Below are 132,421 nucleotides of genomic sequence, written 5' to 3' on the forward strand. Positions count from 1 at the left end.
ATTGATAGTTTTCTCTGGTTAGATAGTTGTAGATCTATGTCATTGATAGTTTTCTCTGGTAGATAGTTGTAGATCTATGTTATTGATAGTTTTCACTGGTTAGATGGAAGATCTATGTCATTGATAGTTTTCACTGGTTAGATAGATGTAGATTTATGCCATTGATAGTTTTCTCTGGTTAGATAGTTGTAGATCTATGTCATTGATAGTTGCCTCTGGTAGATAGTTGTAGATCTATGTTATTGATAGTTTTCACTGGTTAGATAGAAGATCTATGCCATTGATAGATTTCACTGTTTAGATAGTAGATCTATGTCATTGATAGTTTTCTCTGGTAGATAGTTGTAGATATGTGTCATGGAGAGTTTTCTCTGTTTAGATAGTAGAAGATATATGTTATTGATAGTTTTCTCTGGTTAGATAGTAGTAGATCTATGTCATTGATAGTTTCCGATGTATAGCAGTAGATCTATGTTATTGATATATTTCACTGGTTATATAGTAGATATATGTCATTGATAGTTTTCTATGGTAGATAGTATTAGATCTATGTCATTGATAGTTTTCTCTGTTTAGATAGCAGTAGATCTATGTCATTGATAGTTTTAACTGGTTAGATAGTAGATCTATGTCATTTATAGTTTTCTCTGGTTAGATAATTGTAGATCTATGTCATTGATAGTTTTCTCTGGTAGATAGTTGTAGATCTATGTTATTGATAGTTTTCACTGGTTAGATAGTAGATCTATGTCATTGATAGTTTTCACTGGTTAGATAGTAGATCTATGTCATTGATAGTTTTCACTAGTTAGATAGTTGTAGATCTATGTCATTGATAGTTTTCTCTGGTAGATAGTTGTAGATCTATGTCATTGATATTTTTCACTGGTTAGATAGTAGATCTATGTCATTGATAGTTTTCACTGGTTAGATAGTAGATCTATGTCTTTGATAGTTTTCACTGGTTAGATAGTTGTAGATCTATGTCATTGATAGTTTTCACTGGTTAGATAGTAGATCTATGTCATTGATAGTTTTCACTGGTTAGATAGTAGATCTATGTCATTGATAGTTTTCACTGGTTAGATAGTAGATCTATGTCATTGATAGTTTTCACTGGTTAGATAGTAGATCTATGTCATTGATAGTTTTCACTGGTTAGATAGTAGATCTAATTCATTGATAGATTTCACTGGTTAGATGGTTAATGTTCTGCAGTGATATATTCCACATGTAGGATCTGTTAACAGGTTTTACCGAGGATTGATTTCCGTCTAATTTCACATATGTTACAATTGTCTTACATAACAGGCTGGCAGGCGGCACACAGTCAACGAGAGGAATGCAGACAAAAACTGAGCTCTCTCTCTCTCTCTTCACTGCAGATTTGCTTTTCATCTTCCACGGGATGGTATAAATCATAGGGCTATAATGAGTATATAGTGTTGGAAAGAAACAAAGTCATTTTTTTGGCCAAATGTTTTGTGAAGTTTTGCTCTTTTAGATCCAACACTTCTGTCTCTTTTGACATGAATCCATCCCTAGAAAATACCAATTAAAGTCATCAAGCACATTTATTGTGAAGAACAAAACGACAAGAAGCACACTCGGTTTCCTAGGAAATGCCTCTAATGTTCAAACTTATTGGTATGGAATTAAAATTGTGACAATTCAAGGCAAGGAATTTGGCACCATATAATGTAGTTTGAAAAATTTGTAACACCTGGAAAATGTGTCTGGCATTCATGCAGTGAGAATTATTTTCTAAATCATCTATGTAAAGGGAGATAACTTCCCTCTTATTTTCTCGGGAAAGGGGCTTTAAGGTTGTTTTTCACTAGCCGGAAAGGCATAGATCTGGTACGTGATAGTGGATGAGATTGCACCTCCAGGAAGCCAAACTGATCTACCCACTAGTAGATAATATTAATGATGTATAGTGAAAGGACCTGAATTTATTCAAACTATGTACTACAGTTACTCTTACTGAGTTATTTGTAGTTGATAAAAGTAGCTGAAATGTTAGGGGGGGGGGAGGGTGAAAATTAAAGTTATGTGGAGATCAGGATGAAATTTATATTACAATGTCCGTGGTTAACCTTTCCCCTGATTTGCCTGTGAGTGCGAATGATAGAATGTCTGGGCAAGGTGTATAAGGCACATAACCACCCACCCCCCTCCATTTTTATGCATCTTGCGGATAAAAATAAAAATGGTATGGGGAATATTATATCATGAATGATGGATCTGGATAAGAAATTGTCAGGAATATGTACATTTGATATATAATGTTTATCTGTTTCTTTTGAAGTGGTTTGATGCAGCATGCTGAAAGAGTTTAAAACAAACAGTTCAGGGGTAAAGGTCAAATTAGGGTTATCAGAGATTTAATTATTGTAATGATCGTATTTTATTCAGTGATTTAGTAAATAGAAATATGTTACTGATTCTTGAAAATTCTTGACCACTGAAGATTGTTTTTTTTTTTTAATAATATTGTGAAATGACCAGCATTTGAATATATAGATAAATGTAATGAAAACTTTGATTGCTCATTGATGCTTTGTTTTGAAACAACGTAGGTATAGGGCGTCCTTAATCCGCTATCTCTTTGTAAACCTATTCCACCTTCTCTCGAAAGTGATAACTTAGATGAATGGCTTTCTCTGCTCCAGGTTTTATTCTCTCACAAATTATTAAGGTCTGATGTTGTCTAGAATCTAAGGCAGGGCAGTTTTGTTTTTGTTTTTTTAAATTTCATTGTCTAGAAACCTAACTCCGAATCTTGCTCTGGAGTGCAGAAAAGCTGGAATCAATAACTGACGTCAAAATATCACGAATTGAAAAACACATCTCTTACTAAAGGGTTGTCCAAATTAGAATTGTGAGGCGGGTTGGTTCATGGTTTGATCAAAGGCAGGTGATGTTGAAGATGTAGCATCCTCAATTAACATTTATAGAGAACTATGTGTGATATATGTAATTTATGCTCCTCTAATGGATATAATTATGATATAGACAAGGATAAGTATAAAATAACAATCATCAGTGAGAGAGAGAGAAAGAGAGAGAGAGAGAGAGAGAGAGAGAGAGAGAGAGAGAGAGAGTATGTGTGTGTGTGTTTCTGATATATTTAGAAAGCTGTAAGTCAAAATCTGATTTTGATCAGATGTTTTAATTTTGTGCTGAAGGACAATTTATACTAATTAATTCCTTTTCTGCAAACAGAGAACAATGAACCATGTTCTCTAGTAATGTGCTCGGTGTCTAATAATAAATCAAATTATAATAATGATGCATAATATACAGGAAAGAAGGGAATCTACGGCAGGACCGGGAATCGAACCCTGCATCACTAGTCAGATGCTCTAACCACTGAGCTACCCAAGCTGATATCTACGATTCTTATAAATTTAACTACTACATTCCCTATCCTTTTTTATTTGCCCCCCCCCCCCACCTGCCTCTCGAAGACACACAACCCAGATTCTTTTCGCCCCCTGACTAACAGGACAACCTGCAGTTCAGGGGTGGTCAGCGGCACCAACTGTAATGAATAGGAAAGGACGAAATCGAACCCAGGACCCCTGCATTACTAGTCAGGTGTTCTAACCACTGAGCTATCCAGACCCCTGCATCACTAGTCAGGTGCTCTAACCACTGAGATACCCAAGACCCCTGCATTACTAGTCAGGTGTTCTAACCACTGAGCTATCCAGACCCCTGCATCACTAGTCAGGTGCTCTAACCACTGAGATATCCAGACTCCTACATTACTAGTCAGGTGCTCTAACCACTGAGCTATCCAGGCCGACATCCATGCACTCCGTATATCTAACTACCGGTACTGCAGATGTTTTAAGTAAGACAAAACAACAAGGGTAAACGGGGGGGGGGGGGGGGGGGGGGGGGGTCTAGCAAAAGTTTAAAGTTAGAAATAAATTACAGATATTTATAGTAACAACAGAGAATAAATATAAGTTCATGTCTGTAAGCCACACGCTAGTAATTGCCAGAATTCTTGTGACAATTAATGTACAATTATGTCTTCGACCTTCTTGACGCCAATACGCCAAATTAGGGTATTTGTCTTAATTCAAAAAGAGGCATTCGGTACAACAAAGACCCCATTTAGGGCTGGCAGACCATCTTAACAATGGTTCATAAACAGTACACTATAGATCAATGGACCTTCAACATACAGAAAGGTACCCCGCGACTATCAAATTAGGAAATTGCAGAGCTGGCTCTAATCACATAAACACAACTCACTTGACCCACAAACGTTATGACATCATGATCTTCACTTCTAAAGTATGTTCCCGAATTGATGTGAAAAATTAGCCTCATTACCTCTCTGGGTAAAAAAGAAACTGTTTTTGATAGAAGTCAGAGGCACTTTATTCTGACTTTTAATCTTCTGGAGTGAGTAACAGGTTACATATCTGTCTGAAGGTCGAATAATTATTTCTGTAATCTTCTTCCGAGCAGACTTTCCATTAAACGAATTTCTTTACCTTTCTTGCTTTGCCCTTTTAACTGATTAAAACAAGCTGCAGCAATTGGTGGGTGTTGACCTAAGAGAGACAATTCTAATAGTTGAAACTCTTTACTTACTAATAGTTCTGCAAAACCAACTTGGTCAGAGCAGGTATATTGGTCTTTAGATAATATTTCATTGATTAAACTCTCTCTCTCTCTCTCTCTCTCTCTCTCTCTCTCTCTCTCTCTCTGATCTATCCACCGATGTTCACCTATACAATGTAAATCGTGTCTTTGATGAGATTTTATGTGAATGGGTGGGGTGGGTTGGGGTGATAGATGGGGAATCGACATTGCATTTACTCCTCCCCAAAACAGCGAAATCAGATGTATCAACATGAGGATGCCAATAAATACCTGTACAACGTACTGTCAACTAGAGGCTAAATATACAAACACAGTTAGCTGTCCATAGCATTTTTTCTTGGTGTAAAAATTAATTCACATGTAAAAAAACAAAAAACAAAAAACAACAACATTACACTGTTCATGAACGTATATATTGTTTTATATCAATCACTCAAAAAAGAAATACGGTTAGAATTTGAAACATGGTAGGTTTTTTTATGTTATATATATATATATATATATACATATATATATAAAATTAGCAAAACTTAGCTAAAGGGAAGTAACTCGTGCTAACTTATACACATGGATTCAGGATGGAACAGAATGAACTCTCGCAATAAGAATACATCTGTACGTAGTACTAAGTAAAATGTAAACAACAATTATTCCAGTTTGTTCCTGTTACATACATTACCGCTCAGTACATCGAGTGCTGTCTGACGTATTTCATACCAATTGTTAGGCCGTTCTTTATACCCTGATTTTGACTATGGATTACTCCATTTACCTAATCAAGGTAGTTAGCTCGCGACGGGGTTTGACTGGTGGAGAGGGGATTCTCACTCATCAAATAGAAATGAAATGAACAATTTCGATTAAAGTCAGCATTTAGCAATGTTTTGGTCGTTAAAATGATGATAAAGTGAAGATAAGGAACAATGATCAATCTCACAATTCCCTGAAAGAATGCAAACTTGAGAGTACAACAGGGGATGTTTTCTGGTTTGTCCACGTGTCCATGTTTGCCCTACTCTTGATTTTGTGTTCTTTATACCATTTATGAGATTGATCACAGTTCGTTATTTGAACCTTTTCATACAACTATTTAATTATACATGTATAATATGGCAGACAGGGGAGGATGGGGGTCTCCTTTCTAGCATGTCCTGGTGGCATTATGATGAGGGGGGGGGGGGTGTTATAATATTAGTTCGAGTCTTCAAAATTGTCAAGCCTTTCAAGTTTTAGCGCGGGTTTTACTCCCATCACATTCCCAATGGGCTTCACTGTCACCAAACTCCCAATGGGCCTCTCTCCCATCAAACTCACAATGGGCTTCTGAGTGACTCTCATCAGACTGCCAATGGGTTTCACTCTCACTAGACTGCCAATGGGCTTCTCTCACTAGACTCCCAATGGGCTTTACTCTCACTAGACTCCCAATGGGCTTCACTCTCACTAGACTCCCTATGGGCTTCATTCTCACTAGACTCCTAATGGGCTTCATTCTCACTAGACTGTCAATGGGCTTCTCTCACTAGACTACTAATGGGCTTCACTATCATCAGACTCCCAATGGACCTTTTTCCCACCAGACTCCCATTGGGCTTCTGAGTGACTCTCATCAGACTCGCAATGGGCTTCAATCTCATCAGACTCGCAATGGGCTTCACTCTCATTAGACTTGCAGTGGGCTTCACTTGTATCAAACTCCCTTTGGGCTTCACTCGCACTATCCCTATGGGCTTTGATAGTTTTCATATTAACCCGTTCGTGTATAGTCAAATTTCTAGCTGTTTATAACGCTGTACCTGCTCCTAGTCAGGCTTGATTTGTAATTTCAAAAAAAAAAACAACCTTAACATTCCAAAGCATTTAGAAAAAATTCTATGCATGAAAAATAATTGAAATGGATCTTAAAGAGTTGTTGATTTAAAAGACATTTAGAAAATGGCATTCTAAGGAAATATCAGGATGGAGATTTATCGATTTATTGATGCCTTGCTATATCAATATCAAATGTTTTTACAATCAATCAATGATTTAAATGAGACAATCCTCAAAGGCAAGTGATGTGAAAAATGTCAATTTTACGATCTGATTATCGGTTAAAGATCACACATGCATGTTGATCTTGGAATAAAAATCAAATATTAATGACATGCTGATATAACGTAATTGGATACAGTAATCCGGGTTTTCATCAATAATTCATTTTACCAGGTTAATATTTCCATTTTAAGGTTTATAATTTAGAAAAAAAAAATGTATGTTATCGCAAAAACTAAATCACCCAGAACTAACTCTAGATTAATACAGACAATTCGCTCGATCTTTAGATTATTCTCATTACAACTGTATGTGGTGATAAATTCTGATTTGTTTTACTATAGAGACATTCTGGTAACTGAATAATTTCAGGTGACTCATGACCCCTGAGTCTCCGTGATGTATGAATTCAATTGAACTGAAAATTGGGCTGTAATTCAGACACATAGATCTGCCAATTTTGTCTTCCCCTCCTTCTGCTGGCAATGCTCTTCATTATTCAAAAATAGTTTTAAGCAAATACAAATGTACATTTATGGGCTGAGTTTTATGGCAATGTGTTCTATAAAATGGATTCATGGACCAAATATTGTCTGCATGGGGCCATTTTGGTCTGAGAGATCAGCAACATATGTACACTCTGTGTGTATACTTACAATTTAATGGTGTAAAGTGAGGATAATTAAGTTTAAACCAATTGACCTGAGAAATGTGAGGACAGGTTGAATACACTAATGAGGAAATAAATTGTGTCCTTACTGCAACATTTCCATATATGTGACCTACATAATGAGAGAGAGAGAGAGAGAGAGAGAGAGAGAGAGAGAGGGAGAGAGGGGGGGGGGGGACTTATAAGTACACATATCTGCTTAGTCATGCTAACAGTTCAATCAACTGACAACAAATGGGAACGCAAAATCTTCTTATGGAAATGGAGATTTAAAAACTACATAAACGGACAGGGGATGAATTCATCAAACATCCTCTACAACTGTCTGTGTGATGAATATTGAAAGATCAGACACAAACTGAAGAGAAGTTTTACAGTACATATGTTACCTGGCAGAGTTTAAATCAATTCTGTTATGGCTACCTTATGAACCAGCACTCATTGCTAGGAACACAGACAATTACTGAACGCCTTACTAGGGCACCAGGATTTTATAGACCTGCGTGATTTCACTTTCTCAATTCATTTACCCACTGATCCATTCTTCTGATTCTTGGATCAGGTTTAGAAAGATTTAATAGGACAAACTTTAATAGCTTCACTCTTTACTTCTGCGATACTTTATAGGAGTCGCTCTGGTTCATAGTGTATTGATCCCTTGCCAAATATGAAGCATTAAACACACACTAGATGGCCATAAACCTCAGTCTGAGTGCATCTTTTCACTCTGTTAGTCTCGTTGAGGGCTGAATTATTTTGTATACCACCCAATACCTGTTACGTAATGATTTTCTACAGGTAATATACCCATACAGAATTGTCATTTAATAGACATCGTAAAATTGTTTCCCTTTTTGCGTGATTCTATGTATCCTAATTTCATTGCTATTTTATATTCTGGTCACATATAAATATATTGCTTTTTCTGTGTTCATTGTTTGATAATTCATTTCCGGTAAGTTCTGATGATTTTTTCCAGTCAGAAATTGCCAAAGCCCAATATAGACAAAATATAATCATGATCATGCATCTTTAATGCAGGTGAATAAAGTTTTTCTTTACCCAAGTGTAATGAATCAGTATATTCTAGACAAACATTATTTATAGGAATCAGTAAATTCCACAGACAGACAATGTTTACAGGAATCAGGAAATTCCACAGACACTGTCTCTAGGAATCAGGGAATTCTACAAACGGACAATGTCTACAGGAATCAGTAAATTCCACAGACAGACAATGTCTACAGAAATCAGGAAATTCTACAATGTTTACAGGAATCAGGAAATTCCACAGACAATGTTTACAGGAATCAGGAAATTCCACAGACAATGTTTACAGGAATCAGGAAATTCCACAGACAATGTTTACAGGAATCAGGAAATTCCACAGACAATGTTTACAGGAATCAGGAAATTCCACAGACAATGTTTACAGGAATCAGGAAATTCTACAAACATTAATTATAGGAATCAAGAAATCCCACAATGTTTACAGGAATCAGGAAATTCCACAGACAATGTTTATAGGAATCAAGAAATCCCACAGATGACCTTGTTTTGTCAGCTGACTGACTGAAATCTTGTTTTCATTTGCAAAGTATCAGACCTTCAAAGAGGAATATACAGGGGTTCTAATCTCTCATTTCCATTAGAAAAATTGATATCTTCCTCAAGGTCATTTCCTGTCATTTTGTGCCCCCCCCCCCCCCTTGGGTGGGAATTATTTAAGGAAGCAACACCCCTACACCCTTTGATATATTTTTTATCTGCCCTTGGTGCAATTTATAGCTTCACTGAGGTAAAGTAAAACACGCTCATAGTGAAGAACTAGGGACGAACAATTTTGATTCATTATAAACATAATTCAATATATATCTAATGCTTTAAAACTACAGGGAATGAAAATCACTTTACTGTATGTGTGAATTCATTATAAGTGTGTTCAATATAACCCTGTTTTACTGTACATGAAATCCCTCTCTTAAGAAAAAGAAACACACAAGAAACATGTGTTTCAACAATGCATATTTTATTCTGTTAGTTGTTGCTACAGAAACGTTGTAATCAATCGCCGACATTATGCTGCTGTGTCATGTACAGGAAGATAACTCTGCTCATACTGATTTTAATTTAACAGAAAGACTGAAACATTGAGCAAAAAATACAACAATCAAGAATTGTCAAGTTTTGTTTTTAGAGCAGCAATGGACAATATCCGCACACTGTTAAGCTAGGGGAATTTCAAAAATTCCTCGAAAATGTATCTAATTATCGAAAAAAAAACCAACTGACAATTCTTGAGAGAGAGAGGAAAATAAATTATATATAATACTTTATCGACTGACATATACCTGATGTTTTGGCAAACTGAATTTGTTTGTAAGCTGGTGAATTGTAAACTTTTAACAAACACATTGATGATAAAGTGCAGTAATGGTCCAAAGATATTAAGAGGAAAAGGGGGATAATTCACTCAAACAAGTGACTGGTAAATAGAGATAGAAAAAAATATAAACAAAAAGTTTTGAAAAATGACAATAATACTATATCACATAGAAAAACTTTGTACAATGAAAAATATTCCATACAAATAATATTTCATATAATGCAACTGACATATATAATATTTAATCACAATCATACAATGATAATGCAGTTATGGCTAAAGGAAACACTCCTGAGGCTTTTATAATCCGAGTTCTTTTTACACTACTTCAGCTAACTACACATGTTTGTTAATACTTTAAGTCCTTTGTCCCATTTTGCATCCTAATACTGCTTTTTCAAACATCAATGCATGGTAGAAAAAAAAAGTCTCAACCTAATTTTGAAATTATGACTTCATACTAAATACAAGTGATATGTTTTCCTATCAGTAATCTTAAAATAATTATCACAGCCTTTGTGGATACAAACAAAAAAACACAAAATTCATTACAAGATGAAAAAATAGGCAGGAAATAGAAAGTCATGATTTTATTATAAACCTGTGCTGAAATAAAAAGTAACTAAAAACTTTTATGTAATTTTTGATTTGGAAATTGTGTTCAAATTTACAAAACTCGGTATATTTTTACAAAATTAAAACGATCCTAAAGAAAATGATTAAGAAGAATTGTCTGCATGTATTCAATCTGCCTGATCCACAATAAGGGGAGCTAAATATTGACTGTGGCGGATTCCGAAAGAGAATTCCGGCATTTTCTTCTTGTGAGTCCAGACCTGTGAAAGAAAACAACTCATTAGATTCTCATAAGTAAAGAACATGCACTATTTTATGAGATCTTAAATCAATTTCCACTTGCAGCTACCCAAAAAGGTTTTAAATTTCTTCATGTAATTCTCCAAACACATTTTAAATTTTTCTTTAGCAATTACCCAAAAAGATTTTCAATCTCCCATTACCATTCCTCACAAAGGTTTTAAATTTCCCCTTCTTATTATAAAGAAATTTTTTAAATGTCCTGTTCTGCCCATCCCCCACCCCCTGGGTCTTTACCTGTCCCTCACCCCCTGGGTCTTTACACTATACCCCATCCCCACGGTCTTTACCCGTCCCTCACACCCTGGGTCTTTACCCCACCCCACCCCCATCCCCAGGGTCTTTACCCATGCCCTCTCCACCAGCTTTCTTGAGTGTACTGTTTTCTCTATATAGACACTACCTGCTACCTTGTGTGTATGGCGTTTAAAATTTGTATGAATGAAGTTGTAAAAGTGTTGTGTAACACAACAATGAATGAACTTGTGGAGGTGGATCTTACACTTTGTGGGGAGTGAGCACCGGGACCAGGTTTGCGGGTGGTGTCTCCTGGCATGACATTACGGCTGGTCATACTGTAGTGTGGGGACTTATCCTTTGTGATGTTGGGATCAGCAGTGTCATAAGTTCCTGGTCCAGGGGTCTGAAAAAGTACAGCAACAATTAGTATCATCCTTTTCTGCTACCATGAAAACAGAATTCTATCATTTTCTTTAATTTCTTATTTTTTTCATGAATTTCTTCCATTTAGACAATTGAATATATGGATATCAATTACATTAAATGAATGTTGGAGGGGGAGGGGGGGGGGGGGTCGATGAAAGTGTTAATTTTAAAATTTAAAACTCCTCATTTAAAGCAAAATCATTTTCTATTTCTGAATTTCCTGTCCATTATAAGGAGACCTAGCACAAGATTTAGTCATTCGGTGGTTTATAGTGGCAATAGAGACTTCAGACTATTTGTAAACCACTTCTTGTGACAGAGAAGTACACAGCCCCTTGTTTACAAAACAAAGTAGACAATAAACATTCAGACAGATAAGTATGAACTTCTGAAGTACACCTTTAGCAATATAATAAGTAAATCTCTGAGGTGTCTGGTCGGAAGTGACCTACTTCTCTGGACAGGTCAAGTGAGGTCACTGAATACTGCTCCATTCCTGTCAGATTTTTAAGAATATTATTCTCACATTGACATTGTAAATGGTAAAGGAAAGGTGACATCTGTTGGGGGGAACCTCGAGATCACTAAGGGGAGCTAACTCTCACCTTGGCCAGATCCTCGTGAAAACCTCCCTGCTTTTGCCTGCCAGACATGGAGTAGATTGGGGCCTGCAGCTTCCCACTCTCCTTGGTGTTTCCAAGCATTGGTGTCAATGTGTAGTTATTAGGAGCTGAAAATTAAAATCATAATCAAATCATAGTTATGTACATGTACAATGTGTAGTTATTAGGAGCTGAAATCAATTATCATCAGTACATGTACTTTTATAACTGTACTTAATTTCATGACAGTACAAAGTTTTTATCCACATAAGATGTAATTATTCATATTCAAGATATCTCTGGGTACATATAAATTTTGTTTTTACAGACCTAATATCAACAAATAGGATAACAAAAGATAAGAGATTATTTCATTGATTTGGGATCTTCCATTTTATATGATTAATGGCGACACAGCTATGGTGATTAGGCATCTTATGTCTCTAGTGAAAGTTTCCACTAGAGATAAATTAGTTTTATTGACATTTAAGTGAACAGTGCCAATAAAAGAATATACCCTGTGGTGTTGCTCCACTGAAAATCAATGGCCATGCATTGATTTAGGAACTATAGTCCTGTCACATTACCTGGCATTCACTTCTTGACAGTCTCCTTCCATGTGGAAATACTGTATATCATCTCCCAACCCCCACCCCAATAATGACAAAATGCAATTTAAAATAAGAAAGTTTTGGTTGTGTTGACACTCATGCCTCAGATCTCCAGGACGAGGTAGCATTAACTTTTGACCGTCATGGCGTCTTGTTAGAGTTGATAGATTTCTGTGAAAGCTTACCGGGAGTGTTATCAGTTCTCCTGTTTCTGTGGCGGGTTCCGAAGCTGTAGGCAGGGTGGCGGAAGTGAGCGGTGGGTCCGACACCTTCGGGGCTGTATGCACCGGGGCCGGGCACTTTAAACATGGTCCCATCCTTCTGGCGAGCGTACAGAGAGTAATGGGGGGTTCCATCTCCACCATCCCGGTACACTTTGGGGTTAGGGTAATAACAGGGTCCTGGACTGCAGTCATCCCTGAATTTTCCGTGACGAACACCGAACGGATAGGAGGCAGCTTTTTGGTGAACACTACGGGGATCATGGGATTTTTGTCCAACAAGGCCTGGAAGTCCATAACAAGGGCCGGGGCTGCTGTACATAGCAGCGATAGGGCCACGGGGTTTTGTATAATTGTACACCATGGTTACTAAATGTATTCAAACTCTACACTGACTCACTGATACCTGTGAAAGAAAAGAAGCAAATCCATTTCAATGTTCAGATGAAAATCTTTGCAATTTGGAGACATTAATGTATAAGAAGTTCCTTTTGCTATAATTAGCTGCAAGATTTTCTTTTCTTACATTACTATCTGCTAGGCATGTGGGTTGACAAATCATATTAATCACAAAAAAAATCTTTGGCATTTAATGTGTAAATCAATTTAATTCTAAAAGAATCCATAAAAAGGTACAAAAAATGAAAAAGAAATTTCCTATGAAAATTTTTAGGACATTTTTTGTTATTGATCGATAGTCACACCTGAGAACATTAATTTCATACTTAAACAAGCATAAAACTCATACCTTAGCTAATGGAAGCAAATTCAGATTTCATTAAAATCCCCTAAAATGTAGTTTTTCACAGAAAACCTCCCAGGAAAAGAACACCTTAATAGCCCCAACCTCACAAACAGAAATATATCTGACTGTTTTGTGTTTGGTTGGATTGTTTGTACTTATGGGTCCCCAGCAACCAATGCTAGGCCAATACAAGTAACGACTCTGGATTTAAAGGGACGATATTCAAGAAGAAACATGCGCGTCACAGACTTCAAAACTTAATCAATACCTGATTAAAGCTCTCGGCAGAAAATACAATACACAATTTAATATTCATTATCAAGTTGAAATCTGCACAACACTAGCATTTGACAACCAGCGTATGTTATGTGTTTTAAAATAATCTGTTTGGAATTAAATTTCAAATACATGTATAGCAATAATGTGAAAAGTTTCAGTCACCTCATGTTGTTTTAGACAGTGTGACATAACAAATTATTATATGGTGTAACATAACAAATTATACAGCATAACATAACAAGTCATATAGTGTGTGTGAAAATTTTATATGTTAGCTTTAAAATTTATTTTTTCATTTAATTTTCACATAATTAATAGTAAAAAAACCAACAACCCATTTTTATGGTCCAAATAAAATTCAATGTACATGTCAATTCTAGAAGTAATGAAGTCAAGATTTGATTAAATTTGGTTATAGTAACCCTTTTCAGAAATCAGCTGCGAATCCAAGATTCATAATGTAGCATTCAAAATTCTCAACAGAGCCAATGAATTATTTTCTGTACATATTATCTCTGCATGCTTGTCATTAAATCAAAACATCTCCAAAGATCATTTTTTCTTTCTTGCCACATGCATCCATTATAAGACTTTGAACACTATAGCATGGGCCTTACCATTATACAATAATTCTAAGTTTTAATTTAGACATGTAGTTCAATACTTTTAACAAAATTTGTTTTTGAAGGGTCATTTATCATTTTATGAAACTTTAACTTTTCAAAATCTTTAGCCTGTGAAGAAAGGTCAAAATACTGCGGAAATTTAAATGCTATGTACAGATAATCGCGTCTGTTTCCAATGTTATTCAGATAAAAGATAATAATGGTGACATATACCCTATTGATAAAGACTTTATTATCGAAAAAAGCCACATAACTCAGTCCCGATTAGTTTCCTGGCAAAAATGAGCTACCAATTCAAATGTAGCCAGCATTCAATGAGAGGCTAGCTCTCATTGACAAAACCACAGTTTATCAAATATTCAAGTATTCCATCAGCGCAATGCGTGTGCGTAACAATATTGACATGCCTGTGTGTGTTGTTGTATACAATCAATAGGAATTTTCAATAATGTAATAGGTTTATCACTTCTCTGTTGTGTAGTTTACCTATACAAAAATAACTAGGAAGAATCGTTTTTATCTTAGAACTAATATTAAATGTCTGCAGGCCTGTATTGATGTTTTTTTCTTCTTATCGTAGCATGTCTTCAGGTCTATATTCCAGGGTGGCTGTGACTTGTTTACCTATACCCTCTTTTAAAAGCTCCAAGTACTATCTAAGCCCAAAATTTACTGGTAAACAATATTTGGCCTCTTTATTTTCATTATCAGAGAGTGTATGGTATTTGAGATGCTCTAATATTTCATTATTTGTATGGTATTTGAATTGTCATTAGATTTTCATTATTTGTATGTTATTTAATTGAGATGTTCTAATATTTTCATTATTTGAACGATATATGAGGTGTCCTTAAATTTTCATTATTTGTATAGCATCTGAGATGTACTTAGATTTTAATTATCTATATGGTATTTGAGGTGTAACGTAGATTTTCATTATTTGTATGGTATTTGAGGTGTAACTTAGATTTTATTTATTTGTATGGTATTTGAGGTGTAACTTAGATTTTATTTATTTGTATGGTATTTGAGGTGTACTTAGATTTTCATTATTTGTATGGTATTTGAGGTGTACTTAGATTTTCATTATTTGTATGGTATTTGAGGTGTACTTAGATTTCCATTATTTGTATGGTATTTGAGGTGTACTTAGATTTTCATTATTTGTATGGTATTTGAGGTGTACTTAGATTTTCATTATTGGTATTCTTATCTCTCTACCTATATGGAGTTTATTAACATGGATACATATTCTACATTAGTTATACTACACACAATGCATATTCTTTACGGAGAGAACTTCCAGTTACAGGCCTGATCTTACAGATATCAACTTATGGATGCAAATGTGTCTTCAAGGATGTACTAATTAATACCCGGGTAATTTGAAGTTCCAACACCCCCTCCCTCCAAGGTCCCTTCCAATGTGCATGATACTTATAGCCTGAGATTCTGTAGTAAAATGATGATCTTTTATGAGATGATATTAACACAATACGTTTACTATCAATTCTTTTAACAAGATGGAAAATAAATGAAAAAGCCCACTTGATGCTCTTAATACAACAGGTAGATTTATCTAACACTCAGTATCAATAGAATTTCACATCTTAAGTTACCCCCTGCTTGTAATTTCTAAATTATCTGAGTTTATCAAAAATATGATTTTTTTTTTTTTTTTTATACATATATACTGGTTATTTTAAGAAGTTTACCTGTCAAAAATTAACAGTTTGCTTAATAATTTAACCAGGTCAAAGGTATTTCTAGTTGTGAAAACCTTCAGACTGGTAGATTTTGGAAATTCGGGTTTATTGTGATCTATGTATGCAGATATATCTTATATTATGAACATCCGTTAATATCTAATGTTCCCACTGAAATAGACCATGCAATGGCTACTTGAGTTCATGTATACTTGTATATACATTGTACATAGCAATGCTGAAGGATAATACATGTACTTGGTACATCTCTCACTGTCATGACATCGAAATAATTTCCTGACAGGTGGTGGTGGTGGGGGTTGGGGGTTTTTAAATAGAGAATTATGACAAAAATGTGTTATTTTTGCAGTTTTGGAGGATACAACCCTGTTTAAGAGTACAAAAAAATACCCAGCCCCCACCACCACCATATCAATTTTTTTTGGACCAGGCTATGCTTGTTTAAAGGATATAAACATTTGTAATATGAATGCTGACTCCCTAAATTTGTCAATTGATATTTAGATTGACTCACATCATTAATAATGCCTCAATGTCAACTAGCTTGTAATTTGTTAAACACAATACATTTATACATTCTTACAAACTGAATGTATGTTTCTTATAAATTTCAGGTAATGAGTAGACATTAAACATACTGCTAAGGAGATTTCATTAAATACATTTAATGCTATTGGATGACACATTTTGCATATTTCCCAAGAAGATTTATAGAAAACACATAAAATTGTTGAATTCTGTCACATATGAATTGGGAATCTGACTAGGATAAAAGTTGCCAAGCATGTCAAATGGACTGAATTAAACGACAGTTTTTTATGACTTATTCAGGATTGAAAAGTGCTGAAAGCTTTATGCATGAAATATGGAAGTTGTCAAACTTAAAGTTTTGTGTATTATTTAAGTAAACATGAGACTTACAGGCCTGTGAATTAAAGCTTTTGAAAGCAAGGAAACAGTGCAAACATTGAGTGTATATATAAATAATCTATGCTAAGAATACAGTTCTACCAGTTTGATTTAGCAAAGTAAATTTAAATACTTTTAAGTCTCAATGAAATCCATTCATATATCATAGTTCTGAAATTTATATGCAATTAATTCATGAAAACTTTCCTGTTTTTCTGAAAATGACCTCATAAAATCATGTATATTAATTTGGAAACAATATGTAAAGCTACTCGCCATCAAAGTCAAACCTGGCCTCGAGAAGAGCCGGTTTTCACTTTCAAGAAAGTGCATATGGGCATGATTAATACATAATATTGTTTGAATATCTTGGTTAAGCAGATATGTTTAAAATATTTTCGCCGAATAACGACGCATGTTCTTGAATTTAACACATGCATAACCATTACACTTGGAAAATCGTCACCTAGAGTCAGACGCACCGTAACGATAAATCGACTAGTCCTAATTCTATCTCTTGGTTTAATGAGGCACCAAAATACATTCCACTCTTGTACATTATGTAAAAGAAAAAAAAAATGACTTGGTGACAAACTCACCTCTTGATGGTGGCTGAGTGAGATCCTAAATAAAGCAACGAACTTGTCTTATCTCCTTTTTTGCGGAAGGTTGTCAGACAAACAGACCAACGTCACGGCAGGCAACACGTGTTGTGTATCGCAAAATCCAATTGGTCGACGGCTAAGCAACGCTTCCCTAGCGACCTGACGACAAGGGGGATAACTCAATTGTCGATACCTATCTTAGAGTTACCTTTCCATGATCATTCTAAACGTGAATTTATTTTCAAAGTTCCTAAAATTTTTAGTTATTCTGCACTGGACCAAAGGATCTTACTTTTGAAAGGACATTTTATGAATGTATAGATAATAATGATAGGTACCACATAAGTACCGTGTCGTGTAATAAATGATTTTTAAATTTTTATTTTATTATTTTTTTATGTTTATGTTTTCTTATCTAAACAAACCAAAAAAAAAAAAAAACCAAAAAAAAAAAAAAACAAAAAAAAAAAAAACAAAAAAAAAACAAACAAACAACAACAACAAACAAACAAACAAACAAAACAATAATTAAAAAAAAACCACCTTTATCATCTAAGTACTTGTAGTTTCTGGTCTTCATAAATGAATTCTTTTGAACAGCCATGAATATATTAATTGTAAATATGACTGTAAAAAATCATACGTTTTCACTATTATACTCTTATGTGAATATACAACGATGTTTGATCCCCATGTGCAGTGATATTTTGCAGGATATGCTTAAAATTTCACATTAGAGCCAAATTGACTGTATAAATATGAAAATTGACTTAAAAGTGATCTGTAATCAATTAAAATCATCCTTTAAAAAACTTATAAAGTGGGCAGTACAACTTAAAATATGGTTTTTAATCATTTTTAAAAGTCATCTCACTGACAACTTTTCTTTCAATTAAAACTGAATACCAGTATAACTCAAAATATATCAGAGTTCAGGAATTTTTGATACACTTTCTAGTTTTTGATGCCATTGTGATTTCCCTCCAGGTTAATACTGATATACTCTGGACAGCAAATTAATATACATTGTCAATATTTTTTGGCGAACTTCGGTTTTATCATAGATACTCCACTTTGTTTGTTCAGGGATGAATTATTTCACAAGTATGACAAGCTGCAATGTCAATGATCTATGGAAACAATATTATATTGATTTAGCAATATGAATTTGTAATCTCAGGTAAACGATGATCTTACTCTTTTCTACCACTTTTAAAATGAATACATGCCTTTTATGTTAACTAGGTGGAGATAAGACATATAATAAGTAAATTTTATCTAAAATTGTTACAACGAGGGTTGTTCGATATGTAATGTGTATTGTACGATATCTCAAAAGCATTTGACTGAAACAGTGAAATGAACATTACATCCCTTCAAAGTATTCTCCGCGGTTTGAAATACATAATTTCAATCTCTGAATCCATTTCTGAAATGTGTCATGGTACGCTGATTTAGGTAGACCTCTGAGGCATTGATTGATGGCTGAGCCAAGGGACTTGTAACATTTGCCGACCAGATAAGAACTTTTTTAAGTTTTGGAAAAAGGAAAAAGTCGCATGGGGCTAGATCTGGAGAGTATGGTGGGTGTGGCAAGATGGCAACCTTTACCGACTTCAAAAATTGCTTCACAAGCTCAGATCTATATGTGATGGAGCATTATCATGAAGTAGACGAACATGCCTAAATCCTGAAACAGGGCGTCGTTTATGATAATAATTCTTGTAATCTGTACGGCTATACCATCACATGAAAATGCAACAAAGAACCTTTTTGTGCTTATGGTTCTTTTGGCAACTATAGGATTTCTACCGTGTTTAGTTAGCCATATATTGTTTCCATTTTTTCTTACTGGTTCGAAATAGTAGTAACAATGTTTGCGAATTGTCTTTGGGAAATATTTTGAGCAATTGCTTAGCGGTTTGTACTCGTTTTTTGTCATCTGTCAATGTATGCGGTATCCATTGGACAGAAATCTTTCGTACTTTCAAAATGAAATGCACCTGCGAGAGCGATATGCCAACAGCTTTGACAATATCACGAATCGTGTATCTGTCAACACTTTAAATTATTTCCCTGACTTTTGCCTTGCCTGTTACAGTCACAGGTCAGCCAGATTTTGCTGCATCTTTGACGGACTCTGTGCCAGTCAGAAATTTCTTTCTCCACCTACGAACTGTCTCATAAGATACCTTATCAGACCCATAAACTTCCCCCAATTCAGTAACAATCTGCATTACCGTATAACCGAGTTTTGTGCAAACTTTTATATAAGCTCCAATTTCTTCAATATTCTCAACCCGTTTCCGAACCATTTTTACAACAATGGTCAACGACTGGCTCTATTGAAATGACTATAACTTTAAAACTATGTGGAGCTGGAGGCTCGTATTTATACCGTTGGAAACGTATTGAATAGAGCTATTTAAAAGTATCATCATCCACGAAATTGTGCAAAGCGTTATCGTGCTGTGGTACACAACACATTACAAATCGAACAGCCCTCGTATAATACATTCAACACAAACTCTGGTGAGCTTTTCAACCCACTAAATATCCGAAGTACACATACACCAGTATATTTCAAGCTCCTTATAATTGTCATGATCACCAAGGAACAAATGACAACAAGACAAATGAAATTTGTATTTAACGTTTTTTTAATTTTTAAAATGAAGCAATTTATGTACTTACAATATTGTTAATAATAATATTCATGTATTGTTTATACTAACAAAATTCAGGATCTGGCAAGATCTAACATTATATGACTATATAATTTAAATGTTTCACTCAAATGTCTGGATCGTATATAGAGATTTGGCACTATACAATATAAATATCATGCAGGATATACAAAATCAATCAATAAACATTAGAGTGCAAAACATATCAGCATTACAACTGTATATATGAAACATAAATAAGAATGAGACTAAATCTAAATGCAATGTGTTGTAAAGAAAGGAAATACTGTGGAAAAAAAATGTGAGATTAAAAATCACGTACAATCTAAAGTTGTGATTGAGACAGACTGCTTGAGAGGATGAGATCATTTTAATTAAGTAGAGGAATACAGATAACAGAAAAGTTCCGACATTTTAATGTCTAGGAGGATATAAATACTGCTCTCTTTATACAAATATATGTACAATATCACATGAAAATAAATTAATTGCACTTGAGACGATGGACCCTGTATTATCTGAGCATTGTTATAAAGGTCTACAAAGCACCAATAGTTTTGTATTGATTACAACATCCCATTGAAATTTTTGATATACAAGTCTGGATGACATTTCTGGAATTGTCGAAGACGTTGTTTCTTTTCTTTGAGCGTAAAGTGCGTGTCGTCAAGAATGCCGTTCATCATGATGACGAGAGCGGAGTTGGTGCATTCGGCAGCCTGTTTCTGGTATTCGTCTGAGGTGACCTGGCTGCAGTACGCGTTATCTGAAATGAAATTACTAGTTGAACATTCGAACAATGGATGCTATATACACAGTATTATTTATGATGGTTGTACATGCTGGATACCATGCTGTATAATACAGATTATGTACCACTGTTACATGTATACTAGTACCAGGCACATAGAATTCCTTATTTTCATTTTCTCCTGCTAAGCAAGATATATATTGAATGACCGCCCAACACAGTTTTTTTTAAATAGTGGTATTAAATAGGAAAGAATGTAAGTTGAAACCATATAAATAAAAAAGTTTTTTGGTCAAGAAATTTAGACAATGGTCAACTTCACCAAAAACTGCCCCCCCCCCCCCCCCCCCCCCACCCCAATGCTATGTGCCCGTGTACTGAAAGAAATAGACAAAACATCACACGTTTTACTTGTGCCATCAGTGTATAAACTTTTACACTGATAGTGAATTCGACACTATATAGGCAAATGGTGAATTCAATAGTATATAGGCAATATCTCTGCTGAATCAGTGTATGTATGTTTAAGTGAGTTATATGTCAGACATTAAAACCGTACTCATTAACTTACCTCTGACTGGAGAGACTTTCCCTGTCTTCAGATCGCTCAGGCGTGCCACTACTCTGTCCTTAATCTCCTTGGGAACGGTGAAGATTGTCTTAAAATTCTTCATCAGGAAGAGGACGAGGACGCGAGCGAGCTTGTGGGCGACCACTTTGTGTTTGATGATGCAGTCTGTGAACGTGTCTAGCACCAGTGTCTCGTTGTTCACCTACAAGATTACAAAAAACCTCTTCACATGCCTGTAAGATTGTTGTAAAATCAGTAACCTTAATGCTGCTTTAATGCCATGAATTTTAATCCTCCACAATCAACAGAAACTGATTAATGCTTAGAATAACTACTCATCAACCATAAAAACAAGCTTAATTTTTCTCTATCCACATAAATTTTACCCTACATAAATCTGTTAATCTACAGTACATTAACAGTTTATATCAATATTCTTATGTAAAATGCCATCTGGACATATTCATATTTATCGCAATTCACCTTTGAATTAGAACGCTTTGGCCGATATAGTATTGCGTTGTGTGACGACACAATTGAATCTGTTTGTAATACAATTGCAAAATGCAACAGAAACTCTCATTGGTCCATATGTATAAGTCCGCCCAAATTCCCTTATACGGGAGTAGTCAGCATTTGAAAACATGACGGCCAGATGCTAGATAGAAAAAATTCAAAGGAAGAAAGAGAAAAAGTTGTATTCTTCTGTTGTTGTCTCATAAATTTAATATAAAAAAATTCCTAACATATTTTCCTACTATACTTGTGTCGAAACATACCTTCAAATATTTATTAAAGCCCCATACGACCCAAAAACTTGATCACAGCTTTTGATGATTTCGTTCGTTGACGTAGCTATGTTAGGTAGCCAGTCAATTCGAATCCCGGTTCATTTCCATATTGGCACAATAGCGTCTAGATGTGTACTAAATCCCCACAAATATTTTAGCTAAATTGTTTAAATAATATACCACCCCAGTCCTATTAAATGATAATTATTCAAAAAGCTAAACTCACGGCAGTGCGGCTTTCATTAGTCATGAGCGGTTGCGCCGTCCGATCTCCATCTAATGGGCTTATGTAGCATTTTCGTTCATCTAGAGCTTATTTTACCTAATTACAAAAACTGGTACAAAAATGTTTTAATTTCTATTAATTATTCGTGTTGATAATAAATGAAGAGCGAATACATAGCTTACAACCGATTTTATGAATAGATACCAATAGCAAGAGTTCGAATTGACCGGCTACCTAACATGGTTACGTCAACAAACGAAATCATTTGAAGCTGCGAGTTTTCGGGTGGTGTGTGGCTTTAATGAATATTTGAAGTTATGTTTGGACGAAAGTCTATAGTAGGAAAATATGTTAACAAGATTTTTTTTATATTGAGTTTATGAGACAGCAACACAAGAATACACCAATTTCAGGCCTCAACCGTCCGCAGCTTTTTGTGACCCGTAAATCGAAGGTTTTTATAAGAGGTGGATCTTTTCAGAGAGCTATGCACAGTTCTCCAGCTACACTGAATCCGCTCGAGAAAGTGGGCGGGCTGTAATCGGCCAATGAAAACTCTTGTTGTATTACATCAAAGATGTCATTCAAATTGTTCAATCATCTCATTCAATTGTGTCGTCACACAACGCAATACTACATCGGGTAAAGCGTTCTAATTCAAAGGTGAATTGCGATAATGAAGCTCTGTGTTAAATAGAAAAATGGCTGACCTTTGAATCAACAGAGAAGTCTGTCATCTCAGCACAAGCCACCATAAACTTGAGTAGGCGGCGGACCTCCTCCCGCACATGCCAGGGAAGAATCACCATATCTAACTGTAGAGCGACAATGGCGGTCTCCGGCTTCTGCTGGATAATAAAATTCAAGATGGCCAGATGCACTTCTATAAAATTTTCTGGCAGTAGAGAATTAGCTTGTGACCTGTAGTGGCCACTGATGACATGGAATGCCTGGATCTTGGCAGCAGGGTTGTGTCCCCTGACAAAGTCTTTTTCTAGCACTAGTAATCCATTGGGAAGACACTCTATGCAGCCCACAGCTGTCCGCATGAAGGGGTCAGTGATGTTGTTGATGCTGACGCTGTTGTAGTGATTGGAGACAGAGCTGGTGATCATGACATTCTGCTTGAGACTCTTTTTGCTGGATTTCTCCTCCGATAACAGGCCCTCTAGAAATGGAATCTCCACAAGGGTTAGAAGTTGGCACAGTGCTACTTCCCTCCAAAGAGATTCCATTACTACCAATAAAAAAATAGGTCAGATCAGCAAAAAGTCAGGTGATATTTGTAATTTTTCAAAAACTTCGAAATTGTTTTCTAAAATATTTATGATCAAAAAGGTGAATAATTGAGAGAATTATCCACCTTCATGTGAAATGATAATGTAAGAGTTCTTTTACCTTCAGATGAAAAATTGTAAGAATTCTCCACCTTGAGGTGAAATATTGTAAGAATTCTCCACCTTGAGGTGAAATATTGTAATAATTCTCCACCTTCAGGTGCAATATTGTAAGAATTCTCTACCTTCAGGTAAAATATTGTAAGAATTCTCCACCTTCGGGTGAAATATTGTAATAATTCTCTACCTTCAGGTGGTATACCAGATTCGTTGTGACCACTGCGACTCAGTATGGAGGTGTCACACTTGAGCGAGCTGCGACTTCGTCTTCGGGTTAAGGAGTGATGAAGGGAGATGATCTCTTGTAGGACTTGCCCTTTCTTGTTGACGGCGATGGGATTACAGATCACACTGTCATCTAAAACACCCCCCTGCTCCACATCCGACCGCAGCCTGTAAAATCAAGAAAAATCTCATGTCAGAATTTCAACAGTGATGGAATTCATCTATTTGCATATAAAATTTATGTGTCTGTGAGTAATGTCAGTGATTTTTCTACATTCAATTTAGGTCTGAATACAGGTCCCTTCCCTGATTTTCCCCTTTTTGTTGTTGTTTTTGTTAAATTGCATTTTTTATGTATGACATACTTTTATGTGCATTTGTCATTACAGGAAAACCTAGTGACCCATCATATGAAAATTTAGAGAAAAAAACCCTGACAATTTCAAACTTACAAATGTAGAACTGTGACTGTGTTACTTTCATCGTAAATTAATTGATTAAATGGTGTTAAAATTACTAAGTTAAACATGTATGTATGTATTTATGGTAATTTACATATCAATTAAGATTAATTACAATGTTATTGATTTTCCCCCAATTTGATAAAAAAGTCAATTTGATGATTTCTTCCAATTGTAAATGCCCAGGCCCCTTATAAAAAGTAGAAAAATCACTAAATGTGTTTACGGATATATTTTCAGTGAATTTGTATTTTCAGGAATTTGATGCTATTGAAGAGTCTTAGAGATGCCTTTAGGCTAATACAAGTGATAGACAATATTGGTAAATAGCAAACCAACTGATTACGATCAGTCTCTTATCCAATGGTAAATATCTTATTAAATAGTACATACGTCACTAAACGTTACTCAATACCGTCATATTTTAAAATAAACCAATCATTACCATACAATGTAAGATTAGATAATAGTGTTATTAAAATACAATTTTACAATAAGTAAATATACTGCCCCCCCCCCCCCCCCCCCCCAACAAATTCATGTAAATTTGATAAAAAATATTCCTTAGTAAGGCTTCTATGGTACCCACAAATATTTTCACAAAATCATTCATAAACACTTTTTCCATCGACTACATGTAATATGCATGCCCACAAGTCCCTACCTAATGGACTGGTTGCCACGGCAATCCTCCATGATGGAATAATCATGGTCCTCGTCGGAGGAGCTGGTCTCTATGATGGTGGAGTTAGAATTCTCCTGACTTTCTGGAATATCCATTCCCACAAATCGGTACAGCTTGTGGTGGCTGTCATCAAATACTTTCTTGATCTCGCTGGTGCGGTTACTGATTGAACAGAAAACCCGACGATCCATCAGAGACTGACATAGCTGTGAAATAATAAAAAAAAACAATAAAAAGAAATTCTATAGAATGGCGGTGTTAAGGAGGTATACTACATCGTCATAATGGCTGACTTCCTTTTAAAATGAATCCGCAATAGTTGCACACACACATTCCTTTTAAATTTGATTGCCTAGCTGGGTAGCTCATTTGGTTAATGTGCCGACTGCAGATCTGTAAATTGCAAGTTCAAGTCCAGCAGGGGTTTGAAGTTTTCCCCCCAAATTTATAATTTCTTCTAAAACTGTATTTTTTGACTAAATAAGGTAAATTTGAAAGTTTTTAATTTCAGAATAGCATTGTACATATCGTTTTTATCCATGTCAGATTTCTCTGGTGTGTTATTCCTATTAACAATAATGCACTGTTAGGGTACACTGTGTTCACATTATATTACTGTCAGATGACATCACCAGCAAGGATTATTTACGTTAACTTACCAAAATTGTTACTCTACATCACATGTTCAATGAAAAGCATCTTAATTATAATAAGTGATAGCCCAGAGATACCAAGTGGTTATATATATACATATTATATATATATATATACATATATAGTGAAAGGGGGATAACTCTCTGATCATCTCCATACACTTAACTACTGTTTTGTTAGTCAATGTTTCAATGTATTTATTTCCTGATAAAAGCACAGACTTTACAATTTGACATAGAGTAAATTACAAAATATGTCTAGATTGTTTGTATTGAGAATACAACAACAACGACTGTACAGGGTAATTTCTGTATAATCTGCATTCCTTAAATTTAAACATTCTTCCTCGCAAGCCAAAATAAAATTCATGTGTGTTTCACGACCAAGCGACGGATCCAAGGGAGTTCTAAAGGTTGGAATCCCATTTTTGTCTAAACATTTTGTTTAAGATGTGAAAATAATGCACCTTGAGAGTGGAACCCCCCCCCCCTTCTGAAAAATTAATGTTACCCTCCCCCATCAAAAATTCCTGGATCCGTCAAAAACTTATATTCTTGCTGTGGACCCTTCATATTTTATAGATAATTTATATGAATAAAATAAAAATCCAGAATTTTCAAACCAGAATGTTTTTTCATTTTGCTTTCAAGTTTCTCTGATTAACATTTTAACTACTATCAATCTTTATAATGTTTGAAAAGTATTCATAATGTAGATAGGCCTGTCTGTATCAAAACTAAGATTTCAAATAAAACGCTTAAATAAAATAAAACGTTTTACCTACATGTACCTACCTTACTTAAATTATGGAAAAGTGAAATAGAAAACACACATTATATTTCATTTTGGCCTTATTCATCTTATAAACACTGAAGACCTGATCCCCAATTCCTAAACACCAACCTTGACCGCCTTCTCCCTGGACAGATCCGTACTGAATGTGTTCTTCTCGCTGAGTAAATACGTCATCACCACGTCCACGGCATGGGCGCCGGAGAAGCTGTTGTCGTACGTCCTCATCTTGTAGCGCCGTCTCTTGACCTCCACGTGGGTCTTCAGGTGGGTTATGATTTCATTCCAAATCTGGGTCGCCCGAAATGGCCCTGAAAGTCAGAGAATGATATTGAGCATGGGAATAAAGCATGCTTTTACATCCGGGACAAGTGGGCGTGGCTTCCATTCATCAATGACTCCCTCACTCTATGCTCTACATAAGTCATTCTGGTGTTTATCATTTACCCTGAATGATTTTCAAAACTTTGATTTAAAGAGGTTTGAACCTATAGTATTATCAATTCTTTTGGAAGTACATTTTTAATTTCTACATGGTAGGGAAATCATGAAAAAAAGGGGAAAAAAAAAAAAGGATTATAGTCTACTTTTGATTTATTTGGATAAACTATTTATGTTATTTGTTGTCAACAATGCACACTCACTCTTCCACCAATAATATAAAAATCAATATCTTTTGTTTTGCAAAAAAATCATCACACAGAAATTAAACTTTTAGAATAACAGTCGAAGAGAATTGTCAGTTTTTAAAATTGCACATGAATTACATACAATAATACCCAGTAACTCAATGACCAGTCTCAAAATTAAAGATGGAGCATAAAAAAAAAGAGGGGCTTGATGCACATAATTTTTTTGAACTTTTAAATGACCCTGAAACTAAGATTTCAACTTTAAATTCAATATATATATTGGTGTACTGTGTGGGAAAATATACCAAATTAATAAATTTACAAAATTTGAGTAAGTTTTCATTAGAGTCTCTATAATAGTCTACCATTTGTATATTACAATATGTACAAATACTGATATACATGAGATATAAATATCATCAATATTTTAGTCGAAGTAAAATAGTTTAAATAACACAGATTTATCATAAATATCCTTTTTTTTCTTACAAACTCAAGCCACTACAAAAAATGGTTCTTTTCAAACCTTTTCTTTTGAATTGACAAAAATACTAGATGTATTTGAGAAACAAATACATAATTAAATAGTATCCACAGTTCACAGTAACATGCTTGGTTGTGCTTAAAAGCTGAGGAGATAACTTTCTTAGATAAAAAAAAAAAAAAGCCACCCAGCATCTCTTCCAAAAATTCTCTGAATTACAGTTTAAATAATTTATAAATATAGACACTTTCTTACCACTGAAAGTTGTGTTGATTTCCCCTGTCAGGTTAAGACTTACATCTCCCATAGTTCTAGTCATGATGAAAGTTACAAACCAATGTCTAAATATGGACTTTCAATAAGGTGAAATAAAAGATTCTAATCCCCAAATGTTCCCACACTCATTATATAGCCCTCTCCTGTGTATATACCTAAAATCACAAGCAGTGCTACTAATTAAGTACTCTCTCATTGTGCCAGTGATGGGTAGCAAACTTCAAATAAACACCCCCCTCCTCCCTCCTCTCCTGTCAGAAGTTCTGTTTGTCTAGCACATCTGTCTAATTAGTCTTTTTCATGTTCTTGGACAATGGAGTATTAAAGTTTTACTAAGCAAAGATAATTTCCTTTAAGATGTCTACCTGGTGATAGAACAATTGACATACCTGGTGGTTACCTGTAAAAACAACCCCATTAGTGAAATCAATGCACCTTTCTCAGAGTCCTGATATTTAGATACCAATACTAAAACGCCTCCAATAAATATTGACATAATATAAGGACTCTTATGGGGACAAAATTGACTTTTTCCTGTTATTGTTCACGAAATAATCAAACAATCACTTACTTGAAGGTGCAGCTGCCTGAACCATACTTTTAAAATTTTAACTTTGTGTTTCAATTATAAAATGCTGTTTCTTAGAACCATCTCCTTCAAAATAATACTGAAGATCAATGCAATGTCCACCCTCCTATATAGTACAATTTTTTTTTTTCCATTTCACTTGATTTGGAACACATAAAATGCTAACTACAATAAGGAAGACAGCTGACATCAGCCCTTACACCTGATTTCACACCTGTCTGAACCTATATCACCTCTACATATTTATTCCTAAAGGCTAAAAAGACATGTGGAACCACTATTTCACAGACCCTGTTGTATATTTCAAAGAGTGGATAATCAGGTAGGGAGCACCTGCAGGTGTCTTTGACTTGTTAGATGTTAATCTAACAAGTCAAAGACACATTACTGGAAATAATTGACCATTAAAATTCCCTTTCAAGATGAGACAAAAACTTAAAAATTATAATTATAATTAATCCATTAGAACCTGTGACTGATAAATGTGATATTTTTTGATAAAGTTTTGTTCTTGATAGTAAACTATAACAGCACTATTCTATTCAGTTAAACTTGAAATAAAAACTTATTTATACATGTATTACAAAATATAAGGAATAAATGTCTAGATTATTTGTTTTATGGGAGGGGGTGGAGTTAAATATAAACAACAAAATCTTGGGGTAATTTTTTAATGGGGAAAACTGCGGGACCAACTACCTATATATTGAATATGTTAGCTCTGTGTAGTAAAGATAGAGGAAAGACAGGGATTGAAATCAAATCATGTCTGTAAGTCTGAGATGAATGAAATTATAAATCTATAAAAGGACAAGTTAAAATTCCAGTGCAGGCTAGTAAAACCCCAGAAATCACAACTGTTTTTGGTTCAGAGTCTACCTACAATTGAAGTCATGAGTATGTTTATTTAAATGTTTAAATCATCTGTTGATAATGATTGAATAAAAGTCATAACAAAACTTAACATGCTTTTGGGTATTAAGTTTGGATATTGACTCTCAATTTCTTCTTATTTCTCTCTTATTGCACTAGTTGTTATCTGTTTATATATTATTTAATTGATTTTCATTAATACACAGTGAAAAGAGGTTATTTCCAATTTTTAAAACAAATTCAATTGTCACTCATATTCATAAGGACCAGTAAAATTTTCTACAAGTTCTACACATACTAGACTTGACGCATTAGTGTGTGAAGAAGTTAATCTATTGGTTTATATTCTGCTGCGACCTTGATCTTCTGATCCACAATCCTCCCTAATCATTAACTACATTTGTATAAAAACATAAAAAAAACCTTTATGTTAAAAACAAACTATTCAAAACATTGCATCACAATGAAATTGATCATAAAAGACAGACAATGTTATTCCCATAAAGGCTTCCGCATTTTCAGTGTGTGTGTTGGAAAAGGGGGGGGGGGGGGGGGGGGGGGGGGGTTAATCAATGTTTTTTTTTTTGGTTGGATTGGCACAATAAGTTCAAAGAAAGATAACTCTAGAAAATTTTGTATTACATGTTCTATCAAGCTTGAGGTTCTGCACAATACTTTTCTTTCATGTGTAAATTGTAAGTTTTTTCCTTGTTTTAATTTTCATTATCTATTTATGGTTCATTTTCATCTGATTTCATTTCAAAATTAACATCTTTCTATTTATTAAAATTATTATTATTTTTTTTATAGCTTTTTAAAACATAAATGCATGTAAACATACAAGACAACTTTCATCCTCACATTCACACAGTTGAGAATAATAGTAACATGAGTAGCATTTTGAAGTAACAGCAATTAATTCATTTGTAAAATGAAGTTATTCAAAAATGTATGAAAAATGCACCCTTTTCCCTGTCTTTTGCAATATCCAAAAAGACAGGCACGACCAAACTCTGGCAACAAATGAACAGTAAACAAATAGATGTATTATATAATAATGGTTTCTGGTTCTTCCGAACAGATGGAGTAAGCCTTGTTATCTAATTTTTTTTTATCTTGTGCAGATATTTATTCATACCTATAATTTGGTGTATTATTCTGTCTGTAAACCATATCAGCCCAGTGTCCTTAGTGGTAAATATAATATTTCTATGTACTTCTTTTCAATTAAATGTAGATGGTAGATCTAAGTCAAGTTCCCATTTCCATTCACATATTGGTCTATATTCTTCTGTGTTACTAAGATAATCGTATATAGTTCTAGATCTTTTTTCATTTTTAATTAATATTTTAATAGCTATGGACTGATACGGTTTTAAGGTTTGGTTTAATGTCAGATGTCTAACATTTGACCAAGATCTCAGTATTGAGAAATATGCTGCAATTCAAGCATTTAAAATACATAACTTTGATAAAATATGGATGAAGTGGGAAAATATTTTTGCAATTGATTAATTACTACTACATGTACTTGTCATTATTTTTAGTACATGTATTATTGTTATTATTATTACTTTCACTATTGTACAGCAAGTAACCTAAACCACAGGGAGATGTATGCATGTATGAAAGGTATGTTTGTGTAAGTGTTTGATGTATTGTATGTAACCAAAAAAATAAATAAATTATAAAAAAAAAAAAAAGATCTCAGTATTGCTTTCTTAAACCCTTCATAATAAGTAAAAGGTATGTTCACTGCAGATATGTTCAAACTTAATGAAATCACCATCTTTATCTAATAAATCTGAGACTAAATGAAAGCCTTCATCATACAGTTTCTTCTAAAAGGTTGTTTTATTTTGTATCTTAACTTTGTCATCGTACCACAAGGGTTCAAGAACTTCAAGACTTTTTAAGTTGAACAATATTGATAAATTCAGCAAAGCAAAGTTTCCTTTCAAAAAAAAAACATTACTGACCAGTTAGTAAGCTTTAACATAATTTCTAATAATTTGATAAGTTCCCTTACTAAACCTAAAAAAGAAAGCAATAGTTCAGAGGGAAGTAGCTTACTGTAAACATCATTCACTACAATGAAAGTACATCTAAAAAAAATTGTTTGTATTTACCTTGAAAAATGTGAAAGTCAGATTCAAACATTGTTCTCTATTATTTCTGTCGATTTGAACAGTTATGCAGTTGTTTATAAATATACTGAGTGAGAGTGTATTCATTATATGCTATCAATCAAAAAGATTTTTTACATAAATGAATTCATCGTATTTCTTCCGTTCTTGTTTTAAGTTTCCATTGTCCAATGTTAAAGTTCCTACTTATATTAAAGGTACCTTTTCCTCTTCAACCAGAAATTAATAAGACATGAATATTTCCCCCTTCATAGGTTAAAATTTCTTTTCAATAGTAAAAACTCCTACATTGAAAAATTCCCTAGATTGATCCCTATATTGATTGAGTTTTAATCCTAAGAAATATCCTTTTTATATAATCGGCTATAATTTTCTATTACCATTAAAATTCAGTAATGAATATATCAATCCGTTAACAGTGGCAGACTCTATGCGCTCAATACCATCAATTCTTTATTCTCCTTACCAATAGTACAAAGGTATTGAGAAAATACATATATACAATACAAATATACAATATGGTGTGTTCACAATATATACAAATGTACAAACTGCAGCAATATAAACAAAGTCATTATAGAGGGGACAGGGTATGATGGATAGCTTTTAAGAATTTACTTAATTTTTTTAACGTGACAATATTGTCAGTATTAAAAATAGATTTTGTTGTTAATACATTTGGTGGCAACCTTTTTCTCCATTTAATACATTGATTTCTAATTCTAGCAAATCTACTACATTTAAACAAATAATAGCATTCATCACCAATTTCATTGTCATTACACAAGGTACATTTTCTTTGGGATCTTTCTATGTCGTACCATCTGCCAACTTCAATAGGTAATCGATTATTACATGTACGAAATCTACACAAAACTATTCTGTCAGAAGGATCAAGTATATCAAGGTATTTTTCAAAACAAAAAGTGTAGTATAGCACAGTGTAAAAATATCAACTTACTTTAGAAACAGGAGTTAGTCATAGTTATATAGCAAGTATAAATCTATATATACTATACTAATACTTACATATGTAAAACTTGAAATACCACCAATGAGTGTATTACTCTTCACTGTGTATTGTCTTTACTTGTATCAACAATTATTATTTGTTACATATGTTTATATGCCCATTTGGGCCCTGATTTGGTAATGAATACATGTACTATTCTAATCTATACTGAGAATATATATATATTACTAGTAGTATGAGTACTAGATATATATAGTTCTTATCACTGAATGTAAGAAAACTTGTGGAAATATATAATTCATGATCAGTCATTTAGGATATTCACTTTGTTCTGAGAATTCGTTAGGCCTAATTTCTGTGGAAACGAGGGGGTTATTTATATTCGGTCTTTCCTATTTGGGGATCAAAAGATCGAATATAAATAACCCCCTCGTTTCCACAGGTGCTTGGGTCATAATATATGAATACACATCTAACCTTATACATATGATTATTTACATATGTATAAGGTAAGATGTGTATTCATATATTATGACCCAAGCACATGTGCTCGTTTCCACAGAAATTAAGAATTTGCAATCCCTGCAGGGAATATTGCTTATCATTCAATGATTCATTTAACAGATTGGGAACACTTCCCCTATAGCGAGATATTCTCGCTAAAACGCGATTATCCCTCTTTAGTGAGAAATAAACATTACCATAAACAGGTGTTTTGGCGTCTTTATAGAAAATAATGGCAAATCCCGTGCAACGCTGAATAAGTGCGCCACGCACTCAACATGATGTGAATTGTTTCTATGAAATAGACAACAGTCATGAAATTGCATATCAAAGTTGCTGCGTAAGAGGGAAGCAGTCTGAAATCCAATACACATCGTGAGTGTTTTTGTTTTGATTCATATATTTGCAGAAGTATCAGACATTTTAGCACTTTTTCTTCTTTTCACGTGAATCGTGAAAAGATGTACTCCGCGGGTGTTTTTCTCGGTTATACGGGATATATTTATTCTCGCTAGAGAGGGATAATCGCGTTTTAGCGAGATTATCTCGCTATAGGGGAAGTGTCCCCAACCTGTTTAATGGTATTCATTAAAAATTTGATTTGCCTTTACGAAAATTTTATAATGTATCTGCTTGGACTAAAACCCCAGGGGTAGTGAATTTCGACTTATAATCAAGACTTATATTTATACAAAGCTTCCGGCTTGCTAGCCTTACACCTTTCGTAAGTCACGCCGACGTCGCGTTGAGCTCAACAGGTGCCCGTTACCGCACTGGCCTGGCGGTTTGTTTACATTGTAGATCAAGCATAACTAAATTCACACTTCGCTTGAAATCTTAATTGTTATCTCAAATTACCTATGTTAATCTTTGACGCTCTTAATGGCATCGATCTACGGAAGCTGTGAATTGATATTGGGCTATCCAACAAGCTGTCCTCCACCTCTCTCATCGCCATTTTTCCTGTTTTCGAATTTCGTGCCGAAAACAATCCCATAATGCATCAAAGCTTCCGTAAACATTACCACGTGGATATCATTGCAGCATTCTAGTGTGCGGTGTGCACAGTCATGTCTCAGATGGTTTTAGAAAATGGCGAAATTTGTAGGTCTATGTATGGATTTGGAAAAAGGTGTTCATTTTGTAAAGTTTAAGAAAATATAAATGTAAAATATTATATTTTTTAAATAAGATTTTACGTAAATAATGATTTGATTATTATCAAATTTTTAATCAGTCCTTTTAGATATGAATTACATTTAAAAAAAGAGTTGATTCATTGATAGCGAATAGAAAGAAGCTTTGTGATCGTTTGATAATGATTGTCAAAACAAACGCTGATTACCGTAAGATTGGCTTCCCGATTATTGTCAAAACAAGTATAGTCACATAATAATTGCTATATAAACATGGCCATTTTAAATTATGTTTTTCTATCTTATAATGAACTGGAACTGCTAAATGTGTCATAGACAATGTCATTTTTGTGACTTTTTTCATCCTATCTGATTAAAAGTCCTCATTGTGACTTTTTGTTCTACCGATGTTGCGACTTTTTGTCCTGTAACTTTCTGTCCGTCTAATATACCAGGGGTACTTGAATTGAATTGGTAGTTAAATAAATTTAATATAAATGTATACAATTTTCATTTGCCAATCAAGGTTCCAAGGGGGTGGGAGTGGTTGATATAAATATAATAATTTGTTAACTTTAAAAACTTTAAGAAATGTACAGGGGGACAGAGCAATATACATGAAATAATCTGTATTATCTCCTTTTGACCGAGGAGGAATTTTTAAAAATGTACTCTGGAATATCAGGTACGGATCCAGGAATTGTGCATGGTTAGGGGTCTCAAATTTATGAGGCAGGGGGTCTCGGGACCGCATTGAGGTCCCCAGTGGGTCCGTGGCGACGCCCTGGTGGGGGCCCAGGGCGTAGTCCCCGGAAGCTCCTGGATTTTACAGATTTTATAGGGCTTGAAATATGTCTCCTATGTAGTAATTTTTACTCTTTTGTGTCATTTTCGATATGGTGAAATAAATAAAATGACGCAAATTTTAATGGTTTTTAGAAAAAAAAAGTAAGTTCTCCCAATAAAAGTAATTCAATAAATCAAAAGATTTTGTCCTTTATATCTCCGATAGACGAAGAAATTATTGCTTCTAAATCTTTTATCGTGTACATTTTTCTAAAACAAGAGACCATGATTTGTATACAGTATTTTGGACACCTCAGGAAAAAGTGTTCAAAGTGTTGTTTCAGAACTATTTTGACACATGCCACAATTAGGATCTTCCTTGAGAGAGTAATTAAAAATCAGCATTAAGATTAGGCCTACGTACTAGCTTTATTTCGCTATTGACAATGCAGTATATTGCTTTACGATTGACATAGTTGTGATAAGTGTTGGGTTTAAAAGAATGTACACTTTTCTAAAGTTGTAAATTATTATAGAATTTGAAATATTAATCTATATCATATTTCTGTTATGTCACTTTCATATATTGTTATTATTCATCTGTACAAACATGTAATCAAACATATGTGTACATGTATGACCTTGACTACATTATATTTACTTGTATGGAGAAGGCTTTTATAGGCAATGCCTGTTGTCTAATCCATTTATGTTTTATAAATAATAAGATATTGTTTGGATTTAGATTGAACAAGTAAGTAAGTAATGTCTTTATTTTCGTCAAACCCACGGCCCATCGGGCCTATTCATTTATATATTTATACATATATATACATGAATACATAATTATACACACAATTTATTTTCTTATTTTTTGAAACAACTGACTGTTTATGCATAACTAAGAATACAAATACTTTGTAATCTGGCGAGGATAATTTGAAATTAGCATGCACAATACATCCATATCTGACTATATTAACTTTTGGTTAAACCACTTGTTTCGTAATCAAATTCAAATACATTTCTCGTAATTCGCTCATTGTCAAATGAAAAACTCTATTCCAATATCGGATAACATTTATCCAACGTCTATATCGACTAGGTAGCCATCCCGTGTCTCCGTAAACAGCCAATGTATATAGGTGCAAAACGATGTACCCCAATACAATACAGAAGAGTCCTGTTTTGAATATCATCTATATTCATTGGAATTTTTTAAACCCCAGACACTAGATACATAGTCCAAGACAGGTATTACACTGGGTTAAAGTAGTTTCACATAGGCGCTAAAACCGAAGTCTCTATTACTATGAATTGTGGATACAATTTTTCCAAATCCCCCCAACCCCTGCTTTAGCAAGATTCTTTGCATTTTTCATGAAATTACCAGTATAAGTAAACCTTATTCCCAGATATCTATAATTATTAACTGTATCTAACTTATTCAATCCTATAGTGAATTCAATCGGTTGCTCTGGACTTACTTTTACGGAAATGTATACATTTAGATTCTTTGGTATTTATAAGAACACCAGTTATGTAAACATAACTCCCAGATATTTGTAATTGTCAACTGTTTTTAACTTATTCAACCATATAGTGAATTCAAAATCAGTTGCTCTGGACCAATTTTTGCTAAAATGTATTATTTGTTGGTATTTATAAGTACTCTCCAACGTCACCAGTTACGTAGTTTGTTTAACATGCTTTGTAAATCTTCTGGAGACTTATCTAATAAAGCAATGTCATCTGCATATAATAAGATAGACAGCTTACGGTTAACAAATTCTAGTCCTAAGGTAACATCGCTAATTATCCTGTGATCGGACTTTGTTCATTGAATAAATAGCATATAACACAATCAGATACCAACACTAACAGCGCATCCTCTCAGCATGAAACGTTCGTCCAGCAACATTCGGTATGTCCAGGGTTCCGTGTTTGCCCTTCTCCTTATTTTGTATTCTTTATAGGAGGTTTATCCCTTTTCGATATCTTCACTCTTCCATTATGCTTATTTTAATGTTTTCAGGCCTATAAAATTTTGCAGTCGATACAAATAGGGGCACTGAAAAATGTATCGGTACATGATCTCATAAATCATACAAAACACACAAAATTAAGGAGAGGGTAAACATGGACAGGTCAGATAGAGGTAGGGGAAGTAAGCATTCCCAGTTGACCGGTCACACCAATCTCTACCCAGAGTTGTCGTTCCTTGCTCTCACTTGAGTGTAAGGAACTCTGGGTAGAGATTGCGGTCACACCCGCCGAGAGTTCGATATCTTGATCAAGTAAACGAAGTAATTCGCAATGTGTGAAGAACGGCCTAATAAGTCAGACGACATTCGACCCATTAATAGTGTATTTGTAAATCACCGGATAGATTATTCTAACGTTCATAGAATTTGCGAAATGCTGACTTGAAACAAGACTGTTGAAACCCATGTAACGTCAAAATTGTAGTGTCTTTTTAAAAGAATGTTTTGTTATTTACAAGGAAGGAAACGTAATTATGCTTAGGTGCCTGCCCATATTAAAAATAATTATGATTTCCTGTTCCTATAATAAGTCCTGTCTTAAATTGAACAGCGTACAAGTGCAGTGGGAATAATGATTTTTCATTGAAGAGTGGGTAGAAATGTGGAATGGCGCTTAAGCTGCTTATTCTGGTGTCTGTTTTATCGTCAGTAGATGGATTTATATTTTTTCGATAAGAGTAGGAAAAAATACGTATTTTCAGGTGGAACGTTTATATTATAAGCAAACACTGTGAACAGATGCTAACTTGTACGCATTTTAAAAGATCGTACTTATTAACTTTTTCAATCCAAATGAATACTAATTTACCGATCGTTTCTTTTGTACTTTTGACAGGGATTTGGGAAAATATATTCAAACACCTGCGAAGAAGTCTTCGAATAAATGTAAGCTTGTCTTTCCTCCTGCCTTGAAGTCAACTTTACGAATTGTTTGGTCAATAAACAAATTGCCATATTAATATCTAGAAGAGGAGAAAGTGTAGATAACGAACAGTGATGAATCTCATCAATCTCTACCCTGAGTATATGTGAGTGTAAGGAACGATAACTATGGGTAGAGATTCCGACAGAGAATACAAATTCAAGAGTATGGTAAACAAGGACGCGTATTATAATTTTTCTGGGAAGGGGGTGGGGGGTAACCTCCGAAGAACTTGGAATTTCCCGATCTTCAAAATTCTAAATCGTGTAACTGCACCAAAAAATTCACCTCGATTGGACTTCATTTTCGTAAACGATAGGGAAGGGGACAGGACGTCGTATTTCGCTAAATGGTATTTATTTATAATTTTCAAGCTTACTTTCTTCTCCTTCACTACTGCTATCAAAATTGAGGGATGTGGTGGGGGTGAGGGGGCGTCACGTAATATATACTCTATTGCTCTAAAAAGTAACAAATAATCCTCATTGTAAAAAAAGTGGGAGACAATCCCCTTTCCCCGGTTCTAGGTGCCTGAAATAGTATAACCGATTCTCAAAGAATTTATTTATTATAAATTTATATGTTTAGTGTATCAATATAGTTGCGCTCCAGACGTTACACGTTGATAAAGGAAAATGACTACTCAACTTTATGACAAACGAGATGATTTCAACTTCTCAATCATCAACTTCCCATATTTATGTAGCAATACGGGGTTTTACGTATGATGATTTTTTAAATAATCGAGGCAAATTACTGCCCAAAGGCGATTATATCGCTAGATCTCGTTTGAAGTCAGTATTTCGCAAATTCTATGGTCGTGATAATGATCTTATTTGCAAATACAATCTGTCATTAGATGAAATCCTGTCTGACGTGTTTCAACCATTTTCTTTGACCGTTCTTTACACATTGATTTTGACTACGGGATACTTCGTTTACCTGATCGTAACATAGGGCTCACAGCGGGTGTAACCGGTAGACAGGGGATGCTTACTCCTCTTAGACACCCGGTCCCACCTCTGGTATATCCAGAGGTCCGTATTTGCCCTAATCTAATTTTGTATTCTTTACAGAAATTATATATGAGATTGATCGATCACTGTTCGTTATTTTCACGTTTCCTATCATTGTATTATTAACAAGAAACATATCTTAAAATCTTATTGACTGTCGTATTTTACATGGGTCAAATGCTGTCTGACGTGTTTCATACCGATTGTTAAGCCGTTCTTAGCACACTGATTTTAACTACGGATAACTCCGTTTATCTGATCAGGATATGGGGCTCACGGCGGGTGTAACCGTCGACTGGGGATGCTTACTCCTCCTAGGCACCTGGTCCCACTTCTGAAGTGTCCAGGGGTCCGTGTTTGCTCGACTATCTATTTTGTATTGCTTATGGGAGTTATGAGATTGATTACTGTTCGTTATCTTCGCCTGACATGCACATGTATATGTGATGTCTTCACTAAATACTGATGATGCGATGCGGTTTTACTCATTGAATACCATGTTCAACATCAATTAGTTAATTATTTTTTTCTGTTTAGTGAATTCCCTGCATTGCCCTTGGTAATGCTTTAGTTTTTCGTTTTTATCTGCTCATACGAGGGCTGTTCGATATGTAATGTGTATTGTACGATATCTCAAAAGCATTCGACTGAAATAGTGAAATGAACATTACATCCCTTCAAAGTATTCTCCGCGGTTTGAAATACATAATTTCAACCTCTGAATCCATTTCTGAAATGCATCACGGTACGCTGATTTAGGCAGACCTCTGAGGCACTGACTGATGGCTGAGCCAAGGGCTTGTCGGGAATTGTAATGACGACCATGCAGATACGAACTTTTTAAGTTTTGGAAAAAGGACAAAGTCGCAAGGGGCTAGATCTGGAGAGTATGGTGGGTGTGGAAAGACGGTAACCTTCTCCGACTTCATAAATTGCTTTAGAAGTTCAGATGTATGTGATGGAGCATTATCATGAAGTAGACGAACATGCCTAAATCCTGACACAGGGCGTTGTTTATGATAATATTTCTTGAGATTTGTTTTGGGATAACATCTCGGTAATACCGACCTGTAACACCTTTGCCCTTCGACATTGGAATTTGTACGGCTATATCATCACATGAAGAGAATATGCAATAAAGAACCTTTATGCTTATGGTTCTTTTTGCAACTACAGGCATTCTATCGTGTTTAGTTAACCATATTTTGTTTCCAAGTTTTCTTACTGGTTCGAAATAGTGAATTCATGCTTCGTCACCAGTAACAATGTTTGCAAATTGTCTTTGATTGAACTTGGGAAACATTTTGAGCAATTGCTTTGCGGTTTGTACTCGTACTCGTTTTTTGGTCATCTGTCAATATATGCGGTATCCATCTTGCAGAAATATTTCGTACTTTCAAAATACGCTTCAAAATGAAATGCACCCGCGATAGCGATATGCCAACAGCTTTGGCAATATCATGAATCGTGTATCTGCCATCACTTTCAATTATATCCCCGACTTTTGAGACATTTGCCTTGCCTGTTAGTCACAGGTCGGCCAGATTTTACTGCATCTTTGACGGACTCTGTGCCAGTCAGAAATTTCTTTCTCCACCTACGAAGTGTCTCATAAGATACCTTATCAGACCCATATACTCCCCCAATTCAGTAAAAATCTGCATTACCGAATGACCGAGTTTTGTGCGAACTTTTATATAAGCTCTAATTTCTTCAATATTCTCCAGCTATTTCCCAACCATTTTTACAACAGTGGTCAACGACTGGCTCTATTGAAATGATTATAAGTTTAAAACTATGTGGAGGTGAAGGCTAGTGTTTACACCGTTGGGAAGGTATTGAATAGAGCTATTCAAGAGCATCATCATCCACGAAATCGTACAAAGCGTTATCGCGCTGAGGTACAATACACATTACATATCAAACAGCTCTCGTAGAAAAGGGTCCGTATTCGGGACAAATAAATCTCCGAGATTGACGTATTCGTTAGGAAGAGGTAGTAGTTAACTGGGGCCGATTACTGGTAGAAAATTCAGGATTTGATCATCATTCTGATGCTTAAGAAAACCATTACGCACAATGTCAGAAACAAATGCATTTTTCAAAATTTATAACATATAGGAATGTCAATATAATCCTCGTACATTCGAACATTCGGTCTATGCAAGGATTATATTCAGTACATCTTCAAATTGAGTAGATAGAAATACATGTAAGTTTGATATATAAAGTACTGAATATGACCAACGACACGAACAATATGAAAATGTCAAATTTTCGGTACGACCTATTCTGTTTTAGTGCCATTTTTGAGATTTGACAATTAACATTCTATGCTGCAATTTTGTAAATAACAAAATTTTTCCATGCGCCATGAATTCGTTTTTCGGTTTTGAAATTTTGAAATATTTTTTGAAATATCGTATCAAATTTGAATTTTCTTCAGAATAATTAAAATGATTTATTGTTTGGTTATGACTACCAATTTTGGATGTAACATTGCTTTTAGAAAGAAAGTTATGGCAAAAGTCTACGCATTTTTTGAACGACCCTCGTAGTTTTATTTTAGTGATAGTTTGCATTCTTATTTTTAGTCAGTTAGTTTTGTATATAAAGGTGAATAAAAGTTAAACCTTGGACTATTCATAAAAAACGTCGCGTTTGTAATTTGTTATGCAGAAACAACCAACGTTGACGTTGTGACAGAGAAGAATGTGTCGAGAGAGGAAAATCTGTCGAGAGAGAAGAATGTGGCGACATATACCCTGTTAGAGATTCCACGGAAAGAAGAGACGACAGCAAGAATAACAACGAAACTAGCCAATCCAACAACAATAACAACTACTGAAACAGGTAATACACTGCTCACATGCTGCTCAGGAAGGTTTAGTATACTAGATTGATATTTACACCGATCGTCTGGTACCTGAACTTGCGGAGGGTATGACCGGTCACATCTCTTATTCTTCCTAGACACCCGATTCCACGTCTGTTTTGTTTTTCCTAGAGATCTGTCTTCTCGATTTCATATTTTTCATGGGATATTTGAGATTGGTCAATGTTCGTTATCTTCACACAATTTTTGTTTTAACAGTTAACAGTATCAACTTATTTTTTATGTGTGGCTCCTCATCTCATATCAGAAGATCGTCTGGCTCCGTATTTGAGAAGATCTCGGAATAATGCTGTCGGACAAGAGAACAGAGCATTGATCTTCTGCATTGCTGGGTTTTCTGTGGCAGCTGTTATGATGCTTATTTCACACCTTGCTTTAAGTTTAGCTATTAACTGCGAAAATCCAAATAATACAACTTAGGACGCATGAACATATTTTAAAAGTACATTTGTTGATATTGCTCAATTTAAGAAAAGTGTACAATGAAGCGTTTTGCACACAGCATGCGTTAGGGTACACCTTGTAATTTGGATCAGAGTGGGCTAGGGTACACCTTGTAATTTGGATCAGAGTGGGCTAGGGTACACCTTGCAATTTGGATCAGAGCGGGCTAAGGTACACCTTGTACATGTATTTTGGATCAGAGCGGATGACAATGTCATATTGTAATTTTCGAATTTACTGGTTGCGTGCAAATACAAAAATGAGAGAGAGAGAGAGAGAGAGAGAGAGAGAGAGAGAGAGAGAGAGAGAGAGAGAGATTAACATTTACCCAATGGTTGTGTCTAGATCCGCGCCTTGCATCCTGAATGTATTTCCATGGACTTGTAAAATATACAATTTTTCACATACGATGGTAGATGTACATCTACATATACATGTATTAATTCACCGTGGTTTTTTCTTTAATTCTTTCGTCTTTATACAAAATAAACTCATCAGTCACATTTGGGATCAGGGACACTGATGTGAAAAACAGATGGAAATACTGAATTTTAAGGTAAAAGAGGAGGGAGCTGTACGAAAACAAAAGGAGCAAAAAGCAGGAAGTCTACCAACTAATGAGTTACGTCTACCAATAAGTAAGCGTAGATTGAGGCCAGAATTTAGTCTAGACTGCATATTCGCCTTTTTGTGAAACGCAACATACTCGGATTTTCAGATTTAGTCCGGAATAAGCTCACGCTTGGTTGTGTGCCTTTTAGAAACGGGGCCACAAGAGTTACGACCAGACGCTTTACAGAACGGGTCCCTGGTCATGAAACGAACGGACGATAACTTACTTAACAGGAAACAAGAAACTGTAATTTTACTGTGATGAGCAGAGTAATGATGTTCCTTAAATCTTGTGCCCACCTTAAACCCAAACCCTCACGAAAGAAAATTTGATTTAAAAAAAATCAACAAGTTATGGGATGTTCGAAAAATAGGGATGAAGGGCTCTACATTTGTAAGACTTTTCCAATTTAATTTGTTCTTATTGTTAATAATTTTTATTTGATGTTTTAAAATTGCAAAACAATCATTTCTTATTTATAGAAATCAATGTCTGAATTCTTGTTTGCGTTATTACTTATAATTATTATTGCATTTTAACGTAATTATCCATGTACCATGTACATTCATACATTTATATAAAAAACTGACCTGTAACTATGCTAATTTCATTATGAATGGTAGATAGAGGTTCTACCTACATGGCAAATTATTTTATTGTGTATTATATCATTTTATCATTTATCTATGTGAACATGATTGTCATACTAATATTCATTTTTCTCATTTTTTTATCGATCGAAATAGCTCTAGTTACTTTTAAAGTATGTACCTATGCATAATCTATCAATCGATGATAATTTTTTATAACCAGAATAATGGTTATAAATAATAGTATGGGCCAAACTGGATCAACCGCATTCGTTTGCCTATTGACCCGGGTTTGTAAGTAAAATGAAAGCCATTCGAATTATCAAATAATGTATCGAGTGTCTAATTCAACTCTCTATAAATTCAATAAATTGAAAAAAAAGTTTTCCAGCAAGAGGTGTATAGTTTATGGGGAATATGCAACAATGTTTGTTTTGGTCAATTGTACCAAGAAGATTGTATACAATCATTGATTTCTTTATTTAAAGGTGATATTATGTGCTAAATGTAGTTCCGAAGACTTAATGTATCACTGTCAGAGAATATATTCTGTGTGTTTAAAAACAAACAATGATATATGTAGGAGGAAAACTAAAAAATAAATGACCCGACCATATCTCCACGAAAAGACCGTTGCTATCTGACGTCAAATGTTGACATAGCTACACTAGACGAACTAGGTAAAAACAAACTTTTGCACAAGAGGTAACACATTGACAGGTTATTACGTTGCGCAGGTATTTAATTAAAGGTCGAAATAACAGGGAGGCCTTGCTCGATTTACAGTGATCACCTCTCGTGTGACCCCGACTTCAGAAATTGATCCCAGCGCATTGCCTAGGACGTCCTACTGTGTGACTGTAAAACATTATAAATTAGTATGCTAATTACTAATTTGACTATGTAACTAGTTGTTTATCTATCCATGTACAATCGTTTGAACACATGTGCATATATTAATAACTGAAAACCCAATTTAATGATTGTGATGTACAAATTAAGAACTTTCATTGTGTGAGTAGCCTTAAATTATAGCGCATTCACTACTGAGTACTTACATGTACTAATTGGTCATTATTTTGTTTGTGAACTATTGTACTTATTATCTGTATTATTTAGCTGTGTACTGTATAAACACTGTTTAGAGTGCGATGTTACATTATTACTGAGTACTTACTGCCATCAATATAAGCAACATTCTACAACATAGAAATAGTTCAGTTTTGTATTCCAACGTATTTGAAGTTCAAGTCCACACCCTGTATTTCCCACAAATGTTTTGAAAGGTCCTAATTTAGAGAATCTCGTTCTTTAAATTGGCGACGGAACTTCATCTCTTTTATGAATTCGGTCGATGATTATGCCAGACGATGGACTAAATAGGAAACAGAAGAATCTGATACATTGTCAGAATGGGTTATAAGCATAAGAGGAATATTTAGATTCCGTATTAGACACATCAAAACAAAATACATACCATCTATCCTTCTTTGTTTATCAAACCAAAAGTGATCAAAGAATTAGATAGGTTACACGAGGAATATGTTTTAGTTCCAGCTGACAAAGCTTGTAACAACATTATCTTAGTTTGTAAGTCTCAGTAATATACCTGTATTTCAATCGAGCATTAATTCCACATTTTGTAATCATACTTATACTCCAACTGCCCTTTCAAAAGATAAAATTCCTCAAAATCATGGTTCAGTTTTAGATATATTTGACATCCCAGTCAATGGCCTGGATGAATATGAGTTACCGTTCCTATATTGGATTTTTGAACTACCCCCCCACCCCTGCAAATAAAGATCCAGAAAATGTTCTACCAAGCCCTATCTTTGCTCCTAACGAAAATATTAACAAATGTGAAGAAGAAACTTCAAACTCTCTGTGCCACAACATATCCTAGAAGTGGGATGAATCAAATGTGGATTCTAAAGCATTCTAAAGAACTTTTAGTAAAGTTGAAGTCGCAAAACCTTTCTCAAATTAACAACATGAAAACATATGACTTTTAACACTGGACTAGACTTTTTGACATCATAGATGTCCAAAATGGAAAAAAAAAGAAATATTCGTATCTAGTGATCAGTCATCCAAAAATATTTTGTTTATCACCACTCTGATTCCATGCACAGGTACTCTGAAGTTGAGGTCCTCATTGACAATATCTTGGTTGTCTTGCGTAATCAGGTTTTCCATAAGTCTGTTGGAATTCCCATGGGCACAAATTGTGCTCCTTTGTTAGCTGACCATACTTGTGTAGTAATATTCCATTACCACTTGGATATGGTGTTTGTGCCAAGAACGATATAAAAATCGGTATGAATCACGTCAGACAGCATTTCTTATCGAATCAGTTGATAGATATAAACACCACATGTAGGTGATAATGGAATATTGATACATACATGTACTCGTAAATATGGAAAGATGACGATGGAGACGCTGAAATCATCCCGTTTGTCATAAAGGTGAGTCTCAGGAAAATTACTCTAAAAAATCAGCCAGACATCTCCAGTAGCCGTTACCCTGCAAAATTCATTTTCACATTAAGGATTCATTAACCAAAAGTGCCTCTTTATACCATATAACATTTATTACGCCTTTGAAACATGAGTTTCTCAAAATTAGCAATACATTTATTCTAAATGTATTATGATTGATTGACTGAATATTGTTTAACGTCCCTCTCGAGAATATTTCACTCATATGGAGCCGTCACCATTGCCGATGAGGGACTGCAACATCTAGGCCTATGCTCGGCGATTATGGCCATGGAGCAGGGATGAATCTTTATCGTGCCACACCTTCAATGACACGGGACCGCGGTTTTTGCGGTCTCATCCAAAGGACTGCCCCATTTAGTCACCTCTTACGACAAGCAATGGGGTACCGAGGACCAGTTCTAATCCAGAAGCCCATTGAATCAAAATGTATGAAATGAGACTTATACTTAAATAAGAATATCGAAAACACATCTCATTTGTATAGATTAATACATCATTCACTTTACCTACAGTCTGACAGATCCGAGGACCCTGTAGTCTATAACAGTTTTGTTATACGCCTTCATATTTTAGGTTGTTTTTACTAACACACAGATTGTTGATTGTGTACGTTTAAAAGAAAACATCCCCAATATCATTACCGAAGTATGAAAGATCGAAAGACATAGATAAATCAATTAACGTTTATCATTCATGAATGTAAACAATATATGCATACATGTAAATATAACAAGAAGTTTTAACGTAAACAAAAACTACAGAAATTGATTCTATTCTGGGGTTGAAATTTCAGGGTTTGTTTGTGATCTTAATTTGTTTTTACCTTTTAGTTTTTTCCACCATAGTCATTAATGTAAAAGTTACACGGTACTAATTTTGATGCACCAGATGCACATTTCGACAAATAATGTCTCTTCAGTGATGCTCAAGCCGAAATTTTGGAAATTCGAAATAAAAATTACTTGTAAGAGCTAAAAGGAAAACTAGAGTGCCAAAAACCGGAGCCAAATTCGTCCCAGGATCAGAGCTATGCATAAGGGAGATATAATCCTTAATTTTGAAGTGAATTTCTTAACAACTGCACAATTATTTAAGCTGTATTTTGGACAAACAATTTCTTTCGAAACACACGTGATTTGGTTATGGACGGTGCTAGGCTGAGGAATGGTAGATTGTGCAACGGTTGAATTCTGTTCAAACACAGAGACTATCATATTGTTTAATTCCTGACTATCTACAATGTATATCTAAAAAGTCAACATTTTCTAAATTCACATCAGAGTTTGTAGCAGTGATTACTTCTGGAGCTGGTGCTGTATGTGGGATTACTTGTTCTGCCAATGTGTTAGACATTTCGTGTTTCTTTTTCTCCCGTGCTTTTAACACATTGCGTTTTAAACTTGTTTCCGATTTATGTTTTGAGACAGTCATAATATGCCTCCCTTATACCCATTTTCATCCAGAAGAGTTATGCAGGTAGCCCAAATGCAGTGATTACTGTACACTTTAGAAAGACTTGCTTGTTCGTGCCCAGAACCATGTTGTCATACCATCGATGGATCCTCCTTTTCAGCTTTAAAGCTCTTGGGCCGTTGTCACAAGAAATGACAACCTGGATTTAATTTCGTCAGGTATTTCTCGAAGCTTATAACAGGACAGTGTGGGGTTCCTAGAATAAAATTGAATTAAAATCAGGTTTTCGTTAATTTACCTATCTACAATTATTAAGTGCATGAAAATAAAATTAAGACAGAACAGAAAACGTTTTGAATGACATAACTATCTAGATCATACAAAACAAAATGAAATTGATATTGGTTTCAATTGTGCAACAGGTGAAATATACAATAACATGCCACAATATATAGTCTGGAAAAATGTTGTTAATTTCTATTTGATGGCTGACAGTAGAATAGGCAGGCTGACGTCAATTCCTTGTGAAACGTGTTGAAATGGCTCTAAGTATAACGCTGATTCATATAAATTTTTACTAGTTTCTTGCCTGGTTTTTCGTACACCTACATCATCTGTTCCACCCTGGTGATTTTTAGTTAGCCTTGGTTTCACGTTTACTACATATCTCCTTCCACTAGCATCAGTGTTTACTACAAAATCTTCTTTGGTCATATTGCGAAGGTTTTCTCTTCCGCGGTTACACAAAAACATCATCAGTTAAAAAACACCTTAAATTGCAGAGATGTAGGGTATTTAGTCGATGAAGTATCGGTTGAATACAATTTTTTGATATCTTCCCCGGATATAATGTCCTTATGTTTGCTTTCACCACCACCCTCCATTTTCAGCTTTTTCAAACAAGGATAAAATATTTTGTCGGCCTCCTTGAATCTGCAGTCATTTACATTGTTTTTGTTTTTCGTTGGAGCATTTCGATGATATATTGTTCGAAAATATATTTCGCAACGTTGATAACATTTTTCGCATTTCTGCTTTCCGTTTGATCTAATAGAGTCTGTATCTCATCATCACTAAATTAGAAAACCTCGCCATTGCGTAAAAGCAGCAGACCGAGAATCAGGTGACTTGCATAGCCAATAGAAATAGAGCAGACTATTGCCCGGTCAACAGTTCAAAAACCATTGACCGGTCAATAGACTACGAGTGAGAAAGTTGTTTTAACAGTTGATATGTTGGCTCTAAATCGTACTAGTTTTATATAGGATATAAATGAAGGTGTACAGTGTATTACAAAACAAGATAATAAAGGTATTAGTGTAGATATGAAATCAATTATCGATATAGAAAATCTTTCATTGCAGGTCACAAGATACTAGTAATAATATCAAATCAAATATCGATAAAGAAAATCCTTCATTGCAGGTAACAATATATTAGTAATAATAACAAATCAAATACATGTATCGATAAAGAAAATCTTCCATTACTGTTTAAAACTTTTTTGAGAACATAACATGTCATTCCTTTAATAGAAAACAATAGGAGGTAGAAAACAATAGGAGGTAGAAAACAATAGGAGGTAGAAATTGTTTAAAAAATATCAAATATTGATAGGGAAGTTTGACAAAATTTCAGCGGAAGTTAGGTCTATGAATTGCTCTTCAAAACCATAAATTCCTGTTTACACTAAAGCTAAGTACGGTTTTGTATATAGGTTAGAGTCCGCGCAGCTGTTTAAACAGCACATTTTGAATTTAGGGAACTGTTGGAATACATATCATCTATTATAAAGAGGCATTTCCTCATTCCAGCTTATTTCATAATTAGTAGAAACAAACATTTGTTTCCAATGTGAAATTCATTTTCATGATATTCACATTGCAGATTAATATTCCAACTAAGATTTGTTTAGAACAGCGTATCACGGAATACTGTAACTGCTACTCGCCATCATTTGTTGGATTATGAACGTCCAGATTCTGTTTTTGACTGCTTCCGTTGGTTATATTTGTGGTGGGTAAGGTTTTTGATTTCATAAATATATGTTATCATGTATTGTGTGTTGTGTTAAGTCCCATTCGAAAATAAGCATTACTAATGGTTGAATGGTCTTTTTTCTGTGTAAATGCATTTACATGTATTTCCGTTATTTTGTTTGTTGTTTCACGTTCTGTTTGAGAATGTTATGTTCAACTCTCAAGGGAAATCATTAGTTGTATCCTCTGCATGACCGTATCAGTAAGGGTGCGTTATCGTTCCAAGGCCTACCATGAAACGGGAATTCTGTTTCCAAATTTATTTCGGGAATACACATGGCTTTTGCTTCTGGTGATGTAAATTTGGCGAAAAAACAGCCACTGGATTTGTTACACGTCTTATGATGTGAGCGCCATAACCAGAGAAACTCAAACGGGATCACATATGAGTTGATACAGAATTGTTATCTGCATTTTCCATGTTTTTGTATTTTATTATGATTCCTTACTTTCTATTATCATTTTACCAGGCATTTCCTTAATTTACATTTTCTCTGATTTGTAAATGAGATATAGTTTAATGTTTCAGTTTAACTTTGGTCATATTTAGTGTGCAAGCAGTTTGTTAACAATGTCAAGGTTCCAAACATTTTAGAAATATACCCGTGTCTACCGGGTAAATTAAAACATGCACGTGATGTTTTACAGGTGACAAATATATTTAAAGTACAATGTTCTGTAGGTACAATATATAAATATAATCCAAAATATAAATAAATACCTACACATGTAATAGTATAATAGAGAAAATTAGAACGCCGAAAATAACTTCATGTCTGGGTGTCCTTCCAAGATATGGAGGTTGTTCCTGATAACCTGAAAAACTTTCGGATTTTTTGGATTGTGCGTTGAAACGTATTATAGGACATTTTGACAGGGTTTAGGGTTTACTTTCAGGAGATCCTTTCTTTCTTGAGATTTGAGTTTGTTTATTCCGTTTTTGATTATTTGCTATGGGTAGCGTCTTTGTAAAAGCGAGTTTTGTAATTCCGCAAAGCGACTGTTAAGGATTTCACTATCGGAAATAATTTTACAGATACGTCTCGCTAAAAAATATATTGGAATCATAAAAAATTATCAAAAGTAAACGGCAAAGCCCTTCTCTAAAATCAATTCTAACCAGAGCATGTCTTTCCAGTAGCAACAATGAAATCCCTACCATCAGCAAATGTAATAAATCAAGGTGCGCCACGTGCCAAAATATGACACCTGGATCCAAATTTTATTTCAAAAACGGAAGCCAATTTACAGTGAAATCATCCATGACGTGCACTTCTTCCAACCTCTTGTGTGTGATAACTTGCGCTGGTTGTGGGGAAAATTACATCGGCCAGACAGGCGACACCCTACAACACAGGATGACTGAACCCCGTCAACAAATAAGGGAACTAAAATACCAATGTACCCAAGTCAGTAAACACATTCGAAACTGTGCCAAAAATTTCAGTCCGAACTTTACCATTGTTTCCTTTTACAAATTCCTGAGATATACTACGGAAACGGAGCGTGAAACCAAAGAAACGTTGTTTATTCGAGGATACAAACCTGCATTAAACGCTCCATAAAATGCAGAACTTTATATCATTTATAAACATTTTCACGCATTATAAATCTGTTTTATTTGATTGTTAATACATAGGTCAGAAGTCAACTGTTATGTAAACAAACGTGTCATTATTATTGTAAATATTGTGTATATTTTTTATCTTGCACAGACCAAAAGTCGGCTGTGTTTTTATTTCCTTTTTTTTCTCATGTAATATTTCATAACGTTGTATCATGACGTCATAATGATCTTTGTTAAAGCGTCAATACAATCCGTCACTTTTTACATCATAGTTAAATCTATAATTTGTAACTAAGCAATAATGTCATAACTCGAGAAATTGAAAATGAAACCGGTTGAGTTATTTTAGGCTTTCTAATTTTTGTTTATTATATATATATATAAACATAATTTGAGCGATGATGTAATTTTGGTATTATTAGCGAGAGTGATGGTGTCGCTAACATTGATTATCGCTAACAATTTATTCCATATCGGATGTATTACTTGCCTTTCCTGTAATTATAAAATCGTCAAAATTAGCTCTCGCTAAATATATGACCACGTTTTTATGGAAAAATAGCTAAATTCGGGTTTCGCTAAAAATTCCACTATATTTACAACACTTATATAGTATGTTATCCACCCCACAAATTCACAAGTACATTGCATATGATGAATGCTTTGAATGATAATGAAAAAGTGCCATTATACTACATATATCAAGTTCGCGAACTGTTCTGGGTGAAAATAAGTTAATGTATACCTAACGTTTAGAGAACAGAACACACACTTATCTACATATACAGGAATTTCTACGACGTTTTGAAAACTTTACCAATGATATACCATCCAAAAATATAGATGTAGCCCGCCGAGTATATTTTCAGGATGTCCTCTGGGTTACTTTGGTCAGAATTGTGAACACGCATGTCGACATCCCAGTTATGGTAAAGACTGCCAGAGTCTATGTATATGTGCACCGGAGATCTGTAATCACTCCACCGGATGTCCTGGTAAATAGAATTTTCATATTTATATTAAACGTACTATTCATAAGTTAATGATTGAAAATTGAAAATACAAATATTTCCACCTCTGTTATTTTCAGGGTTCGTGTTTGTCCAACTCTTGATTTTGTATTTGTATAGGATAAGATGACGATAACGAACAGTGATCAATCTCATAACTCCCATAAGGAATACAAACTAGAGAGTTGGGCAAACACGGGCCCCCGGATATACCAGAGATGGAATCAAGTGCCCAGGAGGAGTAAACATCTCATGTCGACCGGTCACACCCGCCGTGAGCCCTATATCCTGATCAGGTAAACGTAGTTAGCCGTAGTCAAAATCAGTGTCACAAGAACGGCCTAACAATCGGTAACACGTCAGACAGCATTTGACCCAATGCGAGGTTGTATTGACGAACTAGATCGTTATAACGATCATAGAATTTGCGAAATGCTGACTTTAAACGAGACTGTTGGAACCCCTGCACCATTGACTTGTTTGTCAGTAGCCTGATTCGATTTAAAAACGTATTATACGTAGAACAAGCTCTTGCGTATCGAGTCAGTTGAGAGATATAAACACCATATACAGGTGATAATGGAATATCGCTACATAAATATGGGAAGTTGACGACGGAGAAGCTGAAATCATCCCGTTTGTCAGAAAGTTGAGTTGTCAGTTTGCCGTTAATATCTACTTTCAATAAAATATCTAAGTATGAAGCAGAAGTGGACGACTCTAGGAGTTATGGGATTGATCACTTTTCGTTATCATGTTTCATAAAACACATTCTTTATTTATATCTACTATAGTATACGTCATAATGATTTTTTGTGATAGATTAGCATAATAGAGATATCAAAAATACATTCAATTAACGGATGAGGTGCTATTTTACTGTCTTTTCCTTCAGATGGCACTGTAACAAAGGAGTTCAATTACCAACATAGCACCTTTCCCACAATCAATGACACTACGTTGTCAAAGAAGAAATTAGAAATCCTTTACATTTCCCCTGATTTGGTAATTGCAAATCAGAAAGGTAAGTTATAGATCCAGTACCTGTGTATATACTGAATAGTAGTGACTGGTTTCAAATTCCTCATGTATCTTCATAGCTATATTACAATATATATATACATGTTTAATTTGATGTAGGCATAGTTGAAATTAAACATCTGAGTATTAAAAAGACGTATGACCAGTTAGCAAAGGTTAATTCTTTTGACCACCATCATTCGTCCCTTGATCACCATCTAGAACGCATCTCCATATGATTGAAAAATTCTCGAGTTAAAATTCAGAACTGACCAAAAACTATCTGGTCTCTCTCATAACTAATTTTATGTCCAGGGGTTTGTGCTTACCAAATTTTAATTTTGTATTCTGTACATGAATTATGCTACAGATACTTCATGTACTCTCGTAAAAACATTAAGCTACTCATCCATGTTTTGTACACATCAATTAAATGAAGAGTAATATACTAATTTAGTGTATATTTTCTTTAGACTTCAGCAGTGGATCATCACTGTGGACACCATTAAATACCACACACAGAGTAATGTTTGTCAGCGTGGTCATTATATCAGCAGTTCTTCTGATTCTTACTGGGATTTACATCAGAATAAAGATACAAGAACACATGTGCTTTTATCAGTTTAACCTTGTGGAATTTCGTTCACAAAACAGAAACGCTTCTTTTGGCAATTCATCTGTTTAATCATCAACGCAAAGATAAAGCAAATAGTTTATAATCCTTTATTCAAACATATACGTAAATGAGAGAGACCGCCGATTCTCTGTGGCGGGAGCGTATGTTCCTAGTTTAGCAGTACCCTCACCGGGATGCATACAAGCAGAGCGAAAACTTACAGCAATATTTATTTGTACAACGATTGTTGACATGTCGACGAAAAGTTAAAGATAACGAACAGTGTCGATCTAATAAGTTTTCAAGCACTATGGCGTCTATAACGTTCTTGATTAACGGAGGAATTACCGGAATGGGGAAATACCAATGATGGAAATTTCATGGAATGTAATAACAGGCCTTTTGATTGATCTATTTTGTATATGACTTATCAAGCCTAACTTATAGCATGCATGCCGAAAGAGCTGTTTATGAGTACTGTAGATCGTTAGAACATGTAATGTTGTACATTGTATATTATTTTTAAAGTACATTAAGTATTTTGAATGTAATGATTGTCTGCATTTTGCAACCATATTAGAAACTTTAACTACCTGTCGAATAATTAGGATGATATTGTTTGGAGATAAAACTAGTATACAAGATAAGAAATCTGAAAAGCATCGATGTACGTAAATTTTACATGGCAAAATACAGAATTAGGTTTAAAAAACTAGGCATGATTTACAATTTAAATGCAAGTGTTAAATTATTCGGGTGTCGTGTATAAACGGTTTTAACAAATTGTCATGACTAAGATAAATATTAATTATGCAAACTTCATATTCAGTTTTCATAAATTAATAATTTTCATGACTTGATTAAAAATATTTGTTGATCTATTTAGAGTATACGAGGAAGGAAAAGAAAGTGGGCTATATTTCATAACAAATAGCTCTTTAGGTTTTTCTGTGTGTCAGAAATAAAAAAAAAGCGAAAATAAAACCCAACAAAGTATATGTTTGTAAGGTTTTTTGTGAAGTCTAGGAATCCAGTATAGTTACGGAATTTGTCCCATTGACTGGGATATCAAATGTGGTTAAAACTGAAGCATGTGTTTGAAGAGTTTCATCATTTGGAAGGCAAATGGAGTATAAGTTGGATTACCAAATGAGGAATTAATGCCTAGTTTGTTTATAACACTGTTGTAATAATGAACATTACAAACAAAAACAATGTTGTTACAAACTTTGGCAACTGAAACCAAAACATATTCCTCATGTAACCTATCTATTCTTTTACTGCTTATGGTTTACTAAACACAGAAGGATGTATGGTACGCAGTTTTGTTTTAATGTGTTTAATACGTGATTTCATATTCCTCGTATACTGTTTATCCATTCTGAAAGGTTTTAAGTTCTTTTTTATACCATATGAATGGAATTTTTGCAATTAATAAATTTCATTCTCGCTAAAAATTCAGCTTATACGATAATCAGTCCATCGTCCGACATAATCGTTCATAAAAGTTATCATAGAGACGAAGTTCTGTCGCCAATTGAAAGATCGGGTTTTTCTGGATTTAGGACCTTTAAAATAAGTGATTTCAGGTCCTTAGTTCCAACTATATTAACGACCTTATGACCTTGGCAAATCTGTAGATGATATCACCGAGTTATTATCGAAAGGAATTTCCTTTGAACTCTTAAATGTATGCAACTTATTTAGTAAGTTAGACGAAATTAAAACTGTGTTACGTAAATATTCATTTGAGGTGTTTAAGGTAACAGAAAGTATAATAGACAGTGATATATTTGATTTGGAATTATCAATTATTGGATATAGGATGGTAAGACAAGGATATGCATGGTGGAAGGATTGCTGTGTACACCAATAAATAAATTTCTATTTAGTGGTGTGCAACAAGATGAAGACATTGAAGTTTTGAATTTTGACATCAACATAGGTAACTCTCTAACGTTCACCTTTGCAATTGTCTACAGGCCTCCAAACTCTAAATGTGAATGCTTTGAGTATTTTGAGAAACATCTGGAGATATTAATACGTATAAAAATATAATTATGGGGGGATTTCAATGTCGATAAAAAAAGAATCTAAATTTTAGAAACTTAATGAAAACGTACATACTTTTCCAAATAATCAAAGAAACCACAAAAGCAAGAAAATATTCCAACACTCTCATTAACCTTATTTATGTGTTCGAACCAGGGGATGTTTGTACATCTGGTGTAATACACATATGTATATGTAACCATGATCTTGTTGATGATGTCCGTCTGGTACAGGATGTCAAATTGATATAAAATACCACAGTACCTGGAAGTTAGATGAAGACCAATTCAATCTTGATATCCACAGTGTCCATTGGAATAATACGAGTGATGTAAATGAAATGTGATGTGAATTCAACTCAAGGTTCTTCAAAATCCTCCACAAACATATACCTTTTATAGAAAATCAAAATAATAGTTAAACCGTTCAATCAGATGAATGGATAAATGGTGGAATTATGTATGAGGTGCACAATCGCATAATCGCTAATAGGTACATGAAAGCGGATGATTTGGCTCTCTATAGAGCGAGTAGAAAACGTGTCACTCTTAAGATTAAAGAAGCCAAACAGGGGTTTGTGGAAGAGGCAATGGATTAATGTACCACTCGACCGAAGGAAATGTGACCCCCATTTAAACAATTTTAGCATTGAAGCAGAATTCCACCACATGTTCAAATCTACAAACTGACAGCGGTAACATTAGATCTTTGTGAATCAATGGCTAACTGTTTTAATGGTTTCTTTTGTAATATAGGAGATGGAATTGGCAAACAATTTGATATGTAGTTCCGGAGTTTGAACACTTAAAACCATTTAAAACTCCGTGAAATCATAGTTGAATGCAAGGTAAAGATTAGGCACAGTGATCAATCTCATAACTCCTATAAGCAATACGAAATAAAGGGTTGGGCAAACACGGACCCCTGGATATACCAGAGGTGGGGTCGCGTGCCTAGGAGGAGTAAACATCCCCTGTCGACCGGTATGCTAAATTATGTCATCTTGGATAAATAAAGGCTAATATTATTACCATACAATCTTATAAAGTATACAGTATATGACTTGACAATGTATTCTCCACTTGATAAGCTATACTGGAAAAGAATAACCAGAAATAAATTTGTACCATACCACTAAGCTACCGACAAATCATCCCTTCTATTTATCCAGACAAATATTTTCAGTTGCAGATACTAGTATAATTTAGAATACAAATAAAATCAAATTCGTCTGCAAAATATGCACAGATATGCATCTAAATTGCCCTGAGTCATTTGTGTGGTAACACAATTCACGAATGTTGGGCCCGCATGCGAAAAGTTAGGGTTCGTATCCATGTCGTGACAGACCTAAGTTTGTTAAGACAGGTAGTAACAGTTCCATCACCAAACGCTCGACATCAGGTGTAAATATCACAGGTCCACAAGGATGACCTTAAAACGGATATCCCGTGTTACAGTAGGTTTGACACGCTAAAGAACTCCCACTGCTCAATGGCAGTAAGCGCCGAACATACGCCTAACTTTGAAGTCCTTCACCGGTATTGGTAACGTCTCCATGAGTGAAAAATTGTCAACATGGACGTTAAACAAGATCAAATAAATCAATCAATCAGATTCTTGTTGCATGCATTTATAATTCTATATATGTAATGTAAAACTTATACGGTACCAATTTTTGATGCACCAGATGCGCATTTCGACAAATTTTGTCTCTTCAGTGATGCTCCACCGAAATGTTTGAAATCCGAAATAACAATGAAGTTTTAGAGCTATGATAGGGCTATGATAGGGAAAAACGGTGTGCCAAAAAAGTAGAATCAAATTCATCTAAGGATAAGAGCTATGCGTGAGGGAGATAATCCCTAATTTTGAAATGAATTTCTAAATTTTATAACAGCAATTAAATATACATCCGTATTTTCAAACTAGTAACGAAGTACTTAGTTACTGGGCTGTAGAGACCCTTGGGGACTAATAGTCCACCAGCAGAGGCCTCGACCTAGGGGTCATAATGTAAAACTTATACGGTACCAATTTTGTGATGCACCAGATGCGCATGTAGATGTATAATGAAAGGAAATAAAATATGAATGAATAGCGAAATATAATCGACAGGGGATGCTTACTCCTCCTAGGCACCTGATCCCACCTCTGGTATATCCCGGGATCCGTGTTTGACCAACTATAGGAGTTATGGAATTGATCACTGTTCGTTATCCTCACCTTTCATATTTTGCATGTAGAATTCTATAAACGGATTAGTTCATATGAGGCTAGTGTCCTCTGACAAGTACTTTACATACAGACACCCCATGTGTCCAAAACGTATTATAAGGCATGTCTTCATCAATGTTTGATATTGAGTTGTTTTTTATGATTACATGTGGTCATATTTATTTTAACAATGTAAGTGAAAAATCGTATTTTGGGGTGTACCAAATAACTTGGTACACCCCAAGTCCAATCTTCATGGTTGGGTAACCGTGCCTTTTATTCCTAATTATTAGACCAATAATTATCAATGATTGGTAACAATCAAGGAAGGGCGTCGCGCTTTCTGAATACGGTGTCAAAGTTATTTGACTTGGTATGGAGCATTGAACGTCAAAACACAAACATTTAGGTGGTTTGGTCAACCAAAAGATACAAGATCAGTTGTATCAAAATCTATTTCACATATACATGTTTGTCATTTCAATGTGTAGTAAGATAAGTGGTCTTTTTCATTTGGACACATAAATCCTGATGCTTTTTAATTAAACTAGCTATTACTCTATCAAAACTAAACAGGCATGTATTAGATATTTTGAATGTTGTAATTATGATATGCGTCATTGTTAAATAGGGAAATATGAAGGTACCAGCAACATTAGGAATTGATGTATTTCCGTTCCCTTGTATCGCAAACGTGAGGAGTTAAATTACAGTATCACCGTTGATCATCAGATACTGACAGCCAAAAATGGTAATGATTTATAGCTGGGGGAGACAGCTGGTTTCTTTGTTCATTACGTTTTCTCTGCAGCTGGTCGGCGGAAATGGTTCGTCGTGTGATGGGTAAGAAATGACGTTTGCATGATGGTCTGGAATAATCATCAACATTATAGAATATAAAACAATTTGTGAGTAAACTAAAGGCGTATTATATTTTGATCCGGGTTATTTAAGTCTGTAATATATGATTGCATGTAAATGTTCTAATGGGTAAGAACTGAAGAACTGACGTTTCTATAATGGTCTCGAATAATTATTTTTATTACAATATTGAACTCGTTTATAAAGTAAAGGAGTATATATGATGATGGGAACTTTTTACATTAGTAAAATAAGTATAAAATTAGTATATAAATATTCTATTGCTAATACATGTTTGAGTGAGAATAGGAATCTACGGCTATGTATCATAGCATCACATCTATCTTATCTATGTTTGTAGATCTTTCAAATGTTGCAGTGGTTACAAATGGGAAAGAAATTCTGAAAAATGTCTCCGTATGTAAATTGATATGCAAATGAATTTATCAATATCTGCATGTATATTATTTTAAAAAAACATAGCAGTACATGTACAATGATATTTCGAATTAATTTTGATGATAACAAAATACAAAAATAGTTTAAAAATCTAAACATAGATATGTGAGGCTTTCTAAACTTTCTTTCCCCATGAAATTGTAGCCGGTGAGGTTGGGTATTATGGGATAGATTGTGCAGATCCATGTCCTTTCCCCTCCTTTGGAAATGAATGCCAGTTATTCTGCAACTGTTCTAAAGATCAGTGTGATCATAAAAAAGGATGCCCAAAAGGTGGTAAGAAAGTTTAATTATAGAAATGTATATGATTAAGAATTGAACGTAGGGGCATCTAGAAATCTTGCACAATGATCATCTTGAAAAAAGTAGATTGTTTACATTTAAGATTGTGGACCAGGCTATGCAGATGACTTCTGTGACGTGAAATGCCGGTATCCAAGATTTGGTGTACGATGTCAGGGTGAATGTTTTTGTGAACAGAAGAAGTGTGATCCTGTAAATGGATGTCAGGGTGTGAAGTTTTATCAAGATGAATGTTCTCTATGATACATGTACTGAACAAGGAAATAAATATGTTTTACAATTTACAAAATAAAAACAAATATTCCTTTGGAAGTAAATAAGAACAAAGTATGAAATGATGTGTTACAGGAAGTTTAGAAGGTAATTTCACGGAAATGCTTAGTCCTCCTAAGTACCTGATCGTACCTCTGGCATGTCCAGCGGTACGTGTTTTCCCAAATTTTACTTTGTGTTCCTCATTTTTGAAATTGATTAAAGCATTTCCACATCCCCACACTGAATGAAAATGAATATAACGAATCTCGATCAATCTAATAAATCCCATAAAGAATAAGAAGTTACATATAGAGCAAACACGAACCCCTGGACACACCAGAGGTGGGATCAGGTGCTTAGAACGAGGCAGAAATTCCATGTCAATTGGTATCACCCGCTTCGAGCCCTCTATCACGATCATGTAAATGGAATAATTCATATTCAAAATCAAGATGGAAAGAACGGCCTAACAATGGGTATGAAACATGCTAAACAACATACGGACTAATGACATGGATTGTATTAGGAAAAACAGTCAATATAAAGACCAAAGAATATGCAAAATGTTGACTTCAAAGGGGACTATTGAACTTTAAGATCAACTTACTTGTCAGTAGCTTGCCTCAATTCGAAAACTGATCTTACTCAGAACATGCTCTTTTGGATCGAATCATTTGAGAAATATAGCGTTGATATACAGGTGCTCGGGAAATATTGCTACATAAATATGAGAAGTTGACGATGGAGAAGCTGAAGTCATCTTATGTGTCATTGTGTTAAATTTTCAGTTTGCCCTTAGCATCTATGTTCAATAAGATATTCAAATATTAAGAAGATGTGAAGAGGTCTGTGGTATAATATTTCGAGTTCATATGGATATATCGAACGAACATATGAATGAAACTTAACACTGTGAGTAGAAGAATCGTTGCGAAATCCATAATTTGAGATGAAGGTCACAGCAAAGGTTTTTTCTTCCTATGCTACAAGCTTTTAAATAAACTCTGCCTCTTTTAGAATATAAAAATAGCTCGGCTAATAAGGAAACACAATTTGTACCTATGGATGTCCATCACATTGTCCTTGATGATCAAAGACCAATATGAATTTATATAAATTATTTCAAGAGTTTTACATTCGCTTCAGAGTATTTTAAATTCTCTGTTTTTATTACCAGATTGAGTAAATATTTCGTGTTCCTATCTTCATTTTTCCCTTCAGAAAAAAAATAAATTAAAACCAGTAGTGAATATAAAATCATGCACCGTGTACGTACAGATTTGCATTATAATTATGATGACATAACTGTTTTAGAAACTTCAATTGAAAGTGGCGCTGCATCAATGTGGAACAATTTGAACGAGAAGAAAAAAGGTCTGGTTATCAGCATTACGACGCTAGGACTACTGTTTCTTATCTTAGCAGTCATGCACATCTGGGTATCTTATCGCATTCGTGTAGAAACAAATAATCTTAGGAAAGGAAAAGAAGAATTAGATGATAACTCTGCAGCATGCAAAACGGGTAATGTGTTATAAAATGCATTGTATTACGATAATAATGGAGAAGATTAGTACTTTTGGAAAATTATTAAAAGTTATGGATTCTTTGGAAAAGAAATAAAGTTAATCTCTATACTGATTTCACATTGATGCTGAGCATTGCACAATAATTACAGGGCCTTTCGATGTAGACTCGTAAATTTGGTCTGCCGCAGCAAGCGAATAAAAAATTGAAGATAACGAACAGTGATCAATTTCATAACTCCTATAAAGAATACAAAATAGTGAGTTCCGCAAACATGAACCTCTGAACATACTAGGTGGGGTCAGGTGCCTAAGAGGAGTAAGCATTCCCTGTCGACCGGTCACACCTTCCGTGAGCCCAATATCCTGATCACGGAGTAATATTCAAAATCAGTGTGACGAGAACTGCCTAACAATTGATCAGAAACAAGTCAGACAGCATTTGACCCATTGGTAGGTTGTATTGGCAAAGTAAATCGTTATAGCGATAATGGAATTGCGAAATGCTGACTTGAAACGAGACTGTTGAAACCCCTGCACCATTACTTTTTAGTCAGTATTCTGGCCATACCCAGAACAAGCTTTTGCGCATCGATTCAGATATAAACGCCATATGCAGGTGATAATTGAATATTGTTGCATAAATATGGGAAGTTAACGATGGAAAATTTGAAATAATTCCGCGTGTCATAAAGTTGAGTTGTTTAATTTACCGTTAATATTTATTTTCGATGAATTATCGCAGTAGGAAGCAGAAGTCTACGGCTCTCTGGTGTCTTTAATTTTGAGTTCACAGGAATGTATCAAATATGTAACGTGCTTCATAGCAATACGCCAGATTCGAGATACGAACTCTTCTGTGTAGGAGGTACATTTAGTGGAACTTTGAATGCCTAAGTGGGACAGGGTGGACCTATAGTCAACGAGGAAGACATTTAAATGTCCTAAAAGCGGCTTCTCTTTGAATATGTAAATGTTGGAAATGCAAACTACTATCGAAAGAAATGTTTTACTAAAACGGAAACATAAAAACAATGTCATATTTACAAGTAATATCTTAGATGTGGTACTTACGAGCAACGAAATAACGTGATATGATAAAAATTATATGTATTTAATTACCCCCTAAATACTTATTACTTACTTAGTTCGTGTATCAGTCGAATTCGGGTAATCAAACAGCTTTTGAGAAACTTACTGAGTACATTCACTTACACAGTGATGCGTATTTGTCCCACTCCCTGTGTAAACAAATTGTTTCGTGCCTCACTATGTGCGAGAGTTCTCCAAAGGGAAATAACTCGGATATATCTTGAAACCGGCGTATTGTTAGGCCCTTCTTTACACACTAATTTTAGCTTCATATACCTCCATTTACCTGATCAAGATATAGGGTCCACGGCGGATGTGACCGGTCGACAAGGGATGCTTACTCCTCCTAGGTACCTGATCCCACTTGATCTCACCTCTGGTATATCCAAGGGTCTGTATTTGTTTATTTCTCTATCTTGCTTTCCGTATACGTGTGGTGAAATTGATCAATATTCGTTATTTTTGCCTTTCATTTGGTAGAAGAAATAAACTCAATTTTAATCAGGCAACGGTTGATCTTTTTTGATGTGAAAATGGAAGACAATATGTATCAGTAGACCCATTGAATAAAATGCCCTATGAAAGCATAATCGATGGTGGATCTATAGGGGGTATGATAATTGCAAACCCCTTTTCATTAAGGTTTTTATTATTAAGATATACCCCGTTCTCTTTGTATTGTGTGGATTGCCCCGTTAACCAGCACTTTACACTTTATATGGAAGCAAATAGCGGATGTTACAACAGGTCTGATGGGAAACTGATCATAATTATAATGTCCCTTACAGAACCTCTTATCCAGTAGCTTGGTTTGAGTCTGTTTCTTTTTCAGTTTCAATGCCTCAATTTCCCGACATTTTAAAGGGTCTTTTATTGAGAAACATACTTAATCCCTGTCATGATTTCACATTGCAGTTCAAAACAATGTATTGTACCATAACTTCAGGGCTTTCAATGTAGACACTGTAAAACAACAATAAGCTTGTAAGAACTAAAAGGAAAAACAGAGTGCCAAAGATTGGAGTCCAATTCGTCTAAGGATCAGAGCTATGCATGAAGGAGATAATCCTTCATTTTGAAATGAATTTCTAAATCTTATTACAGCAATTAAATATACATCCATATTTTCAAGCTAGTAACGAAGTACGTAGCTACTGGGCTGTAGAGACCCTCTGGGAGACCCAGGGGTCGCAATGCAAAACTTATACGGTGCCAATATTTCTAAAAATGTACATGTAATAGTGATAACTCATCGTGAATTAGCAAACAATTGTTTAGGCACACTCAGCTTTTAGTATTTATGTAAAATAAGTTTCCATTACCTTGCGTTGGACATATGAAATTGAGTTTGATTACAACATTAACGTTGGTCATCAGAAACTGATACCCGGAGATGCTCATGATTTGTATCTTAGTTAGATCGTTGGCGTCTATCTTCATTACGTTTTCCCTGCAGCTGGTCGGTGGGAATGGTTCTCCTTGTTGTGGGTAAGAAATGACGCTTGCATAATGGTCTTGACTTATCATTTATATTATGTAATGTTAAACGATATATAAGTAAAGGGTTGCATATACTGATGGAGACTAATTAATGATATACAGTAATATATGTATGTAAATGTTCTATTCCTAAGACATTCTTGACTGCCAATAGGACTATATGACACTATATCATAGCTTTACGTCCATTTTATATATGTTTGCAGATCCTTCAAATATTACAGTGGTAGTGGTTACAGATGGGATATTGATATTGAATACGTACAGTTGTATGTTTGTGGATGTCAAAAAGACATTGTCAGTCCATGTACGATGATATTGTGGATTTGATATCATAAAAGTACCAAAACGTATGATGGTTGAAATCCACAAACATGTCAATTTTGTCGGAATTGTTTGAGGTAAAAAGTGAAGTTTCTTTCTTTCTTTGAATTGTAGTCTGTGAGATTAGGTATTTTGGTCGGGATGTCAGTTATCCTACAACTGCTCTAAAGAGTAATCATGCAAAGGGATGCTCCAAAAGTTGTAAGAAAGTGTAATTATAGAAATATATCGAACTTGGAGACCACCTGGAATGTTGCTCAATGATTATCGTAAAAAGATTTACTTGTTTAGGTTTCAGATTGTACGTCAGGTTACAGTGTATGTAGTTGACTTTTGTGAAGTTAATACATTTTTTCTCTATCATTCATGTACTAATTTGTAACTACTTCTATAAAATAAGCAAATGAATATGCTTTACAACTTATGAAATAAAATAAACATTCATTTAAAGGTAAATAAAGAAAAAGTATACAATGCTGTGTTTAGGCATTCCTGGAGGATATTGTCATGGTAGGGTTAACAACACCTGCTCCACAATCTAGAGTGACCCATAAGAGTTCCATATTACCGAGACATGATGCTGATGTCAACGGAAGATTTCCTTCATGAGAAACTTCACTTGTTCTATCTACGAATCCAGACATGCAGAAAGGTACAACAAAAAAAAAAATAAAAATACAATACCTCGTACATTAACACCGTGCCCATACGGCAAGGGTAATACGGACTACGCTGATGCGAATTAAATTCCTCTGCTTTGTTTGATATAAAACATTACTTTGCTCGAGAAAAGACATAATCTGTCGCAAATATTTATTATATTTGCATCTTATGAACAATCTTGTTTAAAGAATCTGATTCACAAGCCCCAAAATATGGCCCTTGAAATATATAAAAATGAAAGTAAATGTTCAATAGGAGTATTGGTGTCATAAATATGTATCAGAATCAGGGGTTAAAAAAAACATGTTAGATTTTAAAACTAGGAGCACAACTAAAGATGTGTACGTACTAGAGCCGGATATGGTACCGTATGTTTGTCATTTTTCACGAAAAACTGGTTATTTTGCAAAGGTGTCCCCATACTCTTCTCATCTCGCTCTAAATATTTCAAGTATTTTTATAATCTACACCTTTTCAATTCCTTATGATTGCAAAAATATTTCAGGACCAGCTGTGAGCACTATTTTTATTTTTCGAAAAACGTATTCCGGATTGGTACTAAATATTACGGTTATAATGCGCTGGTGGCGGCAAACTTAAATTTCACAGATAATACGGCTGATTTAAGTATCTTATGGAGAAACAAACTACGTTTTTTTTAAATTTCGAGTCAAATATATGTCATTTAAGGTCGGTGTTTGTGTTTAATTGTAAAGCAAGGAAAGTTCCGTCATCTGATAATAGTTTTCGGTTGCAGCTTGTTTTGCCCCCTTACTGCATATGTTCATTTCAATATCTAGTTGTTTTCGTCTTTTAAAGTTATTCACAAAGCATATTTATTGCATCGTTGTTAAAAACAACCTGTGTACAATTTTGGTTGTTTTGCATTATTATCATAAACATTATCATTAAAAGAAACGACAGGGACCGAAAGTTTTAGTGACTAGCCTAAAAGGTACAAACTAAGTCATGGCGTCTTATTTTGCTTTCGGATATCGGAAAATATTCAGGCTTCATGCAAGTATTCTTGTATGATATTGAAATCATTTCAAATACTTTTTGTTTTATTTATCTTACAAAATTGTTACTATGCAGCTTTAGATTGTTAACATTTGAAATAACTGTTTTATTTAACCTAACTTTACGTGCATTGTTTACAATATTTTTTGTAAACGGGAGAAAACCCTCCTTTGATTTACAGTATCCAAGTTTCGGTCTGAATATTAGCATGGTCAGGAAGAAAGGAATTCAAAATAAAAGATTTAAACTCCAATCTGACTTACCATAGCATGCAGCATTGTCACCAATTAAATCCGACACGGTAAATTATGTAAGCAATTCATGGATAGTGATCCACATGTTAAAATCGATGAGACATGACGTCATCTGTTGTAAGACATTCATGACGCATTTTATGCCTCGATGGGCGGATCAAGTAACCCTCCACCCCCAACTAAAAGGATAACGAAATAGCAATTTTGTAAATACTTGATATACCGTTTTTTTTTTATTTCACATATGATATCATTGTACATGTCAGAGAGTTTTTTTTTTATTTATGTAACTTTACTTGTAAACAAAGACTGCGTTTTATGCCTCGATGGGCGGATCAAGTAACCCTCCACCCCCAACTAAAAGGATAACGAAATAGCAATTTTGTAAATACTTGATATACCGGTTTTTTTTATTTCACATATGATATCATTGTACATGTCAGAGAGTTTTTTTTTATTTATGTAACTTTACTTGTAAACAAAGACTGCGTTTTGTTTTTGTTTTTTGGGGTGAGGTGTCAAACAATACATCATTTTATTATGTGCGTTTAATTCCATCGATTGTCAATTTTATAGGCCTAGTTCGAAGCCTATCAACGTAACAGTACGCCATGGTGCAATATGAAATTAGAAGAGAAAAAGTCGTCCCGTCGTGGTTGTCAAGGAGATGTGCCCCCATACCAAGTTACATTTATACAATATAAACGATTTTTTTTCAGGGTGCTCAGCAAATCAAATTGCGTGTTATATGTAAACTTAAATTATGAAAGACAGACTGAATGCTATATTATATGTGTTTTGCCAATTAATAAACTGGACATGTGTTGTGCCAATAAATATATCTTGAATAATCCAGCCTATTAAATGACTAAATTCATAAACATTTTAAAAGGAAAAATATTGTACACAAAATTTCTTTCGGGAAAAAATGTTTACCAGGAATGTCTGGATAATACAATGATCTATGTATAAGGAGTATATTCCATTAAAATTCCTGGTGTCTTTGTCACAATAGAACTAAATTACGGTTAGCTAGTTTGGGTATTTGAAATTAACAGTAGTTTTTGACTTCTTATGTAAAGTGTGAAATATATTGGGTCGGAACGATATCAGATATTGTCTAAGATCACGAGTATCTTGCGCCGACCCAATATATTTCACACTTTTCGCAAGAAGTCAAACATTTCTGTTAATTTCAAATACCCGGATTAGGTGACCCCCAATTGTTCTATTGTGGCGAAAACCCTTCGAATTTGCATGGAATATAGAAGCTATACACAGGCCATTGTTATAGATGTAAATACAGCGGATCTAAATCATCTATTTAAGGAATGACTATAATTCTGGGGAAAGTTATACGAATATTACCTGGTTTGGGTCAGTTTATGCTTAAAAGCATGAACTGACCCAAACCAGTTTATACCCGTATTATTTGCCCCAGAATTAAAGTCATTCCTTATAATTTAATGCAAGAGACAAAGATACTGACCTTCGTTTATCAAAATGCACATTAATTCGGAAAAATACAAGTCAACTGAGCCGCGCAATGAATCACTTAGCAAACAACGAAACGTCTAGCTGTGAAGGTCGCCATCATTAATCTTAGCTCTACGAAATCTAGCCTATATATCAAAATATTGTATCGAAAGAGAAGTTTGTCATGATAGAAAATATGTGAAGACTATGCATACATTTCACTGCCCTTTCGAGAAAGAGATCGACATTGAAGTCGCTCATCTTTGACAGATTGAGAAAATACGGGAAATTGCTTCGTTTAGGCCTACCCCCCCCCCCAAAAAAATCTTTAAATATCAGAAAATACAATAATTTGCGGCTTTTAATTCTGTGAAAATTTCTAGAATTTCTAGAATCAGAAAATATGTACAAGCAAGTGTCAAATCGAGATCCACATGTCAATGTGACTAACGTCATGTGATAAAATGTGACGTATGGATTTTTGTTTGCTTTCTTGAAAGGCGGATCAAGGAATGAAACACCCCGACCCCTTTCCCCCTAGTGAGAAATGTATTTCAAAATGAACAGGACAATTCTTACTTGGTAAATCATTAATTCAAATATAATATCTTTGTTTTAATTTATTATTTGTCCATCATACAGAGAAAGATGTTTCACAACAGTGATTTCAGTACAAGTAGATGCTAATATTGACAACGAGAAAACAATATATATGTGTATCAAACTGAAGTATCTTACTGTAGGCCTATATGTTGACTTTCTATTCCATAGAAGGCTGAAAACATTGCTGCGATGTAAATTTGGAGAGAGAGAAAAAAATAGTCCCGGCATTCGGTTGTCAAGGGGGTGTGTTCCCATACCAAACCAGGTTATACAAAAATAAACTGCGTTCCTCAATTGGAATTTGACCAATCAGACACAATGATACAATAAGTATTAAATCATTCTTAATTACAATAGAAACTATACATCAAAAGACTTGTGGTGCACTAAATGTCAATCTTTTAAAATAGTCGCACAAATAAACTTCGCGTACTCGTGACAGAATGACCACCCATCTCTTTGATAATGTGAATATTACTCGGATGCTAGAAGATAACCATTACTTATACCATGTGATAGTCGTTTGTTCATTTTCAAAGTCAAAGGATCATTCTCTTAATTGGTGAATTCGTGATGCACGTGCTGTTCAACAATGTACCGAGAAGTGGTGAAAATAACACAGGTGTTTGTGTACAGGATGTCGAGAATTTGGGCGTTTCATAAACAAGGTGTGAACGTCTGCGTACGGATATGTATCAATATCTTGATATATCTATATACAAGAAATAATCCCGATTTACAAACATATTGACGTTTCAACTTAGAGAAAACTAAAATCCATTTAGCGACACAGTCCACTATATTTCTAGAGTTTTTCAACAACAAAAAAACCAACCAAAAAACAAAACAATTTTTCTGTTTCAAACATATAAGTGTGAACAATTTATACATAATGGACGACATAAGTTAATGATAATTAAGATAAATTACTTTGAATAGCAAACTCTAACATGTAAACAATTTAATTAAGTTATCAAATCAGTATGGTAATTCTTTAATGATAGACAGTGAAGGTACATTTTTTTTAAATATTAAATTCGTATTATAAATTTACTATAACATATATCATTAAATGGTATAAATATATACAAGTCGCCGTTTTATACGTTTTAATTTTCAATCACTACTAACATTTCGCTAACATTTCTTTTATTTCTTTGTTTTATCACACGGAGGTGCATGGTGGCACCAAGGAGATACAGGTGGCATCCACGGAGATGCGCGGCGACATCCACGGAGATCTTCCGTGGACTTAAAAATCTAGCTCGCACAGAAAAATAAGAGTTCAAAGGTGCCGACAATTTTAAAGCTCCAAGGTGTTTTAGACAATTTTTTCCACCGCATTGCGTGGAACGCGCATAAAACTCGTGTCATGTACTAGGGTAGAGGACTGTAAATAAGGATCTTCTAACGCCTCGCTAGTGAGCTAGTTTTTCTAGTGATTTGGTAGAGTCTCTCTCTTGATCATGCAAGTTTTGTATAATGCAAAGAGGGATGAAATCATTGAGAAGTCCGATGTAAGTGTAAATTTATTAAATATTCTTAATTACAACACCTTTTGCGAAGGAGTAACACATTTTTACTGTTAAAATTCTGCTTTAAAATCATATGTTCAATTCATGTAGAATTGTCCTAATGAGACGCTTACTATAATTTTCCTTCAATTTGAAAATTTTGACGCACAATAATCTGTACCACCATTCATTCAACAAAAACTTTGGACTGAATATTCTGAATAACAATATATATTACCTATGAATGATAAAAAGATTTGGTTCACCAGGAGGATGCTTAAAAAATCCATTTTTTTGATTAGTTGCTATAATTACTCAAGATTAACCAAAATAATAAAGTTGTTTCTGAGTTGTCTCTCTTTTTATCGTAAATTAATATCAATTTAATGAAAATTGATGTTAACAGATATACAACTTGAAAAAATAAACTTGTATTTGAGGTAGACGGTAAAACAATACTATTTACTGTGGTCCTTTCACCGCATGGAATTTTAATTTTTGATCACTATATTTCAATTATGTCCAATACAACAGCGGAAAACCCATTGTAAAGTGTTATGTAAGGGGGGGGGGATACATCATAAATTTAAACATTATGATAAAAAATGTGTACGTTCCTAGCATTTTAACAGTTGTGATTTACAACCAGTACAAGCCCCGAATATATATTTTAACCGATGCGTCCAGTTTTTGTGTATTACACTGTGATTCTCATAACGTCAACATCATGACGTTAAGCATTAAACAACACAATGTTTAAACAAATGTAAATCGAAAACTAGAAAATATATTGTTATAATATAAATTGTTCTATAACTTATCAATCTGAGAGCATCAACTGCGAAAGTCTCATTTATTTTGGAGAAAGGGCCAATGTTAGTACTTTGTGGCTATAGTCCTTTGGTTCTGTATTATAAAGGAACCAAACTGAAAATAAGTCGGTGCAGCTTTTTTATATCTCGAAGACATTGGTTACGTTATATGTTGGTTTATGAGATATTCACCTCACATTAATGATAAGGTGAAAATAAGGAAGGAACATAACATTTATGACATACTGACTCATAGTGGTTGTTAAGGATAATCCGAGGATGCTTACTACTCCTCAGAGGCACATGATTCCACCTCTGGTGTTTCCGAGGGACCGTGCTTATCGAGCACTAAAGAACCAGAGCCACGAATAGCCAAAAATGGCCCTTAGTCAGAACATGATATTATTCTCGGGGACAGAAACCAAGAATATCTATTTTTCAAATATGTTATCCTTTTTCCGATATCTTTTCATTTTTTTTAGTTATTGACCTTCAAAGTACGCATTGTTTTGGCCAGATTGTTATTGACATCGCAATTTTGCAACATAACGTCACAATTTTACAACGTTTCATGTACTTTCATGTGAAAGTTCTCTAGGTATAAAAGTGAAACAAAAACACTATTCAGTGCAATTTAATTATGATATTGTAAATATTTAAATCTGTCTATGTTAATTCTATATTAAAACACACACCTATATAGTATAATCGTACATCTCTTTCTCCTCTCTCTGTTTGTCTCCTTCCTTCTCTTTATATTTTTTAAATTTTTATATATGAAACCATTCAACAGTTTTAAAGTAATATTAATTCAGTACCTCTTTACTTAGCTTTGTTATTTAAGTATGACATGAAGATAAACCCAATCCCAATATTTTAACTGTATAACCATTTATTGCACATACCGATATTTTTGAGGGAGGGGGGATCTTAAAATGTACACGAAAACACGGTGGATCCAACCGTTGACTTACGAATAAGATATATTGACCTATGTGTGTGCGTTTCAAATTTACATGTAGTTTATGTTGCATATTGATCATTTCTTTTATAAGTTTGCGGATTTTTATTTTTATTATTTGTTTGGGGGTTGTTATCATTATCCCGCATGTACATGTAATCACGCCAAAAAGAGTAATATCCAGGCTTCGGACAGCGGTGTTATTTCAGACGCACTTTGCTACATGTACAACTTTGGACAGTGAGTAAATATTTTAATCCTATGTTTTACACTTTTATTTGTGTTTTGCTATATAGGGAGTTGCGTTTATGATGTGTGTGTGTGTGGGGGGGGGGGGGGGGGGGGGTGGGGGGGGTAGGGAAACTGTTACAAAAGTAGCCGTACATGTACAGAATAACACATGAACATTTAGTTTAGCCATATGGATATAATTTATTTTACATTAGGCTAAGAAAATGTTCAGGTGAACTAATAATCAGGTAAAATATGTTCCATTTATCTAATTTCATTAGTTTCCTATCCGGATCATTTATTACAATAATATCTAGACCTGTGTGTATTTCAAAATGCCTTAATTATTATCATTAACTCCATAACATCTATGAAACGAATTCATTAATTAAAAAGTCTTATTCTGATACTGCTACATATAATAGAACCAAACTCCCTCCTCACATATATTTAGTTAGTGTGCAAACAAAATTAAGCGGATGTTATTTTCACATAAATAGAAACAAGAATTTTCTCAATCAAGGGGTTAACACCATAAAATTTGCTTATTTTAACACTTTCACATTTCTTCCTGTCATTAGGTTTAGTTCTTATCTTACATAAGATGCATGAGGGAAACCTTTTTCCGTTATCAGACACTTCCTCCATGTTACAAACACTCAAACTAAATTAAGCAGGACAGTGGTTTAATAATGTGTTCAGTTCTTCCTTCTATAATGCTTAGTAATATTTTACTTAATTATGTAGGATAATATATCTAAAAAATAAATACATCAACTTTTACTTCGGGAACGAGTGTGATTCATATGTTCACCTCTATTTTAATCAGTATTAATGATATCGTCTTCTTTTTTCCATTTGTCTTTTTTATTTTGTTATAAGATTTGTGGTTTTGAATATTTGCTGTTAAGACTGAATTTTCAATGATAAATATAATTGAAACAATGAAATATACACTATTTTCGTTAACATTCTTTTTACATTTTTTTTTTCATTTTCGAATTATTCATTATTATTATCCCTTTTTATTAACTGCCTTGTATTTTCGGTAATTAGATCAAATGTAATTCTGTTTGTCAATGAATTTCATTTAAAAGCAAAACAAGATCCATATTGCTAGATATATTTTTCGTATTCATATTTGTATGTATTTCTATATATTGATTTCTGACGGATGAAATATGCAATGGACCGGAATAGCTGTGTGTCGAAATATAACGGTACCCGATGATGTATGTCCAAATCGGTTGTAACACGTAAACAACGGAACGAATGTTGTAGATCTGTAGCTCAGAGACTTGTAGCCTACAGTCTATTCTTTATATTGTTATGTGGACGCCTAATTTTTTTCTGGTACCCATATATTGTACTATAAATTTAGAAATCATTAAACAATACGGGATAAGCCAATATATCTTCGCATCTAAGTAGCTTATCGAGTTAGGCACCCCTCGGTCCTCCAAGTCTTTTTATGTACTGCGACAGCGATTTCAACATGCTCATCAGTGCCAAGAAAACTGAATGCACGGAGATGAAACATGTGAAGCCAGATATTTATTAAATTCAACGACCTTCAGATAATTAAAATATATATAGTGTGATAACGTATAAAGAACATGTGTGGAAGTAAAGGCGCGGCGCAAACGATGGGTGGATCTCGGTTGTATCTGGAGTGGATTGGAGGACTTAGCTTCGTAATTGGTTGATCAAATAACTAAAACTGTTAACTAGTGCAAGGTTTTTGTAACTATCCCTAACATGGTTACATATATATTCAAGTTCATAAATTGAGCATATAATCTATTTGAAATTTTGGGGGCAAAATCGATTGATGTACATAGCCCGATTCCGACGATGGCGCGGATCCGGTTTTATTTCAATAATATTGTTTGAAATAAATATTTTTATTAACTTTGAATAATTACTGGTTTCGTAAAAAGACAATGGAACAATCCCCAACTATAATATTTAAATATTACGATTTGTATTAAACCTATAGTTTGGAAAAGTATTCGGATTTCGTGCATGGAATGTGAAATTCCGGTTATTTGCAGAACATAAAAAGTAAAAATTCACTTATCCCCCAGGCCTCGATCCAAAAAAGCTCTTAACTTCTATGCAGTATGTAATATACTAATTTACAATTCATTAAGATTTATTAGATCGAGGCCCGGGGGTTATACACATTTTTGGTGCATATTGTTGGATATTATCAGCTTTTACAAAAATAACACAACTGTTATGGGTTCTGCATGTTATAATTTCTATATGCGTGAATTTTCGCTGAAAAAGCACACGGGGTTTATAAAGAAGAAGGTCTAAGCTATTTCATACCATGATGAAATATTGGAATGAAGATACTTTATTTTACTCAAAATCACAGGGCCATATTTGGGTATTCGTGACTCTTGTTCTTTTGTTATTGGTTGATGAGATTAAGAACTAGTCGTTGTCCTCATCTTTGCATATGATCGGAAAGATCAAAATTCATCATTATCTTATTTTAAATTAAATATTTTGGTACCATAGAATTCCCGAAATTTCTATTAAGTACCTCTAACGCAGAAAATGTATCTACATTTGTGTCGCACTCGGTATGTTTTTTTTTTATTGTAAAATACATTTATCTTTTCTTTATGCATGATAACAGTATGAATTTGTTGATGTGTTGTATATGGTATGCAAGGTGAAGATAACGAACAGTGACCAATCTCATAACTCCTACAAGCAATACAAAATAGATAGTTGGGCAAACACGGACCCCAGGACACACCAGAGGCGGGATCAGGTGCCTAGGAGGAGTAGGCATCCCCTGTTGAGCGGTCACACCCGCCGTGAGCCCCATCTATTTATAAATATACTTAATACAATAGGTGATTTTGTGAAAGTTGAGGAAAATGTCAAACTTTTATACGTACTGGACTTCTCAATTATAAATTTGCATAGGGGATGATTCTAGAATAATTCTGATTCACTGATTATACAAATTATCCAATATATACCCACAATAGAAACATTCTGGACATTTACATGCATTGCTCTGTTTATTCATTTCAGTTCTAGAAAATTCTATTCTATATGGAGATTTCGGTCATTTCCACGTTTAGATAAATAAGCAGGTTATCTCATGTGAAGCCTTTTAAAAAACTTCATTATTAATCAGTGAACTAGGTATTGTTCTCTTAGAACTGAATAAGCATATACATAAATATTTTTAACGTTGTATTGATAACAGATGCCATTGAAGGAACAAACAACATTCTGTTTACATCTGTAATACATGATTGTATGTAGAAGTTCTATTGAGTGGAAAGAGGACTCCGCGACTATGTATCATACAGGGTATCTATTTTATTTATGTTTGCAGACTTTTCAAATGTTGCAGTGGATACAAATGGGATAGTAATACTGAAAGATGTCTCCGTATGTACATTGATATGAAGTTGCAAACGAGAATATCAGCATCTATACTATTTATAAGAAAATATTAATACAAATTTGTTGGTGTTTGAATTTGATGATTAACAAACAGTATGATAATTTAAAAAGTTAAACACATCAATAGAAACAAAAGTATTTGTCGGAATTGTTTCATTTCTTTCCCACTGAAATTGTAGCTTGTGAGATAGGGTATTTTGGGATAGATTGTTAGTCCCCGAGGGTCTCTACAGCCCAGTAGCTAAGTACTTCGGTACTAGCTTGAAAATACGGATGTATATTTAATTGCTGTTATAAAATTTAGAAATTCATTTCAAAATTAAGGATTATCTCCCTCATGCATAGCTCTTATCCTTGGACGAATTTGGCTCCACTTTTTTTGGCACGCTGTTTTTGGCTATATTTAGCTCTAAGACTTCATAGTTATTTCGGATTTCAAACATTTCGATTGAGCATCACTGAAGAGACATTATTTGTCGAAATGCACATCTGGTGCATCAAAATTGGTACCGTATAAGTTTTACATTGTGCACGGCACTGCGTCTTTCCCTCCTTTGGGAAGGGATGCCAGCTATCCTGCAACTACTCTAAAGATCACTAATTATGAAAAAGGATGCCCAAAAGGTGGTAAGAAAGTTTAATCATAGAAATCTATATGGTAAAGAATTGAACTTACATAGATGACCTTTGTGACTTAAAATGCCGGTATCCAAGTTTTGGTATAGAATGTCAGGATGAATGTTTGTGTGAACAGGAGATGTATGATCCTATAAATGGATGAGAAGGTGTGAAGTTTTATCAATACAAATTTTCTCTATGGTACATGTACTTAACAAGGAAATAGATATACTTTACAAGTTACAAAATAAAAACAAATATTCATTTGGAAATAAATGAAAACAAAGTATGAAATAATGTGTTACAGGAAGTTTAGAAGGTATCATCATGGAAGTGGTAACAACACCTGCTCCAAAGACCAGGATGACCCCTAACATTTCCGTATCACTAAGACATGATGCTAATGTTAACAGAAGTTTTCCATCACGAGACACTTCATCCGTTCTATCTACCACTCATGACATGCCTAAAGGTAAGGAAAACAAAACCACAATTCCTCCTTTACACAAATAGATATACAGCATACTTTGCATCAGCTTAATATTCAAAATGAATAACTGCAAAGAAAATTTACACCATGCTGACAAGGATAATGCTGTCTGACGTGTTTCATACCAATTGATTGGCCATTCTTTACACATTCATTTTGATTACGGATTGTACGGATTGCTACTTTATCTGATTAAGAAATAGGGCTCACGGCGGGTGCAAATGGTCAACAGGGAGGCTTACTCCTCCTAGGCACCTGATCCCACTTCTGGTATGTCCAAGGGTATGTGTTTTTCCCACTTTTAATTTTGTTTTCCTCATTTTAAGTTTTGAGATTGATCAAAGCATTTCTACCTCGACACACTGAATGAAAATGAATATAACAAATTGTGATCGATGTAATAAATCCGATAAGTTATACGGAAGTAAATTTAGAGCAAACACAACCCTCTGGACACACCAGAAATTGGATTTGATAGCCGTTTCTCGAACCGATCGTAGATCGTAAACGTACGATTACGTTTAAGATCACCTTGACGCGCACGTATACGAGCGTTTCACGAATCTATCGTAGTCTTAACACTTACGATTGCGATATACGTCTGACTTTTACAACTCTTTTCTCTGTGGAGATAGATTCAAAATTAATCCAACCATGGGAAAAAATACATTCATTATTTCCTTATGGTTTTAAACATATCCTTATCGTCTGCAATAACATATGTATGTTGTCAACAAAAATAATGGAAACTTTCCGCCTGATCTCTAGTGTAACGTAAAGAAAATTCATAGAATGTTTAAACAATTGATTGGATATTTTTATTGACTTTCATGTAACTTAAAATTGGGGAAAATGATATAAGAAATAGGATGAACGATCTACATTTTAGAATTTCAAATGCCATGTGTCGCTCTGCTCAAGTTAGTCAAGTTCCTATCAATGTGTAAATAATATTCAAGGGATTAAAAAAAAAATAGATAGATAAGAAAATGAAATGATATTGATAAAAACATGATAATACAATGCAAAAAATTGCACCGAAGTATAGGAAATTATATCCTGCATCGAACAAATTTCAAACCATGGATATATACATGCAATCGTTTAATCATTGTTGCAGAATATGCTATAACACTATGACATTTCTATTCACATATTTGTATAACTTTCAAACATATCAAGGACTCAATTTGTCCCTTAAATGACTTCAAATTTATTTTCCCCATGCGTTTGTATAATTTTTAAAAAACATTTCCGTTTAGGCATGTAAGCATATACTTCCGGTTTTACGTGATGATGTATAATCAAGATCAATTATTAAAAATCGTTATTGCTTTTGCACTTTATTACAAGGGGTTGGAACCTGAAGGGTCTGGTAATGACCCATCCCTTTTCTGTATATACATATATGCATAGTTTGTATGTCTAACGACCTTCATAAAACTACAGAAACGTTCTGCTTGCAAAATTGGAATTTTGACCCATCTCCCATTAACAAATTGGTTATTATAACATTTTCCTAAAAAATTGTAATGTTTATAATTCGAAAGTGCATGTATTATGCAGTTAGTCAGTTGTATCAAAGGTATTGATCCGACGGAAAAATAGCCGAGCACGACGAATCGCAGTGTCTCGGATTTAAATCAAGATATTTTACTAAAGGAACTTAATTTCTGACCATGTCTATGGGAATTACGTGAATTCTGCGTAATGTTAAACATACATGTACACTAAATATGATGCACGCACATGTAGTAATATCCCCTTCCCACTATTACTTTTCTAAAAACTGTTTTTGTTATTGAATGCTAAGTTTGATATATTTAATGCTCAAAACGTAATTAGTTCCTATGAGACTGGCATTTCTGTGGTTGTGCGTAACAAAGAAGGATAACCCTAATTGTTTAAGATTCTGGCTCAGACTGAACAATATTCTTGTTCAAAAGCAAACTGCAAGTCATCGTGATTGTTTTCTTCCTACAAAGTAGAAACAAACCCAGTCAGGTAAATACTACCATAAAATTATCTCAGGCCATATTGCTCATTTACTTGCATCTAGGAGCAGGTACGATAGCCCTAGACCACTTCTAGGGTTACGATCAATACTAATCGTAAAACGCAATTCGTAACTTTTAGTGAAACGGTTGTACGTGCTACGTTCACATTTAAGTCTACGTTTACGATCTACGATCGTTTAATGAAACGACCGGCAGGTGCCGAGGAGGAGGCAGACATCCCATGTGAAAAACTATGTAATATAATATTTCGAGTTCATGTGGATATCACGAATTAACGTATGAATGAAAATGAACGCTGTGAATAGAAGAATCGATAAGAAATCGATGTTATAAGATGAAGATGTTATTAAGTATAGTACGGTAATTACCAATACTCATGAAAAGTTCTGAATATCTAGGATTACTCAACAAGTCCACGCTCAATAAAAAAAACCCATTTAATTAAAAGACCAAAGTATACAATAGATATAGATATAAATAGATATAAAGAAAACAATGATATACTGTCGAAAAATAATAAACCTCTATTCAAAATTGTCTCAATCCTTCAGAATAATTGAAGCCCTTATGCTAATACTTTCTAGTTTTGGAACCGTTTTTGAATTGCATAATTCGCTATAATTTTCTTAAATACAATCACTTAATTTGATAATAAATTCAAACGTGTTCAAATATCTGTCATCTTCTGTGAGCATCAGATGAGTTCTGTTCTGGATCCTGATGATATTAATTTTACGAAATGTAACACACTGACACCATGTAAACAAACTACACGGTGTAGACTTTTACAGAACAGGTGACACACAGTACAGCAGGTAAGACATGACGTTGTTTCTGTTCCCGGATATTAACATGCCAACACCGTCATTTCTGGATTTCTGCAGCTTACCTCCTTAATGTCCCACTCGAGATTGTTTCACTCATATGGATACGTCACTATTGCCGGTGAAGGCTGCGGCGCTTACATCCTTTGAGCAGGGAGGGATCTTTGTTGTCCCACACTTGCTGTGACACGGGGCTTCGGTTGTTTGCGGTCTCATCCAAAGGACCGCCCTAGTAACCTCTTACGACAAGCAAGGGGTACTGAGGACATATTCTAACACGAATCTCCCCGGAACCGTATACTCTGATCGAGTCTACTTTAAATATAAGAATAACTGATGATTTAGAATGTAAAATTATATATGAGAGAAAATGGAATAAAGATTTACAGAAAGTCAGGACTTCGTAGTAAGACTTCGACACAATTTAAACAAACATTTATTCCATTGTAATATCATCGATAGTCCTCTATGTACTTGTGGAAAAACTGAAGATCAGGCCCTTAAAACAAACAAATATTGTCAATTTCAATTGTATATCTTTATCTATTTAACTCGTAGAGATAATTGTATGTTAAAATGTGATTCATTATTGACTTTATAGTAAAACCAAACTGTCGGTAAACGATCGTTTAAAGGTGAAGATAACGAACAGTGATCAATCTCATAACTCCTATGAGCAATACAAAATAGATAGTTGGGCAAACACGGATCCTTGGACACACCAGAGGTGGGATCAGGTGCCTATGAGGAGTAAGTATCCCCTGTTGACCGGTCACATCCGCCGTGAGCCCTACATTCTGATGTACGTTTCTACAACGCTTTTCCATACATGTATTATTTTTCTTGATGAACAGAATATATTTTAGTTTTCCTGAAATTCCTATCTTTTTTTCTTTTAATGAGCAATTTCAATTTAAGGTGTTCGACTTTGTGCCCAGATAATGGACATGATTAGTACTTATGAAAAATTAGCGTGATTAATTTTACACAATGAGTGGTCTAAAATCTTATTTACATGTCTAGTTGAATATCAATGAACTAAGTATTATGTAAAAGTATTTTACAGTTGTAAATCGAATTCCTGATGAGACAACTAAATTGTTTAATCTATATATTCAGCAAGGGGCAAATTAAAGTTTTCCCGATTAATTTTTTTAACACAAGCGATCCACATGCTCCATCTGACAACCAACTGATGCTTACTGATTGAGAAATTTATCCTGGCCTTATGAGGGACAATGTTTAAATCAAACTGAAATTCTACAGCATGTGTTTAGATTTTTCGAACTTCTTCATTACAAATTCTCTCCAAAACACACACACACACATATAATTTTCTATTGTAGTTATTCAATTCAATTTACAAGTGAAAGTTTCGGAAAGTCCCCAGTTGTTTCCACACTGAAATAAAGTGAATGTACTGTCGAACTCAGGAACAAAGCTCCTGCATTTATTAAGTGGAAAATGAATGTGATGATTCACGTTAATTTCACTTCAATTACTGCTATTTGATGCTAGCACAAAGTAATTGTCACCGTTATCAACGTTGACCATTTCATTCCATTTTGATTTGAACTATGCACACAACTTACATAGAATTATCGGAATATTATAACTAGTGGTTCTAAATATTTTGTTGGATGAAACTCGTCGCTTTGAGTAATGTGTACAATATTAAAGATATATGGCTCATGGCGGGTGTGACCGATCGACAGGGGATGCTTACTACTCTTAGGCTTCTGTTCATATCTCTGGTACATGTATATCCAGCGGTCCGTGTTTGCCCAACTATCTTTTTTGTATTGCTTATATGAGTTTTGAGATTGATCACTGTTCGTTATCTTCGCCTTTCATTCATAAGATGGCACCTCAATACGTGGAAGAAATGAATACGGTATACCAACCTAAACGTTCCCTAAGATCAGAATATTCAATTAGACTAAGATGTTGGAACCTCCACATATGGGAACAGGCCTTTGTAATTTGAATTGTTTATCGGTATGGTGTGGACCTTTCCTACAAGCATAATTAGAATCAATTTTAATCTGTTCAAGCACAGAGACTATCATATTGTTTAATTCCTGACTATCTATTTCTAAAAAGTCAACACTTTCTAAATTCACATCAGAGTTTATAGCAGTGATCACTTCTGGAAATGGTGCTGTATGTGGGATTACTTGTTCTGCCAATGTGTTAGACATTTTGCGTTTCTTTTTCTCCCGTGCTTTTGAGACGTAATGTTTTAAACTTGTTTCCGATTTATGTTTTGAGACAGTCATAATATGCCTCCCTTATATTCATTGTCATCCAGAAGAGTTATGCAGGTAGCCCTAATGCAGTGATTACTGTACACTTTAGAAAGACCTGCTTGTTCGTGCCCAGAATCATGTTGTCATACCATCGATGAATCCTCCTTTTCAGCTTTAAAGCTCTTGGGCCGTTGTCACAAGAAATGATAACCTCGATCTAATTTCGTTTGGTATTTCTCGAAGCTTAGAACAGGGTAGTGTGGGGTTCCTAAAATAAAACTGAACTAAAATCAGGTTTTCGTTAATTTACCTATCTACAATTATTAAGTGCATGAAAAAAAATTTAGACAACACAGAACACTTTCTGAATGACATAACTATCTAGATCACACAACACAAAATGAAATTGATATTGGTTTCAATTGTGCAACAGGTGAAATACACATGCCACAATATATAGTCTGGAAAAATGTTGTTAATTTCTATTTTATGGCTGACAGTAGAATAGACAGGCCGACATCAAATTCATGTGAAACGTGTTGAAATAGCTCTAAGTATAACGCTGATTTATATCAATTTTCATTTGTTTCTTACCTGGTTTTTCGTACATCCTACCGCCACCATCATCCACATCATATGTTTCACCCTGGTGATTTTTAGTGAGCCTTGATTTCACGTTTACTACATATCTCCTCCCACTAGCATCAGTGTTTACTACAAAATCTTCTTTGGTCATATTGCGAAGGGTTTCTCTTCCGCGGTTACACACAAACATAATCAGTTAAAAAAAACACCTTAAATTGAGATGTAGGGTATTTAGTCGATGAAGTATCGGTTGAATACATTTTTTGGGTATCTTCCCCGGATATAATGTCCTTACGTTTGCATTCACCACCACCCTCCATTTTCAGCTTTTTCAAACAAGGATGAAAAGTTTGTCGGCCTCCTCGAATATGTCGTCATTTACAATGTTGTTGTGTGTTTTTTCAATTGCTTTTTGTAAACCTTACCTGGTAGAAATCGTTGTTTTCTTAGCATAAGGTTCTCCATTATGATTTCTGACGTTACAATAAAATTCCTCCAGAACAAGATCCATTCTTCGGTAGATATATCTTGTATATCATCGTAATTCCGTTGGAGCATTTCGATGATATATTGTTCGAAAATATATTTCGCAACGTTGAAAACATTTTTCGCATTTCTGCTTTCCGTTTGATCTAATAAAGATTGTATCTCATCATCACTAAATTAGAAAACCTCGCCATTGCGTAAAAGCGACAGACCGAGAATCAGGTGACTTGCATAGCCAATAGAAATAGAGCAGACTATTGCCCGGTCAACAGTTCAAAAACTATTGACCGGTCAATAGACTACGAGTGAGAAAGTTGTTTTAACAGTTGATGTGTTGGCTCTAAATCGTACTAGTTTTATATAGGATAAAAATGAAGGTGTATAGTATATAACAAAACAAGATAATAAAGGTATTAGTATAGATATGGAATCAAATATCGATATAGAAAATCTTTCAGTGCAGGTGATAAGATACTAGTAATGATATTAAATCAAATATCGATAGAGAAAATCCTTCATTGCAGGTCACAAGATACTAGTAATAATATCAAATCAAATATTGATAAAGAAAATCCTTCATTGCAGGTCACAAGATACTAGGGATATAAAATCAAATATCGATAAAGGAAATCTTCCATCGCTGTTTAAAACTTTTTTGAGAACATAACATGTCAGTCCTTTAATGGAAAACAATAGAAGGTAGAAAACTATAGGAGGTAGAAAACAATAGGAGGTAGAAATTGTTTAAAAATATCGAATATTGATAGGAAAGTTTGACAAAATTTCAGAGGAAGTTAGATCTATGAATTGCTCTTCAAAACCATAAATTTTCCTGTTTACACTAGAGCTAAGTACGACTGTGTATATAGGTCAGATTCCGCGCATCTGTTTGGACAGCACAGTTTGAATTTAGGGAACTGTTGGAATAAATATCATCTATTATGAAGAGACATTTCCTCTTTCCAGCTTATTGCATAATTAGTAGAAACACACATTTGTTTCCAATGTGAAATTTATTTTCATGATATTCACATTGCAGATTAATATTCCAACTAAGATTTGTTTAGAGCAGCGTATCATGGAATATTGTAACTGCTACTCGCCATCATTTGTTGGATTATGAACGTCCAGATTCTGTTTTTGACTGCTTCCATTGGTTATATTTGTGGTGGGTAAGATTTTTGATTTCATAAATATATGTTATCATGTCTTGTGTGTTGTGTTAAGTCCCATTCGAAAATAAGCATTACTAATGGTTGAATGGTCTTTTTTCTGTGTAAATGCATTTACATGTATTTCCTTTATTTTGTTTGTTGTTTTACTTTCAGTTCGATAATGTTATGTTCAACTCTCTAGGGAAATCATTATTTTATCCTCTGCATGACCGTATCAGTAAGGGTGCATTATCATTCCAAGGCCTACCATGAAACGGGAACTTTGTTTCCAAATTTATTTCGGGAATACACATGGCTTTTGCTTCTGGTGATGTAAACTTGGCGACAGAACAGCCACTACATTTGTTACACGTCTTATGATGTGAGCGCCATAACCAGAAAAATCAAACAAGATCACATATGAGTTGATAAATAATTGTTATCTGCATTTTCCATGTTTTTGTATTTTATTATGATTCCTTATTTTCTATTATCATTTTTCCAGGCATTTCCTTCATTTACATTTTCTCTGATTTGTAAACGAGATATAGTTTAATGTTTCAGTTTAACTTTGGTCACAGTTAGTGTGCAGGCAGTTTGTTAACAATGTCAAGGTTCCAAAAATTTTAGAAATATACCCGTGTCTACCGGGTAAATTAAAACATGCACGTGATGTTTTACAGGTGAAAAATATATTTAAAGTACAATGTTCTGTAGGTACAATATGTATATATATATAATCCAAAATATAAATAAATACCTACACATGCAATAGTATAATAAAGAAAATTAGAACGCCGAAAATAACTTCATGTCTGGGTGTCCTTCCAAGATATGGAGGTTGTTCCTGGTAACCTGGAAAACTTCCGGATGTTTTGGATTGCGCGTTGAAACGTATTATAGGACATTTTGACTGGGTTTAAGGTTTACTTTCAGGAGATCCTTTCTTTCTTGAGATTTGAGTTTGTTTATTCCGTTTTTGATTAATTGCTATGGGTAGCGTCTTTGTAAAAGCGAGTTTTGTAATTCCGCCAAGCGACTGTTAAGGATTTCACTATCGGAAATAATTGTACAGAGGCGTCTCGCTAAAAAATATATAGGAATCATAAAAAATTATCAAAAGCAAACTGCAAAGCCCTTCTCTAAAATCAGTTTTAACCAGAGCATGTCTTTCCAGTAGCAACAATGAAATCCCTACCATCAACAAATGCAATAAACCAAGGTGCGCCACATGCCAAAATATAACACCTGGATCCAAATTTTATTTCAAAAACGGAAGCCAATTTACAGTGAAATCATCCATGACGTGCACTTCTTCCAACCTCTTGTATGTGATAACTTGCGCTGTTTGTGGAGAAAATTAAATCGGCCAGACAGGCGACACCCTACAACACAGGATGACTGTACACCGTCAACAAATAAGGGAACTAAAATACCAATGTACCCAAGTCAGTAAACACATTCGAAAATGTGCCAAAATTTTCAGTCCGAACTTTTCCATTTCCCCCTTTTACAAATTCCTGAGATATACTACGGAAACGGAGCGTGAAACTAAAGAAACGTTGTTTATTCGAGGATACAAACCTGCATTAAACGCTCCATAAAATGCAGAACTTTATATCATGTATAAACATTTTCACGCAATATAAATCTGTCTTATTTGATTGTTAATACATAGGTCAGAGGTCAACTGCTATGTAAACAAACGTGTAATTATTATTGTACATATTGTCTATATTTTTTATTTTGTATAGACCAAAAGTCGGCTGTGTTTTTATTTCCTTTTTTTCCTCATGTAATATTTCATAACGTTGTATCAAGACGGCATAATGATCTTTGTTAAAGCGTCAATACAATCCGTCAGTTTTTACATCATAGTTAAATCTATAATTTGTAACTAAGCAATAATTTCATAACTCAAGAAATTGAAAATGAAACTGGTTCAGTTATTTTAGGCTTTTTAATTTTTCTTTATTATATATATATATATATATATATATATATATATATATATATATATACTAGATACCAAATAGGTATCATCACTCGTACCAAGAGAAGGGACCACATAACTCTAGTGTTGATTTTCTTACTATTAACAAGCGCATCCAGATTAGAATTCTACTATACTCATAAAAGTTATTCATAAGATCGCATCACAACACTTTGAAGAGGTAATTACGGTATACCAACTTCAACGTTCTCTAAGATCTGAATATTCACAGTCATTAATCAGACCAAGATATCGAATCTCCACATATGAGATATTTTGAATGTTGTAATTGTGATATGTATCATTGTGAATTAGGGAAACGTACAGCAACATTAGGAATTTTTGTATTTCCGGTTCCTTGTATCACAAACGTTAGGAGTTAGATTACATTTCAACATTAAGGATTATCTCCCTCATGCATAGCTCTTATCCTTGGACGAATTTAGCTCCACTTTTTTGGCACGCTGTTTTTGGCTATATCTAACTCTAAAGTTTCATAGTTATTTCGGATTTCAAACATTTCGGTTGAGCATCAATGAGGAGACATTATTTGTCGAAATGCGCATCTGGTGCATCAAAATTGGTACCGTATAAGTTTTACATTACAGACTTGGCGTTGATCATCAGAAACTGATAGCCGAGGATGGTGATAATTTGGATGGGAGGGAGACTGATGGTGTCTTTGTTCATTACGTTTTCCCTGCAGCTGGTCGGCGGAAATGGTTTGTCGTGTGATGGGTAAGAAATGACGTTTGCATGATGGTCTGGAATAATCATCAACATTATATAATTTAAAACAATTTGTGGGTAAACTAAAGGCGAATATTTTTTGATCCGGGTTATTTAAGTCTGTAATATATGATTGCATGTAAATGTTCTATTGGGTAAGAACTGATGTTTCCATAATGGTCTCGAATAATTATTTTTATTACAATATTAAACTTGTTAATAAAGTAAAGGAGTAGATATGATAATGGGAACTTTTTACATTAGTAAGATATGTACTTAAATGATCTATTGCTAAGACATTCTTGAGTGCAAAGAGGACTCTACGACTATGTATCATAGCATCACATCAATTTTATCTATGTTTGTAGATATTTCAAATGTTGCTATGGGTACAAATGGGATAGAGATACTGAAAAATGTATCCGTATGTACTTTGATATGTAAATGAATTTATTAATATCTACATGTTTATTATTTAAATAACATAGCAGTACATGTACAATGATATTTGAAATTGATTTTGATGATAACAAAATACAAAAATAGTTTAAAAATCCAAACATAGATATGTATACAATGATCTTTGTGATAATGTTTAGAATTTCTTTTCCCTTGAAATTGTAGCCTGTGAGGTAGGGTATTATGGGATAGATTGTGCAGAGCCATGTCCCTTCCCCTCCTTTGGAAAGGAATGTCAGTTACTCTGCAACTGCTCTGAATATCAGTGCAATCATAAAAAAGGATGCCCAAAAAGTGGTAAGAAAGTTTAATTATAGAAATGTATATGATTAAGAATTGAACGTAGGGACACCTAGAAATCTTGCATAATGATCATCTTGAAAAAAGTTGACTGTGTACATTTCAGATTGTGGACCAGGCTATGTAGATGACTTGTGTGACGTGAAATGTCGGTATCCAAGTTTTGGTTTAAGATGTCAGGGTGAATGTCTTTGTGAAATGAAGAAGTGTGATCCTGTAAATGGATGTCAGGGTGGGAAGTTTTATCAATACGAATGTTCTCTATGATAAATGTACTTAACAAGAAAATAAATATGCTTTCCAATTTACAAAATAAATATTCTTTTCCAAGTAAATAAGAACAAAGTATGAAATGATGTGTTACAGGAAGTTTAGAAGGTATTATCATGGAGGTGGTAACAACACCTGCTCCAAAGACTAGGATGACCCCTAACATTTCTACATCTCAAGACATGCCTACAGGTAAAGAAAACAACACCATAATGCGTCCGTTGCACAAATAAGCATACAACATACTTTGGATCAGCTTAGTATTCAAAATAAATTACTGCAAAGAGAATTCACACCATGCTGACAAGGACAAAAATGTGTGACGTGTTTCATACCAATGGACGGGCTGTTCTTTACACACTCATTTTGATTATGCATTGTATGGGTCGCTACTTTATCTGATCAAGGTGCAGGGCTCACGGCGGGTTTGATCGGTCGACAGGGGATGCGTACTCCTCCTAGGTACCTGATCTTACCTCTGGTATGTCCAGGGGTACATGTTTCCCAAATTTTAATTTTGTGGTCCTCATTTTTGAGTTTTGAGATTGATCAAAGCATTTCTACATCCCTGCACTGAATGAAAATGAAAATGAATATAACAAATCGTGATCAATCTAATAAACCCCATAAAGAATACGAAATTACATGTAGAGCAAATACGAGATGCTAGACACACCAGAGGTGAAGTCAGATGCTTGGAAGGAGGCAGACATTCCATGTTAATTGGTCTCACCCTCTTTCAGCCCTCTATCGCGATCATGTAAAAGGAATAATTCATAGTCAAAATCATGATGGAAAAACGACCTAACATTGGGTATGAAACATGCCAAACAACATATGGACTAACGACATGGATTGTATTCGGAAATACGGTCAATATAAAGACCAAAGAATATGCAAAATGCTGACTTCAAAGGAGACTACTGAACTTTAAGATCAACTTATTTGTCAGTAGATTGCCTCAATTAAAAACTGATCTTACTCAGAACATGTTATCTTGTATCGAATCATTTGACAAATATAGCGCTGATATACAGGTGCTGATGGAATATTGCTACATAAATATGAGAAGTTGACAACGGAGAAGCTGAAGTCATCCCATGCATGTGTCATAGAGTTAATTTGTCAGTTTGCTCTTAACATCTAAGTTCAATAAGATATTCAAATATTAAGATTTGGAGAGGTCTGTGGTATAATATTTCGAGTTCATATGGATATATCGAATGAACGTATGGATCAAAATAAACACTGTGAATAGAAGAATCGTTGAGAAATCCATAATTTGAGATGAAGACCACAGCAAAGGTGTTTTTTCTTTCTATGCTAGAAGCTTATAAATAAACTCTTTTAGAATATAACAATAGATCGGCTAATAAGGTAACATAATTCGTACCTATGGATGTCCAAAAGATTGTCCTTGATGATCAAAGACCAATATGAATTTATGCAAGGTGAAGATAACGAACAGTGATCAATCTCATAACTCCCACAAGCAATACAAATTAGATAGTTGGGTAAACACGGACCCCTGGACACGGCAGAGGTGGGATCAGGTGCCTAGGATGAGTAAGCATCCCCTGTTGACCGGTCACACCCGCCGTGAGCCCCATATCCTGATCAGGTAAACGGAGTTATCCGCAGTCAAAATCAGTGTGCCAAGAACGGCTTAACAATCGGTATGAAACACGTCATATGAAACACGTTATATAAAATGATTTCAATAGTTTTACATTCGCTTCAGAGTATTTTAAATTTTCTGTTTTTATTACCAGATTAAGTAAATATTTCGTTTTCGTGTCTTCAATATTCCCTTCAGAAGAAAATTTAAAACCAGTACTGAATATAAAACAATATCCCGTGTATTTACAGGTTTGCATTATAATCATGATGACATAAATGTTTTAGAAACGTCAATTCAAAGTGACGCTGCATCAATATGGAATAATTTGAACGAGAAGGAAAAAGGTATGGTTATCAGCATTACGACGCTAGGACTACTGTTTCTTACCTTAACAGTCATGTACATCTGGGTATATCATCGCATTCTTGTAGAAACAAATAATCGTAGGAAAGCTACAGAAGATTCAGATGAAAATTCTGCAGTATGAAAAACGGGTAATCTGTTATAAGGTGTACTGTATCGGGACATGTTATGGAATGCTTGTATTTGTATTAATCGATGCTTTGTAATTGATAGACTTTTCATGCTTTATATTCATTATTTTATATGTAAACTGTGACTTGCTGGTTGTCTTTCAATTTAAATAATCAAATTAGGAATATAAATACATGTATAGGCCAGGAGAAACTGTCTAATTTGTTTAATGGTAATATAAAACAATGAACATATGGTGTTATTTGTTCGAGATGGTGATATATGTTCAAGATCCACAGCCTTGATTTTGCAAATATGCTAAATTTTGATTACAGCATTCTGAAGTAGACATCAGTTTCTTATATATGTAGTTGTGATCAGGCGACATCGTTCTACATATCGTTTTATATTGACTCAAACCGAATTATTCATGAAATAAAGATATATATATTTTGAAATTTCCTTTTTACCCTTCGTTATCTATAATAAAACAAGATAGAGTTCAATGTTGAAAAAAATATTTATAAAGCAGACGTGATTTTCTTCAGTTTTAAAACGGACTTCCGCGTTGTGTTCCGTTTTAATATTTGACTTGAAATATCTTAATGACCTTTTTCAGGTGAATTTATTTTAGGTCCTTTTCATATTAACTTTATTTTTTCCCCCGATGTAACAGGTAATCTTATTAGTTATCGGAATCTAGACGTGTTTATTAAATCAATCGTTGGTAGATAAACTGAGAACGTAGATCATGATAAATTCGTAATGGATACTAAAATTATAGACGGTAAGTTGGAGAACAAAATTGAACGATGAATCAGAAGATGAAGTGGTTTGAGATAAAATGAACAATAAGCCAGTATGTCTTACAAAACGTTAGCGAGAAGGTGTTTTACAAATTGCGTGATAAAATATCAATACTCGTCATATGGATGGTTGGCACCAAAACAGCACCTCACCAAGAAATTGTATTAGGAGAACAAGAAATCTAGGAGAACCAGTGAAAGTTTTTCTGGTAAGTACATGTATCAATGACTATAGTTTCCATACGATAATAGTCAACAGGGATTTATCAGTACCTTCTCGGTGACAGACGTGCGGCATATCATCTGTAATTCTCATTTTATAGAAGTCCATGAATGACTTGTTTCTAAAAGCACCATGCAAACATCACCTAATATCTTATAACCCGAATTACCTTTATTCTCTCTGTATGATAATTTCTATGTTTGCAGATCTTTCCAATGTTGCTGTGGTAGTGATTATAAATGAGATAGCAGTATTGCATACGTATGTGTCTGGATATCAAAGAGGCTTCATCAGTCCATGTACGATGATATTTTGAATTTGATATTATATAAAAGTACCAAACAAAAACGTATGATGGTTGAAATCCCGAAACATCTCAATACATACTACAATTTTGTCGGAATTGTTTGAGGTAAAAAGTGGAATTTCTTTCTTTCTTTGAATTGTAGCCTGTAAGATTGGGTATTTCGGGAGAGATTGTACACAGTAATGCTCCTTCCTCTTCTTGGGAAAGGGATGTCAGTTATCGTAGATTAGGGTAATCATGCAAAAGGATGCCCAATAAAGGTGTAAGAAAGAGTAATTATCAAAATATATGAAACTTAGAAACAACATGGAATATTGCACAATGATTATCGTAAAAAAGATTTACTTGTTTAGGTTTCAGATTGTACCTCAGGTTACATTGTATGTAGTTGACTTTTGTGAAGTTAATACATTTCTTCTCTATCATACATGTACTAATTTGTGCCTACTTCTATGTAACAAGTAAATGAATATGCTTTACAACTAACGAAATAAAACGGTCATTTAAAAGTAAATAGAAATTAAGGATACAATGACGTGTTAAAGCAATTCTGAAAGATATTGTCACGGAAGTGGTAACAACGCCTGCTCCAAAGTCCAGGATGACCCTTAACATTTTCGTATCACTGCTGATGTCCAAGGAAGACTTCCATCATGAGACACTTCACCTGTTCTATCTACGATTCGAGAGATGCAGAAAGGTAACAAAAATACAATACCTCGTAAATTAACACCGTGCTCATACGGCAAGGGCAATACGGTGTACGCTGATGTGGATAAAATTTCTCTGCCTTGTTTAATCTAAATATATTATTTTGCTCGAGAAAATACATCATCCGTCGCAAATATTTCTTCTATTTGCATCTTTTAAACAAACTTGTTTAAATTTGGTGCTGTAAAATAAAGGAACCAAACTGTAGATTAGTCGGTGCAGCTTTTTGATATTTAGAAGAAATTGATTACGTTGTCGTTTAGTTTATGAGATATTTACCTCACATTAATGATCAGGTGAAAATAAGGAAGGAACATAACATTTATGACATACTGACTCATAGTCGTTGTTAAGGATAATCCGAGGATGCTTACTACTCCTCAGAGGTACAAAATTCCACCTCTGGTGTTATTCGTTGTCCTCATCTTTGCAAACGATCGGAAAGATGAAAATTTATAATAATCTTATTTTATATGAAATATTTTGGTACATGGAATCTTGATAATTATATTAAGTACTGCTAACGCAGAAAATGTATCTACATTTGTGACGCACTCTGTATGTGTTTCATTGTGTAATATAGTTATCTTTCCTTTCTGCATTATAACAGTATGACTTTGTTGATATGCTGTATATGATATATATAGATATACGAAATATAATAAATGAATTTATGAAAGTTGACGAAAATGTCAAACTTTTATACGTACTGGCCTTTTCATACATAAATTTGCATAGGGAATGATTCTAGTATAATTCTGATTCACTGATTATACAAATCATCCAATATGTATCCCCACAAAACATATTTTCATGCAGTCCTCTGTTTATTCATTTCTAGAAAAATCGATTTGATATATAGATTTTTTGTCATTTAAACGTATAAATGAATAACCGGGTTTTCTCATGTGAACTCATAAAACTTGATGATTCATCAGCTAAATAGCTATTGCCCTCTAAGAACCAAATAGGCATGTGAATAAATATTTTTAATGTTGTATTGATAACAGGTGACATTGAAGGAAATTTATGTAAAATAATGTCCGTTTCCGTTTCCTTGTGTCGCAAACGTGAGATAATTTTTTTTTTAGTATTAATAGCAAAAAATGGTGATGATTTGTATCGCAGGGAGACAGTTCGTGTCAGTGTTCATTATGTGATATATATATATATATATATATATATATATATATATATATATATATATATATATAATGATCCTGGATAATCATTTATATTATACAATAGTAAATAAGATGTGAGTAAAGTAAAGAGGTGCATATGATGATGGTCCCCATTAGTAGTATATGATTGTATCTAAATGTTCTAGTGCTACACATTCTTGAGAGCAGAGAAGATTCTACAACTTTGTATTATAATACCACATCTGTGTTATCTGTTTGTAGACTTTTCAAATGTTGCAATGGATACAAATGGGATAGATATCCTGAAAAATGTCTTCGTATGTACATGAATCTGTAAATAAGTATATCAGCATCTATACGATTTAAAGGATACAATATATATATATATATATATATATATATATATATATATATATATATATATGAGATATTTTGAATTTGAGGATAAACGAACAGTATGATAGTTTAAAAATCTAAACATAGAAACAAAAGTTTTTGTCGGAATTGTTTCATTTCTTTTCCCATGAAATTGTAGCATGTGATATTATTTTGGGATAAATGGTAGACAGTAATGTTCCTTTCTCATCTTTGGGAAGGGATGTCAGTTATCCTAGAACTGCTCTAACATTTAGGTAGTCATGCAAAAGGATGCCCCAAAAGTGGTAAGAAAGTGCTATTATATAAAATATACCGGAATATGATTAAGAATTGACATAAGAGATACCCTGGAATAACGTACAATGATGATCTTGAAAACTCTTACTTGCTGACGTTTCAGATTGTCCGTCAGGCTATGTAGGGGATGTTTGTGACTTGAAATGCCGGTATCCAAGTTTTTGTACGGACTGTCAGAATAAATGTTTGTGTGAACAGGAGACGTGTGATCCAGCAAATGGATGCCAAGGTGGGAAGTATTATTATTACAAATATTTATGTATGTTACCTGTGCTTAACAAGGAAATTTATACTTTACAACTTACAAAATGAAAACAAATATTTCTTTAAAAGTAAATAGAAATAAAGTATACAATGATGTGATGCAATTTTGGAAGATATTGTCATGGAAGTGGTAACAACACCTGATGCAATGTCCAGGATGACCCATGGTATCTCCGTGTCACCAAGACATGATGCTGACATTGACACTTCAACTTTTCTATCAAGGACTACAATCTCGCAGAAACGTAAAGAAAACAAAAATAAAATACAATGCTCGTTTACACAAATGGGCAATCACTTTACTTCGAATCAGCTCAGTATTCAAACTAAATTACAGCAAAATAAAATTACACTGTGATCACACGGAGAATATTGTCTGGCGTGTTTTATAATAATTGTTAGATCGTTCTCTGAAAGGTGATTTTGACTATGGATTATTTCTTTTGCTGATCAAGATGTAGGGCTCACAACGAGTGTGACCCGTTGACAGAAGATATATACTCCTCCTAGGCACCTGATCGCACCTCTTGTATATCCAGGGGTCTATGTTTACACAAGTTTTGATTTTGTATTTCTGATAGGAGCTATGAGATTTATTACTGTTCGTTATCTTCACGTTTTTATGATATGTGCTACACCGATCCAGATTCAATTCTTTTGTCATCCTCGATATGAGAAAGAGATAACTTGCTAGGAAAGAAAGGACATCGTTAGTTTTGAGTGTTCTTCTATTTGGATCTTCTAAACAATCTGGCTGAAATGTGTTGATCTAGAAAAAACAAAACAAAATAGAAGGTCAACACAACCCTTAAATGTTCAGAACAAATTAACCAAATTCTAAGTTGGTTTGTATATTATTCGAATCATATTGATAAGCTTTAAATTTTATTAGAATATTAGTGCTGCTCTGTCAAAATACAAGCGTTAGTATAGTTGTTTGTTTGTGTTTCCATGGATCGTTGTTTTACGGAAAACTAAAATCATAAAGAATTTTAAGATTGCAATGTTCAATTTTTTAAAAAAAGAATCGAGATAGCAAATATCCATTTTAAACTACACATTGGGTGAGATTTTACAAATTAAAAAAAAAAATCATCCATGTACCTTTGAGTTGAATGAAATGTTAGATGTTTGCAATATCAGATAAAAATGGAATTACAAAAAAATCATGATTTATTTTTATTTTTGGTAGATTACTGAAAACCCGCTATTGTAAGTACTTTAGACAAGATTTGCACTCTGCCTGTAAACAAAGATGATTAACTATGTATCGTTTTGTATGCTCTAGCCTCCGATTTTGATGCTTTAGTTTAGTCGGTCATATAATAAAAGAATGTTGTCCATTTACGTAGAAAGTCAATTCAACAAGTGTACTGCCCCAAAGTGAGTGAAGTCAGTGATTAAGCTATTCGCGACGGATCACGGAATATTGTTAGATAAATATGAGACGTTGACGATGGAGAGACTGAAATCATCCCATGTGTCATAGACTTGACCTGTCAGTTTCCCTTTTGACATCTATTTCAATAAACTATCCAAATATGAAGATGTGAAAGTCGTTGTGGTGTCTTGTATTTCGAGTTTACCTGGATATATCGAATCTACGTATGTATGAAAATGAACATTGTGAATAAAAAAAAAACATTGATACATGTAAATCTATATTTTGAGATGACAGTAATATCAAACGGTTTTTGTTACTATTATAGAAGCTTTTGAATAAATGCTACCTCTGTTAGAATATAAGAGTAGCTCGACTAATAGAGGAGCACAATTCCTGCTTTTGAGGCGTCCACAAGATTGTCGGAAGTGTTGATGACCAACAACCAATATGCATTTATATAAAAATAATTTCAAGAGCTTTACATTCGCTCCAGGATACTTTAGATTCTCTGTTTTTATTACCAGGCAAAGTAAATATTTCATTTTCGTATCTCCATTCGCAAGAAAAATTAAAACCAGTAGTGAATATAAAACAATGCACCGTGTGCCTACAGGTTTGCATGAGAATCATGATCACGTAAATGTTTCAGAAACGTCAATACAAAGTCACGCTGCATCAATGCGGGAAAATTTGAACGAGAAGGAAAGAGTCATGGTTGTCAGCATTACGAGGCTAGGACTACTGTTTCTTATCTTGACAGCTATTTATATCTGGGTATCTCATCGCATTCATGTAGAAACAAAGAATCGTGGCAAAGTAATAGAATATTTAGATAAGAACTCTGCAATATGAAGAACGGTTGATCTGTTGTTACAAAGTGCAGTGTATCTGGACATGGTGTGTAATGTCTGTTTTTGTATTTACCTATGTTTTGTAATTGAGAGACTTTTCATACTTTATTATGTATAATTGTATATGTAATCTGTGACTTCTTGGTTTTCTTACTATTTGAAATAATGAAACTATAGAACATAAATACATTTAGAAGTACGGAAAACCTATCTAATTTGTATTATGGTAATATAAAACAATGAACACGTTGCAGTTCAAAGCAGCGCATTGTACCATAAATGAAGGTCACTTCGATGTAAACTCTGTAAATTTGGTTTTGTCATGCAATCAAAAGTTGTTTCAGATGACGTTATAAAATTACGGACGATAACTCATGTCAATACACACTTTTCGATCCCTCAAATGAAAGTTTGATAGCGCCCTGTAAATCACGCCAAGTTACTTTCGTAAACATTGCCATGAAAATTAATCCATACATTAACAACAGACATTTTTGTGTATAAAATTCAAGTTGTAGAAAAATCACTGTACTTGAACTTGAAATGTGGATGTCATATCAGGCGCGTTAAACTACTATTTCTCTCTTAGAACTATATAAGTGTGTATATATGAAAGGTGAAGATGACGAACAGTGACCAATGCCATAACTTCTATAAGCAATACAAAATAGGAAGTTGGGCAAACATGGGACCCTGGGCACACCAGAGGTAGGATAAGGTGTCTAGGAGGAGTAAACATCCCCTATCCGCCGGTCACAACCACCGTGAGTCCTATATCTTGATCAGGTAGTTCATAAAGTTCTGATAATAATGTGTCATTTTGAATTAGGGTTCAATTGGTTAGGTACACTCAACTTTTTGGAATTGATGTAAAACAAGTTTCCGTTTTCTTGTATTGGACATGTGCAATGAGTTCATTTACAGCATTAACGTTGGTCATTAGAAAATAATAGTCAGAGATGCTCTTGCAAATTTGTATCGCAGGGAAACTGTTGGCTTCCATCTTCATTAAGTTCTCCCTGCAGCTGGTTTGTTGGAATGAGATTCCGTCTGGTGGGTGAGAAATGACGTTTGTATAATTGTCCTGAATAAATATTGATATCATGTGATATTAAACGGTATGTGAGTACAGTAAAGGAGTGCGTATGATGATGGTAATGTGTGTATGTAAATGTACTATTGCTAAGACTTTCGTGAGTGTAGAGATGACTCAAAGACTATGTATCATAGTATCGCATTTATCCATGTTTGCAGATCTTTCAAATGTTGTAGTGGTTAGAAATGGGATAGCAATCGTGAAAAAATATTTCGTATGTATATAGATGAAAGGTGAAGATAACGAAGAGTGATCAATCTCCTAATTCCTATAAGCAATATAAAATAGATAATCGGGCAAACACTGACCCCTGGATACACCAGAGATATCAAAACCACATTATCAGTACATGAACGAAGATATTTTGAATGTAATTTTATACAGAACACCAAAACGTATGATATTTAAAATCCCCAAACATATCAATACATACTACAATTTTGTCGGACGTGTTCGAGGTAAAACGTGAAAAATTTCTTTTCCCCTGAAATTGTAGCCTGTGACATTGAGTATATTGGGATGGATTGTGCATCAAAATTGGTACCGTATAAGTTTTACATTATGACCCCTGGGTCGAGGCCTCTGCTGGTGGACTGTTAGTCCCCGAGGGTATCTACAGCCCAGTAGCTAAGTACTTCGTTGCTAACTTGAAAATACGGATGTATATTTAATTGCTGTTATAAAATTTAGAAATTCATTTCAAAATTAAGGATTATCTCCCTCGTGCATAGCTCTTATCCTTGGACGAATTTGGCTCCACTTGTTTGGCACGCTGTTTTTGGCTATATTTAGATCTTAAACTTCATAGTTATTTCGGATTTCAAACATTTCGGTTGAGCATCACTGAAGAGACATTATTTGTCGAAATGCGCATCTGGTGCATCAAAATTGGTACAGTATAAGTTTTACATTGTACAAAGAAATGTCCCTTCCCCATCTCTGGAAATGAATGGCAGCTAACCTGCAACTGTTCTAAAATTAGTGTAATCAAGCAAAGGATGCCCAACAAGTGGCAAGAAAGTGTGATTATATAGATATGACGAACTTAGAGATAACCTGGAATATTGCTTAATGATAATCGTGAAAAAAATTGTTTGTTTACGGTTCAGGTTATATATTTATTTGAATTTTATGATGTTAATATAATTTTTTCTCTATCATACATGTACTAATATATACTTACATATCTGTAAATAAACGTGCTTTACAGTTTACGAATTAAAAATAAACATTCATTTAAAAGTAAATAGAAATAAGGATACAATGACGTGTTAAAGTACTTCTGGAAGATATTATCAAGAAGGTGGTAACAACACCTGCTCCAGGATGACCCATAGCATTTCTGTATCACTGAGATATGGTGCTGATGTCCACCGAAGACTTCCTTCGTGAGTGACTTCACCTGTTTTATCTACGACTCCAGATATTCAGAAAAGTATAAAAGCAAACAAAAATACAACACCTCGTAAATTAACACTGTGTTCATGCAGCGAGATTAATACGTATTATATTGATGCGGATTAAATTATTTTCCTTTGTTCGATACAAAAAAAAGACAATTTGCTCAAGAAACATTAATAAGTCGTAAAATAGTTCTTCGTTTTGCATCTTGTAAACAATTTTGCTTAGATGTGTTGCTACGAAATAGACAGATGACATTGAATGGTACCGTATAAGTTTTACATTATGGCCCCTGGGTCGAGGCCTCTGCTGGTGGATTGTTAGTCCCCGAGGGTCTCTACAGCCCAGTAGCTAAGTACTTCGTTACTAGCTTGAAAATACGGATGTATATTTAATTGCTGTTATAAAATTTAAAAATTCATTTCAAAATTAAGGATTATCTCCCTCATGCATAGCTCTTATCCTTAGGCGAATTTGACTCCACGTTTTTGGCACGCTGTTTCTGGCTATACTAGCTCTAACATTTCATTGTTATTTCGGATTTCAAACATTTCGGTTGAGCATCACCGAAGAGACATTATTTGTCGAAATGCGCATCTGGTGCATCAGAATTGGTACCATATAAGTTTTACATTGAAGATCGGTCGATACAGCTATCTGATATTAAGAGGAAGTGGTTTACGTTTTTGGTTGGTATACTATTCTTCTCACATTAATGATAAGGTTAAAATAACAAAGGGGCATATGATTCATGACATTCTGACTCGCGATAGTTGTTATGGGTTATCACGGGACCCTTACCCCTCCTCAGACACTTTACTCCACCTCTGATGTTTCCAAGGGCCGTTGCTTATTGGACACTAAATTTTGCATTTATAATAGGATTTATGAGATTCAAAACTATTCGTTATCCTCATATTATCCTCCGATCTGAAAGGAAATAATTTATGAATATTTTTTTAAATATTTGGTACCATGGATTTCCTGATATAATATGTATCAGAGTGAGTTAGGAAAGTATGAAGGCACAACAAATTGATGGAGAATAAGTTTCTGTTTCCTTGTTTCATACATGTTACAATCGATTACATTAAAACATAGCATTGATAACTAAGAACTGATAGTCGAGAATGGTCAGGAGTTGTAACGGAGGAGGTCTGTTTGTATCTATGTTGGTCACGTTTTTCCTGCTGCTCGTCAGTGGGAATGATTTGCCATGTGGTGGGTAAGAACTGACATAATCGCATAATGATTTTGAATTATTCTATAATACAAAAACAACTGTGGGTAAAGTAAAGGAGTGCATATGATGAAAAGGATTTTCACTTCCGTAATATATTATTTCATGTAAATGTGTTATTGCTAAGACATTTTGTAGAGCAGAGAGGACTCCTCGACCATATATCAAAGCATTACATCTAGTCTATCTATGCTTGCAGATTTTCCAAATGTTGTAGTGGTTACAAATATTTCCGTATCACTAAGACATAATGCTGATGTTGACAGACGTTTTTCTTCACGAGACACTTCATCCGTTCTATCTACCACTCCAGACATGCAAAAAGGTAACGGAAAGAGAATGCCCCATTCACACATATTGGCATAGATTTTACTTCAGATCAGCCTAGTATTCAATCTAAATTACAGCAAGGGAAATTTACACCGTGCTTACTCAGAGATGCTGTATGACATGTTATGCCGTTCTGCACACACTGATTTTGACTATGGATTAATCCGTTTACCTGATCAAGATATAAGACTCACGGAGGGTATGACCAGTCGACAGGGGATGGTTACTCCTCTTGGGCACTCAAACAATCTTACTTGAATTTGTCGCTCTAAAATAGAAGAAACAAATAGATGACAATACAGCCTTTTAATGTTTAGAAGATATAGGCTACATTTAAGCTGGTTTGTAAATCATTAACCTTACAGTAATAAGCTTTTATCTATAGCGGGACATTGGTGCCGCTCTGTTAAAATGCAAGCACTGACGTCTTTGTTTGTCATTGTTTTGTTTCTGTTTCCAATGTTCAATTATCTATGCAAAATTAAAGTCCTAAAGAATTTTGAAGTCTGCAATGTTTAAATAATTTACAGAAGAAAGATAGGAAAAATGTCCTGGTCAGACTTTTCATTGACTGAGATTGTAGATATTAGAAAATATGAGAAGTATATTTACACCCACATATCTTTGAATTAAATGAAGTATTAGATGTTTTCAATATCAGATAATTTAATGTAATTCCCAAAATCATAAAATTGATTATTATTTTTTGGGTCCACCAATGAAAACCCACAGTTGTAATAACTTTAGAGTAGGTATCGAACTCTGCCTGTAAGCAAAGATAAACAACCAGGTATCGTTTTGTAAGCTCCAGTATTCAGGTTAGATGTTTGAAGATAGTCCCCGTGTACGTTTGAAGTAGGTTTTGTAACATAGTGTCTATAAAAAATAGTATACTGCAAGTTGCTGTTTTCATAGACTTAAAATGGCTTACTACACAACAAAATTGTAGTTTTAAAATCAGCACAGAATATGAGTTTTAATATCATTCTTATTAAGGCCACGTGACACTTTTAGATGATTATACATTGAAAAAAATATACGAGGTCTCTCAAGACACAATGCACACTTTGATCATGCAGCAGCTGAATTATATACAGGCAAGTAATATCAGGTGTGTCAACCCCTTCCACTTTTTCTAGAAAGAGTGTTTTCTGGAATATTTATACGGGAATAGTGCCCTTCCCCTTTTTTGACGAAAAGGAATTATATAATAAAAACTGCAATTAAAACTTAACATGGATAAGGGAGAATTACTGATACCCCTTATGTAGGAAATTCGTAGTCGATTCTTCTTATTCTGTCTTTTTCTTAGTTCGTCTGTCAACATTTTTGAAGTCCTACTCCCCATCTGAAATAACAATACAACATGTCCAATATATGCTGTCAGTATCCACACGTGTTTTAAAATGTGACATTACTCATTACTCTGATTTCGTACCTACATCTTTGTATCCATCTCTTACATAGCATCTACTAGGAATCTACATAAACTGCAAGGCAGGGTTTTCCCAGTGTTGTGTGTGTAGCCGATTGAAAAACAACACACCAAATTACATATTAACGCTGAGTCGTTGTTACGACTGTGTATGTTCCAAACGTTGTTGTACCCGGAAGAGGTAAAAGAGAATGTGAACCAAACACGACTTACATACCTTATTCCCATTTCCTTATAGCAGTTATAATATTATCACTGTTCGTTATCTTCCCCCTTTTTCAGAATTCTACAGCCTTAAAAATACAATATTCACTTCATCCCTCGATCTCGATGAATATAGTGCATTTTAAATAGCCAAATCCCTGAACTGACATTAAAATTTCAGTAGTTGTATAGTGCGTGTATGTATTAGCTATATTGTATTCCTACAAATATCGATGTGTCAAAGTTAAGCTACATTTTAATACACTTGGCGTTTATAGAAACGGTTTGATGAATTAGATTTGAATTTATCTTGCACTGTACTCTGTATAAACAATTTACATATCTTATCTGAGTTGTCATAAAATCTCATACGCAATAAAGTCGTTGTGTAAAGGAATTTTGAATAGGAGACATATTTAGTTTGAAATAATGTTCCTGAAAGGGATGGAATTTATACTCTCTAACGTTAACCAACTTTCAATCATGCGTCAGAAAAAAATCACCAGGGGCACCCTTGTTGTGTTCACTTACAAATATAACTGAAAGAAGAGTTACGACCGGCGATACGAGAATAAATATAGTCGCGAATCATATCACTAAGTCTCAAAATTAATTCTTCTTAGTTTAAACGATACACACAAAAAGACAGACATATTTGGGGTATTCCCGCAGCTATTAATTAGTCTTTATAGAATGAAAATTGAAAATAACGAATAGTGATCATTCTAACAAATTCTATAAAAATATAATATTAAAAGTAGGGCAAAGACGGACCCCTGGAAAACAAGAGGAGGGTTCAGGTGCTAAACAGGAATAAGCATTCCCTGTTGATCGGTCACACCCGCCTTCAGTCCTTTAACCCAATATTGTAAACGTAGTAATCCGTAGTTAAAATGGGTATGTAAAGAACGGCATAACAATTGGTATGAAACTTGTCTTACAAACCTAACAACTGGGGTGGTATTTTGAAATTACATCACTATAACTAGCATGGAATTTGCAAGAAACTCCTGTAACATCAACTTGTTTACTAGTAGCTTGCTTTCATTTAAAAAATTCATCATACGCAGAACATGCTCTGGTATATCAACTTAATTCTGAAACATAATGTTTATATACAGGTGATCATGGAATATTGCTACATAAATATGAAACTTGACGCTAGAGAAGGTTCAGTAAAATGTTCAGTAAAAGATCCAATATGAAGCAGATGTGGAAGACTCTGTGGTATCTTTCATTTCGAGTTCAGATGTATATGTCGAATCAACATATGAATTAAATAAATATTGTGAATAAAAAACGTAGATAAATCTAAATATTGAGATGGGAGCCCCACCAAGAGTTATTTCGTCTTATGGTAGAAGGTTTTAGATAAAATATGTCATTCATGATTGTAAATACAGTAACAAAGTTCGTGGCAATGGAAAGTCCAACAGACTTTCGGAAGACTAAATGACCAAAGACCAATATGAATTTACATAAAACAATGTCAAGAGATTTACATTCGCTCCAGGGCACTTTAAATTTTCTGCTTTTATTCCCAGATTAAACGAATATTTCGTTCTCGTATCTCCATATTTCCCTTCACAAGAAAAATTAAAACCATTATTGAATATAACACAATACACCTCGTATCTACAGGTTTGCATTATAATCATGACGACATACATGTTTTAGAAATGTCAATGCAAAGTGACGCTGCATCAATGTGGAACAATTTCAACGAGAATGAAAGAGGTATGATTATCAGCATTACGATGCTAGGACTATTGTTTCTTATCTTAACAGCCATGTACATCTGGGCATCTCATCGACTTCGTGTAGACACAAATAATCGAAGGAAAGCAAAAGAAGATTTGGATAACTCTGCAGTATGAAAAACGAGTAATTTGTTATAAAGTGCACTGTATCGGGACATGGTGTGTAATGACTGTATTTGTATTTACCTATGCTTTGTATTTGAAGACTTTTCATGCTTTATTTATGTATAATTCAATATATAAATTGTAGCTTGCTGGTTGTCTTTCAGTTTATGCAAACATCGCCTAATCTTTTAACTCAAATTACCTTTATTTTCGCTCTATGATAATTTCTATGTAGATAGCTTTTGAAAGCAGTGTTACTTTTCGAGTTGACCTAAGACGTTTTGGGTCATTTTAGATATGTAGCATTTAATAAAAGAAATAAGATAATTTTAACTATCAAGCAATCGGAAGTTGTCGCAAATGACGTTATCAATTACGGGACATAACTCATGTCACTACACAATTATCGATCGTTCAGATGAAAGTTTGATAGCGCCATGTAAATCATGCCATACGAATTTCGTAAAAATTTCCATGGAAAATAATCCATACGTTAACGACAAATATTTTGTGCATAAGACTCAAGTTGTAGGAAAATAGCTGTACTTTACTTTTAAAAGTGGATGTCATATCAGGCGCGTTAACACACTCGGCCTTTAAAAAAACCCTCTGATTTAGACGGCGGATGAATTCGGTGATTTCCTTAAAAACGCGTGACGTAACAAAAAAAACCAACAACATAGCAGCTCCCATGTATGTTTGTTGCCATGAGAAAAAGAGCAAAATAATTAATGTAAGTCATGTATACTAAAAAGGCGGAGTTTTTGATTTAAGGGATAACATTCAAAATTTATTCCATTATGGCATTAACTTTAGGCGCGTATGTAGAATTGTTACAAATTGGGGGGGGGGGGGGTTGAAGAGGAAATGCAGGGGCGGATCCAGGAATTCCTGTTACGGGAGGGGGGGGCGCCACTTTATGAGGTAGGGGGTTGGGGGCTGCCTTGGGGCCCCCAGTGGCTTATGGGCGAAGTTCTGGCGGGGATCCAGGGGGCGAAGCCCTCGGAAGCTCCTGGATTTTACAGATTTTATAGGGCTTAAAATAAGTCTCATATTTAAGTCATTTTTACTATATTGTATCATTCCTAATAAGGTGAAATTAGTAAAATGACGCAAATTATTGATTATGACGTCACGGGATATGTAAGATAAATGATATATGAAAGATAGAAATATCTTACAAACCTTTCTTTCATAGAATATCTGTATCTTACATACGTAGATATGAGAGAAAATTTGAATTATCATCACCCGATAGAAATGTTGACGCACAATTACATAAACAATTCCTATCGCCTAGGATTTTGATAACTCTATAGTCATTCTCTCTCTCTCTCTCTCTCTCTCTCTCTCTCTCTCTCTCTCTCTCTCTCTCTCTCTCTCTCTCTCTCAAGGGCGAAGTTCTGGTGCGGACCCAGGGGGCGAAGCCCCCGGAAGCTCCTGGATTTTACAGATTTTATAGGGCTTAAAATAAGTCTCCTATTTAAGTCATTTTTACTATATTCTATCATTCTTAATAAGGTGAAATTAGTAAAATGACGCAAATTTTAAGGGTTTTTGAAACAAAAATTAAGTTATCCCATTGAAGTAATTCAAGAAATTAAAAATATTTTGTCATTCGTTTCTCCGGGAGTGGGAGAAATTATTGCTTCTTTTATCGTTTAGTACAATTATCTAAACAAGATACCACGATTTACCTTAAATCCGCCACTGAAAAGAGAGTTGTTATAACGTACATTAACATAGTTAAACGACAACTTAACAGGAATGCTATCAATTTGTATTTTTAAATTCAATTTGGATTAATGTTATTGTATAATTATCAGACGTAGATCTGTCACTCTTGATTTTAAAACGAATCCTGTTTTTAAATGCATTCCGATTTACTCATAGTAATTGATTTAGAAAAAAGTAAAATGAAATATTACAGATATAAACTATATCAAAGATAATTTAAATTATCATCACCTGATAGAAATGTTGACGCACAATTGTATAAACAATTTCCATCGCCTAGGATTTTAATAACTCTATAGTCATTCTCTCTCTCTCTCTCTCTCTCTCTCTCTCTCTCTCTCTCTCTCTCTCTTTTTTTTTTTATCGAATCCAATGGGGGTGTAGTTGCAACCCTCGTAACCCCTTGCCCCCTCTAGATCCGCCACTGAACTTTAATATACTAGCTTCATGACTATGTAGTATGTGAATTTTGCTTAAAATTGCTTCATAAAGTGTCTGATATTTTAAAGAAATATTTTGACTAGTACTGTGAATTCTGAATCACCGATCCACAAATCGAGTAAGAGATCGGCTGAAACCCCGAAACCCCACCTTCGCAGTTAAAGCGAAACACTGTTTTAAACCAATTAATTTCTTCTGTGGAAAAGCTGAGCGTACACAAGAGACAGTCAGTATCGGAAAAGTTGGAAAGGTACAGTAGTTTGCCTAGTTCCGGATCAAATTGTCATTAACAATTGCTATCGGTACCATTCACGAAGATAATGTAGTTTTTAATCGTTTTGTGAGATCAGAAGTTACTAAAATGAAAAATAACAAGAATTATTTGAAAATCGTTATATATATCACTGGCCTTTGTATTTTCCATAACCGTGTTCATGAGTCAGTTACGAATCACACTGCCAGTTCCGAATCACGGGAATGTTTGAAACAACTGCAGGCCAATTCGAACTTTTACTGACCCATTTCCGACTTTCAACCGGTCCGAAACTTTAAATCAGTACGTGTGTATGTTTATTTCGCTTAATATATACCTAGTTTTTGTAGAAATAAAAATCAAATCAAACACTACTTTAAATTAATCTTTACATTATTGACGTTATATATATTAAACACTATTCAAAGCTTCATATTTAGGCATTAACATAACCAAAGCTGAGGTATTCAAAATTCTCTTAATTATTATTTTTAAATAATTATTTTTCTCTGGGTGTGGTTATGATCTAACGTTAGATTTACCCGGGATAACAATCCTTCGGCATTTTCTTGTGGAGTTGGCGGAGTTGGAAAGAAAAAAAAGTCATACATGTATATTGATATGCTTAAAAATTAAATTGACTACAGTAGGCTTATAGTTTTTAAATATCAATTTCAAGATGTAAATCTAGATGCAATACATAGTATATTTACTGTTCCGATATTCTCATTTTAAAATGCACTTACGGGGGAAGGGAGGTATCCATTTTGGTAATCAGAAAAAAATAGTTTACTGTGTTTATGAAAAAAAATGTGTGCGTATTATATCTGACACTACTTCTATAAATCGAACAGTGTAATTAATGTAAACTGAGATATTGCTCAAAGTTTAAAACTAAGTTCAACAAGTCGCGTATGACAGCAGTTGACACGACTGATCCGGAATATGGACAAACAGATGCTGTCTCTTTGGTAAGGCATCTCAACCACAATAATGCATTCACTGAAGGAATATGTATTGACGCATTTGCTGAAAGATATATTAAATGCATTTATTTTTTTTATGCAGAACACTTGGTTATTTTTTAGCTACAGACACCCCCCCCCCTTGCCCCGATTTTTTCCCTAAGCGTGTAAGTGACCAAGATGTCGAAATCCTAACGTATCAAAGAAGAATAACAAGTAATAAACCTGGGTTGGATAAAAATTACAATAGTTTTGTATACTTCAGTAATCATTTTTAACGTGATTTACCTTTCTAAGTAAAAGTCATTTCATTAATTATATATTTTTAATGATAATTACAAAGTGATTCGGAACTGGCAATAATCCAGAACTGGGCAAACGAATGTACATGTAAAGAACAGTTACAAACAGTTTTAAAAAAGCCTTAAATAAATATACTTAATTTTTGCATAGCAAATTCTAGCTGGCCCTCCATATTCCTGTGCACCATATGCGCCGTAACTTCTGGCGAACAATTTAAGAAGGATTCTTTCTATCTGTTTACGAGGTTAGTTTTCGTTCGCGGAAATGGCCGAGTAGCTACGATTGCTATTTTTCTCTTAGAGCTACATAAGTGTGTATATACATATATATTTGTGTAATGTTGTAATATTGATATATCATTATCAATGAGCGAACAATTATTTAAGCACACTTAACTTTTATAATTGATGTAAAATAAGTTTTCGGTTCCTTGCATTGGATATGTGAGAAGGAGTTTGATTATAGCATTAACGTTGGTCATCAGAAATTGATAGCCGAAGATGGTGATGATTTGGATAAGAGGGAGACTGTTGGTGTCAGAGTTCATCACGCTTTCCCTGCAGCTGGTCGGTGGGAATGATTTTCCTTGTGGTAGGTAGGAAATGAAGTTTGTATAATGGTCTTGGCTAATCATTTATATTATGTAATATTAAATTATATATGAGTAAAGGGTTGTATATACGGATGGATACTATATTTAATGATATTTAGCAATATATGTAATTAAATGTTCTATTACTAAGACATTCTTGACTGTCAATAGGACTCTATGACTATATATCATAGTATCACGTCCATTTTATCTACGTTTGCAGATCTTTCAAATGTTGCACTGGTAGTGGTTACAAATGGGATAGCAATATTTAATACGTATGTATGTTGATATTAAAACTACATTATCAGTCTATGCACGATGATATTGTGAATTTGATATGATACATAAAAAGTATGATAGTTCAAACCCAAAAACCTGTCAATACATGCTACAATTTTATCGGAATTGTTTGAGGTAAAAAGTAAAATCTCTTTTTTTCCTTAAAATGTAGTCTGTGATATTGCATGTTTTGGGTTACAGTGTACACAGCAATGTCCTTTCCCCTCCTATGGGAAGGGATGCAAGTTATCCTGCAACTGTTCTAACGATTAGGGTAAACATGGAAAGGGATGACCCAAAAGTTGTAAGAAAGTGTAATCATATCAATATATCGAATTTAGAGACAACCTGCAATGATGCTCACTGATTATCTCGAAAACAGTTACTTATTTACGTTTTAGATTGTAAGCCAGGTTATGTATTTGACTAGTGAAGTTAATACAAATTTTTCTCTATCATACATGAACTAATTTGAACCTACGTATTGTATGAACAGTCTCCTTTAAAGTCAGCATTTCGCAAATTCTATGGTCATTATAACGATGTAATCTGCCAATATAACATATCATGGGGTAAAATGATATCTGACGTGTTTCATACCGATTGTTAGGCGGTTCTTGGTACACTAATTTTGACTACGGGTAGCTCCGTTTACCTAATCAAGATATGGGGCTCAATGTGGGTGTTACTGGTCAACAGGGGATGCTTATTGCCCCGAGGCACCTGGTTCCACTTCTGGTATATTCATGGGTCCGTGTTTGTCCAACTCTCTATTTGGTATTGCTTATAGGAGTTATGAGATTGAGTTTGCTATCTTCACCTTTTATATATGTAACAAGCTAATGGATATGACTTCCAACTTGCGAAATAAAACAAACCCATTCATTTACAAGTAAATAGAGATAAAGTATACAATGCTGTGTTAAGACATTTCTGGAAGATACTGTCATGGAAGGGGTAACAAAACCTGCTCCACAATCCAGAGTGGTCCATAACGGTTCCGTATCCATGCGACATGATGCAGATGTCAACGGAAGATTTCCTTCAAAAGACACTTGACCTGTTTTATCTATGAATCCAGATATGCAGAGAGGTAAAACAAACAAAAATACAATACGTCGTACATTAACACTGCGCAAGGGTAATACCGTCTACGATGACGCGGATTAAGTTAATCTGCCTTGTTTTATATAAAAACATTATGTTGCTCGAGAAAAGACAGTCCGTCGCAAATATTTCTTCTATTTACATGTTATAAACAATCTTGTTTAAATTTAATGCTGTAAAATAAAGAACCAAACTGAAGATTAATTGGTGCAACGTTTTTTAATATTTAGAAGACATTGGGTACGTTATTGGTTGGTTTATGGTATATTCACCTCACATTAATGATCAGGTGAAAGTAAGGAAGGAACATAACATTGATGACATACTGACTCATAGTCGTTGTTAAGAATAATCCGATGATGCTTACTACTCCTCAGAGGCACATGATTCTACCTCTGGTGTTTCCGAGGAACCGTTCTTATCGAGCACTAAATTTATATTGGTTTATAAGATTAAGAAGTAATTGTTGTCCTCATCTTTGCATACGATCGGAAAGATCAAAATTTATAATTATCTTATCTTATATGATATTTTGGTACCATGGAAATCCTTATAGAACTACCAAGTATTTCTAACACAGAAAATGTATCTACATTTGTGACGCACACTGTGTTTTATTGTGAAATACATTTATCTTCCCTTTATGTTATAACAGTATGTATGTGTTGATATGTTGTATATGATAGATGTAAATATGTAAATATACTGGTATACGTACTGGCCTTTTCATTTATAAATTTGAATTGGGGATGATTATAGAATAATTCTGATTCACTGATTATACAAATTATCCAATATATATACTCTCACAATAGAAAAATTGAATTGTTCTGTTTATTCATTTCAGTTATATAAAATTATATTTCATATTTAGATTTTTTTCATTAAACGTTTAGAGAAAGAAGTGGGCTATCTCATCTGTACCCTTAACACTTGATGATTTATCCGTAAACTAGCTATTGTCCTCTTAAAACTGAACAGGCATTTAAATAGATATTTTTAATTTTGTATTGAAAATATGTGCCACGGAAGGAACAACCAACATTTAAATGTTATGCAAAATAGTTTCTGTTTCCTTGTGTCGCAAATGTGAGAAAGAAATCACAGCTTTAATAGCTGAAAATGGTGATGGTTTGCATCGCGGGGAGATTGTTGGTGTCAGTGTTCATTACATATTCCCCGGAACTGGTCGGTGGGAATGGTTCGCTGTGTGATGGGTAAGAAATGAGGTTTGCATAATAGTCGTCAATAACAATTATATTATACAACATTAAATAATATGCGAATAAAGTAAAGTTGTGCATATGATGATGGAGACTTTTTACACTATTAAACATATGTAAATGTTATATTGCTAAGGACTCTACCACTATATATATATATATATATATATATATATATATATATATATATATATCATATCATCACATCTATTTTATCTATGTTTGTAGACGTTTCAATTGTTGCAGTGGTTACAAATGGAATAGAAATACTGAAAAATGTATCCGTATGTACATGAATTTGTAAATGAAAATATCAGCATCTATACTATCTAAAAGAAATTATCAATACTTATATGTTGGTATTTTTAATTTTTAAGATAAACAAATAATATGAAAACCCAAACATATAAATAGAAACAACGTGTTTTTTTTTGTTGGAATTGTTTCATTTCTTTCCCTCTTAAATTGTAGCTTGTGAGATAGGTTTTTTTGGGGTAGATTGTGCACGGCAATGCGTCTTTCCCTCCTTTGGGAAGGAATGTCAGCTATCCTGCAACTGCCCTGAAGATCAATGTAATTATGAAAAAGGATGTCCAAAAGGTGGTAAGGAAGTTTAATTATAGCATATTATAGTATTTGATAGATTATAGTATATGATTAAGAATTGAACTTGGGGACATCTAGAAATCTTGCAAAATGATTATGTTGAAAAATGTTGATTGTTTACATTTCAGATTGTGGACCAGGCTATCTTGGTGACTTTTGTGACGTGAAATGCCCATATCCAGGTTTTGGTACGGAATGTCAGGATGAATGTTTGTGTGAGCAGGAGAAGTGTGATCCTGTAAGTGGATGCCAAGGTGGGAAGTTTTATGAAAACAATTTTTCTCTCTATGATACATAAACTTAACAAGGAAATAGATGTACTTTACAAGTTACAGAATATATACAAATATTGATTCGGAAGTAAATAAGAACAAAGTGTATGAAATGATGTGCTACAGGAAGGTCAGAAGGTAATTTCATGGAAGTGGTAACAACACCTGTTCCAAAGTCCAGGATGACCCATAACATCACCGTATCACTACGGCATGATGCTGATGTTAGCAGAGGTTTTTCTTCACGAGACACTTCATCCGTTCTATCTACCACTCCAGACATGCCTAAAGGTAAAGAAAACAAAAACGCAATGCCTACTTCACACAAATAGATATACAACATACTTTGCATCAGCTTAATATTCAAAACGAATTAAGGTAAAGAAATTTTACACCATGCTGACAAGTACAATGCTGTCTGAGGTGTTTCATACCAATTGATGAGCGGTACTTTACACACTCATTTTGACTACGGATTACTATTTTACCTGACCAAGATATAGGGGTCACGGCGGGTGTGACCGGTCGACAGGGGATGCTTACTCCTCCTAGGCACCTGATCCCACCTCTGGTATGTCTAGAGGACCGTATTTTCCTTCTTTCAATTTTGTGTTCTTCATAAAAGTTTTGAGATTGATCAAAGTATTTTTACATCCCCACACTGAATGAAAAGAATATAACAAATCATGATCAGTGTAATAAATCCCATAATGAATACGGAATTAAATGTAGAGCAAACACAAATCCCTGGACACACCAGAAATAGGGTCAGGTGCTTAGGAGGAGGCAGCCATCCCATGTGGAAAAAATGTTCACATGGATGCAAGGTCTATCGAATTAAAGTATGGATGAAATGAACCCTGTGAATAGAAGAATCGATGAGAAATATATTTATATCCATACATTTTGCTAAGTGCAACTCATGTCAAAACAGGCAATTCGCAAGTAGTTTTTTGCTGGATCTCATATATCATAAAATAAGAGGAACAACGTTATATAAGTGAAAATGTAATTCTATCAAATAAATAACGTAAAAAGACAACATGTAAAACAAATTCTAAAAATAATAAATGGCTGGGATATACAGGCATGCAAACAAGGGAAAATCTGACTAGATTGAATGAGAGACACAATGACTAGTCATACATAAGATATCCCAGACAATATAATTTCAAGAAAGCTAACTCCATTAACTAAAAATTAATCTTACCAATCATATTTATAAAGATTATAGCAAAACGGGTGGTGCACAAAAGAGCCACAAGCAAACATACGTGCTGATTAAAGTATGTGTGTTGCTGCGTCACCCAAAAATTGCCAGAAAAAAGAAAAATTCTACAGAGTAATTGAGACTCATTTTGCAATGTGACTCTATAAATCAGAGATTAACAATGTGATTATTTTCTGATTAACGATGAAACATGTAGATACAGAAATGGTAAAACAAATGATATCATTTAAGTATTAGAAAACAGTATACTAATCAATAACATTAAAACCTATGACTTTTCAACACTATACACGACCATTCCTCACGATAAATTAAAGACTAGCCTTTTTGACACCATAGACAGTTGTTTCTTCAACAAAAACGGAAAACGGAAATATTCATATCTAGTGATCAATCATTCAAAAATTTACTTTGTTAAACACCACTCTGATTCCACGCACAAGTACTCTGAAGTTGAAATAAAAATTATGCTAGAGTTCCTCATTGATAATATATTCGTGGTCTTTGGTGATCAGGTCTTCCAACAGTCTGTTAGAATTTCCATGGACACGAATTGTGTTCCTTTGTTAGCTGACCTGTTTCTATATTCAAATGAAGCAGAATTTATTCAAAAACTTCTACACGAGAAGAAAAAATATCTCGCTGTGGCCTTCAATTCGACATTTAGATATATCGATGACGTTTTGTCTATTAACAATAATAGTTTTCATTCACATGTCAATTTGATATATCCCTGTGAGCTCGAAATAAAGGACACCACAGAATCGTTCACTTCTGCTTCATACTTAGATATTTTATTGAACGTTGACATTAACGGCAAACTGACAACTCAACTGTATGACAAACGGGATGATTTCAGCTTCTCCATCGTCAACTTCCCATATTTATGTAGCAATATTCCATTATCACCTGCATATGGTGTTTATATATCTCAACTGATTCGATATGCAAGAGCTTGTTCTGCGTATAGTCAGTTTTTAAATCGAGGTAAGCTACTGACAAACAAGTTGATAATACAGGGGTTTCAACAGTCTCGATTGAAGTCAGTATTTCGCAAGTTCTATGGTCGTTATAACGATCTAGTTCGTCAGTACAACCTCACATTGGGTCAAATGCTGTCTGACGTGTTTCATACCGATTGTTAAGCCGTTCTTGGCACACTGATTTTGACTGCGGATAACTCCGTTTACCTGATCAGGATATAGTGCTCATGGCGGGTGTGACCGGTCAACAGGGGATGGTTACTCCTCCTAGGCACCTGATCCCACCTCTGGTGTGTCCAGGGGTCCGTGTTTGCCCAACTATCTATTTTGTATTGCTTATAGGAGTTATGAGATTGATCACTGTTCGCTATCTTCGCCTTGGATGATAAAGACAATTATGAATTTACGTAAAAGAATTTCAAGAGTTTTACATTCGCTTCAGTATTCTATAAATTCTCTGTTTTAATTCCCAGATTAAGTTAATATTTCGTTTTCTTATCTTCATTTTTAACTTCGCATGCAAAATTAAAACCAGTAGTGAAAATAAAACAATACACCGTGTATTTATAGGTTTGCATTTTAATCATGATTACATAAATGTTTTAGAGACATCAATTCAAGGTGACACTGCATCAATGTGGAAAACGTTGAACGGGAAAGAAAGAGGCATGGTTATCAGCATTACGACGCTAGGACTACTGTTTCTTATCTTAACAGCCTTGTACATCTGGGTATCTCATCGACTTCGTGTAGAAACAAATAATCGTAGGAAAACAACAGAAGATTTGGATGAGAACTCTGCAGTATAAAAAACCCGGGTAATGTGTTATAAAATGCACTGTATCAGGACATGGTGTGTAAAACCTGTATTCGTATTTACCTATGCTTCGTAATTGATATACTTTTCATACTTCATTATGTAGAATGTTATATGTAAACTGTGACTTGCTGGTTGTCTTTCAATTTGAAATAATCAAACTACGGAATATATATTATATTTATAGGTAAGGGAAACCTATCTGATTTGTTTCATGGTAATGTAAAACAATGAACATATGGTGTTATCTGTTCAAGATCCACACCGCCGACAATGCAAATATGATGTTATATCTTTATTATAGCATTCTGAAGAAGACATCAATGTCCTATATAGTTGGTCGTGATCTAGTCACATCGTTCTACTGACCATTTTTGTAGAGTCAGGCCGTATTAGTCAGGAAATAAAGATGTATGTATATTTTGAAATTTCTTTTACCTTTCGTTATGTACAATAGAACAAGATTTAGTTCAATGTCGAAAAAAATGGTTATAAAGCAGACGTGATTTTCTTTTTTAAAATGGAATTCCGCTTTGTGTTTCGTGTTCCGTTTTAATATTTACCTTTACATATCGTAAAGAGTTTCTTTTCAGGTGAATGTATGTTAGATCCTATTCATACTAACTTTAATAGTTTTACGTAACACGTAATAGTAGTAGTTCTCGGAATCTAGTAGTGTTTGTTTAACCAATCGTTGGTAGTTAAACTAAATCAAAGTAAATTTGTAATGGATACCAAAATCCTAGAAAGTCAGTTGGAGAACAAAAGTGAATGATGAAGTAGAAGATAAAAGTGGTTTGAGAAAAATAATTAACAAGCCAGTATAGCTTTACATAAGGCTAGCGGGAAGATGTTTTACAAATTGTGCCACAAAATATTGATATTCGTCACATGGATGGTTGGTACCACAACAGTAAATCACCAAGAAATTGCATTATGAGAACAAGAAATCTAGGAGAACAAGTGAAAGCTTTTCTGGTAACTACATGTATCAATGACTATAGGTTCCATACGATGATAGTAAACAGGGATTGATCGGGTGTGACCGGTCGACAGGGGATGCTTACTCTTCCTAGGCGCCTGATCTCACATCTGGTATGTCCAGGGATCCGTGTTTACCCAACTATCTATTTTGTATTGCTTATAGGAATTATGAGTTTGATCACTGTTTGTTGCCTTTGCCTTTCATAAGTGCCTTCTCGGTGGCAGAAATTCGGGATATTATCCGTAATTCTAACTTTATAGAACTCCATGATTGCTTTGTTTCTAAAAGCACTATGCAACATCACCTAATCCTATAACCCAAATTACGTTCATTTTCTCTATATGATAATTTATATGAAGATAGCTCGAGAAATTATTTTTACTTTCAGAGTTGACTTAAGACTTAAGACGTCATGGGTAATTTTAGATTAGTTTCATTTCATGGAAGAAATAAAACAATTTTAGCTAGATAATGGTGGATCTTTTATGTAATCAACGTACTGATAGCACTGAAAGACGGTGGCGTGGGTTGCGAAAAGTGTAACGCGAGTGAACTTAAAAAAAGTACAGAGATAGTATTTGCCTGAATGAGGAATCATTAATGGTAATTTATTGAGTAGTAATAATTCAATATCGTAAAACAGGATGTAAGAGTGAATAGATAGATTATCAAATCCAAAAGAAGAAGCATGTACATGTAGTTTAAAAATGTAGTTTCTAAATGTTCATAAAATACATTTTCTTAAGCATAGTGTTCAAGTTCTCAAAATATTTTGACCCAGTCAAAGCATACTGTATTTCAGAGGAGTGTATTCCTGATTTTCTGTAAATCGTTATTTTATTTTCTATCATATATAATATTACATTCTAAATAATTAGTTATTCTTATATTTAAATATTTCGCAGCCATGTAATCTTAATATTAAATCATCAAGTTCTCAAACAATATTTGGAAATTGTTCATGTGTTTAAAGTATTTTCATATGACGCGTTATTCAATAATTGTCAGAAATCTTGGAATTTTCTATCACGAATTATCAACTAATAGAATGCTTGAGTTATCAAAAGGCTATCTAAAGTAGACTCGATCAACGTATACTGTTCCGTGGAGAACCGTTTTAGAATATGTCCTCAGTACCCCTTGCTTGTTCTAAGAGGTTACTATGGCCGTCCTTCGGGTGAGACCGCAAAAACTCGAAGCCCCGTGTCACAGCAAGTGTTGGACGACAAAGATCCCTCCCTGCTCAAAGGATGTAAGCGGCGCAGCCCTTCACCGGCAATGGTGACATCTCCATATGAGTGAAACAATCTCGAGTAGGACATTAAGGAGGTATGCTGCACCAGAGTTTGATATGGATGGAAAGTGGAGGATATGTACAATATTTTGAAAGTAAAAACTTTCAAATTTACTTTATTAATCAAAAATACAGTATTAGTTGAAACAATTTTAAAACGCCTGCTGGATTCGAACTCGCGTTACACAGTTCAGCAGTCGACATGCTAGCCTACTTGGCTGCTCGCCTAGTCCGTACATTTTGAAACAGATATACAAATATTGCTGATATCTATATTTTCATTCATGTTTTAAAAGGAAGTCAGCCATTATGGCGATATAGAGTACCTCCTTAAACAATATTCAACCAACAGAGTATAGGGAGGATATAAAACTTAAAACGAATATGCAAAATTAACTAGAAGCATTTCAGCTTATTGCAGTATATTAGTTAAAGGATGAACTTCACAAGCATCGCAATAATGTCTTTATTTGGAGACAGCTTCAAATTAAGCCAAAAAAACCCGGCATAAAACAATGTTTAAAGTTGACCAGATTTTAATCCAAACTATTTAACTCGTAGAGATAATTGTATGTTAAGATGTGATTCATTATTGACTTTATAGAAAAACAAACTGTCGGTAAACGATCGATATACGTTTCTCAAAAGCTTTTCCATACATGTATCATTTTTCTTGATGAACAGAATATATTTTAGTTTTTTCAGAAATGTCCATCTGTATTCTTTTAATGAGCAATTTCAACTAAGATTTAAGGTGTTCGACTTTGTACACAAATAATGCAGAAGATTAGTACTTATTGAAAATTAACGTGATTAATTCTACATAATGAGTGCTGTAAAATCTTATTTACATGTCTAATTGAATATCAATGAACTAAGTATTATGAAAAAGCATTTTACAGTTATAAATCGAGTTCCTTGATGAGACAGCAAAATTGTATAATCTATATATTCAGCAAAGGGCAATTGAAGTTTTCCCGATTGATTTTTTTTTACACAAGAGATCCACGTGCTCTATCTGACAATCACCTGATGCTTGCTGATTGAGAAATGTATCATGGCCTTATGAGGGACAATGTTTAAAACAAACTGAAATTCTACAGCATGTGGTTAGATTTTTCGCTTGTTCATTACAAATTTTCTCCAAAACACACACACACACAGCATTATATATTGTAGTTATTTAATTCAATTTACAAGTGAAAGTTTGGGAAAGTTCTCAGTTGTTTCCACAGTGAAATAAGTTTAATGTACTGTCGAACTCACGAACAAAGTTCTTGCATTTATTACGTGGATCATGAGTGTGGTGATTGACGCTAATTTCAATTACTGCAATTTGATGCTTGCACAACGTAATTGTAACCGTTATGAACGTTGACCAATTTATTGTATTTTGATTTGAACTATGCACGCAACTTACATAGAATTATCAGAATAGTATGACTAGTGGTTCTTAATCTTTCGCTGGATGCACCTCGTCGCCTTGCGTAATGCGTACAATATCAAAGATATAGGGCTCACGGCGGGTGTGACCGTCGACAGGGGATACTTAATTCTCCTAGGCACCTGATCACACCCCTGTTACACCCAGGGGTCCGTGTTTGCCCACCTCTCTGTTTTGCATTGCTTATAGGAATTATGAGATTGATCACTCTTCGTTATCTTCGCCTTCCATTCATAAGATGGCACCTCAATACTTGGAAGAAGTGAGTATGATGTACTAACCCCAACGTTCCCTAAGATCAGAATATTCAATTAGACCAAGATGTTGGAACATCCACATATGGGAACAGGTCTTTGTAATTTTAATTGTTTATCGGTATGGTGTGGACCTTTCCTAGAAGCATAGTCAGAATCAATTTTAATCATTTTAATTTAAATTAATTATTGGTGTTTTGATCATATAGTTTTAACACTTTTTGTCATATTGCCATCAACGTTTACTTTTATTACTATTATAACAGGGGGTGCTTACTCCTCCTAGGGACCTGATCCCACCCCTGGCGTGTCTAGGGATCCGTGTTTGCCCAACTATCTATTTTGTATTGCTAGCAGAAGTTATGAAATTGATCACTGTTCGTTATCTTCACCTTTTATTATAACATGACATTATACATTTATTGTATGATAGTGAGGGAGATATGAAGATTTATTCACCCAAGAAAAATCATATTTCTCGAGGGCAACGCCCGAGGGGAGTATGAATTTTTGTTGGTGAATAAATCTTCATATCTCCCGAACATTCATGCAATGAATTGTTTATTATACCGAAACAAAGCAAGACCACAAAATTACATTTGAGATTGGAGTCAGCTCATCTATACATTGTACATGTATGTAGCTGAGATCATCCTAACAGTAACACCGCGCCGTGAATGTATTAGAAGGTACAAACAGCGAAATACAGTGATATGTAACCAGTTTTTGTATTTCCATTCTCCTTGAATGCTGATTTACTTGCTTGTTTTGTACCAACCCAAACCAGGCGATTTAACTGTGTATGAGAGACCCGCATATGTTGTGCCTTACGAGCTATGGAAGTAGAATGACTCGGACTTGTGACGTCACAATACATTTTGTCGTCTTTGACGTTGAATTTGTGGAAAATGTACGAGGCTGCCCAAGGGATGAAATATGATAGGGAGATATGATGTCTGAGAGGGAGATATGAAGTTTTGTCATCCCTGGCCGTGACTGTCTAGATCAATCAGATTACGCGTTGCACAGAATTCTCATACTGAGGTATAATAAATAACTTTATTGTGTAAAACGCAATAGAGTGATTGTTCATAACCATATAAGGCGCAATATGAATAAATTTTGTTATTAAAATGTATATGTGAAAGTTGCGGAAAATTTTAAAATTTTCTACGCGCTAGCCTTTGCATTTATAATTTTGTATGTGGGATACTTTTAATATCATTCTGCTTAGTTGATTATGTAAATTATCCACCATAGACCCATGCAATAAAATTACCTAGATGTTTGCAAGTATTTCGTTATTTATTCATTTCATTTGTATTAAAATATATTGGTCATGGAGAAGTTTGTCATTTCAATGTGCAGGAAGATAAGTGGTATATTTCATTTGGACACTTACATCGTGATGCTTTATCATTAACTAGCAATTACCATTTCAAAACTAAACAGGCATGTGTTAGATATGTTGAATGCTGTAATTATGATATGTATAATTGTGAATTATGGAAATATAAAGGTACAAGCAACATTGAGAATTTATGTATTTCCGTTTCCTTGTGTCGCAAACTCAAGGAGTTAAATTGCAACATCACCGTTAATCATCACATATGACAGCCGAAAATGGTGATGATTTGTATCGGAGGGAGACTGATGGTGTCTTTGTTCATTACGTTTTCCCTACAGCTGGTTGGAGGAGATGGTTCGTGGTGTGGTGGGTAAGAAATTACATTTTTATGATTGTCTAGAATAATCATCAACATTATAGAATATAAAAGAAAGGAGTATATATGATGCTGGGGACTATTTACATCAGTTATACATGATCGTATGTAAATGTTCTATTGCTAAGACATTCTTAAAAGTAAAGAGTACTCTACGGCTACATATCATAACATCACATCAATCTTATCTATGTTTGTAGATCTCTCAAATGTTGCAGTGGTTTCAAATGGGATAGAAATACTGAAAAATGTATCCGTATGTACATTGACATACAAATGAAATTATCACTATCTACATGTTTACTATTTAAAAAAATATATCAGTACATACAGTGATATTTTGAATTGTCTTTGATAATATAAAATGCAATGGTAGTTTGAAAATCGAAATATATAATTGTATACAAAAATCTTTGTGAGAATTTCTAAAATTTCGTTCCTCCTGAAATTGTAGCTTGTGAGGTTGGGTATTATGGGATAGATTGTGCAGAACCATGTCCCTTCCCCTCCTATGGAAAGGAATGCCAGTTACTATGCAACTGCTCTGAAGCTCAGTGTAATCATGAAACTGGATGCCCAAAAGATGGTAAGAAAGTTTAGTTACAGAAATGTATATGATTAAGAATTGAACTTAGGGAGACCTAGAAATGTTGCAAAATGATTATCTTGAAAATGTTGAGTGTATACAGATTATCGACCAGGTTATATAGATGACTTGTGTGACGTGAAATGCCTGTATCCAGGATTTGGTGTATTATGTCAGAATTAATGTTTTTGGGAATAGAAGAACTGTGATCCTCTAAATGGATGTCAGGGTGTGAAGTTTTATTAATTCGAAGGTTCTCTGTGATACATGTACTTAACAGGGAAATAAATATGCTTTACAAGTTACAAAATAAAAACAAATATTTATTTGGAAATAAATAAGAACAAATTATGAAATGATGTGTTACAGGAAGTTTAGAGGGTATTATCATGGAAGTGGTAACAACACCTGCTCCAAAGTCCAGGATGACCCATAATATCACCGTATCACTAAGACATGATGTTAACATAGGTTTTCCTTCACAAGACACTTCATCCGTTGTATCTACCACGCCAAACATGCCTAAAGGTAAAGAAAACAAAACCACAATTCCTCCTTTACACAAATAGGTATACAACATACTTCACATCAGCTTAGTATTCAAAATGAATTACTGCAAAGAAAATTTACACAATGCTGACAAGAATAATACTCTCTGACGTGTTTCATACCAATTTTTGGGCCGTTATTTACAGACTCATTTTGATTACGCATTGTATGGATCGCTACTTTATCTGATCAAGATGTAGGGCTCACGGTGGGTGTGATCGGTTTACAGGGGATGCCTTCCTCCTCCTAGGTATCTGATCCTACCTCTGGTATGCCCAGGGGTACGTGTTTCCCAAATTTTAATTCTGTGTTCCTTTTTGAGTTTTGAGATTGATCAAAGCATTTCTACATCCCCGCACTGAATGAAAATGAATATAACGAATCGAGATGAATCTAATAAATCCCATAAAGAATACGAAATTACTTGTAGAGCAAATACGAACCCTTGAACGTACCAAAGGTGGGGTCAGGTGCTTAGAAGGAGGGATGTATCCCATGTTAATTGGTGTCACCCCCTTCGAGTCCTCCATTGCGATCATGTAAACGGAATAATTCATAGTCAAAGTCATGATGGAAAGAACGGCCTAACAATAGGTATGGAACATGCCAAACAACATATGGACTAACAACATGGATTGTATTTGGAAATACGGTCAATATAACGACCAAAGAATATGCAAAATGCTGTCTTCAAAGGAGACTAGTGAACTTTAATATAAACTTACTTGTCAGTAGCTTGCCTCAATTAAAAAAAACTGATCCTACTCAGAACATGCTCTCTTGTATCAAATCATTTGAGAAATATAGCGTTGATATGCAGGTGCTCATGGAATATTGCTACATAAATATGAGAAGTTGACGATGGCGAAGCTGAAGTCATCCCACGTGTCATAGTGTTGATTTGTCAGTTTGTCCTTAACACCTATGTTTAATAAGATATTCAAATATTAAGAAGATGTGGAGAGGTCTGTGGTATAATATTTTGTTCATATGGATATATCGAATGAACGTATGAATAAAAATGAACACTGTGAATAGAAGAATCGTTGAGAAATCCATGATGAGAGATGAAGGTCACAGTAAAAGTTTTTTTCTTCCTATGCTAGAAGCTTTTGAATAAAATTTGCCACTTTTAGGATGAAAATAAATAAATAGCTCGGCTAATAAGGGAACACAATTCGTACCTATGGATGTCCATCAGATTTTCAGAAGACTTGATGATGAAAGAACAATAGAAAGTTATATAAAATGATTTCAAGAGTTTTACATTACCTTCAGTGTACTTTGAATTCTCTGTTTTTATTACCAGAATAAGTAAATATTTCGTTTTCGAATCTTCATTTTTCCCTTCACAAGAAAAATTAAAACCAGTATTGAATATAACACAATACACCTCGTATCTACAGGTTTGCATTATAATCATGATGACATAAATGTTTTAGAAACTTCAATTCAAAGTGACGCTGCATCAATGTGGAACAATTTCAACGAGAAGAAAAAAGGTATGGTTATCAGCATTACGACGCTAGGACTACTGTTTCTAATCTTAACAGTCATGTACATCTGGGTGTCTCATCGACTTCATGTAGAAACAAATAATCGTAGGAAAGCTAAAGAAGATTCAGATGAAAATTCTGCAGTATGAAAAACGGGTAATGTGTTATAAAGTGCATTGTATCTGGATATTGTGTGTAATGCCTCTATTTGTTTTTAGCTATGCTTTGTAATTGACTTTTCATGTTTCATTTTTCATAATTTTATATGTAAACTGCGCCTTGCTGGTTGTCTTTCAATTCAAATAATGACATTAGGAATATAGATACATTTATACGTTAGAAAAACCTGTCTAATTTGTTTTATGGTAATACAAAACAATGGTCATATGGTGTTATTTGTTCACGATGTTGTTATTTGTTCAACATCCACAACGCCGAGTTTACAGGTATGATGCTATATTTTCATTATAGCATTCTGAAGACATCAATGTCTTATATATTTGGTCGTGATATAGACACAGCGTTCGACCTACCATTTTGTGTAGACCCAAACTGAATTAATCATGAAATAAAGATATATATTTTGAAATTTCTTTTTTACCCATCGTTATCTATAATAAAACAAGATGGAGTTCAATATTGAAAGAAAAGTTATAAAGCAGACGTGGTTTCTTCAGTTTTAAAATGAAATTCAGTTTTGTGTTTTGTGTTCCGTTTCAATATTTGACTTTAAATATCTATTTCTTTTAGGTCCTATTCATATTAACTTTAAGTTTTCGATGTAGCCCGTAATTTTATTAGTTCTCAGAATCTAGACGTGTTTATTTAATCAATCTTTGGAAGTTAAACTGATAACTTATATCACTGTAAATTTGTAATGGATACCAAAATCCTTGAAGTTAAGTTGGAGAACAAAAGTGAACGATGAACCAGAAGAGGAAAAAGGTTTGAGAAAAATTGAACAATAAGCCAGTAAGTCTTTACATAATGTTAGCCGGAAGTTCTTTTACAAATTGTACCACAAAATATTAATACTCGTCAAGTGGATGGTTGGCACCACAACAGTACATCACCAAGAAATTGCATTAGGAGAACAAGAAATCTAGGAGAACAAGGAAATCTAGGAGAACCAGTCAAAGCTTTTCTGTTAGCTACATGTATCAATGACTGTAGGTTCCATACGATGATAGTAAACAGGGATTTATCAGTATATTTTCGGTGGCAGACGTGCGGCATATCATCTGTATTTCTCATTTTATAGAAGTCCATGAATGACTTGTTTCTAAAAACACCATGCAAACATCACCTAATATCTTATAGCCCGAATTACCTTTATTCTCTCTGTATGATAATTTCTATGTTTGCAGATCTTTCCAATGTTGCTGTGGTAGTGATTATAAATGAGATAGCAATATTGCATACCTATGTGTGTGGATATTAAAGAGGCTTCATCAGTCCATGTACGATGATATTTTGAATTTGATATTATATAAAAGTACCAAAAAACGTATGATGGTTGAAATCCCGAGACATGTCAATACAAACTACAGGTTTGTCGGAATTGTTTGAGGTAAAAAGTGAAATTTCTTTCTTCTTTTGAATTGTAGCCTGTGAGATTGGGTATTTCTGAATAGATTGTACACAGTAATGTCCCTTCCTCTTCTTGGGAAAGGGATGTCAGTTATCCTACAGATTAGGGTAAGCATGCCAAAGGATGCCCCAAAAGTTGTAAGAAAGTGTAATTATCAAAATATATCGACCTTAGAGACAACCCGGAATGTTCCTCAATGATTCTCGTAGAAAGATTTACTTCTTTACGTTTCAGATTGTACGTCAGGTTATATTGTATATGGTTGACTTTTGTGAAGTTAATACATTTTTTTTCTCTCTATCATACATGTACTAATTTGTACCTACTTCTATGTAACAAGTAAATGAATTTGCTTTACAACTAACGAAATAAAACAAACATTCATTTAAAAGTAAATAGAAATTAAGGATACAATGACGTGTTAAAGCAATTCTGCTCCAAAGTCAAGGATGACCAGTAACATTTCCGTATCACTGCTGATGTCCACGGAAGACTTCCTTCAAGATACACCTCACCTGTTCTATCTACGATTCCAGAGATGCAGAAAGGTAACAAAAATACAATACCTCGTAAAATAACGTCGTGGTCATACGGCAAGGGCAATACAGTCTACGCTGATGCGGAAAAAAATGCTTGGCCTTGTTTGATCTAAAAGTATTATTTATTCTAAAAATATTATTTTGCTCGAGAAAATACATCAACCGTCGCAGATATTCTTCTATTTGCATCTTATAAACAACCTTGTTTAAATTTGGTGCTGTAAAATAAAGGAACCAAACTGAAAATAAGTCGGTGCAAGTTTTTGATATTTAGAAGACATTGGTTACGTTATTGGTTGGTTTTTGAGATATTCACCACACATTAATGATCAGGTGAAAATAAGGATGGAACATAACATTTATGACATGCTGACTCAAAGTGGTTGTTAAGGATAATCCGAGGATGTTTACTACTCCTCAGAGGTACATAATTCCACCTCCGGTGTGATACGTTGTCCTCATCTTTGGAAACGATCGGAAAGATCAAAATTTGTAATAATCTTATTTTATATGAAATATTTTGGTATATGGATTCCTGATAATTCTATTAAGTACTGTTAACGCAGAAAATGTATCTAGATTTGTGACGCACTTTGTATGTGTTTCATTGTGTAATACAGTTATCTTTCCTTTATGCATTATAAAGGTATGACTTCGTTGATATGCTGTATATCATATATATAGATATACGAATTACAATAGATTAACTTATGAAAGTTGAGAAAAATGTCAATTTTTTTTTACCTGACTGGCCTATTCATCTATAAATATGCATAGGAAATGATTCTAGTATAATTCTGATTCACATATTATACAAATCATCCAATATGTATCCTCACAAAAATATTTTCATACAGTCCTCTGTTTATTCATTTCAGTTCTAGAAAAATATATTTGATATATAGATTTTTTGTCATTTAAACGTATAAATGAATCAGCGGGTTTTCTCATGTGAATCCATAAAACTTGATGATTCATCAGTAAACTAGCTATTGCCCTTTAAGAACCGAATAGGCACGTGAATAGATATATTTAATGTTGTATTGATAACAGGTGCCATTGAAGGAAATTTATGCAAAATAATTTCCGTTTCCTTGTGTTGCAAACGTGAGAAAGAAATTATTACAATATTAATAGCCAAAAATAGTGATGATTTGTATCTTAGGGAGACAGTTGGTGTCAATGTTCATTATGTGATATATATATAATATATATATATATATATATATATATATATATATATATATATGTATATATATATATATATATATATATATATATATATATATATATATATATATATAATGATCCTGGATAAGCATTTATAGTATACAATAGTAAACAAGCTTTGAGTAAAGTTAAGAGGTGTATGTGATGATGGAGACGTTTTACATTAGGAGTACATGATTGTATTTAAATATTTTAGTGCTACAAATTCTTGAGAGCAGAGAGAACTCTACGACTTTGTATTATAATACCACATCTGTGTTAACTGTTCGTAGACTTTTCAAATGTTGCAATGGATACAAATGGGATAGATATCCTGCAAAATGTCTTCGTATGTATATGAATTTGTAAATGAGAATATCAGCATCTATGCTATTTCAAAGAAATAATCAATATATATATACGATTATATTTTGAATTGAGGATAAAGGAATAGTATGATAGTTTAAAAACCCAAAAATAAAAACAAACCTTTTTGTCGTAATTATTTCATTTCTTTCCCCCTGAAATTGTAGCCTGTGATACTATTTTTGGATAAATGGTAGACAGTAATGTCCCTTTCTCTCCTTTGAAAAGGGATGCCAGTTATCCTACAACTGCTCTAAATTTAAGGTAGTCATGCGAAAGGATGCCCCAAAAGTGGTTAGAAAGTGCGATTATATAAAATATACCGGCATATGATTAAGAATTGACCTTAGAGACACTCTGGAATAACGTACAATGATGATGTTGAAAACTTTTACTTGCTGACGTTTCAGACTGTCCGTCGGGCTATGTTGGTGACTTTTTGGACTTGAAGTGCCGGTATCCAAGTTTTGGTACGGAATGTCAGAATAAATGTTTGTGTGAACAGGAGAAGTGTGATCTAGCAACTGGATGCTAAGGTCTATAGTTTTTTTTATTACAAATATTTCTGTATGATACGTGTGCTTAACAAGGTTTATACTTTACAACTTACAAAATGAAAATGGATATTGATTTGTTTACTACTCCTCAGAGGTACATAATTCCACCTCCGGTGTGATACGTTGTCCTCATCTTTGGAAACGATCGGAAAGATCAAAATTTATAATAATCATATTTTATATGAAATATTTTGGTACATGGATTCCTGATAATTCTATTAAGTACTGCTAACGCAGAAAATGTATGTAGATTTGTGACGCACTTTGTATGTGTTTCATTGTGTAATACAGTTATCTTTCCTTTATGCATTATAAAGGTATGACTTCGTTGATATGCTGTATATCATATATATAGATATACGAATTACAATAGATTAACTTATGAAAGTTGAGAAAAATGTCAATTTTTTTTTACCTGACTGGCCTATTCATCGGTATATACATCTATTCATACAGTCCTCTGTTTATTCATTTCAGTTCTAGAAAAATATATTTGATATATAGATTTTTTGTCATTTAAACGTATAAATGAATCAGCGGGTTTTCTCATGTGAATCCATAAAACCTGATGATTCATCAGTAAACTAGCTATTGCCCTTTAAGAACCGAATAGGCACGTGAATATATATTTTTAATGTTGTATTGATAACAGGTGCCATTGAAGGAAATGTATGCAAAATAATTTCCGTTTCCTTGTGTTGCAAACGTGAGAAAGAAATTATTACAAAGTAAATAGAAATTAAGTATACAATGATGTGATGCAATTTTGGAAGGTATTGTCACGGAAGTGGTAACAACACCTGCTGCAACATCTAGGATGACCCGTGATATCTCCGTATCACTGACATGAAGCTGGCATTGACACTTCAACAGTTCTATCAATGACTACAATATCAGTACAATCTCACAGAAAGATAAAGAAAACAAAATAAAATGCAATGCATCGTTTACAGAAATGGGTAAACACTTTGTTTCGAATCAGCTCAGTATTCAAACTAAATTACTGCACAATAAATTTACACTGTGCTCACACGGAGAATGCTGTCTGGCGTGTTTTATAACAATTGTTAGATTGTTCTTTAAATGCTGATTTTGACTATGATTTTTTTCTTTAACTGATCAAGATGTAGGGCTCAAGGCGGGTGTGATCCGTTGACAGGAGATCCATACTCCTCCCCAGGTAGCACAAAACGTGTTCATAACATCGTATTCCTGTTGTAAGGAAACATTACTAACAAAACATTTTAAAAATGTTATAATAACATTTTTTCCCAGTTGTGAAAATGTTATAAGCAAACGTTTTTAACTAAACATTTGTCAATGTTTTAGAATCATTTTGTGATCGTTATAAAACATTGTAAAACATTGTTGAAAATACGTTTTCAAAACGTTTTAATAATGATTTAAAAAACATACCTAATGTACTATTTTTTTCCTTAAAGTGACCCAAATCAAAGTAGTGGTTTAAAGATATTCTTTTGAAAATATTTTTTTCTTAAATTACATAATATTAAAATGTTGACAGCCAACAAAAATACAACATTGCCTTACAATGTTGATAAAACATTTTTAAAACGTTACAGAAATACATACAACTTTCAAAACTACTAGTACCTCAACTTGATTTGATTTATTTCACTGATATCAAACTTTATAAAAATTGTTACAAGATTCAACTACAGTATATTGAATTATGATAATCATTTTGTAAGTTAAGGAAAATTATTTCATGTTTCTAAATTACCGGAATCATCTTACGTCAATTTTAAAACATATTTTATTTTAACACCAAAAAAAAAAAAAGAATAAAGGTGTATTTTTAACTCAACAATATTTTAAAGAAATGAATTAATGTCATTTACTTGTGGGTATTGTCTGCTCTGGGAATTAGGTTCCCCCTTTCAATGTGTTTACTGAGAGTTAATGGAATTATACAGCGGGGTGCTATGGCCAAGACTAATACAGGAGATCCTAGTTATGCAATATTCCTCACGCTTTTATATGCTGTGTAGGTCAAAGTTTTGGAAAACCCAAGCCATTCTTGTCACACAAAATCTGAGAGCTGGTGAACAGTCGGGTAATGTGAGTATAATTTTGTAGTTAATATTAATATCTTATACATGCCAGAATTGATATGTAAATGATTCATTCTGTATATTTAGCAATTGTAAGGTATAATTTGATTTGTAAACAAAAAGATTCAAATTCTAAGAACATTAATTTTGAAATACGAAAATCAAATGTACATCATTACTATTATGTAAACATGTATAACATGTAAACATTTAAAACAAATTATGTAACACTAGCATGATATGCATGGTTATATTGATTGTTTAAGATGACTCTGAATTTTGTGTTAGAACGCAGTGATTTTAGTGCCGCTTTGTTCTTATTGTTTACACATAGCCACCTACACATTTGTAAAGACGCTGCATCATTCTTGTATTTGCACATTTTTCACAGCTAACTTGAATACTTTCCCCAAAGATTGAGCAATATTAAATGCATTCATACCAATTAAGGATGATGTGAAACAAAACCAGTATTTTTTAAATATGAAATTCTCCCACTTTTTCTTTTGTTTTATTTCCGGATTTGGGGACAACGTACCTAGTCCCTGTTATATCTTCCATATATTTATTGAATTGAATATCCTCTTAGGTATTCCTGTAAAATTTTACTGACTCCTAGATGTGTTAATTATGACCAACAATTGCATGAGTCAGTTTAGTGGCACTGGACAGAAAGGAATAATTGCCTTTATTGGAAATACCCTTTACAAAATCATCCTTTGTAAGTTTAAACAATAAAACTTTGGTATATTTAATGAATGCAAGGTGAAGATAACGAACAGTGATCAATCTCATAACTCCTACAAGCAATACAAAATAGATAGTTGGGCAAACACGGACCCCTGGACACACCAGAGGTGGGATCAGGTGCCTAGGAGGAGTAAACATCCCCTGTTATGATAATGATAATAAATTAAAACATATGGGCTCATCACTTTTGTCCTCGTGATTTCATCTCAGTACATATCGTTTTAACTAATGCTGTAATTCAACTGTTTTAAACAGTCATGCACTAATATATACTTTTTACAATGAATTCCATTTTTCATTTTTATAGCTGCTGCACGGAAATCATCAAAGAAAACTGTTTAGTTAGAAGGTTTAGACGTTTTCCGGTTTGCTCCATACCTTCATGGAGGAACTAATTATGCTAAGGTATATATGAAGTTTGTCGTCAGAAAATTACAGTAAAACATCGTTGAATCTCATGCTGGTCTGTTTATAAAACTCTGTAGCGTATCACATGTTGATCATGTTTTCATCAGATGTTTGAATATACATAGTACATGCAGTTGTCCGCAGAAATGAGTAATACTTTTGTAAATTTTTGCTTCATGTTCAAATCGTTTTTTTCTTCTTCAGAAAAGGCGGACAGGTCAATTCAAAATGATGAATATCCATCAGATTTGAAATAATATGGACTGATTTTTCAACAATACAAATTTTATTTGTAAAGAAGACTTGTTTATTTTATTTTATTACAGTTCAGGTTTTTAAACATATTCACATAACTTTTATATAAAAAATTGGTGAAATAGTTTGAAAACATTTATCAGAATTGTTTGAAGAATATCGTATATAATCTTGTAAAATTGAATTTTAAATTCTCTCAAAATGTTTCTGTAAATGTTTTCAAAGCGTTTCTTAGAAATGTTCTCTAAACGTTTCTCTTAAATGTACTTGAAGCGTTTCTTTTAATGTTCTGAAAACGTTTCTTAGAAATGTTTTCAAAACATTGCAGTACAATATTTTCAAAAATGTTCTGCTAACATTTAAAAAATCTACACAAATCACGTTATAATAATGTTTTAGAAAATGTTTTCCTAGCATTTTCACAATACTTTTACAACGTTTTAATCACGTTGTTGTGTTAACTGGGTCCTAGGCACCTTATCGCCCCTCTTGTATATTCAGGGGTCTGTGTTTTTCCACCTTTTTATTTTGTATTTCTGATAGGACCTGTACGATTTATCACTGTTCGTTATCTTCACCTTTTCATGATATGTACTACACCGATCCGGATTCAATTCTTTTGTCATCCTCGATATGAGAAAGAGATAACTTTGCTAGGAAAGAAAGGACGCCATCAGTTTCGAGTGTTCTTCTATTTGCATCTTCTAAACAATCTGGCTGAAATTTGTTGACCTAAAAAAACACAAATAGAAGGTCAATACAACCCTTAACTGTTCATAACAAATTAATCACATTCTAAGTTGGTTTTTGTATCATTCCTCACGATAAATTAAAGACTAGACTTTTTGATATCATAGACAGTTGCTTCGTCAACAAAAACGGAAAACAGAAATATTCATATCTAATGATCAGTCATTCAAAAACTTACTTTGTTAAACACCACTCTGATTCCACACAGAAGTACTCTGAAGTTGAAATAAAATATGCTAGAGTTCCTCATTGACAATATCTTCGTGGTCTTTGGTGATCAAGTCTTCCAAAAGTATGTTGGAATTCCCATGGGCACGAATTGTGCTCCTTTGTTAGCTGAGCTGTTTTTATATTCATATGAAGCATAATTTATTCAAAAACTTCTACGTGAGAAGAAAAATATCTCGCTGTGGCCTTCAATTCGACATTTCGATATATCGATGACGTTTTGTCTATTAACAATAATAAATTTCATTCATATGTCGATTTGATATATCCCTGTGAGCTCGAAATGAAGGACACCACAGAGTTGTCCACTTCTGCTTCATACTTAGATATTTTATTGAAAGTAAACATTAACGGCAAACTGACAACTCAACTGTATGACATACGGGATGATTTCAGTTTCTCCATCGTCAACTTCCCATGTTTATGTAACAATATTCCATTATCACCTGCATATGGTGTTTATATATCTCAACTGATTCGATATGCAAGAGGTTGTTCTGCGTATAGTCAGTTTTTAAATCGAGGTAAACTACTGACAAAGAAGTTGATGGGACAGGGATTTCAACAGTCTCGATTGAAGTCAGCATTTCGCAAATTTTATGTTAGTTATAATGATATACTTCGTTAGTGCAACCTCGCATTGGGTCAAATGCTGTCTGACGTGTTTCATACCGATTGTTAAGCCGTTCTTGGCACACTGATTTTGACTGCAGATAACTCCGTTTGCCTGGTCGGGGTGTGGGGCTCAAGGTGGGTGTGGCCGGTCGACAGGGGATGTTTACTCCTCCTAGGCACCTGATCCCACCTCTAGTGTGTCCAGGGGTCCGTGTTTGCTCAACTATCTATTTTGTATTGCT

General features: G+C 34.1%; 6 protein-coding genes and 5 long non-coding RNA genes across 18 annotated transcripts; 9 read left to right on the forward strand and 2 right to left on the reverse strand.

Annotated features, from left to right (window-relative positions):
• Positions 1-9,341: 9,341 nt before the first annotated feature.
• On the reverse strand, positions 9,342-17,729 carry LOC125675289 (outer dense fiber protein 3-like). Of its 4 annotated transcripts, none has more exons than XM_056160255.1 (5): positions 17,581-17,728; positions 12,660-13,101; positions 11,867-11,991; positions 11,098-11,238; positions 9,342-10,555 (listed from the first exon to the last, which is right to left on the reverse strand). In XM_056160255.1, the coding sequence occupies exons 2-5, from the start codon at positions 13,057-13,059 to the stop codon at positions 10,463-10,465; spliced, it is 759 nt and encodes a 252-aa protein (XP_056016230.1). In that variant the 5' UTR covers positions 13,060-13,101; positions 17,581-17,728; the 3' UTR covers positions 9,342-10,462. The 4 variants fall into 4 exon arrangements, with proteins under 4 accessions (XP_056016230.1, XP_056016231.1, XP_056016229.1 ...); XM_056160256.1 differs by lacking the exon at positions 17,581-17,728 and adding an exon at positions 13,444-13,637; XM_056160254.1 differs by having other exon boundaries at positions 9,342-11,238; positions 17,581-17,729.
• Positions 17,730-20,228: 2,499 nt separating this feature from the next.
• Positions 20,229-34,293, reverse strand: LOC125677455 (DEP domain-containing protein 7-like). The gene is made up of 7 exons (XM_048915528.2): positions 34,163-34,293; positions 26,938-27,137; positions 25,360-25,586; positions 24,197-24,402; positions 23,323-23,849; positions 21,596-21,797; positions 20,229-21,039 (listed from the first exon to the last, which is right to left on the reverse strand). The coding sequence occupies exons 1-7, from the start codon at positions 34,260-34,262 to the stop codon at positions 20,840-20,842; spliced, it is 1,662 nt and encodes a 553-aa protein (XP_048771485.2). The 5' UTR covers positions 34,263-34,293; the 3' UTR covers positions 20,229-20,839.
• A 3,536-nt stretch (positions 34,294-37,829) lies between these two features.
• LOC125675064 (uncharacterized) lies at positions 37,830-44,354 on the forward strand. Its single transcript, XR_007370328.2, has 3 exons — positions 37,830-37,972; positions 38,107-38,156; positions 41,889-44,354. It is a non-coding gene; the product is annotated as an uncharacterized LOC125675064 (long non-coding RNA).
• Positions 44,355-49,479: 5,125 nt separating this feature from the next.
• Positions 49,480-54,920, forward strand: LOC125674673 (uncharacterized). 2 transcript variants are annotated; one of them, XR_008801823.1, is made up of 5 exons: positions 49,480-49,688; positions 52,148-52,273; positions 52,409-52,584; positions 53,184-53,312; positions 53,782-54,920. XR_008801823.1 is itself a non-coding variant. In XM_056160259.1 (4 exons), the coding sequence occupies exons 1-4, from the start codon at positions 49,640-49,642 to the stop codon at positions 53,991-53,993; spliced, it is 516 nt and encodes a 171-aa protein (XP_056016234.1). In that variant the 5' UTR covers positions 49,500-49,639; the 3' UTR covers positions 53,994-54,920. The 2 variants fall into 2 exon arrangements, 1 of the variants encoding a protein (XP_056016234.1); XM_056160259.1 differs by lacking the exon at positions 52,409-52,584 and having other exon boundaries at positions 49,500-49,688.
• A 3,966-nt stretch (positions 54,921-58,886) lies between these two features.
• Positions 58,887-90,236, forward strand: LOC125674646 (multiple epidermal growth factor-like domains protein 11). 4 transcript variants are annotated; one of them, XM_048911900.2, is made up of 9 exons: positions 75,697-76,112; positions 76,411-76,575; positions 83,795-83,923; positions 86,511-86,640; positions 87,000-87,055; positions 87,256-87,387; positions 87,497-87,622; positions 87,757-87,852; positions 89,566-90,236. In XM_048911900.2, the coding sequence occupies exons 4-9, from the start codon at positions 86,546-86,548 to the stop codon at positions 89,766-89,768; spliced, it is 708 nt and encodes a 235-aa protein (XP_048767857.2). In that variant the 5' UTR covers positions 75,697-76,112; positions 76,411-76,575; positions 83,795-83,923; positions 86,511-86,545; the 3' UTR covers positions 89,769-90,236. The 4 variants fall into 4 exon arrangements, with proteins under 4 accessions (XP_056016232.1, XP_056016233.1, XP_048767857.2 ...); XM_048911899.2 differs by lacking the exons at positions 75,697-76,112; positions 76,411-76,575 and having other exon boundaries at positions 83,756-83,923; XM_056160257.1 differs by lacking the exons at positions 75,697-76,112; positions 76,411-76,575; positions 83,795-83,923; ... (1 more) ...; positions 87,000-87,055; positions 87,256-87,387 and adding exons at positions 58,887-59,036; positions 59,416-59,471; positions 59,658-59,789 and having other exon boundaries at positions 89,566-90,214.
• On the forward strand, positions 62,391-67,303 carry LOC125674666 (uncharacterized). Its single transcript, XR_007370182.2, has 2 exons — positions 62,391-65,165; positions 67,027-67,303. It is a non-coding gene; the product is annotated as an uncharacterized LOC125674666 (long non-coding RNA).
• Positions 90,237-90,950: 714 nt separating the features above from the next.
• Positions 90,951-96,258, forward strand: LOC125674672 (uncharacterized). The gene is made up of 3 exons (XR_008801824.1): positions 90,951-91,791; positions 93,726-95,491; positions 95,920-96,258. It is a non-coding gene; the product is annotated as an uncharacterized LOC125674672 (long non-coding RNA).
• Positions 96,259-100,087: 3,829 nt separating this feature from the next.
• LOC125674662 (uncharacterized) lies at positions 100,088-103,843 on the forward strand. Its single transcript, XR_007370178.2, has 2 exons — positions 100,088-100,183; positions 103,505-103,843. It is a non-coding gene; the product is annotated as an uncharacterized LOC125674662 (long non-coding RNA).
• A 6,460-nt stretch (positions 103,844-110,303) lies between these two features.
• On the forward strand, positions 110,304-114,932 carry LOC125674633 (multiple epidermal growth factor-like domains protein 10). The gene is made up of 6 exons (XM_048911880.2): positions 110,304-110,589; positions 110,824-110,879; positions 111,067-111,198; positions 111,330-111,455; positions 111,600-111,764; positions 114,294-114,932. Exons 1-6 carry the CDS (start codon positions 110,495-110,497, stop codon positions 114,494-114,496), a joined length of 777 nt encoding a protein of 258 aa, XP_048767837.2. The 5' UTR covers positions 110,304-110,494; the 3' UTR covers positions 114,497-114,932.
• Positions 114,933-117,165: 2,233 nt separating this feature from the next.
• Positions 117,166-123,225, forward strand: LOC125674642 (angiopoietin-1 receptor-like). The gene is made up of 5 exons (XM_048911894.2): positions 117,166-120,199; positions 120,406-120,461; positions 120,660-120,791; positions 121,161-121,319; positions 122,783-123,225. Exons 1-5 carry the CDS (start codon positions 120,105-120,107, stop codon positions 122,983-122,985), a joined length of 645 nt encoding a protein of 214 aa, XP_048767851.1. The 5' UTR covers positions 117,166-120,104; the 3' UTR covers positions 122,986-123,225.
• Positions 123,226-127,724: 4,499 nt separating this feature from the next.
• On the forward strand, positions 127,725-130,664 carry LOC125674683 (uncharacterized). Its single transcript, XR_008801825.1, has 4 exons — positions 127,725-128,057; positions 128,223-128,278; positions 129,111-129,180; positions 130,231-130,664. It is a non-coding gene; the product is annotated as an uncharacterized LOC125674683 (long non-coding RNA).
• The last annotated feature ends 1,757 nt before the right edge of the window (positions 130,665-132,421 follow it).

This window comes from Ostrea edulis, chromosome 3 (genome assembly GCF_947568905.1).
Source record: "Ostrea edulis chromosome 3, xbOstEdul1.1, whole genome shotgun sequence".
NCBI classification, from domain to species: domain Eukaryota; kingdom Metazoa; phylum Mollusca; class Bivalvia; order Ostreida; family Ostreidae; genus Ostrea; species Ostrea edulis.

Bases quoted from the DNA above. Each gene is read 5' to 3' on its own strand.
- LOC125677455 (XM_048915528.2), bottom strand. From the start codon at position 34,262: ATGGCGATGAGAGAGGTGGAGGACAGCTTGTTGGATAGCCCAATATCA. The intron at 24,403-25,359 runs GTAGGGACTTGT...TTGATTTTACAG, and splicing joins CGTGGCAACCAGTCCATTAG to GCTGCGGTCGGATGTGGAGC. The intron at 23,850-24,196 runs GTAGAGAATTAT...TTTTATTGGTAG, and splicing joins ATCTGGTATACCACCTGAAG to TAATGGAATCTCTTTGGAGG.
- LOC125674673 (XM_056160259.1), top strand. From the start codon at position 49,640: ATGAACGTCCAGATTCTGTTTTTGACTGCTTCCGTTGGTTATATTTGT. The intron at 49,689-52,147 runs GTGGGTAAGGTT...GTATATTTTCAG, and splicing joins TTCCGTTGGTTATATTTGTG to GATGTCCTCTGGGTTACTTT. The intron at 52,274-53,183 runs GTAAATAGAATT...CTTTTCCTTCAG, and splicing joins TCACTCCACCGGATGTCCTG to ATGGCACTGTAACAAAGGAG.
- LOC125674646 (XM_056160257.1), top strand. From the start codon at position 58,942: ATGGTAATGATTTATAGCTGGGGGAGACAGCTGGTTTCTTTGTTCATT. The intron at 59,037-59,415 runs GTAAGAAATGAC...CTATGTTTGTAG, and splicing joins AATGGTTCGTCGTGTGATGG to ATCTTTCAAATGTTGCAGTG. The intron at 59,790-87,496 runs GTAAGAAAGTTT...TGTACATTTCAG, and splicing joins AAAAGGATGCCCAAAAGGTG to ATTGTGGACCAGGCTATGTA.
- LOC125675289 (XM_056160254.1), bottom strand. From the start codon at position 13,059: ATGGTGTACAATTATACAAAACCCCGTGGCCCTATCGCTGCTATGTAC. The intron at 11,992-12,659 runs GTAAGCTTTCAC...TTTAATTTTCAG, and splicing joins GAGAACTGATAACACTCCCG to CTCCTAATAACTACACATTG. The intron at 11,239-11,866 runs GTGAGAGTTAGC...GTACTTTTTCAG, and splicing joins TTCACGAGGATCTGGCCAAG to ACCCCTGGACCAGGAACTTA.
- LOC125674642 (XM_048911894.2), top strand. From the start codon at position 120,105: ATGGTGATGATTTGTATCGGAGGGAGACTGATGGTGTCTTTGTTCATT. The intron at 120,200-120,405 runs GTAAGAAATTAC...CTATGTTTGTAG, and splicing joins GATGGTTCGTGGTGTGGTGG to ATCTCTCAAATGTTGCAGTG. The intron at 120,462-120,659 runs GTATGTACATTG...CTGAAATTGTAG, and splicing joins AAATACTGAAAAATGTATCC to CTTGTGAGGTTGGGTATTAT.
- LOC125674633 (XM_048911880.2), top strand. From the start codon at position 110,495: ATGGTGATGGTTTGCATCGCGGGGAGATTGTTGGTGTCAGTGTTCATT. The intron at 110,590-110,823 runs GTAAGAAATGAG...CTATGTTTGTAG, and splicing joins AATGGTTCGCTGTGTGATGG to ACGTTTCAATTGTTGCAGTG. The intron at 110,880-111,066 runs GTATGTACATGA...CTTAAATTGTAG, and splicing joins AAATACTGAAAAATGTATCC to CTTGTGAGATAGGTTTTTTT.